General features: G+C 42.0%; 1 protein-coding gene across 1 annotated transcript; it reads left to right on the top strand.

Annotated features, from left to right (window-relative positions):
* Positions 1–4,487: 4,487 nt before the first annotated feature.
* HSD17B3 (hydroxysteroid 17-beta dehydrogenase 3) lies at positions 4,488–57,609 on the top strand. The gene is made up of 11 exons (XM_033123539.1): positions 4,488–4,688; positions 7,017–7,063; positions 29,048–29,123; positions 31,591–31,698; positions 32,803–32,870; positions 34,148–34,183; positions 37,159–37,193; positions 38,287–38,368; positions 38,988–39,053; positions 53,455–53,604; positions 57,095–57,609. The coding sequence occupies exons 1-11, from the start codon at positions 4,535–4,537 to the stop codon at positions 57,203–57,205; spliced, it is 933 nt and encodes a 310-aa protein (XP_032979430.1). The 5' UTR covers positions 4,488–4,534; the 3' UTR covers positions 57,206–57,609.
* The last annotated feature ends 64,287 nt before the right edge of the window (positions 57,610–121,896 follow it).

The following is a 121,896-nucleotide window of genomic DNA, read 5'->3' as shown; positions in this document are numbered from 1 at the left end:
TTGCGAAAGAAGTACAAAGGGTTATGTGTGCTCCATGAGTCAGAACAAGTGTGTAGGCGCACGGATCTCTTAATGAGTCCCCAAAAGGAACAGGGTGTACTTAATTCAGTGGCCATGCCTCCCTTAGCTAACCCTGCATTCATGGTATAAACCAATGACTATATTTTGGTTGTATGTGCCTCCAATGCATGGAGGTGTTTAATGGTGTCATCATGAGTGGTTTTTAGTATGTCCAAATTTTGATGAATAGCTTTCTTGACTGTGGTGGAATTAATCCAAGGAATTGGTTTGCTAGTATCTGTGGGTAGAAGGAAGCGGTATGGTAAATGTGTATTTGTGGAGGTCATGTAACTATGACCAATAAAAGTAATATTAATAACATTCAAAACATGAATGCAAGCTGTAAAGGTTAAATTGTTGTTTGACATGGCTGTACAATTAAAATAGAATAACTGAGATATGTTGCGTGTACACAAAATCCATGAGTCATCACCCAAGCTCTTTACAAGTGTTGGGGTTTCAATTTGTACCATAGAAATATCGGGAAAGGTAACTTCCACAGGTTGCATAGTGAAGTAAATAGATGAAGTGAAAGGATGAATAAGCTCTCTAAAAAGGTAATAGCTTTGTAGATAAAAGGGGCTTTCAAGGGGAACAAAGTTTGTCCCTGAATTATGACGGGTGTAGTATAAATGCCATAGAAAAGTACTGAAGCTGTATATATTTATTCTATTAGATTGATCTGACGTTCACCATTCAGATGGCCTGGAATAATCCATTTCTAACAGAGAAGAAGTGCTCCAAGAACTAGTAGATGCAATACCATAATTGAGGAGTCTCTGAATGTCAGCATAGGCAAGCTGCAGCAAAGTGTACATTTTATCACAGCATCTTCTTAGCTGGTTTTCTAAGTACTGGGATCTAAGAGAGAAAAAATTTTGTTCTGATTGCTCATGTTGTTCTTGTTGTAGTTGTTGAGTTTTTACAAGTGCGTGGATAAAAAGCAGCAATACTTAAAAGTTTGGGGAGATTTGGTTGGCTTTGTGGAGCTGTAACTGTCCACGTCCTCCGGAAGTCCAATAAGTACTCCCTCCTCCATCAGCGATTATATCCTTTATTTTTATGATCCTTAATGGTGACTTTATGAGGAAATTTACAAGGTTTGTTGTCAATTGGCAAATCGACAGTATCTGGTGAGCAATTTAGATAAGAGTGAGGTGGCTCACGACCAAGTCTTTCCCTTTGATTTAAATGGAAATATGCAACATCCAGTGCCAATTGAAAAGAAGAATGTTGCCCTAGTAATTTTAGTTCCGTTTTCTAAAGTCCATCGAATCTTTCAATATTGCCGGAAGCAGTGGGATTATAAGGCAAATGATATTGCCATTGGATTTCTAAAAGTTGTGCCAGTTTTTTAGTTGCTGTGGAGCTAAAATGTGATCCTTGATCACTTTCAATAATCTTAGGTGGTCCATAGAAATAACACCATCGAAGAATTGCTCCTTGGGCTGCCCTCGATGTGGGTTGTGACAGGCTAAAGCAACTCCTATGCCAGAATATTTATCCACCAAGGTGCATGCATATTTTTGGATGTATGAATGTGTTAATGGTCCAATAAAATCAATTCGACAAAGAAAATTAAAAGTGCATATAGATGTAGTATCAGGTGGTTCTTTGTATCTATATCTGTCACTAAATGTTTTGCAGTCAACGCATGTAGAAATAATATGCTTAATGCGTTGCCATGGAATTTGTAAACCTCTTTTAGTCAGCCAATTATAAAGGGAATGTGTTCCTAAAGGCCCTAAGTTATTATGGATCTATTTAATAGTATCACCAACAATAATAGGTTTTTGTTCTGTAACTGGTGTTGCATGAGTGATATAGTCCTTTAGATGACCTCTAGGTTTACGCTCCCTCTGTGGTCTATGTGGATGTGTTTTGGGGTCTAAGGATTGTGTTTTGTCTGGTTCATTAGGAACCTTAAATGCTCCAGTTGTATCATATAAGTCCTAATATTTAATAGGAAATTTGATTTGTCTCTTTGGCCTAGATAGTGAGTCCTTAGATTATACCCTTATCTCTGATTCTTTGGTGAGAGAGTCTGCAATGTTATTATAGTATTCTTCTGGTGTTTCTCCCTTTCTATGTGCTGATCTATATGTGACTAAGATTTTAATCTGTTCAGCCAATAGGCTTAGGTCTTTCTAGTAATCCCTTGACCAGACTTCTCTGCCATTAATTTTGAAATCTGTCTTTTTCCATCTTTGTGACCAAATTGTAATTCATTAGCAACTGCCCAGGAGTCAGTAAAAATTCTGACCGTAGGTTGCTTTTCCTGTACTGAGTGTCTCACTGCCAACACCACAGCTATGAGCTCTGCATGTTGAGCAGAATTGCTCTCACCTTGTTCCTTGAGAATGACCCCGTCCTCTGGCCTGAAAGCTGCTGCTGTCCCATCTGAAAGCTGTGCTGTCCCATTGCTGAGCCATCTGTGAACCAGAAGTTCTGCAAGACAGGAGACCAGGATGAGCCCCATTTTCCTATTGAGACATGGATTTGCTCATCCCTCGGATCACAGTCCGGCAAGTCTATCTCTGCCTTGTGAATCTCCTCTGTGAGAAGACTAGGTTGCCCTTTCGTGGCAATATCCCTGCCTTGGATATACCATTTCCAGGCTAGCAACCATTGGTCACATTGGCCGCCCAAAGCCAAGGGCCTCCTTCCGAGTTTGTTCCTTAGATACTCTCCTTCAGCCCTTGGGTGTTCTTTTGAGTTCTCTTTTGTGACTTTTTAGTAGCTAATTCCCTATAAATAATTAATAATTTTATATTGAGTAGTCCCTGTTCAAGTTGCTGTTTTGTTTGTGTCTCCTGAGTGGATCTGACTGATATCCTAGTAAAGTTGGAGTTGTACATGATTAACATATGTGACCAGCAATCGTGTGTGTGTATATGTGAGAAGGAGGTGGGGGGGGGGGGGAGAGAGAGAGAGAGAGAGAGAGAGAGAGAGAGAGAGAGAGAGAGACTTACATAGGTGTTGAAGAGTACAAATACAACAATATCTGTAGCACTGTTTTCTGCATAATCTAAAACTGGAAACATCCAACAGGAGACAGATTGGCTGAGGGATATGAGAGAAAGAGAGGAGTCAAGGGTATTTTCAAGATTTTTAACCTAAACAGATGGATGATAAGAGTTGCTGAGATAGGGAAATCAGCGAGGTGCAGGTTTTGACATTTGGAGATAATACCAGAAACCAATTTTAGACATATTAAGATTGAGATGCTTATTAGGCATTCAAATGGAGGTGTCAAGTAGGCAGCTGGATATGCAAGTCTGGATGACCAGTCTGCGTTACCACTGAAGTTGTGCATTTGGGGTCTTCAGCACATAGAGTCCTTAAAGTCAAGAGATGGGGTAATGCCACCAAACACACGAGCATGGATAGAGAAGAGAAAAAGGTCAAGGACTGAATATTGGGATGCTCTTTTTGGATGAATGTCATAGTCTCACTCCCCCTGCTTTAGTTGTCATGCCCACCCTCCATCTCCACCCACAAAAGGTCATCTTTTTCAGCATCCAGAGTGATCTTCTAAAAGTGTAATTCAGATTATATGAGACCATTGTCTAAGCCTCTTCAGTGAGTGGCTTCCTGTTGCTCGTAGACTAAAGTCTAAGACTCTACACCAAGGGGATCGGGCTGCTCCCCACACCTCCAGCATACTTTATTCTTCCTTCCCTTGTTCTCCACAGACTGCTCCCTCTACTGTGTCATTTATTCCTCAAGTACATGGATCTTTCTCCTTTCAGGGAATCTGTACTCCCTGTTCCTTAGCCTGGAGGGGGAACCTCATCTTTGCATGCTGGCTCTTACATTTCATTCAGATTTCAGCTCAAAGTGCCACATCTTCACAGAATTCCTTCCTGAACACCTTCTCTAACATATTTGCTCACTAGTCACTCTAACAGGACACTCAGTAGCATTTTTCATGGCAGTGATATCTGCTATTATCTTAGCTATTTGTATATCATTTGTCTCTCCTACTAGAATCTCAGCTACCCCCAGGCAGTGGCCTCGTCTTGTTTACTATTGTATATTCCCAATGCCTTCAACAGTGGTGCCACCTGGTAGGCTGGCAGTCAACAAATATTTGCTGAATAAATGACTTACAGGATTTTGCACCCTTTTAGCATCCTTGTAAGCTTCCAAATAAGAATAAGGGAGAGAACCTTGGGCTACCATTTTAATTTCGTCCAGGCTTTATCTTTCTTCATGTCCGCCTTTTACTCCTTCACCAGCTCTCCCACGGTCACAAAAGCCCAACAGTGCTGTAAAGATATTAGAAAGAATACTTTATTCCAAAGCCTGTGAATCAGGTGATTGTGTAACAAAGTTATTCTAATCTAAAAGTTTCCACTGATGGAATGCACCTGGTGACTAAAAGGTGACACGCCTCCCAGAACAGCCATGACTTAGGAGACCTGCAGAGGGCCTGGGCCAGACTTGAAACGGTATCTGCTGCGGTGCCATCATGGGCAACGTTATAGAACAGTTCTTCATTTTTGTAGGGCTGCTGGTGTGCGTGGTCTACCTGGTAAAGTGTGTGAGATTCTCCAAATGTGTTTTCCTGCACTTCTGGAAAGTTTTGCCGAGATCTTTCTTGAAGTCAATGGGACAGTGGGCAGGTAAAGAAAGCATTCCATCTTTTGTTTTTCGCTGTTCCTGCTTATTATTATTTATGTCTCAAAAGATATATTGCATCTTTTCCGTTTGAGAGCAAAGATGTAATTTCTTTGGGTGATTTTAATTTGGGGGTGTTGGAAAGCATGAGTGAAATTAGAATTGTCTGAAAAACAATTGTGCAGCCTGAGGAGATGACTAGGGAGGAATGTGACTGGATTGCCGCCCATGAGCCTATCTGCTCCTTCTCGCTACCTGGGCTTTCTTTTGGCATTTCTCACGATGCATACAATAAATGCTGCAGAAACTTCTGCAGCCTCTTCTCCAGATTTTCAAAAGCCTAGAGGACTTCTGCTTTGTTAAAGGGCACTTTAAAATTCTGAAATACAAATAATTTTAATTCACTTTACTTAAAAAAATTTTTCTGAGCCCTTTGGAAAGTGAGGGTATCATGAGATCAAAGTAACAAAGATCTTTATGGAGACACGTTTTTAAGATAGATGGAATCTGGATCAGCATTGTGTTCCAAGTAGGGTAATTGCTGCCTTGACTGATTTATCTCCTAGAACTGCCATCTGGCAGTTCTAGCTCCATGACTGGGTTTAAGGTAAAGGGCATGAGGCTACGGTTTCAGCATCTCCTTGAATGAAGTGCTAACGTTACATTTCCAAGTTGGACACCAAGAAATCCAACAACTTAAAAAGAAAAAGAAAGTTTAAGTGGCTTTAGGAATACTATTCCAGGCTAAATAAAAGAGATTGTAAACAACATTAGAGAGCTGCCAGATAAAATACGGGATACTCAGTTAAATTTGAATTCCAGATAAATAAGAGCATGGGCATTTGCACTGTTAAAAATAATTATTCAATACTGAGTCAGTACTGAATAGAGTTATCATCAACAAGAGTAAAATGTCTTTGGGCACAGACTAATATTGGATAGAAAGTATATTTCAAGGGTGGGGGAGCAAGAAGCAAATTGAATTACTAGAGACGAACGTTTTAAACTCCTCACAGCTCTGCGGTGGATTTCCTAATTACGTCATTGGTATATCTTTATAGACTTGGGGCCCCAAAGTCAGACAGCCTGGGTTCAAATCCCATTATCATCATTTTTAGCAATGTGACCTTGATGGAGTTAAGAACTTTCTCTCCCTTGGCTTCCTCATCTATAAACTAAGAATAATGATGGCGCCTGCATTAGAGGCTTGTTTTGAATAATATAAAATGAGACAATGCATCTAAAACACTTGAAACAGTGCATGGCAGAAAGGAAGCACTCAATAGATACCAGCTGTTGACTGATGTTATAATGTTAACCATAGTGCAGTCCTTGTATTGGTGATTTTGACAATTGGCCCCTGTAATAGAAGGGAAGGTGAGGCAAAAGATGACCCTGAACATAATACCTCTATCAAGAGGAACGGGAAATAGGCATGGGTTCATTTAAAAGTACACAAATAAACAGATCAAATCATTAGCAGTTATTCAAATCAGGGTGATTCTGCCAGTGTGCTGCTCAAAGCTTGTACAACTGGGCCTGCTCTCACTCTCAAGTAAACTAAATGTATATGTGCCTTTTGTTCACATGCTTGGAAAGCAGACCTTTTAATTGTTGGTGCAAAAGTAAATTGCAGATATGTATTTACTGAATTGTAGTGCATTTTGAAATTGTGACATTCACCGAATGAGGTCTATCCTAGAGCTCAGTCATTAAATATGCATGAACTGTTGAATGTAAAAGAATTAGAAGGCCAATCAGATTGTTCTATATGAATCAGTAGGTCCTTTGAGCATAAATTCTTCAGGTCCCTTCATTTTATTTCATTCTCGTTTTGTCTTTCTGTACTTTCCTCTTTGCTAAGTTCCCTATCTTCCAGGCTTTGATTGCTGCTGTTCTGTGTGGGAGAGAACTCAACTTTTAGCAGGAAACTTGAAATGTCCTTGCAGTGACAGTTGAGTGTGTGGGTAGAAAGATAATAGGGTACACTGCTTGCCCTTGATGAATTAAGGCTTAGAAATGTCCAAACCCTTATGGAGTCTGAATGAAATTCTCCCTTGCTGAAGTTCTTTGTTTCATTTTGGAGTGTGTTTTTCATGGCCTCACCAACCCTTCCAAAGGAAAAAGAAAAAAAAAGTTTCATTTTGAACAGTCAGTAAGGAAGTTGAGGGCTGGGAACTTTACAGTTGAGCAGGGTGGGAGTAGGGAGCAGGAGGGCGCTTCTTTGGCATATTAAGTGTCCTAGAGAGTAGGCCTGCAAGAAAATGTAGCCAGTGAGAAAGAGGACTTGAAAGATTAATTTTATCCCTTAAAACCTTTTCTGCTTTTTGTAGTGATCACTGGAGCAGGAGATGGGATTGGGAAAGCTTATTCATTTGAGGTAAGTTGTGTTCTTCCAGACTTTCTCCTCCCCTTGTATTGAACACATTATAGTCATGTGACACCCACCCCAAGCACCAGTTTTGTGATTGTAAAGGTAATAGACATTCACTGATGAAGGAAAATATTTTTTGTAAAAAAGTAAATTTGAAAGTCATAATTTCACTCCCTGGATACCTTTTAAAAAATATATAATGATATTCAAAGGTGACAGTATCTCCTTTTTAGAGTTGTTTTAAAAATTCATGGGGTATTGTTATATTCTAGTGTAACTGTACCATAAGCATTTGTATATGTAAACACAATTTAAAAAATTATAAACTATCTTTCTGTTATTTATCCTTTACATTATAGCTAGGACATATATTGATTTAAAAATTATTTGGGTAGGCAGGAGATATTATCTATGACTTTAATTTCAAGAAGATTAATGGGCATTACAAAATACTATATAAAGACAGGATACGATTGGGCCGGGAGTCACTGGAATATGATTAGCGTCTTTCAGTATTTCTCTCCAGGCTTCTTGTTTCTTTATAGATAGATAGACAGACAGATAGGTAGATAGATAGATAGATAGAAGATAGACAGATAATAGATGGGTAGTTATACTTTAAAAAATACATTATAGCATATGTAGTTTTATATATTATTATTATTACAAATTCCACATTTTCATTAATGAAGTATTGTTTCCTGGAATTCCTATATATTTTATTTCTTCCTAGTATCTATTACACTGACCTCTAGAACCATTTAAAATACAAAAGAAACAGAATGAATCCTGGAAATTATGAGGATGGCTGTTAAAAAAATCAATAACACGGGTGACAGGTTAGCTCAGTTGGTTAGAGCGTGTTACTACTAACACCAAGGTTTCCGGTTTGATCCCCGCATGGGCCACTTTGAGCTGTGCCCTTCTTTAAACAAAAAAGGAAGGAAAGTCATTAATACCTTAAAAATATACTGAAATGCACTTCAGTTACAAAAACTACATTCAACACTGGTGTACTATCCATGTGTTTTCTTGTCTCCAAAGGCCTGCATCATGATAGATGCCAATCCATCTTGTGTGAGATGGACAGGGCAAGGTGTACGGGAGGCACTTGATATTAGAAATTAGATAGAAACTTTTGGGACTTTAATCATGCCAGTTAAGAAAACTAGTGCAAGTCTTTTGGGTCTGCCCCCATCCTCCAGCCTCTGATGGGTCTGTATCCTCCATCCCCTGATGATAATTTCTTTAGTACTAACATTTGGCTTCAACCGGTGTTTTGAGCTAAGAGTCTTTGCTCTTATCTTAATTCACATATAGAACTTTCTGATGACTACTAGTGCCCGACCCTCAGCAGAGGAATGATCATATTTGAGTATTAAGGTTGGGGAGACCACTCAGCAACCACTTTCCAAAGACTTGTGTCTTCTATACTCAAAAATTCAGAAGGAAAGCTTTTTTTAGCTATTTACATTAAAACTATATCATCCTTTATGTAACTATTTTTTACCTTAGACCAGGTTTCTGGAAAGGGCCTAATCCCTCATTCAAAAGAGCCATGGCCTTACCTCTCAGTTCTCTGGATTGCCAAGAAATTCAGGTTCTTTCTTTATGATTTTCCAGGTTCTTTTCTCAAATGCATGCTGACCTGACCTACTTGTAGTACACTTGACATATGATGAAGACTCACATGTGTTTTCCTACTTAGAGGAGACCCCTATTGAATCTCTTCTTAGCCATTGGTTTCTTTACTGTTTTCAAAAGCGATGGCCTGGGGGTCAGGAGATGTGGGTTCCAGTCCTCACTTTGACACTGTCTGGAGATTTTGGACAAGTCACACATGGTTTCTGGGCTCCCAGTCTTTACCAGCACAAAAGATACCTCCCAAGAGCCTTCAAGTACTGATTTCTGTTTCTGTTCTAGACTAATTCTTGCTTTGCTCTTCTCCTTGTAGAATTTTTTCCTTTGTTTCCTTTTGTTCTTTTTGAAGGCTGTTTCAGACAATTTTCTGGGCCCCTACCTCTCCTTCATGCAGGCTCTCTTCCAGAGAGCCCATTCTTGTTTCCCTGATAACTGCTGATCCAAGGAAAGTAATGGGAAGTCTGGGATACTGTGGACTGTAAGGGTTAAGAGCCTGAGGCTGGGAATCGATTTGCCATCTTTGTGTTCAAACTGTGCCTCCCAAGCTCACTGCAGAATTTCCACAACAATGAACTGGAGGTGATGACAATCCCACCTGGGCTTTTGTAAAGGTTAAATGGTCTGAGGCAGGCAAAATGCTTTGCACAGAGTAAGCTTTCCAAGGTCAGCTACTATTATTGGATTATAAAACTGTTTCCTTTACCATATATTGCTTATTTTTTAAAGAAGGAAAATGTATTGTACTTACCCATATTTTCACTCTTTCTATTGTTCTTCCTTCTTGATGTTCCAATACTCTTTCTTTTATTCTATCCTTTCTGTTTATAGAACTTCCTTTAGCTATTCTTTTAGGGTAAGTCTGCTGGTGACAAATTCTCTTTGTTTTCTTTCCATCAGAGAATGTCTCAACTTCTCCTTCATTCCTGAATGATAATTTTGCTGGATATAGGATTTATGTTGAAAATTGTTTTCTTTCAGCACTTTAAAAATGTTTTGCTACTTCCTTCTGGCCTCTATAGTTTCTGATAAGTTCAATGCCATTTGAATTGTTTTCCTGCTTTAAGCAAGGTGTTGTTTCTCTCTCACTGCTTTCAAGATTTTTTTTCTTTGTCTTTAGTTTTCAGAAGTTTAGTTATTATGTTTCTTTGTTTGGATTTCTTTGGGTTTATCTTGTTTGAGTTTCACTCAGCCTATTGAATTTTTAAGTTTATGTCTTTTCACAAATTTGGAAATTGTTCATTCATTATTTTTTTGAATATTACTCCCTCTTTTATTCTGGGACTCCAATGCAAGGATGTTAGATCTTTCTTATAGTCAGTCCAATGGGTCTCTGAGATGCTGTTCATTTTTTTAGTGTATTTTTTCTTTGTTGTTTATATTTAGTAATTTTTATCATTTTATCTTTAAGTTCTCTGATTCTTTCCTTGGTCCCCTCCATTCTGCTATTGAGCCCATCCATCCAATTTTTAATTTTGCTCATTGTATTTTTCAGTTTCTAAAAATTTCTAAAATTTCCATTTCATTCTTCTTTATATATACTATTTCTTTGCTGAAACTTTCCATTTTTAATTTGTTTTAATTGTTTGTCATTGCTTGTTGAAGCGTTTTTATAACTGCTTTAAAATCCTAGTCAGATAATTCTAACATTTGTGTCATCTCAATGTTGGCATCTGCTTTTTTTTTTTTAAGACTTTTATTAAACTATAGCTAACATAAAATATTTTATAAGTTTCACGTGTACACCATAGTTATTCAACATTTATATACCTAAAGAAGTGATCACTATGATAAATCCAGAAACCATCTGACACCATACGATGCTACCACAATATTATTGACTATTATCCCCATGCTGTACATTACATCCCCATGACTTATTTGTTTTATACCTGTAAATTTGTACCTTTTATTACCCTTTACATTTCCCCCCTTTTAAAAAAATTTTTCAATTACAGTTGACTTTCAGTATTATTTTATATTAATTTCAGGTTTACGACATAGTGGTTAGACATTTGTGTAATTTAAGAAATGATCCCCCTGATTAGTCTAGTAGTCACCTGGCACTATAGTTATTACCATATTATTGACTATATTCCTTATGCGGTAGTTTACATCCCCATGACTATTTTGTAACTACTAGTTTGTACGTCTTAATTCCTTCACCTTTTTCACCCTGTTCCCCAACCCCCTTCCATCGATGACTCCAATAAATGTAGTACCAATATGACACCATAGATAGTTATGACAATATTATTGACTATTCCTTATGTTACCCTACATCCCCATGATTACTGTGTAACAACCAATTTGTACTTCTTAATCCCTTCCCCTTTTTCACTCATCTCCAACCCCCACCCCCATCTGGCAACCATCAATATGTTCTCTGTATCTACGAGCCTATTTCTGTTTTGTTTGTTTACTTTGTTCTTTAGATTCTATATAAGTGAAATCACATTGCATCTGTCTTTCTCTATCTTACACTCCACTCAACACAGAATCCTCCAGATCCATCCATACCACCATAGATGGCAGGAACCCATTCCCTTCCATGGCTGAGCAACATTTCATTGTATATATGTACCACCTCCCCTTTATCTATTCATCCATCTATGGACACTCAGGCTGCCTCCACATCTTGGCCATTGTAAACAATGCTATAATGAACATATGGATGCACATGTGCCTTTAAAGTAGTGATTGGATTTCTTCAGATAAATACCCTCAGGTGGAATTACTAAGTCTTTTTTTGTCTCTAGTTATAGCCTTTGTTTTAAAGTGTATTTTTTCTGGTATAAGTATTACTACCCTATCTTTTTTTTTTTTTAATTTACATTTTCATGATATAACTGTTTCTATCCTTTTATTTTCAGTCTGCATGTGTCTTTCAATCTGAAGTGATTCTCTTTGTAGGCAGCATATGTAAGGGTTTTTTTTTTTAATTAAAGTTTATTGGAGTAACAATGGTTAGTAAAGTTACATAGGTTTCAGATGTACAATTCTGTAACACATCAGACCTATATATAACATTGTGTGTTTTCTTTCCCATTCAGCCCTCCTATTTCTTTTGAATGGAGCATTTAATCCATTTACATCGAAAGTTATTGCTGATACATATGTAGCTATTGCCATTTTGTTATTCATAATTTTGATTTTTTCCCCCCTATCTTAAAGAAGTTCCCTTAACATTCCTTGTTTGGTGATGATGAACTCCTTTAGCTTTTTCTTGTCTGGGAAACTCTTCATCTGTCCATCGATTCTAAATGATAGTTTTGCTTGGTAGAGTAAACTTGATTGTAGGTACTTGCTTTCCATCATGTTGACTATTTTGTGCCAATCCCTTCCAGCCTGCAAAATGTCTGTTGAAAAGTCAGCTGACAATCTTATGGGAGCTCCATCATAAGTTACTAGTTGCCTTTCTCTTGGTACTTTTTATCTTTAACATTTGCCATTCTAATTATAACGTGTCTTGATGTAGGCCTGTTTGTGTTCATCTTGTTTGGGACTCTGTGCTTACTGAACTTGTATGTCTATTCCTTCACCAGGTTAGGGAAGTTTTCAGTCATTTTTTCTTCAAATAAGTTCTCAATCCTTGGCTTCCTATTTTCTCCTTCTGGTACACCTATGATGCTAATGTTGTTATACTTGATATTGTCCCTTCAGTCACTTAAATTATCCTCATTTTTTTTGGAATCTGTTTTCTTTTTGCTGTTCTGATTGGGTGTTTTCTATTACCTTGTCTTCCAAATAGTTAATTCAGTCCTCTGTTTCATCTAGTCTGCTGGTGATTCCCTCTAGTGCATTCTTCAGTTATTGTAGTCTTCACTTCTGACTGTTGTTGTTTTTTAATGGTTTCTATGTCTTTTTTTATGTTTGCTTTCTCTTTGTTGAAGTTCTCATTAAATTCCTTGAACGTCTTTATAACCATTGTTTTGAACTCTGTCTCTGTTAGGTTCCTTGTTTGCATTTCGTTTGGTTCTTTTTCTGGAGTTTTTTTTCCTGTTCTTTCGTTTGGGCTGTATTTCTTTGTTTCCTCATTTTGGCTGCTTCTCTGTGTTTGTTTCTATGTATTAGGTAAATCTATGTCTCCCAGCCTTGGCCGGGTGGACTTATGTAGTAAGTGCCCCGTGAGGCCCTGGAACAGTCTCCCTAATCACCTGTTACAGCTGTTCCAGGAGTGTCCTTTGTGTGGGTTGTGTGTGCCCTTCTGTTATAGTTAACTCTTGATTGCTATTGGCATGTCAGTGGGTTGGATTGACTCTCAGGTTGATTGGCTGTGGGGTTTGACAATGTCCACAGCTTACAGGCTGCTGTGTGTGGGGCTTACCCCATGGAGTGGGATTTTCCCCAGTGGGCTCTGGTGCCTGTTGAGAATGCCCTTTGGGTATTCTGCTTATGGGGCTAATTGGGCAGTGTTCTGCTGTGGTCTAAAGCCAACCTCCAAGTATATTGCTTCTGGGGCCTCTTGCAAGGGACTCTGGTGCAGGCTCAGGTCACCTACTACCTGTGATCAGTTAGGACTACCTGTTAGGAGCTACAAAGTGATTCATGGTTCACTACCTGTGCTACCCCTGGAGGTGTGTAAGAGAAGCTGTGGTGCGAACCAAGGATGGCTACCACCAGTACCAGTCTTGGAGTATCCCCACAAATTTCCAGGACACTCCGAGGCCTGCTGCCACCCTTGAGGTTCAGGTTCAGCCACTGATAAAGCCTCATGCAGCATGTGAGTTGGGTGAGGCAGGGTCTCAGGGAGTCAATAGAGTGGGATGAGTTATGGTTAACACGTTAATGTAGACTCTGGTTTGGTGCCAGTGCTGAGCCTGGAGCTACTCAGCAAAAATCTTGGAGCACACTGAGGCCAGTCACCACCCACCTGGGGCCCATGAATTCCAATAGTTTTCCAAGAAAGTGCAATGTGGATGGGGCTGGCTGTTCACCAAGAAAGTGCCCCTGGTGTTGGGTGAGTTGGGTGGAGTGGGGTCTTCGTGAGTCAGCAGGAGGGAGCAGCATTGCTCACCAGCCCAATTAGATTCAGATTTGGGCTGTGGGGAGGCCAACACAGGAAAGATGGTGCCCGACTGCCAGCTGCACGGGAGAAGGACCCCACACAGGGAAAATGGCAACTGTGGTCCAGCCCTGGCTCTGAAGCCACACACCTCAGTCTGCCCCTCATATGTCTCTGACATCCCCTGAGTTACTCTCCTTTTGCCAGAGCCCAAGGTGAGTGCCTGTGAGTGAGAGAATCTGTGCACGGCCATTTAAGAAGATGTCTGGGTTTTCCGCAGCCTTCTATCCCACCTAGATGGTCGGAATCCCCCACTGTTTTTCGCAGCCAGTTGTTGTGGGTGTTCCTCTTTCTGGCACCAGTACTCTGGGCTGGGGAGGTCGGTGTGGGGCTGGGGTCCCTCACTCCTCTGGGGAGAACCTCAACAGCTGAGATATTTCTCCTGATTTTCAACCACCACACAGATGTTTGGGGCCAGCCCGTTTTTTGTCTCTGCCCCTCCTACTAGTCTTGATGTGGCTTCTTCTTTATATTCTAAGTTATAAAACTTCTGTTCAGCCAGACTTCGGATGGTTCTCCAGGTTGATTGTTCTATAATTTAGTTGTAATTTTAATGTCTTCACAAAAGGAGGCAAGCTGAACCTTTATCTACTCTGTGATCTTGGATCTCCCTTTCTTTACCTGTTGATTGTTTTTATTTCACTCTAATTGAGACCTCCTGGTTCTTGGTGTAATGAGTGATTTTTGATTGAATCTTGGACATTTTGGTTTTATGTAATGAGATACTAGATCTTATTTCAATCTTTTGTTCTAGGCCTATACCAAATTGCTGCAGCAGGGGTCTGGGTGCCGATTTGTTCCTACCAGATAAAGTAGAGCCCAGGTTTTCCACTTGACCTTCGTTGTGGGGGTGCTGCCTCCTTGTTACTGCTGGGTGGGAGTGAGAGTGCTCACTCCCCACTAGGTCACTCAAGATGGGAGGGGCAAAAGTGCCTCCTAACTGCTCCCCACAAGTCCTCCAGTAGTCCTTGGGGAAGGCAGCCTCACTACCACTGGGATGATGGGTGAAAGTCCTGACTCTCCACTATTTGTTCTCTGTTATCATTCTAGGAAGAAGGGAGAGGAGAGGGCAGGGAAAGGGTTCCTTGGTACTGCCAGGTGGAAATAGATGTTTAGGTTTCTGCTGACCATGGCAGGGGGTGGGGGTGGGAGATGGTTGGATGTAAGTTCCAGCTTCCTATTCAGCCTTTTCTGATGCCAATCTAGCAGGGGGTTGAGGCCCTTGTTACAGCTGTATCACCAAGATGAAAGTCTTAGCTCCTCACTCAGCCTTTGCGGGCAGGGGTTGGGGTAGGACCATAGATTTTATTTTTATTTTTTTGAGTTGTTTGCTTGGAGTAAAGCAGTTATTATCTAAAGTTTTCTGCCTTGCTAGGCTGTCCCTTTTCTGGTGCTTTCGTTAGAAACAGGCTTCTGTTGGTACTTTTTATGTGTGTGTTTCTGAATTGACAGCATCTCTGACTGTAAGTATGGGCTATATGAAGCTTTTAGCTGATATTCTTCTCTCCATCTTTTAGAATCTTATTATTTTTTAATGTATTATATTCAGGTTGCACTTTGTAGTTGCATTTCATGGTATGAAAGGGGAAGAATACTTTTACTCCATCTTTCTAGAAGCCTGTTCTATGTTGCATTTTAACTTAATCTATATTTATATTTAGAGTGGCAAGAGAGACATCACCTCCTGCTAAAGGAATTTCAAGCATACTGGAAGCAGGTGGGAAAAAAATGTGGAGAAGGATGGGTCTGGGAGAAAGGACACAAGTAGGCCTGCTCTGCTGCATGTCTGAAACCACTGCTTCACGCTCTTTTTCACACCACTTTTCCTCCTTTAGCACCTGAATCTAAGCTTCTTTATTCACTGTTACACAGAGGAAGCCCTGTCTTCCCTGGCATTCCTACCACCTGTTATAGATTAGTAGTGACAAGCACCTTCCTTGACCCAGGCCTTAACATACACTAGAAGGAAAACAGGGCCCATTCATCTTGGCAGCAGCCATTCTTCTTTAGGATGGTGCTCTGCAGTGAATTCTGGGAAAGGGAGCACTTCTGTAGCTTAACTCCCTGAAAAAGGGGGCAGCAAAATCTGCATATGGAACCTGTCAGCCTGGACATTCTGGAAATAAGATTGAGCTCTGCTCAAGTGGACAAAGGGAACAATGCCAACCCAGGCAATCAAGGGTTCTCTGCACCCCCCTTCTAGTCCAAACTACTTCACAAGAAAACTTTAAAATGTCTATGGCTCTTGAGAGAAATGGCATAATTCAGGAGAGGCTGGAAGCTCAACAGGCAGAGGGCATCTTTTGTGCTGAAAATGCAAATTGTTTCCCATTTAATGGACAATCTACCCTGCAGAAGACTGATGAAGTGAATTGTAAGACAAAGGTGCTTACTTCTTTAACCATCTTTTGATGGATCCCAAGACTCAAAGTTGAGGGCTGGAGGTGGGAGCAGGGATTTTCCATGGAGAGAGAGAGAAGACTCCAGGATATCATTGGCAGAGTCCCCCTTGAAATGGGACAATCTTTGGTTTTCATTTTTTAATCTTTTTATTTTGTATTTATTTTAAAGTTTTATATAGAATTTATTATTTTTAGAGAAGTTTTAGCTTGACCACAAAATTGAGTAGAAGGTACAGAGATTTCCCATACCACCTGCCCCCACACAAATGCTCGGCTGCCCTACTCTCGGACATCCCGCACCAGAGTGGGACGGTTGTTACAATCGATGAATTTACACTGTCATCAGCACCCAGAGTGCATAGTTTACCTTAAGTTTCACTTTCCTTTGTTAGTTTGTCCGTGGTACTTGTTTTCCAGCAGAAAGAATGAGACAGGCACAGCTGAAGATGTGTTTCTATTAGGGAATATGCTTCCTGCTTTCCCCTGTTTTGCTCAGTCTGGCCAGAACGGAGCTTTATCTAGGGTCAGTTAAAATCAGCAGGAGAGTCTTTGAGAGCTTTTCTGTGGTTTATTTTCCTTTTAAACCATAGCAGTGTTCCGGCCAAACTGCCAATAAATAAGTATAATGAGAAATAAATTATTTAGAGGGAACAACAGATGTAGACTATCACCCCTAATTATAATATCTTTTTTACATGTCCAACACGTTATGACTGAAGATCACCTGTTAAAATGAATGTAACTTACTTTAAAAATCTTCAGCATAGATGATATGACATGCATGTGGGTCAGTTAATTTTTATATTTTAAACAGTTTCTTGAGATATAAGTTACATAGCAGAAAATTCACCTGTCTTAAGTATATGATTCAATGATTTTTTGGTAAATTATCCAAATTGTTCACCACAATCACCATCTAGCTTTAGAACATTTCCATCACTTATCAGGTCCTGAAAAGATCCCTTACACCTGGTCACTGCTAATATTTCCTTCCCATCCTTAGCCCTAGGCTGCCACTAATCCTTTCTAGACATTTCCTACAAACGTCACCACACAATATGTTGTCCTTTGTGACTGGCTTCTTTCACTTTGCATAATATTTTTGAGGTTCATCCATGTTGTAGCAGGTGTCTGTGGTTCCTTCATTTTTATTGCAGAATAATATTCCATTGTATGGATAGACCATAATTTGTTTATTCATTTACCAGCTGATGAATGTTTTTAGGTTGTTCCCATTTTTTGGCAATATGATAATGCCACTGTGAATATTCATATGCAAGTTTTTGTATGAACATGTTTCAATTTGTCTTGGGTAGATCACCTAGGAGTGGAATCACTGGGTCGTATGGTAAATTCGTATTTAAGATTGGCAAGTCTTTGCCTGCATTTCTGCAGCAGTTGGTTAACAGTTGAAGTTAACTCCCAGAGGTGGGTGTGTGTTGGGTTTTTCTACTGGCTCCTCTGGACCCATTCTCTGTCCTCTTCACCCTGCTCTGTGCCCTGGAATGCAGACCTTGCAGCAATGAGCTCAGTTGGCCTCTGGTTTCAGCTGGGTTTGGTAGTTGGGGACACTGGCAACAGGGAAGAGGGAGAAAGGAGAGTGAGGCTGTGTTCTTTTCTGCTCTGTTCCTGTGGGTCATGAAGTGCTGGCTGTGTCCTTCTGCTGAAGGTTGCAGTTCTGACAGGTGTCCCTCTCCACACAGCTCTCTTTCTCCAGTCTTGGTAACTGTTCATTCCTCAAGCCTTTCAGTTCCACAAGTGACAACAGCCCTGCTGTTATTATCCCCAGGTTATCATGGTTTTTCTACACCCTACACATACTTTGTAAATCGTCCTTTTATTAAGCTCTCTCTCTTTAAGTTACCCAATTTGACTGTGCTGTTTCTGTCAGGACCTTGGCTAAAGTCAGTTTTTAGCTAATTTTTAAATATGCTAAATTTAAGTTCATCAACATTTGTGCTTTATCTAACTGGACTTTCATTAGAGGGGTTTTGTCCCTTAACCAAGAGATATTATGAATGATTTTCCTGAGGAAGTGAAGTCTGAGATATGTGGATTGGCCAGAAGTATTGTACAGGCACTTCTGCCCTTGTATAAAAAAAGATGTGGGCAGCCAGATGGCTCAGTTGGTTAGAGTGCGAGCTCTCAACAACAAGGTTGCCGGTTCAATTCCCACATGGGATGGTGGGCTGCACCCCCGGCAACTAGATTGAAAACAGCGACTGGACTTGGAGCTGAGCTGTGCCCTCCACAACTAGATTGAAGGACAAGAATTTGACTTGGAGCTGATGGGGCCTGGAGAAACACACTGTTCTCCAATATTCCCCAATTAAAAAAAATCCTGTTGCATTAAAAAACACAACATATATAATATCTGTGAGCACAGTAGACTCATATTCTTGGCTGGTATTCTTGGCCTTGAACAGGTGTGGTCCTGTGTCCTGCCTCTTAGTGGAGGATTCTGTCGCCTGACCTAGCCAGAAGGTTGACTACATCCTGCCCCAGGACAGTCTCATATCCATCATATCCATCTAGGGTGATGAGCCTTCATGTGAAGCTCATGGGAAGCTCTCTGAGTGCCTAAGGGACAGAGAGCTGGGACTATGCTGAGCCATAGGAACAGGTTTGTTCTGTTTTGATGCCAGCTTACTGATAAATGTTTCTGTGTGGTAAGACTTGGTCTGAGGCTTGCTTGCATTTTGTAGCATACCATCTGCTGGCTGGGGTGTAAAGGGAAGGGAACCTGTAGCCTTCATCTACTTCTAATTACTGGAGGCTACAAGAAAATCCAAATAATTACAAACAAGCAAATGGGCTTCAGTCAGATAAAGACATCAAATGTACTGTGTCCCAGGGTTCCGACCATCCAGGGTTCCCGGTCAGCTATGCCCAGTTACCGGATCCCTGAGGGAGCATGTGCAACTATGCTGGCCTGTACAAAAAGCAGCCCAACTGGGCCCAAGTAGGGCCAGCCCCCCGGTCTCCCAGCTCACCTCAGCCCCCACCAAACCCCATGCAGCACCCACCCACTCCATACACAATTCTTGCTCTCTTTGAAAAAGCATGGTCATCTACTATTCATGTACTTATTTTGTTCTCTTTTAACTTTAAAAAAAATTAAATCCTTTATTTTGAGATAATTGTAGATTCATGTGCAGTTGTAAGAAATAATAGAGTTCCTGTGCACCCTTTACCTAATTCCTCCCAAGGGTAACATCTTGCAAAGCTAATGTGCAATATCACAATCAGGTTATTGGCATGGAGATAGTCAAGATACAGAATAGTTTCGTCACCACAAGGGTCTCTTGTGTTGCCCTTTACAAACACTCCCACACCTCCTATCCCCCTCCCTCCTTAACACGTGGCAACCATTGATCTGGTCCCCATTTCTACGATTTGGTCATTTCAAGCATGTTATGTAAAGGGAATCATGCTTTGTAACCTCTTTGGATTAATTTGTTTTTCACTCAGCATAATTCTCTGCAGATTTATCTAGGTTGTGTCAATCGTTTGTTCCTTTTCAGTGTTGAGCACAATTCATGGTGTGGATGTGCCACAGTTTGTCTAACCATTCATCCATTGAAGGACACCTAGGTTATTTCCAGTTTGTGGCAATACAAATAAAGCTGCTGTAAACATTTGCATATGTGTGAACATAATTCTACTTTTCTGAGTGCAATTGCTGGGTGGTATAGTAGTTGCATGGTTAGTTTTTTTCAGAAACGGCCAAAATGTTTCCCAAAGTGATTGTGCCCTTCCAGCCAGCAATGGAATTAGTCACCCATTTGGTGTTGTCACTAATTTTTAAATTTTTTTGTTTTAGCTATTCTGATAGTTGTGTAGTGATATCTCATTACGGTTTTAATTTGCATTTCCCTGATGGCTAATTATATATATATATATATATATATATATTTAATTCAAAGTGGTATAAAGAAGAAAACAGTGAAAAAAAACTTGTCTCTTTGTCCAGATAATTCTGTTAAAGATATTATATTGTAGACATGAAATTGGAAGATTTACGTGGCATAGAAAAGCATAAAAAAAGAAATAAAGGCCTCTACCCACCCCTGCCCTTTATCCTACCCTTCTCTGTAAAGGTCACCAGTGTTTAAAATGTCTTGAGATTCCTTCCAGTAAAGGTAAAGAAACTCCATGACTATATCCTTACTTATATGTTAATAAGGATGTTGCTAGAATGGTAAAGGTTGGCTGTAGTGACTGAGAGACCCAATGACAATCCAGATTTTCCTGATTGGCAGGTGGCTTTGTGTTCCTTATGTCTTGTCTTGTGGGCATTTGCTTTGCTCTTCAAGGCTGGAGCTGGGTCATGAGCATGAATGTGTCCTGTAGGCACATTGACAAAACTCAGTCCTGTGACCAAACCCAGGGCAGAAAAAGCTGGGGGTGTAATCTAGTCACATGCCCAGAAAGAAGGGGGGAACAGGTTTTAGTGGCCCACTAGCAGTCTCCATCAGAATTTAGTTTTTGCCCGTGTCAGCACTATGGGATCCTACTTCACACAACCATAAATCCTGTTCTCAACTTTGCTTTGATCATTTGATATAGCATGGAGATATTGTCACAATAAAGACATACTGTCAAGACAGTTTTCTTGGAAGCTACAGGTAATGGCACAGAATTGGCCTTTGGATTCAAGTTGTTTGGCAATCTCTGCCTCAGACCAACCCAAGGAAAGTAACTGCCTTGCCCCATTCTTAACTGTCATCACACACTTAGTTGGCAATATATGATGGTGCCTTATGCCATTTCAGTAAGGAAATTCTTCTTCGTAATGTCCAAATTACTCCAGTCTAAATTAGCCCAGCTGCACTCTCAGCTTATTCTCTTTCATCTTGCCTTAAATGAAAACAGCAGCTTTTGATTATTTTTATGTTCCCCTGGATTCATTGCTTTGTTCTTGTGAGGCTTGACTTCAACCATGTAATTTCTGATCCAGGCTTTGAATATCCTAGGTTCATTGTAGTAAGCCATGACTCTGTGTGTGTGTGTGTGTGTGTGTGTGTGTGTGTGTGTGTGTGAGAGAGAGAGAGAGAGAGAAATAGAAATGTGTTGAATAAGTGTAAATAATGTGTAGGTGTGGTTACAGAAAGAAAATAAAATGATTACTGTGTAGCTTATCACACAGCTTAAGAAATGGAACATCACCAGTGTCCTTGAAGCAGGCCATACAGACACATATGTCATGCCTTTGGGTTTCCCCTCCCTCACTCCCACAGATGTAAGCACTATGATGAACACGGTGTTAATAATTTCCTTACTTTAAAAAAAAAGCTCTATTGCATATGCATGTGTCCCTAAACAACATGTTGGTTGCGCTGCTTGTTTTGAACTTAATGTAAACTGATTCATAGGTCTTCTGCAATCTGCTTCTTATTGATCAATATTATGCTTTTAAAATTCTGATTTTAAAGCATTTAAAATGCTGATGTGTGTAGAACATGGTCCATTCATCTTCAAAATTGTATAGTATTCCATTATATAAATATATCCCAATTTACTTATCTTTTCCTCGGTTGACAGACATTTTGGTAGTTTCTACTTTTTCTGATATGAACACTTTGTCCATGTTTCCTAGAGGACTTACACGGCTGGGAGCAGAATCGCTGGCTCAGAAGTTATTACTGGATAATACAAACTAGTTTCCAAAGTTTTGGTGTTGAGGTTATGGCAGCCTTATAAACTTATACTTTTTCTATTCTTTGAAAAAGATTGTGCAATTTAGGAATAATTGGTTTTTAATTTTTTAATGTTTGATAGAATTTATCTGTAAAACCATCTGTGGCTGGAGTTTTCTCTGAGGGAAAATTCGAACTACTCATTTATATTATTATCATCATCACCTTATTGCTATTATTATTGTTTTTAGTGGTTGTACAACTATTTAATTTTTTCTTGAGTAAGTTTTAGGTTTATATTTTTCTTTTTCTTTTTTTTTAATTTATTGAGGTGACAATTGTTAGTAAAATTACATAGATTTCAGGTGTACAATTCTGTATTACATCATCTATAAATCCCATTGTGTGTTCACCACCCAGAGTCAGTTCTCCTTAAATCACCATATATTTGATCCCCCTTACCCTCATCTCGCACCCCCCACCCCCCTTACCCTCTGGTAACCACTAAACTATTGTCTGTGTCTATGAGTTTTTGTTTCTCATTTGTTTGTCTTGTTTTTTTGTTGTTTTTGTTTTATATACCACATATCAGTGAAATCATATGGTTCTCTGCTTTTTCTGTCTGACTTATTTCGCTTAGCATTATACTCTCAAGATCCATCCATGTTGTCACAAATGTTCCTATATCATCTTTTCTTATCGCTGAATAGTATTCCATTGTGTATATGTACCACGACTTCTTTATCCATTCATCTATCGAAGGATATTTTGGTTGTTTCCATGTCTTGGCCACCGTAAATAAAGCTGCAATGAACATTGGAGCACACATGTCTTTATGTGTAGATGTTTTCAGATTTTTTGGGTAGATACCCAGGAGAGGGATTGCTGGGTCATATGGTAATTCTATTCGTGATTTTTTAAGGAACCTCCACACTGCCATAACAGCTACACCAGTCTGCATTCCCACTAACAGTGTATGAGGGTTCCTTTTTCTCCACAGCCTCTCCAACATTTGTTACTATTTGTCTTGTTGGTAATAGCCATTCTGACTGGAGTGAGGTGATGTCTCATTGTGGTTTTTATTTGCATTTCTCTGATGATTAATGATGTTGAGCATTTTTTCATATGTCTATTTGCCATTTGTATGTCCTCTTTGGAGAAATGTCTCTTCAGGTCCTAAGCCCATTTGTCGTTGATTTTAGACAGCTTCAACCACAGCACTGGGCAGGTGGGGGCAGGGCGAGCTCTGGGAGGGTAGGGAGGGTACAGCTAGTCTCAGTGCCTACGGCTTCCGTTCTCTGCTCCGCAGTGAGTGCTTAAACCACTGTCTTCAGCCTTCTTCCCTCGGTCTTTGCTCCGAGGTCTCTGCCATGAGCATTGGGTTCAGCTGTGTTATATGCTGCCCCCTCAGTCCTGTGGGCCATAAGCGGAGCCCTAGGAGTCCTAGTTCTTCCCTCTCCCGCAGCTGCGGTAGTTCCAGGATGCAGTGAGCTCGGAGCACTGAGCTAGGTCTGCATCCTGCGCCTGCGCAGCTCCGTCTCCACACTTCTCCCTTGCCTCCTCCCCTGCTCTTGCAATTTGCCCATCTTTAGGTGAATTCAGTAATGGGCCTCTTCGTCTTGCCTGTCTGCTGTGCAGGGAGTCCTTTGTGGAGTTATAGTTGTTCGATTAGTTGTAAATTCTAGGGGAGATTTACAGAGGCTCATCTCACGCTGCCATTTTGGTGACATCTCAGGTTTATATTTTTCTAGAAATATATTCATTTCACTTAAATTTTCAAATTTATTGGCATAATTTTTTTTGGTAACATTCTCCTACTCTAGTTAAAAAACTTTAGCCAGAAACACATATATCCAGGGCTATCATCTAGTTCATAAAATGACTGGGAAGGCTCAACAGTTATGTTCAGAAAATGAGCAGAAATACTGACAGGCTAGGTAGTGGAGGATACAGCTTGGTTGCCCCACAGAGCAAGCTGGGACAGAGTGTTTACATTCATCCTCTTCATTTTCTCTCTCTTGCTGGAACTCTAACTGCTCAGGAGTTGGATGATATCATTTCTGGAACTCCTATTTTTCAGATCCTGAATTCATCCTCTATTTGTCTCTCTCTCTCTCTTTTTTTAAATAATTTTTATTTCTTTGTCTCTTTGCTTTCCTGTCTGCAAAAAGATTTCATCAATTTTATCTTCCAACTCTTCTAATGAAGTTTTCATTTTTCACTCTTTTCTCTTTAAATTTCAAATTTCTAAAAAAAATTAAAAATCAAAACTTTTTTAAAAAATTAAAAATTTTCCATCAATTCTGATGGTGTACTTTTCAACTCTCCTTGGAGTTCTCTGTTAAGTTATTTTATTTGGTTATCCTGGATTAGAATTGCTATATCTTCCTGACAAATTGAATCTTTCCCTAGTCTTTATTTCTAATAATACTTATTTGATTTGACACCTGTTTTGATTGATATTAATAAAGTTGTGACTTTTTCTCTTTTGGTTGGTATTCACTCATCTTATATATATATATAATATTTTTTTCTGTTTTTAGTTTCCACCTTTCTGGTACCTTATGTTTTTGGTGTGTTTCTTGAAAATATCATAAAGCCCAATGTTAAAACTCCTTTCTGATATTCTTGGTCTTAATAGAGCATGGTAGTACATCCATTTCTGAAATCTTGCACACATTAAGGTTATATTATAACCATTGTGTTCATTTAGCCAAATAACTGAAAAGATCATCTTCAGTATTTTAAGAGCACAATTCTCAAACAAAGATACATGTTAGCACTTGTTAAGTTTTTGTTCAGCTTCATAAAGAAGGATACAGCAGGAAGACAAAAGAGCAGATTGAAGAGCATTTGAGGAACAGGGATTTATATAGTCAGTTGGGAAAGGAATGAGAAATAATATTCGAGTTAGATACCAGATGGACTAACTTTCTACGGGGTAATAATCATGTCGTCTCTGGGTTGGATTAGCTTCTCTGTCAGACTATAAACTCCTCTGTTTCTAACCTTGCTGGCTGTGAGCTGTCTGCACCTTCATCGGCTAAGATGTGTTAAACAATGATTCTGTAACAATAAAGTTACCTGCCCCAAAGTGTCAGATGAGGTCAAGCAGTCTTATTAGAAAATATCCTTAGATGATATTAACAAAAAATCAAGCAATCATCATTTTGCCTATATCAAAGTTTGGGATAAAGTTTTCTTTAATGATTTAACACCAAAATTAAAAATTCTTTATCAGAATGATGCAACTGTAGTCTTACTCATTGATAAGGCTAGGGGTAACCTAACTGAAAAATAAACTAGAATGGCTAAAGGCAGCTGTAAAATAAGCATTTATAGCTAAGAAAATTAAGTTGTTGCATGGGTATTGTAAAATGTAAAATTGGTATAATTAACTTAATAAACTGAATGGTAGGGAGACGACACATTTATTACACTCACTTCCATCAAAATATGAGTCTACCTAGGCAGGTATACTCTATTTTTTCTATTTTTATCCTTTCTCCATGCCTCACCCCACTTTTTTTCTTCCTCTTCCTTCTCTTTATTTGTTAGTCAAAGACACAGAGGGTTGAATTATCATCATTGATTCATATGAAGTCCCACTCTCATTTTTTTTCTTTTATTCCCATCCCCGAACCCCCTTCCTGCCATATGCAACCTTTCTAATATGTTTGAGGTGTATCATTTTGTTTGTAGAATTCTTGTAAAATGTTCATGATTTTGTAAGCATTTTTCATGTATTTCAACATTTTTTTAATCCAGATGCAGAACTGGGTTTTCTGTATTTAGTCTGAGAAAAAAATTGGCTATTCTTGTTCTTGTAACTTATATTTTTAAAAAAGATATGAGTTTGTCTTTGCTACACCATAATCAAATTCAGTGCTCACTTGCTCAATGTGTGGTGTAGCAGTGGGGGACTTGTGGTGAGAGGGTGGGGCCACTAGATGAAAAAATAGGGTGGGGACTAAGGAGAACATGAACCTAAGAGTCAGAACCTCCTTAATTTTTGCACATTAGGTTCTCCGCTAGACAACAACAAAGCTACAAAGAGTTATAGGAAAATCTATTTATATCTCTGGAGTTAGAAAAAATTATAAAGGAAAAAAAATTTAAAACCCTAAGAAAAATATTCACAAACTTGATAACATTAAACAAAGGAGAACATACTTGTTATATTTATAATGGCCAATAATTAAAACACATAACATATTAAGAGAAAACCTCTTACAAATTTATAAGAAAATGACACATAACCCAGTAGAAGAATGGGCAAGAGGTATATACTGGTATTTCACACATAGACATACAAAAAGATACTCAGCCCCACTGTTAATTGGAAAAATGCACATTAAAACAATAAAGGCATATAATTTCTTTATCATTAGGTTGGAAAAAGTTAAAAGGTTTGTTAACATAAAATACTGGCCAGAGAGTGGAGAAATAGCTATAATTGTTTTTTTTTTTTTTTTTTTTTTTTAACAGGACTTTATTGGGGAACAGTGTGTTTGTACTTCCAGGCCTGTTTTCCAAGTCAAGTTGTTGTCCTTTCAATCTTAGTTGTGGAGGGCGCCGTTCAGCTTCAGTTTGTTGTCCTTTCAGTCCTAGTTGTGTCGGGCGCAGCTCAGCTCCAGGTCCAATAGCCGTCGCCAGCTGCAGGGGGCGCAGCCCACCATCCCTTCCGGGAGTTGAACCGGCAACCTTGTGGTTGAAAGGATGCACTCCAACCAACTGAGCCATCCGGGAGGCAGCTCAGCTCAAGGTGCCGTGTTCAATCTTAGCTGCAGGAGGCAGAGCCCACCATCCCTTGCGGGACTCGAGGAATTGAACTAGCAACCTTGTGGTTGAGAGCCCACTGGCCCATGTGGGAATCGAACCGGCAGCCTTCGGAATTAGGAGCATGGAGCTCTAACCGCCTGAGCCACCGGGCCGGCTCCAGCTATAATTGTTTTTGATGATACAGGTTTAATGGAGTACATTTTGACAATACTGTTAAAATTTTAAAAGCATGTACCCTTTGATTCCACTTCTTGTCTATATACTCTAGGAATTAGTTCACTGTAGGTATATTTAAAGAGCTATATAGAAGGGTCTTCATTGTAGCAATATTGGTAATAAGAAAACTTGAAAACAGCTGAAATGCTCATCCAAAAGTGAATTATAAATACTCTGAAGCAATAAAAAAGAATCAAGTGGCTCAACATGGACTGATGTGGAAACAGGTACCATACGTTGAGGTAAGACACATCATCAAGTCAAAAAGACAATACTTACTTGTATAATGCCATTAATAAAGTGTAAAAAAAAAGAAACCCCACAAAACATTTATTTCTATATGTACATATGTATGTATGTAGATGCAGAGATAAAGTTAGAAAGTATCAACACCAAAATAAAGGCAGTGAGAGCCGAGGATGGGTGGGGAAATGGGACTGTGGAGCTTCAGGGACATATTTTACAATAGCATGTACTTGTGTATTTAAAGGTATACTTCAATAAATTTAAATAGAAAAAGATGTAAATGCTGAGGCTTCAACCCCAGAGATTTGTATTTAGATGGTTTTAGTAGAAATTGGTGTTTTTTTGACACCTTCCTGGGTGATTCTGAGACCATGGCTTGAAGATTGAATTACCGTATTTTGACATGTATAAAGCACACATTTTTGCCCAAATCTGTGAGGGAAAAATAAGGATGCACATTATACATAAGTAGTACTAATTCCATATGTATATAAATATTTTAATTCTTTTATTTATGCTTATGAGGTATAAGTGTAACTCTAGAAATCAATAATGATATCCATAGGCAACATAATACCCTGGAATACGATCATCAGTTTTGTTGAACTTATGAGGAACTTGCAACGATGAAGAGTTTTGGACCTTCTATGATGCGTAAATATCGTAAATTTGTTACCGGTACATAAAATTTCTTGTACCTTGTATCAGTTCTTGTGCTTTGTAATTATTTGTTACATAAAATTTCTTGTACTATAATATATTAAAAACTAAATGCTAAAATTCCTTTATAATACAAAAAACAAGTACCAAAATGAAAACAAATAAAAATTTGAATTAAAAAATTAAAATTAAAGATTTTTTTCCCTGAAAGTTTGGGCTTAAAACGTGGGTGTGCATTATACACAGGAGCACATTATACATGGCAAAATACAGTATCGGTTATTGGAGATCCTATATTCTAGTCTTTAATTCAGCTTGTTATGTGTTTTTCATAATATATAATTCCTTATTAAAATACTGGCACAGTGCTCACTTCTGCAGCTCACATACTAAAACTGGAATAATACCAGAGAGGATGAGCGTGGGCACCATGGGGTGCCCATGCAAATTCATGAAACATTCCATATATTGGCAAGTTTTATGTTACGTGCATTTTACCACAATTTAAAAAACAGTATAAATCATTTAACTAAAACCACAGAGAAATTTTAATTAACTGGATCCTTTGTCATTAACTCAAATATCATCAGTCTCTGTTCACGTGAATGTTGGTTTTTCCTTTCATCTTGAGGAAAAGCTTCAAGTTCTCTCACCTGTAGCATTTTAAGGTGTGACACCCAGCACACAGAATTTACGTATTGCCCTACACCCTGTTAATGCATACCACTTCTGCACTCTGTCACTCGGTCCCCCAACCCGAGTCTAAGCAGTATCCATTCTGAAGAGAATTCCTTGCTGATCTTGGGGAAATATCCATTTACCTTCCGGTTCCCTATTCTATTTTCTGTTGTGTTGGGAACCAGAGAACAGGAAGAAAGGGTCCATGTGAAGTGAACCACAAGAAGAATGACCTTATAAAAGCAAAGCAGCTCAAAAGTTGCTGCAGAAATACTGTTTTTTATTAGGGGGCGCTGCCCTAGACCATGTTACATGAATGATAATACAACATCCTCCAAATTCTGATTTCCAACACACATCCGACCCCCGGTGTTTCAGATGAGAGAGCATTCAGATTGTCGGTCTACACAAAAGGAAACTTAGAATTAGTTCCTGGCACATTGTAAACACACACCAGTGAACTACTATGATTATGTCATGGTTAGCCTGGCCCAGAGTGATGGTTTTGCTCATAAGCCAGAAAGCTTTGTTACATTCTGCACATTTAAACCCAGGAGAAGCAAGCACTTCACCAAGTGGGTGATGCCCCAATTCACCTTTAAATCAAGCCTTCCTGTCTGCTGATCATCTTTGTCTTTTTTGGTTTTCCCACCACCACCCTCAGCTAGCAAGACGAGGACTCAATGTTGTACTGATCAGCCGGACACTGGAAAAACTACAAGCCGTTGCTGCGGAGATTGGTGAGTAACCCTGAAGGATAAGGGAGATGTCTGTGGAGTCCATTAGCCAGGTCTGCTCTTATCCTGCCTGTGGATGTACCATCAGCATCCCTATATCTGTTCTTTGGAGCACAGGGAGCTGGTCCTCCTGTGGGAGCTCTGTTTACAAAGTTAAGTGCAAGCTGTAAAGCAGGGGCTTTTGTTCATCAGTGATTCTTTGAGCCAGGTGAAGCAGGAAGAGGCTCATGCACAAGTACGTCCACTCTCTTCTTTGATTCGGTGTCTTTATCTCTAGAATCAGACTTCCTCATCCAGAGGTTCCAGCTTCCTGGTTGCTTCTGTCACACCAGTCGAAAGCAGGATCTGTGTTTGCGACTTCACTTCCTTATGTCTATGCTCTGCGGTAGGAGGGTGAGGGACGATGCTTACTGGTGGTTGTCAGAGTTTTAAAAAAGATTTGATCCAGGGCTACTGTGTATGGTTGTGAAGGTTGTACACTGTACAACCCTAGGAGGCAGAATTTATTATTATGATCGACTCTGAAGTGTTCTTAGTTAATAATGATCATAGGAGCCCCTTCTAGGTATTTGCATTTTAATAATTAGTTTAGTAATTAATACACTCCTTAGCTCAAAGGAATGAGTCTTTAATTATGAAGACTTGTGAAGACTATGGCAGGCTGTCTAGGGGACGACCTGTGTCCCCGGGGGAGATTAAGGATAGGAGACAAACGCGAGAGGCCATCACACCTTGAAGGCTCAGTGCCCTTGAACCAATGAATTCTGCTTTTGTTTTGTGTCTGGATATCAGAAGTAACTTTGACCAGAGTTAGGACATTCTTCAGTGTTTCTCTCACAATGCTAAAATGTGCTTTGCATTGCCCTCTTGAAAAGCAAGTAGTGTCTTTAGTCTGAAAGCATTCCCCCACCCTTAAACTATACCTCAAGGTCACTTGCCCCGTAAACATTGGGTCTGACTCCAACGCTGAGCAGGCAGCAGCTGGTAAAATCTGCCTGGTTCTTTCATATCTGCCTGAATGCTCCTGCACAAAGGAAGTGCACATGGAAGAGTGGAAAGAGCAGGAAGGAACAAATTGTGGGTGCCCTTGGGCAAGGAAGTTAGCATCTCCGAGCCTAGTTTTCTCCTCTGGAAAATGGGAATAAGGGTGGCCGGTTAGCTTAGTTGGTTAGAGCGTGGTGCTGATGACACCAAGGTTGCCGGTTCTACCACTGTATGGGCCACTGTGAGCTGTGCCCTCCTTAAAATAAATAAGTAAGTAAGTAAGTAAGTAAATAAATAAATAAATAGAAAATGGGGATAATACCTACTTTACAGGGTTGTAGAGAGGATTAAAATAAATTATTGTGTAGGTAAATGCTTTATGAATGCTGAAGTCTTGAGCAAATACAGAGGGTTGCTGTGCCTACGTGGAGGGGACCTGACACAGCACAGGCAACATCACACTTTGCTCTTACAGCCCTTAGTCCTTAGTCTCACACTTGGGTGTGCAACAGACAGATCGCTGTTGCAGAGTCTGGAGCTCCTGTGCAGACAGATCGCTGGATCCACTGCCAGGGTGTCCTGGTTCAGCAAGTCTGGGGTGGAGCCTGAGATTTTGTGTTTCTAACAAGTTCCCCAGGGATATTGATGCTGTGGTCTGTGGACTCCACTTTGAGAACCACTGCATTTAATCTGTTTTGATGCATACGAGGTCTCACAATTAATTTTGCCAACTCATCCTAGAAAAAGTGCTACATACCTCATTGCTGAATATCACTACAGTCACCTTCAAGGTACTCTCCTTGGAAAGCTATGCACTGATGCCAGCGCCTAGTCCACCCTTCAAAGCAATTTTGGAACTCCCTGGAATGGCCATCAGAGCTGTTGTTGTACTACACTTGATGTTCTGAATGTCATAAAAATGCCGTTTAAAAAATATTTCATTTATCTTCAAGTAAATAAAGAAGTCATTGGGGGCCAGATCAGGTGAGCAGGGAGGGTGTTCCAATACAATTATTTGTTTACTGGCTAAAAACCCCCTCACAGACAGTGCCGTGTGAGCTGGTGCATTGTCGTGATGTAAGAGCCATGAGTTATTGGCAAAAAGTTCAGGTCGTCTAACTTTTTCATGCAGCCTTGTCAGCACTTCCAAATAGTAAACTTGGTTAACTGTTTGTCCAGTCGGTACAAATCCATAATGAATAATCCCTCTGATATCAAAAAAGGTTAGCAACATCATTGCAACAAGCTCATGCACTTAATTGTCAGACCTCGTACACTTGTCACTGTACTAACTCTTAGAATCACACAGAAACCATCATTCACAAATCTTTTAGCATATCCCAGCATTTATCTGGGGCTATTTCTTGTTTCTAATTGGGGTGGCGGGCTTGTGTTCTTTGGTCTCAAGAGCACTGGGGGAACTCCCTGGGCAAGAGGCAGATTGGGGTTTCTGTTCATTAAAGTATAGCTATTGTTTCTAATGCAGAGTGGACTACAGGGAGTAGTGTGAAGATTATACAAGCAGATTTTACCAAGGATGATATCTATGGTTATATTGAAGAAAAACTTAAAGGCTTAGAAATTGGAATTTTAGGTAAGTAAATTGCGAAATGCAAGGCTTATTATAACATATCAGTGGAATAATAATCTTAGTGACACTTGATTATTCCATGGTGGCTTACACTTAACCCATGACTCTATCTTAAGTTGTAGTATAAGTTGAATATTAAAGCTTAATTCTTCAAGAGGTGTTACTGGATTAACAAATTTATATATGGCTTTGGAATGTATCAAACTTACATATTCCAACCTTCCTAACAATATTTCTTAATATTAAAATGAATTTTCTTTCACCGAGCTGGTATTTACATTTGGCAGGAAGAGGGAATCTCAGAAATACTGGCCTAAAGGAATTCATTTAGCAAACAAACACTGCTGTGATTGATCCATGAAATGGCAAGTCAGTGTGGTTATTTGAGAATTGACACTCTTATTCAGGAAACAAGATCATGTTTTTTCTGTGATGATTTATAAACAAGCTATTTTATAACTACATACATGGCACAGTGTTTGATTATACACAGAAGGAAATAAGGTTTGATTTCTAAACTACCTGCTGAATTTTAAAAATAAGTACTAATTATTTTTACTAATAAAAATGTAAAATATGTCATTGCAGAAAAAACAGAAAGAGTAGAGGGGCACATAAAAGGATTTTAAATTTTTTAAAATCCCGACAGCCTGGGATAGCATTTTGGTGCATATCCTTCCAGATACACATTTTCATATATTTACACATACTTCACACACCTACACCTGTTTTCGAAACTGGGATTAAACTTACATACTGTTCTGTAACATTTTTCAAAACCATACCTCACAAATGTTTTCCTATGTCGATAAAACTTTAAACCCCCGTAGGTTTGAATGCCTGCCTTGCATTGTACCACATGGCCGCACCATGTTTCATTTAATGTGCTTCCTATTTTGGGAGCACAATGTTTTCCCCTCAGATTTCCTCACTGTTATCAAATCATGTTGCATTGAACAACCTTGTATATAAATAATTTTGTATGTGTTTCCTTAAAAAACTTCCCAAGAGAAGAATTCCTAGTTGAATATAACCATTTTTAAGGCTTTCGATAAATACTTGCCATTGGCTCTTCTGACATCTTTTTGTTTTGCTTCTCTCTGTCAGTCAACAATGTTGGAATGCTTCCAAGCTTTCTCCCAAGCCAATTCCTTAATACACCGGATGACATCCAGGTAGGTTTGTGTTTTTGTGGGTGGTGTCTTCTCACCAGATACTGGGCCCCCTAGCTGGATTATCACCAGGCCTGGGAAGGGTGTCTGGACAAAATACTGTATTCCAGGTGGATATCTGGAGATCTCTCTTTCTTTTCATCTTAGTGCTTGATACACATTCAAGGGTACCACTGCTCATGACCATCTCTGTGATAAGGTCATTTTCCTTCTTCTCTGCACATCAAAACGTACCTGCCTGTGGTCTCAGTCTTTTGGGGGCTCTGTGCTCTGCTTTATATTTTCTCTGCCTGAGAAATTAACAGCTTGTGAATGTAAGTGGGAGAAGGCCAGCTCTTTGGTTTTCTTTGTCTTCCCAGGTCTTAAGATTTGTTCAACTTTCAGTGTAAGGGAAGTCCACAATACAAACTCTGTGGTTGGGGGTACTATAAGTTCAGCAAGATTGGCTCAGACCGATGGCTGCCATTGTTGGTCATGAGTAAATTTGTTATGTATTTAACAGTCACCGAAGGCACTATTTGTTGTCGTCCCCAGGCCTGGACCTTTGAAGTCATGGAGTGATACCAATTCTGAACAGGCTGTCATGTTTCCATTACCTGATTCCACAATTATTCCTGTGGTCCTATTTAAGCCCCGAGTCTACTGCATGGGAATATAATGCTATTGGTGCATGTCCTTGCCAACCCTCCTCCTGGCCACACATCTACCCTGTGGTCCTTGCTTCTGACTTAATGTGTGTCTGTCCATTAAGTAGGTTCCATTCTTGCTTCTTTCTATCTATTTATGTCCGTATTTGTGCTTGTTTCTGTGTTTGTCCCTCTTTCGCTCTCTGTTTGTCTTGGGTAATCCTAGCAGTTTCTCTATCGACCTCTGTAGCCCAGAACCTCTACCCTGTGTCATACAATCATTCACCTTTCTATTCTGTACGCTGTTGTCTTCAAGACCCACATATGCTCACCTTTCTTCCTCCAGCTGGAAATTAACCATCTCCCTTTGAAAAACTGTGTCTATATCACTCCTTACATTTTTGAGGAAACTCTTTAATTGACTTCTCGTCAAGATCGCACTTTAATAAAATCATAGTGTGAATGTCAGGTGTTTCCCAGTTCTAGTGCCTACTTGCTGAACATCAATGAGAAACCTAATTTGCAGGCTGAGTGAGTGAGGGAACTGCTCAGACGTGTACTTTTGCCCACTTTATGGTTCTTTAGCACTGATTACTTCTCAGGAGAATTTCTCAGATGATCCTTCTGATCCGTGGTTGTGATTATTTATTACAGAGCCTCATCCATTGTAACATCACCTCGGTAGTGAAGGTATGTGATCAATGCATGCACTAAATGCCTTAAAAATATAGTAGCTGTTGGAATTTGGCAACACTGGAGAATTGGCTCCTTCTCTGTAGAAGCAGAATTCTTTGATATTGAACCACACTTGATTGAGAGGCTATGTAGCAGCCTTTTAATTGTCTTACTCTATTTTCATCAAGTACAGTGATGGATTCATTCTCCCTAGTGTTTGAATCTTATTTATACATTCAATGTTGTCACATGTCAGAACACATTTGACCTCATGATGCTGAAACTGATTCAGGATTCCAAGTATGCCTTTTTTTTTTTTTTAAATTCAATACTGTCCTCTGATTTTAGTCTTGTAAATAGAGGGAAACTCGCTTTGTTTGGAAAAATGACAGAGGGCACAACTTGGATTTTATGGACTCTTGTTTAATAAATATTTGTAGAATTGAAGTTCATGTTCAGTTGTATTTCTGATCGCAGCCCAGCTACTAGTTAGTCGGACAGCATTGGGCATGCTACTTAACTTCCTTGAACTTCAGATTCTTCATCTGCTATTAAAAGAGTGTTGGACTAAGTGACGTATCAAGAGCCATTCAGCACTCAGGTCCTTTGATTAGAGTCAACTACATAAACATTTGTAGACTTGACTGCCACAAAACTGTCCTACACCATGCCGTTGCATGAATAAGAAAAAGGGGACCCCTCTGGGCAGACAATTTGGAAAAAGGTGCTGCCTAAGGGTGGGCGCAGCTGGATGCTTGGTCAGTAGATGGCGCTTTTGTGTGAACACAGTGTTTTCCTTTCCCTGAATGGTGAGAGCCCCCTCGATGGCTTGCAAGTGAACTCTGAGCTTCCAGTCCTCACTCACCCCTTGCTCAGTACACAAAATTCACAAGGGTGCATGGCCGTCCTTGTGACCACTCTGGAAGACCTGTGGAACTGCAGCAGTGAATTAGGTATGGCCCCTGATTTCACGGAGCTGGGACCCTGGTTGAGAAGCAGCAGGAGTCTCAATCTCATCCTGAAAACATGAACTGGCAGCGCAGGACAGCTTTCCCAAAGGAAAGGCGGTTGGTGTCAACCTCAGAGGGAGTGGTGTGGGGATGCTGAGCAGACCAAACAAAACATTTTTCAGGTGGATAAGTTGGACTGACAAAAATTATTTTCACCATTTATTGTTTTTCTGTAATCATCCTTTTTTTTCATGGTTTAATGCTCAGTTTTTATTGACACACATATTCTTTTTATGCTGAACAATCAATGGCTTTTAACTACCAGCCTCCCGTCCCCTCCAGCTGATGAAATGGTAGGTTTTATTTGTCCAACTGTTGTTGGCAGCCTTACTGCTAAAATCTTTCACATCATTTTACACATTGATCTTTCATTCTTGGTCCATTTGATCACAGAGCTTCCCAAATGTATTTGGCAACTCTCTGGCTCCTTTAGCAGAGAAATGCTTTGATTTGCTAAAAAATCATTTTAGATATTGCCAGACTTCTGTTACTAACTCCCCTAAGTAACAGAGAAAACACACTGAAGGTAGCTTCTGAGTATGCCATGCCCCAGTCGGCCATGCTGGTTGGAGCCATAACGAGTATCACTTAATTATTCCGAGGAAGCCATCTAGAAATAGTAACGATCCCTATCAAGGGCAGAGATAGGAGATGAGTATGAGGTCAAAGGGAAGGTGAAATAAGAGAGTAAATAATGGGAGCTTTGTGACAGGGACCCATAAAGTCTAAAGTTATTGTTCTAATTGGGATTATCCGCCCAATTAAGCTAGTGAATTCATTTGGGAGATTTCAAGGACATGCTGGCCCTGTCCACCAGTGCTCCAGTCATACCCTCCATGAAACTGGGAAAGCCAAGGGAAGAGTGATGACATCATCAAGTCCTTTTCCTTCTCTTACCTCCCTTAAAATCCAGGGTTCAAGAGGTAGTCCCATGGGTGGTAGGGAGCACCCCGCCCACACCATTCCCGCCCCCACCGCTAACCCAGAGCAGTGAAAACATTGGTCTGGAGGCTCCTGCAGATGGGCTTAAGGGCCTGGCCTATGAAATGGGGGTTGGGTGGCATGTGGGGGGATGGGACTGGCAGGGACATAGCTTACGGAGAAGCTCCTGTAGGCCTCCCAGACAATACGGAGAAATAGGCAAAACTTGTCTTCTGGTCTCCAGTCTTTATTTTTCTGCCTCTTTCCATCTGTTTGGTTGCTCTCTGTCTTAAACCTGCACCCAAGATACAGCCTGAGTCCACTCAATTGTACTTTCAAGAACATTTTTGTCCATGGGTTTGCTTCTTCCTTAATTCTTATAAAGTATGCCCTGTAATTATGATGTGAAAAGCCATTTTAACTGGATATTTATGCTCCAGAAGTGGTAGGGAAGCCATCTTCAGGGAGCAGTAGGTTGGGAGAGGGAAGAGGCTTCTCACTGCTGTTGTAATTCTAACAGATGAACAGACAGACATGTTCTGTCCAGGGAGCTATTTCACAGACCACCTGCAGGCTGCTTATGGGGCTGCTGTTGAATTGACAGATTCTCATCCTTTGTATTGTGAGATGTTCATGGCCACTTGTGTGATTTCCCGAATGTCCCCCAAACCTAACTCATGGCTGAGGTTTCTGATGGCCAGCCCACTTTTGCCTGTCTCCCAGAGTAAAAGGTATCTGGGGAACCTCAGTTTTGATCCCACAGCAAGAAGCCATTTTCCATAATGTTTAACGGCCTTCATTTTGCAGGAAGACTTTAGCTTTATGGGGAAGAAACCAGAGGCCTCTGAGCAGTTTGCCATTTGTCTAGGTTGCCTCCTGTGGGTTCCAGCCAGACTCTAGTGTCACCAGAAACACGTTTAATAAGTGTCAGCAGATTTTCAAGGCCATCTGAGAGGATGAAGCAGGTGCCAGAGTCCTCCCGCACCCACTTCCCCAAGTACCCCTGTCTATTGCGACTCAGTTCCTTTGTCAAGGCTTAACTTTCTCCTTCTCTTATAGATGACACAGATGATTCTGAAACACATGGAATCAAGGTAAGTCTTTTCTTTTAAAAAGCATGGGGCAGCATGGTCTCCCTGGCCTGCCAATCAGCTGACTTGGAGGCTGGGGGATAGAGTGCAGTCAGCTGCTACTTTAACAAATGATATGATGAAAGGACATGGAGATTATAGGAGAAAAAATAACATTCTGGGCCAGGCCAAATTTGCAAACAGATAAGCATACTTGAAGGTCAAATAAACTTTTGTTTAGGGAGGAGAACAGCAGCAGTTTCAGCACACATTGTATTAAAAAAAAAATTAACTCATGTTGAGCATAAAAGAAACTTCAGAAGTTGGCCTGAGACCAAGACCATCTCTTTGTTATTATGAATTTCAGCTCTTGTCAGAATGAATACTCCATTTCAGTGGTAAAAATCACCACCCCATCAGTGCCTCCACTTATTCCATGTTTCTATCACCCTATTACAACACCCATTTGGGAGCTGGGTTTTTTTCAGGTGGTATTCATTAAAAGCAAATGGTTGATAGTTTATCTTTCCTAGAGGAAGAAGGGGCTTGGCCTTGTATTCTAATGCGCAGTTTCTTGGTTTTTCTGAATTGACTCCATCTACTTGGGATGAATTAAAGATGTTGAATTTCAAAAGGATAATTAAGGACTCCAGAGACTTGTGTGGGTGCCTGTGTGAGCAGATGATGGACTGTCAAATTCCACCCATGACAGGATTCTACATGTGGCATCTGTCCTGTTGTGGGTCATCTTTATGAGTCAGAAGGGACCTTGAGCTCATGCTCAACTTTTGAAAGAGCAAGATCTCTTCACCTGAGTCTTGTATGAGCCAAGTTGGTTTTCTGCACTTTGGTTGGGGATATTTGTTGCAGCAGAGTCCATTTCCAGTCACAAATCCTTGATGTCAACTGACTGCAAAGTGACATCATTGAGTGGCGCTGTAGTCTATGATGTAGGGGAAGTTCCACTCACAGTTCTTGGAAGCAGAACACTCGTGCACGTGGAAGCCTAGAGAGGATGGGGTTTTCCCAGCATCCATATGAGCTCCTTGTTCTCTTCTTTCTTGAGTAATGTGATCAGGCAGCAAACCAACTGAAACTTTGCTTCTTTGCCTTTTAGGCGGAAAGGGCTCATCTTGAACATTTCTTCTGGGGTGGCCCTCTTTCCCTGGCCCCTATACTCCAGCTATTCGGCGTCCAAGGTGAGTGATAGCATTCAAGTCTTCTTCCTCTTGCCTTTCCCAGTTGGTATTTTCTTTTGGATCATCTGGCAAGTTGATGGATAGGTTTCCTAGGAGGCACTCTTCTATGTACAGGGTGGAGCTAGTCAGCAGGTGTTTGGGTGCACATCAGATAAAGGTGCAGCCCCTGGGCTGACAAGGTCTGCAGCAGCACACCTAGGCAGGTGAAACTTCCATGATGGGCCTCCAGCCCTCACTCACTTCCTGGCCTGCTGTCTTCCTGCCAACAAGTAACATTGTAGCTTCCTTCCTGCCCTGGAGGCCTAGTCAGGTGCCCCCATGCCCTAGTCTTTAAAACAAACCCTTGGAGGAGGGGGTGCTTTAGACAAAGAACTTTCCTGGGTTGGGTCATCTATATGCAGTGGCCCGAGGTATGTATTTATCCGAAAAGTTATGTTCCCACCAACTGAGGTAGCTTTTCCTAGACCAAGAAATGACGTTCTAATTCCCATCAAGATAAGCCTCTGCATTTAAAGATAAAGCCGTTGGTTACTTGTGGTGCATTTTGAAATCTGAGTAAGTTGGTTCTGATGGAGAAAGCAAGCTCTGTGTCCTGAGGTGTTTCTCTTTCTTGCTCCAGGCTTTTGTATGCACATTTTCCAAGGCACTGCAAGCAGAATATAAAGCAAAAGGAATCACTATCCAGGTGAGGTTAACAGTTCTGAGTCCATGGGAACAGGAACTCTGGATTTACATGGAGCTGGGGCCACTATCTCCTGCAGGACTGGCAGTGCACGTGCAGCCAGGAGGAAGGTGGTCTGGATGACACCATGGGAGTTATTGGGACCACTGTGGTAACAGCTGTGCCACCTCTGTTTCACCTGCTGCCGCTGTCACCCATGACCTGGTTGCTGGAGCAGGAAATGGGGCAGGGTGTGTGAGTACTCAGAAACTCTGTCGACCCACTTGCTACCTGATGCTGTATCAGGACAGAAATGGGGCTTGTTGACCATCCTTTACTCTCTGATATAAGTACAGGAGACAGGTTTATGTGGGAGAAATTGGGGAGAGGCAACAAAAGAAAACTGGACACTCAGTCCATGTTGGAAAAAGTGGCGGTGCTTCTCTTGTGAGCTGTTTCATCTGTGATGAGCCACAGAAATCCTCAAACTTTGGTTCTTGAGCAGTCAGGAAGAGGTGCTCTGCTTCCCCTTTCACCTACAATGGCAGACCCACCATGGAGAAGACCTTGTCCTACTAACTGTAAACAGAGCTGGGTTGCCACTGCCACCTGTAGACTGAGCAACGTGATGTCTCGAGGTTTCAGTGACATACATGTACTTGGTTCAGCAACACAGAATTAAGTGGTTTCTGGAAGCTGGAATAAAAAGTTGACAGAGGGTTTTTGTTATTCTTTGGGAAGAGGTTGCATGGCATACTTTTAGAAATGAAAAAGGCACTCTCATGGTGATATCTTTAAAATTATTGCTATGCATACTAATTTTCAATTAAAATACCCAGGTGAGAATATCTCAGGTGGCTGTCCTTATAAATTAACCATCTATGGCATAAAATTTCTTCAATAGACAGATATGAATTAATGGTGAGAACTTTGAAAATAGTGTCATCTTCCCAGCCACAGTGAGTGACTGTGACAGCCATGTCACTAGACCACAGCCCCGTTCTCTGGCCTGTTGAACTATAAAGTCTCACCTACCAGAGATTTCCCCCCTCCTATCCATTTTCCAGCTCCCAGCTGAAGATCAGTTCCTTTTGCAACAGTGCTATCCCATGTAGGCTAAATTTGCTGCAGTTTCAAAAACAAGCCTTGAAATCTCACTGACTTAAAACCACAAAGATTCATTTGTCATTCATGCTACACATTCACTGTGATCTGGCATAGGGGATTAGCTCATTGTAGTGACATAGGGACCTAACCTGATGGAGCAGCTGCCATCTCAGATATTTGACATGCCAGAAAAAAAGTGGTAGCAGTTCTAGAGGATCTGACTTTGATGATTAAGGGCTCTAGCTCAGAAAAGACACATGCCATGTTTGCTCAAACTAATTGGTCATATCTGATCACATGGCCTTACCCAACCATAGGGGGGTCCAGGAAGTGCAATTCCATCATGTGTCTGGAAGAAAAAAGAACTATAAATATTTGGTGAATAACAGTAATAATTACCACAACTATTTTCTTCCTAGCCATGTGATGGTCTTAGCAGCAACTTGATCTTGATAATTGTGAACCACAGATGCTGTAGCTGCCAAATTAGTGGGTTCTGTTGGGCAGCAGGGGTAGGAGGAGTTGGGGTAGGAACAGGAGCCCCTTCTCTAATGCAGAAGCCTTGGAACTACTGTCCTAGCACATATGAGGTGAAAAGACTGTGACCTTTCAAAAACCAAGTAGACTCTCCAAACACACATGTAATTGGTACTCAATAAATATTTGTTAAATGAATGAGAAAGTATGTACTATACACTTGGGTTTAATTTTCAAATTCCAGTTCTGCCATTTAAAATCTGAGTGATCCTGGATAGCCTGCTTAAACTCTGTGAGCCTCAGTTTCCCCATCTGTAAAAAGGGGTTTACAATACTTTCTCACATCTCTGGGTTATTGTGAAGATCTGATGAATAGGAGAGATCCAAGATGGTGGAGTAGATAAACACTGTGACTGCTTTCTTCCGTGAACACATTAAAATTACAACTAAGTTATAGAACAATCAACCTGGAGAACCATCTGAAAACTGGCTGAAACAGAAGTTTTATAACTAAGGACATAAAGAAGAAGCCACATCGAGACTTGTAGGACGGGTGGAGATGCGAAACAGGCTGGCCCCAAGCCTCCCTGAGCCTCCATGTGGTGGTTGAGAATCAGGAGGGATATCTCAGCTGTGGAGGTTCACCCTGGAGTAGCACGGCTCCCCAGCCCAGAGTACTGGTGCTGGAAGAGGAGCTCCCACAATACCTGGCTGTGAAAGACAGTGGGGATTCTGACCATCCAGGTGAGACAGAGGGCTGTGGGAAACACAGATGCCCTATTAAAGGCCCCATGCACAGACTCACTGGCAGGCACTCACCCTGGGCTCTGTCGGAGGGATGGTTACTGGGGGTGTGGAGCATTGGAGGCATATAGGGTGGGGGGAGGCAGATCGATTTGTATGGCTTTAGAACAAGGGCTGGATGACAGTTGCCATTTTCACTGTTTGGGGTCCTTCTCCCATGCAGCCAGCAGGTGGGTGCCATCTTTCCTGTGTTGAGCCCTCCCCACAATTCAGATTCAGTCGAATCTGAATCTGATTGGCCTGTGAGCTCTGCTGGGACTCCATCCAACCCAACTCTCCCAACGTTGGAGGCACTTTCTTTCGAGCAGCCATCGCCATCTGCATTGCACTCTTTCTTAGAAAACTATTGGAGTCCATGGGCCCCAGGTGGGCAGTGACAGGACTCGATGTGTTCTGAGTCTTTTGCTGAGTAGCTCCAGACTCAGTACTGGCACCAAAAGAGAATTTACATTAACCTGGTGCCCACATCTCTTCCCACTCTAGTGACTCCCTGAGACCCTGCCTCACCCAACTTGTATACTGCACAAGTCTTTATCAGTGGCTGAACCTTAAGGGATCTGGCAGGTGGCAGCAGGTCTTTTCGTGTCCTGGCTTTTTGTGGAGGTACCCTATGCTTGGTACTGGTGGCAAATATCTTTGGTTTGCAGTGTGGCCTCTCCCATGTGCCCAGGTTTAGCATAGGCAGTGAACAACCATGGATCACTTTGTAGATCCTACCAGGTAGTCCCTGGGTAATCATAGGCAGTGGGTGGCCTGGGCCTGCACTGGAGCCCATTCCAACAAGTCCCAGAACCAACATACTTGGAGGTTGGATTCAGACCACAGCAGAGCACTACCTAATTAGCCCCATAAGCAGCACACCCAAAAGGTTGTCTCAACAGGCACAAGAGCCCTCTGGGGTGAATTCCATTCTGAGGGGTAAACCCCCACATAGCATCCTGTGAGCTGTGGATGTGGCCAACTCCCACAGCCAATTAGCCTGAGGGTCAATCCCAGCAATTGGAGTGCCAATACAAATTAAGGCTCAATTATAACAGGATGGCACACACAACCCACCCAAGGGACAGTCCTAGACCACTCAGAGCAGGAGACCAGGGATACTGTGCCAGGGCCCCACACAGAATGTACTATATAAGGCCAACTGGCCAAGACTGGGAGACACAACAGATCTACCTAATACATAGAAGCAAACACAGAGAGGTAGCCAAAATGAGAAAACAAAGAAATGCATCCAGAATGAAAGAACAGGAGAAAAATCCAGCAAAAGAAATAAACAAAATGGAAGCAAGTAACCTACCAGAGAGAGTTCAAAACACTGGTTATAAAGATGTTCAAGGAACTTAATGAGAACTTCAACAAAGAGATAGGGAGCATAAAAAAGGACATAGAAACCATAAAGAAGAACCAGTCAGAAGTGGAGAATACAACATCAGAACTGAAGAATGCACTAGAAGGAATCACCAGCAGACTAGATGAAGCAGAGGATCTAATCAGTACTTTGGAAGACAAGGTAGCAGAAACACCAAATTGGAACAGCAAAAAGAAACAAGAATCCAAAAAAACGAGGGTAGCTTAAGAGTCCTTTGGAACAACATAAAGCGTAACAACATTCACATCATAGGAATACGACATGGAGAAGAGAGAAAGCAAGGGATTGAAAATCTATTTGAAGAAATAATGACTGAAAACTTTCCTAACCTGGTGAAGGAAATAGACATCCAAGTCCAGGAAACGCAGAATCCTGAACAAAATGAACTTAAACAGGCCTGCACAAGATACATTATAATTAAAACAGCAAAGGTTAAAGACAAAAGATTGACTCCTAAAAGCAGCAAGAGAAAGGCAACTATTAATTTATAAGGGAGCTCCCATAAGATTGTCAGCTGATTTCTCAACAAAAACTTTGCAGGTCCGAAAGTATTGGCATGAAATATTCAATGTGATATAAAGCAAGGACGTACAACCAAGGGTATTCTACCCAGCAAGGCTATCATTTAAAATTGAAATACAGATAAAGAGCTTCCTAAACAAGAAAAAGCTAAAGGAGTTCATCACCACCAAACCAGTATTACAAAGAATGTTAGAGGGACTTCTTTAAGATGGAAAAATAAAATCAAAATTATGAATAATAAAATGACAATAGCTACATGTCCATTAACAATTATTTTTTATTTTTATTTATTTATTTATTTTTAATTTTATTTTATGTTTTTAAGATTTTATTGGGGAAGGAGAACAGTTCTTTATTGGGGAACAGTGTGTACTTCCAGGACTTTTTTCTAAGTCAAGTTGTTGTCCTTTCAATCTTAGTTGTGGAGGGTGTAGCTCAGTTCCAGGTCAGGTTGCCGTTGCTAGTTGCAGGGGGCACAGCCCACCATCCATTGCAGGAGTTGAATTGGCAAAGTTGTGGTTGAGAGGATGCACTCCAACCAACTGAGCCATCCGGGAGCTCAGTTGCAGCTCAGCTCAAGGTACCGTGTTCAATCTTAGTTGCAGGGGGCACGGCCCACCGTCCCTTGGGGGACTCAAGGAATTGAACTGGCAACCTTGTGGTTGAGAGCCCTCTGGCCCATGTGGGAATCGAACCGGCAGCCTTCGGAGTTAGGAGCATGGAGCTCTAACCGCCTGAGCCACTGGGCTGGCCCTGTTTATTTATTTTTAATTAAAGTTTATTTGGGTGACAATTGTTAGTAAAGTTACATAGATTTCTGGTGTACAATTCTGTATTACATCATCTATAAATCCCATTGTGTGTTCACCACCCAGAGTCAGTTCTCCTTCCATCACCATATATTTGATCCCCTTTACCCTCATCTACCACCCCTCTCCTCCCTTACTGTCTGGTAACCACTAAACTATTGTCTGTGTCTATGAGTTTTTGTTTCTCATTTGTTTGTATTGTTCTTTTGTTGTTTTTGGTTCATATACCACATATCAGTGAAATCATATGGTTCTCTGCTTTTTCTGTCTGACTTATGTTGCTAGCATTATAATCTCAAGATCTATCCATGTTGTCACAAATGGTCCTATTTCATCTTTTCTTACAGCTGAATAGTATTCCATTGTGTATATATACCATAACTTCTTTATCCATTCATCTATCGAAGGACATTTTGGTTGTTTCCGTATCTTGGCCAAAGTAAATAAAGCTGCAATGAACATTGGAGCACACGTGTCTTTATGGATAAATGTTTTCAGATTTTTTGGATAGATACCCAGGAGAGGGATTGCTGGGTCATACGGTAATTCTATTTGTAATTTTTTGAGGAACCTCCACACTGCCTTCCATAGCGGCTGCACCAGTCTGCATTCCCACCAACAGTGTATGAGGGTTTCTTTTTCTCCACGGCCTCTCCAACACTTGTCACTATTTGTCTTGTTGATGATAGCCAGTCTAACTGGGGTGAGGTGATATCTCATTGTGGTTTTTATTTGCATTTCTCTGATGATTAGTGATGTTGAGCATTTTTTCATATGTCTATTTGCCATTTGTATGTCCTCTTTGGAGAAATGTCTCTTCAGGTCCTCTGCCCATTTTTCAATTGGGTTGTTTGTTTTTTTTGTTGTTGAGTTGCATGAGTTCCTTGTAAATTTTGGATCTTAGCCCCTTATCGGAGGCACTGTTTGCAAAAATCTTCTCCCATTCAGTTGGTTGCCTCTTTATTTTGTCGATGGTTTCTTTTGCTGTGCAGAAAATTTTAAGTTTGATATAGTCCCATTCACTTATTTTAGCTTTTACTTCCCTTGCCTTTGGGTCAAATTCATGAAATGCTCTTTGAACCCAAGGTCCATAAGTTTAGGTCCTATGTTTTCTTCCATGCAATTTATTGTTTCAGGTCTTATGCTTAAGTCTTTGATCCATTTTGAATTAATTTTGGTACATGGTGGCAGATAGCAGTCCAGTTTCATTCTTTTGCACATGGCTTTCCAATTCTCCCAGCACCATTTTTTGAAGAGGCTGTCTTTTCTCCATTGTATGTTTTTGGCTTCTTTGTCAAAAATTATCTGTCCATATTTATGTGGTTTTATTTCTGAGTTCTCGATTCTATTCCATTGGTCTACGTGTCTATTTTTCTGCCAGTACCATGCTGTTTAGATTATTGTTGCCCTGTAGTACAAGCTAACATCAGGGAGTGTGATACCTCCAGCATTGTTCTTTTTTCTTAAGATTGCTTTGGCTATTCGGGGTCTTTTGTGATTCCAAACAAATCTGATGATTTTTTGTTCTATTTCTTTAAAAAATGCCATTAGGATTTTGATGAGGATTGCATTAAATATGTATATTGCTTTGGGTAATATGGCCATTTTAACTATGTTGATTCCTCCAATCCATGAGCACAGAATGTCTTTCCATTTCTTTGTGTCTTCTTCAATTTCTTTTAAAAATGTATTATAGTTTTCAGCATATAGGTCTTTCACATCTTTGGTTAAGTTTATTCCTAGGTATTTTATTCTTTTTGCTGCAATTGTGAAAGAATTGGTTTTTTTTTATTTCTTTTTCTGAGATTTCATTGTTAGTATATAGGAATGCAATGGACTTCTGTACGTTGATTTTGTAGCCGGCAACTTTACTGTATTTATTGATTGTTTCTAATAGGTTTTTGGTGGAGTCTTTAGGGTTTTCTATATATAGCATCATGTCATCTGCAAAGAGTGATAATTTAACTTCTTCATTCCCAATTTGGATGCCTTTTATTTCTTTCTTTTGCCTGATTGCTCTGGCAAGGACTTCCAACACTATGTTGAAAAGCAGAGGTGATAGGGGACAGCTGTGTCGTGTTCCTGAATGTAGAGCAAAGGGCTTCAGTTTTTCACCGTTAATTATGAGATTAGCTGAGGGTTTGTGATATATGGCCTTTATTATGTTATTTTCCTTCTATACCTATTTGATTGTTTTAATCATAAATGGATGTTGTATCTTGTCAAATGCTTTTTCTGCATCAATTGATATAATCATATGATTTGTGTCCTTTATTTTGTTTATGTGATGTGTCACATTGATGGATTTGTGTATGTTGAACCATCCTTGTGCTCCTGGGATGAACCCCGCTTGGTCTGATGAATAATCTTTTTAATGCATTGTTGCATTCGATTTGCTAGAATTTTGTTTAGGATTTTTGTATCTGTATTCATCAGAGATATTGGTCTGTAGTTCTCTTTTTGTGTGTTGTCCTTACCAGGTTTTGGCATCAGGGTAATGTTGGCCTCATAAAATGAGTTAGGGAATACTGTTTCTTCTTCAATTTTTTGGAAGAGTTTGAGCAGGATTGGTATTAGATCCCCTTTGAAGGTTTGATAGAATTCACTAGTGAAACCCTCTGGTCCCGGACTTTTGCTTTTGGGAAGGTTTTTGGATGACTGATTCAATTTCATTACTGGTGATCGGTCTGTTTAGATTTTCCAGTTCTGCATGGTTCAGCCTAGGAAGGCTATACGTTTCTAAGAACTTGTCCATTTCTTCTAGGTTATTGAATTTTGTGGCATATAGTCCTTCATACTATTCTTGGATGATTCTTTGTATTTCTGTGGCATCCGTGATAACTTCCACTTTTTCATTTCTGATTTTGTTTATTAGTGTCTTCTCTCTTTTTATCTTAGTGAGCCTAGCCAAGGGTTTGTCAATTTTGTTAATCTTTTCAAAGAACGAGCTCTTTGTCACATTAATTTTTTCTATTGTCTTTTTGTTCTTTATTTCATTTAGTTCTGCTCTGATTTTTATTATTTCCTTTCTTCTGCTGATCTTGGGTTTTATTTGTTCTTCTTTTTCTAGTTCTTTAAGGTGTAACATGAGGTTATTTATTTGGGATTTTTCTTGTTTCTTGAGATAGGCCTGTAATGATATAAATCTCCCTCTTAAAACTGCTTTTGCTGCATCCCAAAAATTTTGGTAGGATGTATTTTCATTGTCATTTGTTTCTATGTATCTTTTGATCTCTCCTCTAATTTCTTATTTGACGCGGTTGTTCTTTAAAAGTATGTTGTTTAATCTCCGTATATTTGTGGGTTTTTCTGCTTTCTTTTTGCAGTTGATATCCAATTTCAAAGCCTTGTGATCAGAGAATATGCTTGGTATGATTTCAATCTTCTTAAATTTGCCGAGATTAGTTTTATGTCCCAATATATGGTCTATCCTTGAGAATGTTCCATGTATACTAGAAAAAAATGTATAGTCTGATATTTTAGGATGAAGTGCTCTATAAATGTCAATTATGTCCATTTCATCTAATGTGTCATTTAGGGCTACTATTTCACTATTTATTTTCTGTTTGGATGATCTATCCATAGCTGTCAATGATGTATTTAGGTCCCTAGCATAATTGTGTTTTGGTCAATTTCTCCCTTTAGTTCTGTTAATAGTTGCTTGGTATATTTTGGTGCTCCCTGATTGGGGGCATAAATATTGATGAGTGTTATGTCTTCTTGTTGTATAGTCCCCTTTACCATTATGAAATGTCCATCTTTGTCTCTTGTTACCTTTTTCACTCTGAAGTCTGTTTCATCTGATATCAGTATAGCTACACCTGATTTTCTCTGGATACCATTTGCTTGGAGTGTCAATTTCCACACTTTCACTTTGAGTCTATGCTTGTCCTTGTATCTGAGATGCGTCTCTTGGAGACAGCATATGGTTGGGTTTAGTTTTTTGATCCAATCTGCTACTCTGTGCCTTTTTATTGGTGAGTTCAGTCCATTTACTATTGGGGTGATTATTGATATGTGAGGATTTCCTGTCATTCTATCTTTAGTTTTCTGGTAAGGCTGTGTCTCCATTGTTTCTTTGCCTTTTTGTTGTTGTCTATTATTTCTGTGTGGTAGTATTCTATGATGTTTCCCTCTGTTTCTTCTTTTATTACAGTATATATTTCAGTTCTGGATTTTTTTGAGTGGTTACCCTGAAGTTTATGTAAAAGAAAGTTTGATATTTAGAGTATTCCATTTTCTTCAGCATGCCTATTTTCTCCATTCCCATATTTCAGTTCAGGCCTTTACTCTCCCCCTTTTTATGTTTTGGTTGCCACAAATTGTCCCTGTTGATAGTGATCGAATAGCTTCCTTTAGTATTTCTTGTAGTGCAGGTCGTGTATTAGAAAATCCCCTCAGCTTCTGTATGTATGGAAAGGTCTTTATTCCTCTTTCATATCTAAAGGATATCTTTGCTGGGTATGTTATTCTTGGCCCATAATTTCTCTCTTTCAATAGTTCGAATATTTGGTTCCACTCCCTCCTGGCTGTAGAGTTTCTGCTGAGAAATCGGATGATAATCTAATGGGCTTTCCTTTGTAGGTTACCGTCTTCTTTTCCCTGGCTGCCTTGAGAATTCTTTCTTTGTCTTTGATTCTGGATAGCTTTAATAAAATGTGCCTTGGAGAAGGCCTGTTGGGGTTGAGGTAATTAGGTGTTCTATTTTCTTCTTTGATTTGAGAATCCAGTTCTTTCCACAAGTTTGGGAAGTTCTCATCGACTATTTGTTTGAATATACTCTCTGCTCCCATCTTTCTTCTCCTTCTGGTATGCCCATTATTCTTTTTTTTTTTTTTAATTTATTGGGGTGACAATTGTTAGTAAAATTACATAGATTTCAGGTGTGCAATTCTGTATCACATCATCTATAAATTACATTGTGTGTTCACCACCCAGAGTCAGTTCCCCTTCCATCACCATATATTTGATCCCCCTTACCCTCATCTCCCACCCCCCAACCCCCTTACCCTCTGGTAACCACTAAATTACGTTCCCCAGATTAATTTTCAAACCCCGTGGCCATCCTGTGGGGGGGAGGGTGAGGGGATTGGAGGGCAGTCAGTGACCACAGGATGGTATGCCCATTATTCTTATATTGCTCTTTCTGATGGAGTCAGAAAGTTCTTGTAGAGTTCTTTCATTTCTTGTAAGTCTCAAGTCTGTTTCTTCTTCCATCCTTGTCATTTGATAGAAACCAGATAGAAACCAACTATCTTCGATGTCACTGATTCTTCCCTCCAACTGGTCAACTCTACTACCTAAGTTGGCTATTTCATTCTTAATTTCTTCTATTGAGTTCTTAATCTCCAGGAATTCTATTTGCTTCTTTTATAAAATTTCAATCTCTTTGGTAAAATGTTCATGTTGTTCTTTGATTGTGTTTCTGAGTTCATTAAACTGCTTTTCTGTGTTTTCTTGCATCTCATTGAGTTTTTTCAGAACTGCAATCTTGAATTCTCTGTCATTTAAGTCACATATTTCTATATCTTTAAGTTCATTTTCTGGAGACTTTTCATTTTCTTTCTGAGCTGTCTTGTGTGCCTTTGTTATTCTTGGCAATGAATGATTTATTATTTCTCTTCCTAGACATCTATAGGAGTGGGTTCTGCAACAGGTTGATAGGAAGAGGTTTTTCTTTTGTTTTCCAGTACGTATTGGTAGAATATTTTATTTTCTCTTGGACTGCATCCTTTTTTTCTCATTCACACTGTAGTGTTATGTTTTCTCTGCACTACTCCACCTTCTCACACAATGGGGGGATTCCCCAGAAGGCAGGCTTCTCCTCTGTCAACAGTTTGCCTGGGTCATGGGGCACCATGTCCCTGTGGGGATGGGGAGAGCTTTTGAAGTTCCATAGCTCTTCCTGCACCAGATTCAGAGCCCATATGTTTCAGCAGTTCTGTTTACTCCTGCAGGGATCCGCCCAGATAGGTGGGGCCAGGGGTGGGGTGAGTTGTGAGAGGTGGCCCACAGCAATGGCAGCGACCACCACCACAGCCAGTCCTGCTTCCACAGCTCCCTCCCCTTTGATGGAACTAGTTGGGCTGCGAATCTGTGTCTGCGGACCACAGTTCTCAGAACTGCAAATATTCTGTTTTTTTTGATCTGATACTGCTACTGTTCCGCTTCTAGCACTGGGCAGGTGGGGGCAGGGCGAGCTTTAGGAGGGTAAGGAGGGGGCGGCTAGTCTCAGTTCCTAAGACTTCTGTTCTCTGCTAGGCAGTGAGGGCTTAAACCACCATTTTCAGCCTTTTTCCCTCAGTCTTTGCTCTGAGGTCTCTGCCATGAACGTTGGGTTCAGCCGTGTTATATGCTGTCCCCTAAGCACTGTGGGCCATAAACAGAGCCCTAGCAGTCCAAGTTCCTCCCTCTCCCACAGCTGTGGTAGTTCTGAGATGTAGTGAGCTCAGAGCACTGAGCTAGGTCTGCGTCCTGTGCCCGCACGGTTCCATCTCCACACTTTTCCCTTGCCTCCTCCCCTGCTCTCACAATTTGCCCACCTTAAGTTGAATTCAGTAGTGAGCCTCTTCGTCTTGCCTGTCTGCTGTGCAGTTAGTCCTTTGTAGAGTTATAATTTTTCAATTTGTTGTAAATTCCAGGGGAGATTTCCAGAGGCTCACCTCACGCTGCCATTTTGATCCATTAACAATTATTATCAATGTAAATGGATTAAATGCTCCACTTAAAACACATAGGAGGGCTGAATAGATAAGAAAACAAAACTCCTACATGTGCTGCCTATAAGAGACTCACTTTAGATTGAAAGACACACACAGAGGGAAAGTAAAAGGATGAAAGAAGATATTTCATGAAAATTAAAAAAAAAAAATCTGGGGTAGCAATATTTATACCAAACAAAACTTTAAAACAAAGGCAATAACAAGAGACAGGACTCAGTAATCCCACTTCTGGGTATTTATCCAAAGAACCCCAAACGCTACTTCGAGGAGACATGTGCATCAATATGTTCATTGCAACATTGTTTACAATGGCCAAAATATGGAGGCAACCTGGGTATTAGTCAGTGGAAGAATGCATAAAGAGGATGTGGTACATATATACAATGTAACATTGCTCGGCCATGGAAGGGAATGTGTTTTTGGCATCTATGGCATCATGGATAGACCTGGAGGATATTGTGCTGAGTCTCCTCGAAGTAGCGTTTGGAGTTCTTTGGATAAATACCCAGAAGTGGGATTGCTGAGTCCTGTCTCTTGTTATTGCCTTTGTTTTAAAGTTTTGTTTGGTATAAATATTGCTACCCCAGATTTTTTTTTTTAATTTTCATTAAAAAAATGGAAAATTGGAGTGTCAGACAGAGAAAGACAGATGCAATGTAATTTTGCTTATATGTGGAATCCAAAGTACAAAATAAACAAACAAAACAGAAACAAACTCATAGATTCAGAAAACATTTTGATGGTGGCCAGAGGGAAGGGGGTTGGGAGTGTGGGTGAAAAAAGAGGAAGGGATTAAGAAGCACAAATTGGTTATTATAAAGTAGTTATGGGGATGTAGGGTATAGCATAAGGAACATTGTCAATAATATTGTAATACCTATGTATGGTGTCAGATGGGAACTAGGTTTGTTGGGGTGATAGATGGGAAGGGATTGGGAACAGGGTGAAAAAGCTGAAGAGATTAAGAAGTACAAATTGATAGGTACAAAATAGTCATGGAGATATAAAGTAAAGCATAGGGAATATAATCAATAGTATGATAATAACTATGTATAGTGCCAGGTGGGTACTAGACTAGTCAGGGGGATCATTTCTTAAATTGTATAAATGTCTAACCACTATGCTGTACATCTGAAATTAATATAAAATAATACTGAATGTCAACTGTAGTCGAAAAATTAGAAAGGGGAGGGGGAAGGTGAAGGTGAATAAGATGTCCAAATTTCCAGGTATAAAACAAATAAGTCACGGGGATGTAACTTACAGTATAGGGAATATACTCAATATTATTGTGATAGCATAGTTCGGTGTCAGATGGTTGGTTGCTGGACTTATGTTGATCACTTATGGTTACATGGTGATATTTATGTATATAAATGTTGAATAACTATGATGTACTCCTGAAACTAATATAATATTGCATGTTAGTTATATTTTAAATAAAAATATTTTTTAAAATTTAATGAATAAATAAGTATACAAGTTTAACCACTATTTACTGAGCCCCTATTTTGTACAAAAAGGTGTTTTGTCAACCAAAACTCACTGTAGGAATGAAAATACTTGTATTTCCCTAGCTGGAGACTGGGGTTGGGAATACATGCTCCTTACATTTCTCTAAGAGTACTATTTTGAGATCTTTGGAAGAAAAGTGTTATGCAAATTAGTGACAGCATTAATTTCCATAAGAACCAAGTCAATTGAATTGATTGACTCATAACTGGATTTAATTATGTACATCATTTCAAGTGATATGAAAAAAATGTAATATGGCAAAAATTGCAAATATGATGTGAAGAAAAATAAAACCAAAGAAAGAAGCATGGATCTTTTTTTCTCTCTGAAGCTGCCAAGGTCTCTGTCTGGGAATAAAGTAAGAAACCCCATTACGAAACCTCGTGCCAGGCCACAAGGTGGTTAGACCACAGGTGGAAACATGGTGTCAGATTTCCAGGGTACAACATGTGGTTGTTTATTTTTCTTACCACAAGAAGAATGATTATGAGGCATGTGCCACTCCTCGGTCCTAACTGAAGTGTGAAAGTAGGAATCCAGAGTGCTTTAAATTGCTCCAACTTTGGCTGTATATGTTAAAAATAAACTTCTGAGATATGGTTGCCAGATGCAGGACATCCAGTTAAATATGAATTTCAGAAAAATAACAAATATGTGTTTTGTTGTTGTTGTTGTTGTTTGTTTGTTTTTACTATAAGTATATCCCATGCAATACCTGGGACATAATTATCCTGAATTCTTTTTGTTTTTTTTCTGGATTCAAATTTAACTGAGTGTCCTACATTTTTATTTTTGAAGTCCGGCAACCATGTTCTGAGAGATGGCACATGTCCTGATTCCCCTGTGTGCATTTGAACCACCTGCTGTTGTGTGGCTAAAGCCTCATCTAGAGTTAGTGGCAAAGTGAAACTAGAAACCCGCCTTCTGATTCTCAGCTCTGTATCAGTTCTATGCCTTTTCAGTGATCCATTGTCATTTAGGATCCTGAAACTTTTCACAGGAAGAACAGAGCTGGAAAATGAAGGGATGGTAAAGCGGGAGTTTGTTTCTGAAGGTTGGGCAGGTTGCTTCTGTCTTACGGTCTTTATTTCCCATTGTAGGTGCTGACTCCATACGCTGTTTCAACCCCAATGACAAAGTATCTCAATACCAGCCTGATAACCAAGACTGCTGATGAATTTGTTAAAGAATCATTGAATTATGTCACAATTGGAGATGAAATCTGTGGCTGCCTTGCCCACGAAATCTTGGTAATTGATAAAGTCTCCTTTCTTGAAACAAGTGAGGACAGGTGTGATAATAAACGACGGTGTTACTGGTTTAGTATTTACTATGCTATACTATGTATCATTATTTTACTGTGTATTCTTTCTACTTATGACAAAAAGTCTGCTGTATAACAGCATACCATGTTACACTGGCAGCAGCCTCAGATCTCATGTTTACCATGTTTCTTGATTGCATCATTTTCTCTTGTGCTTGATTAAATCTTGTGTTGTTGTGTTCATTGTGGCCCCTAAGCATACAAAATCCACTGCAAATGTGGCCAGTAAGAGGCCACATTGAGTGATTGACCTGGAAATGAAATTAAAAGTGATTCAAGACTATGAAGGTGGAAAATTAGTGATGGTTATTGCTCACCGGTCAGGCATGTCCCAGTTCCCCATAGCTATGATCATAAAAAACAGGAACAAAGTGATGAGAGCTGTTGAAGGATCTGCTTCGTTGAAGGCAACGAGACTCACAAAAAATTGAGAAGGGATTATATCAGACATGGGGAAACGTCTAATGGCCTTGGTTGAAAACCAGTCACAGAAGCATATCCTTTTCAGCACCATGATGATCATGGCCAAAGCAAAAAGTTTGCGATGTTGAAGGAAAAGCTTCAATCTGACTACAATGTTGAATTTACTGCTAGCTCTGGATGGTTTAAAGAATTCAAGAATCATTACTCAATACATAATGTGAAAGTGAGTGGTGAGTTTATGAGTGCTAATGTGAAGGCAGCTGAAGAATTTTGGGAAAATCTAGATAAGCTGATTGTGAAGGAAAATTGTAGCCAGAGCAGATTTTCAATACGGATGAACCCTCCCTAGTCTGGAATGGATACCTGAAAGGACTTTGATCCATAAGGGGGCCAAGTCAATGCCAGGTTCTAAGGCTGTTAAAGACAGGATAACCGTTTTGCCTGGGGGCAGTATTGCAGGCTAAACTCCTTGTGATCTGGCACAGTGAGAACCCAGGGCCTTCAAGCCCAGGACCAATAAGCACATACTGCCAGTGTGCTACAGGAGCAATAAGAAGTCATGGATGACCCAGCTCCTCTCCCAAGATAACTTCCTGATTGCTATTCCAACAAAATGGAGAAATACTGTTTGGAGAATAACATACCTTTCAAGATTTAGCTTATTGTTGATAATGCTCCCAGATAGCCTCCTTTATTGGCATTCTTCATCCCAATATCAAAGTGGTATTCATCCCTCCAAACACCATCTCTTTGTTCCCACCAATGGATAAAGGAATTATAGCAGGTTTTAAGGCCTACTACCTGAGGAGGACCTTTGCCCAGGCTATTGCTGCAACTGAGAAAGATGCTGATGCAATTCTGGAAGGATTACAACATCTATGACTGCATCAAGCACCTTTCTTGGGTTTGGAGTGATGTTACCAAGAAGTATATGAATGGCATCTGGAAGAAGACACTCAAGAGGTTCGTCCATGATTTCAAAGAATTTGCCAAGGATGAGGAGGTTACAACAATCAATAAGGCTGTGGCTGAGATGGAAAACATCGGGGTGTGGATGAGGATGACATGGAGGAGAAACTACAGGGGGTTCTGAGGAACTGACTAATGAAGACTTGTTGGAACTGGAACAGGAACTCATAGCTGGAGAAGAGGAAAGAGAAAAGGAAACTGCAAGATAAGAAAAAGAACTCCAAGAAAATTCACAGTGAAGGGTCTCACAGGAGTTTTTTTTTTTTTTTTTTTTTTTTTAAAGATTTTATTGGGGAAGGGGAACAGGACTTTACTGGGGAACAGTGTGTACTTCCAGGCCTGTTTTCCAAGTCAAGTTGTTGTCCTTTCAATCTTAGTTGTGGAGGGTGCCATTCAGCTTCAAGTTGTTGTCCTTTCAGTCTTAGTTGTGTCGGGCGCAGCTCAGCTCCAGGTCCAGTCGCCGTTGCTAGTTGCAGGGGGCACAGCCCACCATCCCTTGCGGTAGTTGAACCGGCAACCTTGTGGTTGAAAGGATGCACTCCAACCAACTGAGCCATCCGGGAGCTCAGCGGCAGCTCAGCTCAAGGTGCTGTGTTCAATCTTAGTTGCAGGGGGCAGAGCCCACCATCCCTTGAGGGAGTCGAGGAATCGAACTGGCAACCTTGTGGTTGAGAGCCCGTGCTCCAACCAACTGAGCCATCCGGGAGGCAGAGTGAACTGGCAACCTTGTGGTTGAGAGCCTACTGGCCCATGTGGGAATCGAACCGGCAGCCTTCGGAGTTAGGAGCATGGAGCTCTAACCGCCTGAGCCACTGGGCCGGCCCCTCACAGGAGTTTTGCAGACCTCAACAAGCTCCTTAAAAAGTTTCTCATGATTAAAAAACACCAAAAGATTTTCATTAATAGAGGGGAATGTTCATAGTGCACTATCTGCATATAAGCAAATCTATGATGAAGAAAAGAAACAAACCAAGCAAACCACCATGGACATATTTCTGAAGAGTGACACATCCTTGAGAAGAGCCTCGGGCAGGCCCTTCAGGAGGTATTTCAGAAGAAGACACTGTTGTCAGAGGAGATGCCAGCTCCATGCATATTTTTGTCCCTGAACACTTTCCAGTGGGACCAGATGTGAAGATAGGAGACAATGATATTAACGATCCTGACCCTGAGTAGGCCTAGACTAATATATGTGTTTGTGTCTTAGTTTTTAACAAAAAATTTTAAAAAGTAAAATAAAATTTAAAAATAGAAAAAACTTATAAAATAAGGATATAAAGAAAGAAAATATTTTTGTACAGCTGTACAATGTGTTTGTATTTTAAGCTAAGTGTTATTACAAAAGAATGAAAAGCTTAAAAAATTAAAAAGTTTATAAAGTAAAAAAGTTATAGTAAGCTAAATTTAATTTATTATTGAAGAATTAAAAATATTTTTGTATAAATTTAGTGTAGCCTGTGTACAGTGTTTATAAGGTCTATAGTGGTACAGTATGGCCTAGGCCTTCACACTCCCCACTCACTCACTGACTCACCCAGAGCGACTTCCATTCCTGCAAGCACCATTCATGGTAAGTGCCCTATAAGGATGTACCCTTTTTTATATATTTTATACCATATTTAAAATTTTAAATGTACTTTCTCTGTTTTGATAGATAAATACCATTGTGTTAAAATTGCCTACCGTATTCAGTACAGTAATCTGCTGTATGGGTTTGTAGCCTATGAGCAATAGGCTATACCATACAGCCTAGGTGTGTAGTAGGATGGACCATCTAGGCTTGTGTAAATACGCAGAAGACCAAATACACAGTATTGTTGTTCACACAATGATGAAATCACCTAAGGATGCATTCCTCAAATGTATCCCCGTCGGTAAGTGACACGTGACTGTGCTTAAAAAATTTTGGGACTTCAGAAGTCAGAAAAAATACTTTTAAAGATGATGAATATAAATTAAGATGTGTTTGTTGTAACTTCCTGTGCTTCTTTTCTCTCAGACACTCATGTTTCTGTCTATTCAAGGCGAGCTTTCTGAACCTGATCCCATCATGGGTCGTCTACAGCAATGTGTTCAGGAAGCTACTACTGACTCACTATATTGATTACCTCAAGCGGAACACCAACGTTAGGTAATCCAGGTGGGCTGATGTGCCATCCAGCGTCGCTTTCTTACCACGTCCAGCATTGGCCGCAGAAGACCAAGTTGCAGACTAGCACCCATCACCTCTTGAAGCTGGAGGGCCATGTCACAGATACAGTATCTAGAATACAACTTTTGTGCCATTTTGCTCATTTAAAAATCAAGGACGAATGGAGACCAGCCTTGAAAACTCCCTGAGCAAATAAAGCCAGTTTACTCATAGAAACAAAAGTTAATTTGACTTACTTTGCAAGACTACTGATGGGATTCAGGGCAGACCTCCCCGAAATATGTCACTTTGGCATATTGATTATTTCTAATTAAAGTTACTTAAGAAATAGCAAAATGAACACTATGACTCTACTTTGCCCCCTATGAAAGCAGTAAATAAATTTCCCACGTGAAAATTACCCTCCCCTCACCGGGAGAAAGACAGCCATCCCTCTCTCCAGAGGTGGGGTATCCGGGCCCAGAGGGCTGTATAAACAAATGTTGTTACTTTTTCAGTAATTTACTACCCCAGGCCAAAACCCCTTTGTCAATTCTTCACAAATAATTGTTTCTTTTTTTAAAAGGTGCAAAAACTGCCTGCTAAGGTCACTTCTTTGAGCTTCATTCTAAGTGTCTGTATCAGTGCTCCAGTTTGCAAACTGTCTTCTCGTGTGTGCAGAATAAATTTTCACTAATTACTGCTTTGGTGATTCATTGGTTTTACTTTGGCTATTTATGAACTTTTGATACTCAGATCTGGAAGTCTTCGGGTCAGCTGTGGTGTAAAAAACATGTGTCATGCAATGGGATTTCAGGGTTTTGTGTGTGAGCAGGAGGATGCCTGTAGGCAAAATTCTAAGAATTTCTATAGGGGATTGCAGTATAAATGTGGTGAGAAGAAAGCCTCTGATTCTTTGAATATTGAGAACAATTAAATCTAGTAAACTACTTTTATAGTTATGTTGAACAATTTCTGAAGTTACTAAACTTTATTAAGATTGCTGTAGTCCTAGAACACTGGTTCTCAAACAAAGTTCCTCAGAGACCCAGGAAACTGTCTAGGAAAGGTGTGGGGGCAACAGCTACAACAGGCCAGTTTCTGGGAACTCTTATTTTGACTAATGCAACACTAGCTTAACTTTATTTATATTTGCCATTCTATGTAGGACTGTGTTTACAAAAATAAACACAGAAAAAGATACGTTGCTAAAAATAGTTTAAAAATTTTTGCTCTAATGCAGGAGATGATAACTGTGGAAATGAGTTTTTTGCAGGTCTCCAGCTCTTGGGATGCTGGACTGATCACTTACTTGTTAACACATAGGAGGTAGTGTGTTGGGGAATTACTAACCTTCATCTCGTGAGGGAGCTAGAGGGGAAGCATGCCAGCTGGCAACCGTGTTCTGGTTGGCATTGGTCAGGAGTGCTTCCTAAGACATCGAGGCACCACCAGTGCTAAGTGGCACTCATTTTTTGTTGAGACCATCATTGCCATATATGGTGTGAGGAAAGAATTTTTGTTCTGCTGCTCCATTTAGAAAAAGGAGGCTGGGAGATTTTGTTGGAATTCATGGGACATTTTGATATTTTAGGGAGAAGCACAGGGAAGAACATTTAATACCTTGGTAAGCTTGGAAAGTGTGGACTATAATATCATAGCTCTTATAACCCTGCTCTGAGGAAAAAACTCGGATGTTATTCATTCTCAAGTATACATATCTATTTATATTTTCTCAGTGATGGGTAACAATAACAATTATAATAGAGAACATTTTTATGGTACCCATACGTACTGGTTATTTACCTATTGTCTTTCATACTAAGCCCCTTTATTCTGATCTATGATGCTGGGCTTGAAGCTTCAGACTGGGCTTGAAGTCCTAAGACTCATGTGAGCTGACTTTGTGTCAGACTGTGCCAATGGGAGACAATTTGGGAAGTAAAAGGAGGTAGGAGAAGGTAGGGAAACTCCTTTCTGATGGCACTTTTGTTACTGTCCTTCTGCAGAGATGACAGCTTAGCCAGTCAGTACCAACCAGGAGGTAGCGTGCAAGGAAGGATATGAATTCTAGCCCCCTTTAGAGGTCTGAGCATTAACCTGAGAGGGGTCTCCCCTCAGAGCATCCGGTTCCAGGAAACACTACCTCTTCCCTTTGGTTCTACCAGCCCTGCAGTTACTGGTATCTGAGTTAGTGCCCTTTTTTCTTTTTCCCCTTTTAGTCTTTGGTGTTACCAATTTCCTCTATTAAATCTACTCTGTTTGAAATACTCAGTATGCCTTTTCTTTTTGTGACTGGACTCTTTGAGTCTTAGACTCTGTCACACTGATTATCTTGTCTGATTTAGGAAGCAAGCTGGATGGGTGGGATCTCTTTTTTATAATGAAGAATCAGAAACACCTTATCATTCAGGTACCTGAGAGGAAACAGAAAGCATGGTTGAGCAATTTGAGGAATAGAATGTAGGGAAGTCATCAGAGCTAGCAATAAGGGGTGCTTTTAATACCCCAAGGCCTGAAGGGGCTGGGAAGGGAGCAATTATTAGGAGAGAGAGAGAGAGAGAGAGAGAGAGAGAGAGAGAGAGAGAGAGAGAGAGAAACTATGTACCATAGAGAGTGAGGGTGGGAATTGTGATATTGTAATTTATAAGAAACATATACTTCATCTTCATCCTCATCCTCATTCCTTGGAATTCCTAGGTGATAAGAGCAATAAAAATGTCATTTTTTATTCATAATGAGCCCTTTCAATTACACTTGAGTTTATAGTAGTGAGGTGATGTTTGGAAATCCCCTAAGGATGGGAGTTGGTTGCCAGGGGAACCAACCATGTGATTAAAGGATTGGAACTTTCAGTCCCACACCTTGACCTTTGGGGAGGGGCAAAAGGGTGGAGATTGAATTCAATCACCCAATGGCCAATGATTTAATCAATCATGGTTATGTAATAATGTCTCAACAAACTATGAACGATGGGGTTCTGGGTTGATGAACATGTGGAGGTGCTAGGAGGGTGGTGTGCCCAGATAGGGCATAGAATCTCCACACCCCTTCCCACGTACTTTGCCCTATGCACTTCTTTTATCTGGCTGTTCGTGAATTGTATCTCCTTGTAATGAACTGGTAACCTAGTAAGTAAACTGTTTTCCTCAGTTCTGTGAGCCATTATAGCAAGTGATTGAACCTGAGGAGGGGATCATGGAAACCTCCAATTCACAGCCAGTTGGTCAGAAGCCCAGGTGACAACCTGGATTTGCAATTGGCATCTGAAGTGGCAGCAATCTTCTGCTTGGTCTTTCTTACAACATGGTGGCTGGATTCCAAGAGTGAGCATCCCAAAGAAAACTAGGAGAAAGCCATATTGTCTTGTATGACCTAGCCTTGGAAGTCACATGGTATCATTCACAAGCTCTCCCAGATTCAATAGGAGGGAACACAAACTCCACTTCTTGATGGGAGAAGAATCACGTGTAATAGGAAATATTGTTGTGGACATCTTTGGAAAATACAATGAGTCACACTAATTAATTTTATTATAACTGTTTGTCCTAGCACAGATCAATTATGGGGAATTACTTGGCATTTCAACTGTTGATGGAGCAACTTATAAAAGTGTAGACATTGTGTTTCTAAACCTTCACATTAAACTCTGGTAAATTTGTCTTTATGGAGGAACTTCCATAACCAGTAGCTTAGGTAAGAAAAGTGCACTTTAGCTTTTCAACCTGGGGCAGATTTTTGAAGTAATTTTTAGTTGTGTGATGGAAGGGGTTTCCCAATATATTAATCCAGGGTTGATTTGAATGATTAATTGTCTAACAAGCTTTCTGAGGGTCTTTAAATTAAGAGAGGATTTCCTCATGGTAAAGGCCCCAAGATATGTTGGACTGGCTTATGTAACAAGGGTAGAAAAGCTCTGTATTTTAACATTTTTATACCCATCACCACTATCACTAGATAATAGCTAACATTTGTTGAGCAATACTAATGTAAATCCTTATAACAACTTAAGAAGTAGGAACTATTATTATTACTATCATTTTACAGATGAGGAAACTGAGGCACAGAAAACTTGAGTAACTCCCATAGACTCACCTAACCAATGAGTAGTGAGTCATCTTCCATCATACATAGACTAAAGCACTACAGTAGAGCCCTACCTGAATTGGATTAGGTGCTTTCATTGGACTTAATAGGCAGGAGTCAACCTTATTCTCCCCAGCTTTGCATTTTTCACTTTCACATGTAGTGTAGAGAGGAGAGGAATAGGGCTTTGCAGCCAGGCCCACATGCCTTGGCCCAACACTTGATCACTTTCTCAATTTACCATTGTCTGGGAATCATTTAAGAACAGGGAGGCTTGACAAATTTCTTTTTTGTTTCCGCTGAGAAATACTGGGCTCTTCTTTCTTGACTGATTCTCTTCTTTTTGTTTAGAGGGTGTGGGACCCCAAGGAACAGCATTGGCAGCTGGTCATTTTGATGGAAGCATTCACTCTGTGTTCTTCCAGCCTTCCATCTGTGCTGCCTCCCAGCATACAAAGGCCAGAGAATCCCTCTGACAACATTTGCAACAAGGAAATGAGGTGATTATGGGCTGCTGGTCTGAAAAAGCTGGGAGCTGTTGCTGGGGCAGTTCTCTGGGGGAGAGGGGGCATCCGTTTCTTGTGCTTGTGGGATGGGAACCAGAATGCTCCACTTCAAAAAGACTCCTTTAGCCAACGCTTGCTGGAGAAAGCTGAAGACAGTAATCCTGCGGTCAGCATGATAGCATGACTTTAATCATGTTTGTCTGCCTCTGACACCAAAGAAAGATGATTATTCCCAAAGGAGTTTATCCACTGTGTTTAGGGCTCAGCCTGTCTTGACTTGATACAGCCCTCTACTGGTTTGGGAGAGAGACTGTTTTGGGTCTTTCTATCTAATCTTGTAGGAATTTTAGAATAGAATCCAACCTGGGGAAAAAATCCCTCAAAAACTTTTTTCAGTTTTCTCTTTTTTTTAAATTGAGATATAATTGAGATACTATATTAGTTTCAGGTGTACAACATAATGATTCTATATAAGTGTATATTGCAAGATGATCACCACAAGTCTAGTTAACATCCATCACATGGTTACAATTTTTTTCTTGTGATGAGAACTTTGAAGGTATAGTCTCAGCAACTTTCAAATATACAATAAAGTATTATTAACTATAGCCACCATGCTGTACATCCCCAGGATTTATTTGTTTTATGTTGGATGTTTGCACCTTTAGACCACCTTCACCCATTTCTCTCAACTCCTGCCTCTGGTAACCACAAATCTATTATGTGTATTTTTGTTGTTTTTAGATTCCACATATAGATGAGATCATATGGTATTTGTCTTTGTCTGTCTGTCTTAGCATAATGCCCTCAAGGTCCATCCTCATTTTTTTGAGCTACCTTTGTGTGTGTGTAGTGGGGTCGTAAAGACAGAAAGAAAAGGAGGTGAGAAGAGGAAAAGAACTGTTTGAGTTTCACATACTTTGGCAAGATGGTTGACGATGGGCCAAGGCACTTAGTCTCCTTGGACTTTGGTTACCTCATCAGTAAGATGAAAAGATTTGACAACATGATCTATATTTTTCTATTCAGCTTTTATAGTCTATACGTTTCAAGTAAGTTTTGGAAACAAATATTTTTCCTTTCTTAAGCTTTATAAAACAATTTTCCTGAATGTAAAAATATATACAGCGAAAGAAATATAAAAACTATAGAGAAAAGAGAAGAAAATAAAAACCACCATTTATCTCACCACCCAATATTAAGCATTCTTCATTAATTGTGGATGTTCTTTTAAAAATTTTCTGTGCCTGTGTGTCTAAGTGCATTTTTACATTCTACCTTTTCCCTGAATATTACAGCAGACGATATCCTTGTGTTAATAAGTATTCAAAAGATGATTTACAGTTTTTACTTAACACTTATTCATATGAATGAATGTGAACTTATTTTACCACCCCTTTTTGCTTTGAATTTAGTTATTTTTTTATTTTTAAAACCTTATAAATAACTTATAAAAATCTACATCCTTATATAGGCATTGTTTTGTTGTTGTTATTGATATTGACATTTTGAGTATTTCTGTAATGCCTTTATTATGTCACATATTATACAGTTCACCCATTTAAAGTATACACTTTGATTATTTTTATTGTATTTACAGAGTTGTGCAACCATTGCCAGAATAAATTTTAGAACATTTTATCACCTCACATAGGAACCTCTTACCAACTGGTAGTCACTTTCCATTCTACATTCCCCCTCCCCAGGCCCAGACAACCACTAACCTACTTTCTGTTTCTATGGGTTTGCTTATTCTGGACTTTTAATATAACTGGAATTATATGCTATGTGGATTTTTGTTATTGGCGTCTTTCACTTAGCATAATGTTTTCAAGGTTCATTCATGTGTGGCATGTATAAATAAATACTCCATTCCTTTTTTATGGCTGAATAATATTCTATTGTATGGATGGATAGACCATATTTTATTTATCAGTTCATTATTTGATGGACACTTAGGTTGTTTTCATTTTTTGGCTACTATGAATACTGCTATGAGCACTCATGTACAAGTTTTGTATGGACATATGTTTTCACTTCTCTTAGGTATATAACGTGTTTCCCTGAAAATAAGACCTAGCCGGAGCATCAGCTCTAATGCATCTTTTGGAACAAAAATTAATATAAGTCCTCATATTATTTTAATATAAGATGGGATATAATATAATATAATATAATATAATATAATATAATATAATATAATATAAGTACATAATACCGGGTATAATATAATATAATGTAATATAATATAATATAATACTGGGTCTTATATTAATTTTTGCTCCAAAAGTCACATTAGAGCTGATGGTCCAGCTAGTTCTTATTTTCAGGAAAACATGGTACCTAGGAGAAGAATTGCTTGGTCATATGATAACTCTATGTTTAACCTTTTGAGGAACTGCCAAACTGTTTTACAAAGTGGCTATACCATTTTTACATCACTCCCAGCAGTGTATGAGGGTTCCAATTTCTCCACATCTTCACCAACACTTGTTCTTAACTGTCTTTTTGATTATAGCCATTCTGGTGGCTGTGAAGTGATAGCTCATTGTGGTTTTGACTTCTATTGCACTGGTGGCCAATGATGTGGAGCATCTTTTCACATGCTTATTGGCCGTTTCTCTGTCTTCTTTGGAGAAATCTCTGCCCAGAATGTGTGTCCATTTTTAAATGAGGTTGTCAGTTTTTACTGATGTGTGTGCATCCTTACATTTCTGATTCTTTCCTCAAAGTGGTATTTCTGGATGAAAATGTGTAAACATTTTTAAAACTCCTAATACTTATTACCAAGTTGTTTCTAGAGAAGTTGTATATATTTATATCTCTATCTTTAGCAGTAGTTTTCACCCAGGGGTGTGATTTTGTCCCCATGGGGACATTTTGTAATGTCTGGAGACATTTTTGGTTATCCCAACTCAGGGAAGGAGGATGCAACGGGCAACTCTTGTAGGTAGAGGCCCAGGATGCTTCTGAACATCCTACACTGCATAGCACAGCCCCCTTCCCTCTACCCAAGATGGAATTATCTGCCCCAAAATGTTGACAGTGCTTATGTTGAGAAACTTTGATCTTTGGTTTATAAGGGTTTCTGTCTCAATATAATACTCTTTTCATCCATTAATTCTTGGTTTTAGAATTTTATTAAATTCTGTCTGGTCAAATGACTAACCATTATACTTTTAAATTATTTCCCTTTGGATCAGTATGTCTTCCTTTAATAGAAACTGGAATGTGATATATTCAATTCACTCCCTCTAGTATTTGTTGAGATCTACTATATGTTACTTATTGCTAGATCCAGAATGGGCTACAGGAAACCAACAAGACATTAACTCAAAGGACATAATGATAATAATAGTTTACTATTATTTTTGATGCCTAATATGTGTTATAGGCCTGTACGTTTTCACTCATCATAGCACACTATGAAGTAGGTATTTGTACTAGTTAGGTTTAAGTTCACTTGTGAACTTATAATTGTATAATGGAGACTCCAACAATGGCTTAAAAAAATAGAAAAGACATTTATTTCTTTTTTGCATGAAAGTCTGTAGCTAGGCAGTCCAGGGCAGCAATGGTAGGTCGTTATGCTGACCAAAGTTTTAAAGCACCCAGGTTCCTGCCAGCTTAACCACTACTCTATTCCTAAGGTGTTCAAGGTGGTCGCTGGATCTTCAGCCATCACATTCAGGCAGCAAGATGGAAGAAAGGAATGACAAAAAAGGAGCAAAGAGTGTATGCTGGTTTCATTTTAAGGAAGATTCCTAGAAGCTGTCACCTGATACATTCTTTTATTTCTCATAGGCAGAATTTAGTCATGCAGCTACACCTACCTGCATGGAAGGCTGTACTTTGTGACACCATGCGCACACTTTAGACTTCTATTACTGAGACAATAAAAGGGTAACATTATGGGGAGATAAGAGCAGTCTGTGCACAACTTCCCCCTTCCTTTTACAGATAAAGACATGAAAGTCCAGGGACGTTAAATTGTCATAAGTTACATAGATTAAAAATGCCAGACCTGAGATTTGACCTTAGCTCGGATAACAAAATTTATGTGTTGTTTTTATTTCCTATCACATCACCTTTCACTTAAAGTTTTAATGAGGTTCCAAGACAGGAACCAATTATAAAATAAGGCAGATATTTTTAAAGTGTTAGAATATGTGGCAGTAAGCAGTAGCCGCTCCCTGCCCCCAGTCCTGGCAGTGGTTTTAAAAGCTCCCATGTGCCGACCTCACACAAGAGCTGCGACTCAATTCTGGAGAGACATGCAACATTTTGAGTGGCAGAGGCCCTTGACTGGGGCAGGGAGTTGGGCAGCTCATCAAAAAGGTTGGTTAAATATGGGAATCATAGAGGATAACACATACCTTAAACATCTTAAGAAATTATTATGGAAAATTCCAAACATACGCAAAGCGATCAGAATAGTACAATGTAGCCTCATGATACGATTCAACAATCATCAACATTTGCCATTCTTGCTTTATCTCTAACTTCATCTTCTCCCCACCCCCGACTCAAGTTTTTAAATTCCATTTTCTTTAGGTAAAATTTACATACATTAAAATACACTAATCTTAACAGTACAGTTTTGACAAATGGACACAGTGTGTGATCCACAATCCTATCAAGATATTGAACCATTACCCCAGAAAGTTTCCTGAGTTCTATTAGTTTTGTTTGTGCTAGAATTTTATATAAATGAAGTATCTGGCTTCTTTTATTCAGTATCATATCTATGAGATTTACCCTGTTGTTGCATTCATTCTTTTTTACTGTTGACTATTATTTCATGTAGGAATATATCACAATTTGTCTATTCCTTCTCCTCTTGATGGACATTTGGTTTCCCAGATTGGGTTATCATGGCCAATGCTGCTATGAACATCTTTGCCTGAGGGTTTCTGTGGACATATGTTTTCATTTCTCTTAGTTTTATACCCAGGAGTGAATTTACTGGGTCAAAGGGTAAATGTATTAAACATTTTATTTTAACTTAAAACATATAAAAGTATATTCCTTTGCCAATCTTTTGATGTAAGGCCAAGTCCTTTCTTTTAAGTATGGGTTCACTGATTGAAACTGCAGCTTGTCTTTCTTACATAAATCACACCGTATAATATATTGACTATAATATGTAGTTTTTATTTCTTTAAAGGGGAACGAGACCTTAAAGACATTTAAAAGCAATTTGAATGCGAATCCTTTTAGATTTTCAAAATTCCCCCAACAATTTCTTAGTTATCTTGTCCACTTCTAATTCTACCGTAATAATTTTTTTATCAATTTGTCCTTATTGACTGTTTCCAAAGAATTCACCTTAGTTTTCATAATAATAATAATGTCTTTTTTATGCCAAGATTTTATTGGTTTATATAATTTTTAATTCAATTGTGTAAGTATAATAATAAATACAACTGACATAAGTCGGTTTGCGAACAACATGATGCCTCTTCATAAGCACTGGTAGGAAGAAATGAAAGGGCACATATCAGAGAGGAACTTTGTACTTGGTAGTAGATGCTTAGCAAGCACACTGACTGATGTGCAGTCAGTTTGTTTTGCAGAGAGAGCAAAAAATACCAGTTTGCTCGGGTTACTATTACTGGGTAATGAATACTCCCAAATTTAGCAGCTTAAAGCACCTATTTAATTATGCTCATGGATCCAGCAGGTTATAAATTTGGACAGAGTATGGTGGGAAAGACTTATATCTGCTTCAAGATGGAGGGAGCCTCAGCTGGGAAGGTTTGATGGATGGAGGTTACAATGGCTGAGGACTGGAATCATCTGGAGGTCTCTTTGTTTCACATCTGGAAATGGATGTGAACTACTGACTGGGACCTCAGCTGGGGCTGTCAATTGAAGCCTCTCCATGTGGCTTGGACTTTCTTACAGCATAGAGATCTTTTTACTGGGCAACTCAGGGTTTCGACAGACAGTGACCCAGTGAATTTGTAGAAAATGCATGTTTTTGATCTAGTATGGAGTTACTTCTGTTCATTACAAATAGGTTATATTGAACATCTTTTTATGGAATTTTTTTGCCCTCCATATCTTTTTTGGTGGTGTCTGTTCCAGTATTTTACCTATTTTCTAATTGCATTTTTTTTTTTTTGGTTTCTTACTGTAGAGTCTAGAGAGTTTTCTATGCATTCTGCATACATATCCTTTGATTTTGGCTGATATGATAAGAATTCCTTGCCCCCACCCCCAAGTCTGCAGCTTGTCTTTTTATTCTTTTAACAGGGTTTGGGGGAGAACAAACATTTTGAATTTTGGTTAAGTCCAATTGATCAAGATTTTCATTTATGGATTGTGCCTTTGGTGTCATATCTAAAAATTTTGTACCTAATCCTAGGCCACAAACACTTTTTCCTCTAAAAGTTTTATGTTTAGACCTATGATCCATTTTTAGTTAATTTTTGTATAATGTTATAAAGTTTAGGTTGAAGCTCATGTTTTTGCCTATAAAGTCCAATTGTTCAAATATTATTTGTTGAAGAAACCATCCCTTTTCCATTGAGTTGTTATTGCATCTTTTGTCAAAAATCAGTTTGTCATCCTTGTGTGGGTCAACTTCTGAACATTCTATTCTGTTCCTTAGATTTATGTATCTGTGCTTCTGCCAATACCACATTAACTTTATTGCTTTTACTACAGTAAGTCTTAAAATCAGGTAATACTTAAAAAAAACCAAAACATTATTGTAGTGATTTAGCTACTTTGCCTTTCTATATAAATTTTAAATTTAGTTTGTCTGTATTTACAAAGAATCCTGCTAGGATTTTTGATAGAAATTGTGTTAATCCTGTAGATTAATTTGAGGAGAACTGATATCTTTACTATGTGGAGTCTTAACGCTGTGTGAGGATGGTGTGTCTCTTCAATTATTTAGATCTTCTTTGATTTTTTCATTAGAATTTTGTAGTTTTTAGCATATAGAACCTGTACATGTGTACCTAACTTTTTTCTCTCTCTTTCTCTTTTTCCCTCCAGCAATTATTATTGATATTGTGTTTTTAATTTCAGTTTCCAATTTTCCCTTGCTAGTGTAAAAAATACAATTAATTTTTTTGTGCTTACTTTGTAGCTTGTGGCTTTGCTAAAGCCACTTATTGTACTAAGAATTTTTTTTGTGGTTCCTTGGGATTTGCTATAGAGACAGTCATGTCATCTGCAAATAAGAACAGTTTTATTTCTTTTTTTCCAATATGTTGCTCTTTATTTCTTTTTCTTGACTTATTGCATTGCCTAGGACTTCTGATACTACATCGAATAGGAATGATTAAAGCAGAAATCCTTGCTTTGTTCCCAGTCTTAGGCGGAAACATTCAGTCTTTACAATTAAGTAAAATGTTAGCTGTAGGTAGTATATAACATCACTTTTAATGGCTACACAATATTCTGGTATAGGTAACCAAGGCCTCCATTGGGCATTTAACTTGTTATTTATTTATTTTTTATTTTTTGATATTATAAACAATGTTTCAATGAATGTTCTTACATCACAAGTTTTAGGCACATCATTATTGCACTTCCCTAAATGTTCACACTTTCTATTTTCCTTCCTTTGCTATGGATGAAAGGTCCTTGCTCTCATCCAAGGCCACTGTTCCTCTGGCTTCCATCTCATCTTGCCTGGTATTAACTCCTCTCCTTTTTTCACCATCAGTTTCTCTCCCTTCCTGGATAATTGTCATCAGCATACAAACAAGCTCGAGTATGTGCCATCAAAAAAATCATGCCTTCCTATCAGTCTCCAACTTCTACCTCCTCTCTGTGTTCTCTTTCATGGAGCTTCCTGGAAGAGACTTTCTTTGTCACTGTTTTCACTTCCCTACTACGCATTCTCTTTTCAACTCATTCCAATCAGCCTCTGTTCTCACCTCTTCACTGAGATTATGTTTGTCAAGGTCTGCAAGACCCTTATGTTGCCACTCCAGTGGTCATTGTTTGGTTCTTATTTTGATCGTCACTCATCGACTCTTCCTGGAACACCTTCTTCATATGACTTCATGACACCACACACTAGTTTCCTTCTACCTCATTGGCTACTGCAGAACATTTCTGCTAATTTATTCTCCCACAAGCATGGCATCAGGATTGTGTTACTTTAGTAACATGAACTTGTATGTTTTTTATCTGTTTCTATCCTACAGAAGAGTTTAAATAGTAAGACATTTTCAGTTCCTTAAAGGTTTGAAAGAACTTGTCTCTAACACTGCCTGGAGCAGCATATTTTTTTGGAAATGATTCTTAATTAATACAGTCAGCTTAATATATACCTATTGTCTCAATGACATTTTTCTCTTTTTCTTTTGCTTGATTCTTCCTTGCTTGTTGGATAGTGACTTACAGTATGGACTACTAGCTTAGAAGTTTTTATTGATTTATTTATTGATTTATTTATTCATTTGACATTTAATGGGCCCTATGCTTTTCATTCTAATTTGTTTTATTTCAGTTATGTTTAGAGGGCGTTGTTCTATAAGGAGAATGAGAACATTTGCAACATTAAGCACTGACTCTTTCCCACACAGACAGTTGAATTAAGGGAAATAAAAGAAAGTTGATCTCAATGCTCTTCCACTTTTCTCTTCCACCTGGTACAAGTTGCAGAATTGTTTGAAATTACCCTGGGACTCTGCTCTGCTTTGCCTGGACAATGAGTTCTCTAGGATCTCACCTCTCCCGGTAGAAGGTACTGCACTAGGCTCAGTCTCCCACAGGATCCTTGGCCTTTTCCCTCCACCAGTTGGAAGGGCTGTGACTTCCCCAGGCCCCTAGGTGTTGGGCAGTTGGCTTTCCCAGATAACTCTTTTGAAATGTCGGCACCCAAGTTCAGACTTGTGCCCAGGTGATTTGCACATTTCTTTGCTGACCTGGTTCCTCTGGTGCTTTTCCTGTAACAGAGGGCAATGGGATTTGGAGACTGTCTCCTGGGATATAGATCCACACTAAGTCTCTAGGATAGAGCCCTGGCCCTGGAATCCACCTTGTGGGGACAATGCGAATCTTTCTTACTGAGTTTTCCCAGTGGTATGGGCTAAATAAACTGTGTCCTCATATTTCATATGTGGAAGTCGTAACTCCCAGGATCTCAGAATGTGACCATGTTTGGAGATAAAATCTTTAAATAGCTGACTAAATTAAAAAGAGGCCATTAGGGTAAGTCTTAATCTAATCTGACTGGTGTCCTTATAAAAAGAAAAAATTTGGCCACACAGAAAAATACCCGGGGTTCTCACACAGAGAGAAAAACGATGAGCGAACACAGGGAGAAGGTGGCCATCTGCAGGCCAAGGAGAGAGGCCTCAGAAGACACCAAACCTGCTGACACCTTGAGCTTGGACTTCTAGCCGCCTGAACTATAAGAAATACATTTCTGTTGTTTAAGCCACCCAGTCCATGGTATTTTGTTATAGCGGTTAAGCAGACTAAGGCACCCAGTAAAGCCTATTCCTTAGCCCAGGATATGGAGTGTGTGGAATTTATTCTAAGCCTAGTGTCTGATAGGTAGATGGTGTCTGGAATGGGCTTGATTTGCATGACCTGAACCTAAACTCCTGCCTACTCCCACAGTAACAATATGAAACCACCAATGCATATCAAGAGCCATCAATAGAAGATGTCAATAGCGTGCAGGTAACAGGAGTAGCTGAGGGAGAGGTAGCTGCTACATTAACAGCATCAGCGCTTTGGAGCAGCCAGCCCCCCAAATCTCATTGTATTACATTTATAGATAAGAAAACTAAAGCTCAGGGAAGTTAAACAGACTGCCTAAGTGTTAGAACCAAGACCAGAAGAATTACAACATGGTCTTGAGTATGAAAATGCTTTACAGATCATCCTCAGAAAGACATGCATGCTGGGAAGTTTTCTGTAGCTGGGAGGGATCTGTAAAGATCCAGCCACTACTTACCCTGGTGAACAACGGGTGAGTGTTCATCAGAGAATATGAATGGGGTCCCAACATAAACTAGTTGAGAAAGGATGTTTTATTTCCCAGAAGGCTTATAGTTATGAACCACTGTGTAGTGAGTGAGTAGTAGTTGGAGTGTCAGTCACTCACCAAGACATGAGTTGATTCCTAAGAGAAACAAGGGCTTTACGGCTAAGAATTCCTATTTAAAAGAGTTGTAGGGATAGTCACCTGGAGGGGAATGGGGGCTAGATGCACCATTTTACTGGGGTGCAGATCATGTGCTAGATTATGTGCTACTGGGGTGGCTTAGGATGTGGGTAGGTGGTTGAAAGGCTTGCTTTCCCAAACTGCCTCCTGTTGTTTCCCTTGCTTGGTGTTGCTTTTTGGGGTGTGCAGCAGTTGACAATCACCAAACATTTCTGAAAAATGCCTGGGTGTAAAGGATGGTGCTAGGTGTAGATTTGGGGCTGCTGCCCTCTCTTCTTTGGTCCACTGAACCATTGGTTTCCAAATTTAACTGTGCACTAGAGTCATTAAGACAAGCTGACAAATAGAGATTTTCAGGCTCTATTCCTGACCGCCTGACTTGGCTTGCCTCTGAGGGGTACAGCCCAGGGATCTGATGTTTGTTGTCATTGTTTTTGTTAACAGCTTTATTGAGGTAACATTGACATACAATAAGCTTGTACATATTACAAATGTATAATCTGATTAGTTTTGAAATAATCACCAGAATCCATCATGATCAGCACAATTTTGATAGCTACCTGTTAAACTGTTGTTAAGCCACCCAGTCTGTGGTATTTTGTTTTGACCGCTCTAGCAAACTTAGCTCCCCAAATTTCCTTGTACCCTTTGTAATCCATTCCTGCTACCCCATCCCAGCCCCAGTAAACCACAGATCTGACTTCTGTCATTATAGATTCATTTTCTATAAATTTGTATAAATGAAATTATACAGTATGTATGTACTCCTTTTTGGTATAGCTTTTTCCACTCAGCATAATATTGTGAAATTTATCCATGTTGCTCTGTGTGTAGATCATTCCTTTTTACTGCTGAGAAGTAGTCCATGGATTGACTGTACAACGATTTATTTATCCATTCATCTGTTGATGGATATTTGAGTTGTTTCCAGTTTGGGGCTATTACAAATGAAGCTGTTATGAACATTTGTGTTCAAGTCTCTGTATGCACATGTATTTTCATTTCTCTTGGGTAAATACTAGGAGTGGCTGGGTCAGATGTTTAATTTTTTGAAGAAACTGCCAAACTGTTTTCCAAAGCTGTTATACCATTTTATATTTCTACTAACAGTGTGAGAGAGTCCCAGATGCTTTACATTCTTTCAGGACCTGAGTTTTTAACTAATTCCCCGGTGATTATGAAGCAACAGGCCCTGTACCAGTCTGACACTGTTCTTGAGCCACCACAGATCAAGGCAATGCTTTCAGGGACCCCAGTCAGCTGGGTGGAGGTGGGGGGTGGTGGTGGGGAGGGTTTGGAATGAAGCGCTTCCGGCTGAGACATGATGGAGCATCACATACACAGGAGCTGCGAGCCACTGTGAGACACTGCTGTTTTCTCCTGGAACATCCCTAGTGTCTCTGTGAAAATCGAGTTAAAATCCTATCTCGAATCCTTTCTGTCTTCTCTCTCAGAACCTACTTATCACTTGGCACCTTATTTATGTGGTGCAGCCAAAAGGATATAGGGTTTAGAGTTAGGTACATGTGACTTTTAAATATTATTTAATCTCTTAGTTTCTTATCTGCAAAATGAGGATAAGGGGATGCGGCACATGGAGCTTTTGTGAAATAATGCAGGCAGGTGAAGGGTCCCGTGCCTGGCTCGCTCATGATAGGCACCCAACAAATACCATCTCTCTTCCTTTATTATCAGCTCTGTAGTCAGATATTGATGTACTTGGCTTCTTTCCCCTTAAGGGCAGGAAATGAGTCCCCACCCCCAACTTTATTACCTACATAGGACTGTGTACCCACATCAGGTGCTAGACAAAGAAACGCTAGTAGGTGGAGGAATATATCTGAGGAAACTGCCTGATCTTTCTCTCCGGGCTAGGATATTTTGGATAACATCCTTTCCGAGGCCATTAGAATCCCTGAGTGGGGCTCTGCCCTTCCGGGAGCCCCAGTCTGGAGACTCTGACCTACTCCAGAGGTTCTGTTACTTTGCTGAGGTTTTTTTTTTTGTTGTTGTTGTTGTTCCATTCAATCAACAAGTATTTCTTATGTGTCTAATATATACCCAAAAGTGTGCAAAGCACTGGAGATCCAGTGTAAGCTGTCCTGGATGGTCCAATAGGGGAGACATATAACCGAATCACCACAGAAACATAGGTAGAATTACAACTCTGATAAGGACGACAGAGAAGAGGTACCGGAGCGATGCAAGTCTACTGGGGATTTGTGCTCCTGAAGGAGGTTGAGAAGCAGGGCTGGGTCGAGAGTGAGCGAAGTGAGGCGCCTCGTTGTAAAATTTAAGGAGCACTCACTCTCAAGTTCATGGCCTTAGCAGCCCCATTCACATGCTTCTTTTACATAAAGTTGGAAATGAAAGTCAGCCACTGGGCACAGGAGAGCTTGCTCATTTTTGCTGTGAGCAAAAAAGTTATGGAAAGAATGGGATTTAGGAAAAGTAGTTCTTAATGAATCGGAATGTTTTATCTGGGGTGAGGACATGCAAAGTGCAAGAAGCCACGGGTTCAGGTCTGGTTCAGGGAGGCTGAGATGTGCCAGTCTGTCCTCTCTCCTCCCTGGCGAGTTTGAGAATACACCTGCGGGTTGTGCTCAGAGGCGCTCCTCCGCTAGGGGGCGCTGGAAGACAGGCCCGCCCAGTCCACAGCTCTTAAAGCTAACGCTGCCCCCTCACCTAGGATGCTATCTGTCCCCAGGAAAGCATCTGTGTCCCAGAGGCTTACAGAACTTTGGCGAGGTGCAGCTGAGCCCCACCTTTCATAGTCACGACGCTCTACTCTCTGCTTCAGGGTACCGTTGTAATTCCCGGAACTCAAGGAAAATCAAAGAAAAAAGCTTACATCGTCAGCATTCAAAACGGGGGTGCAGCCTTCACTCTCCCCTTGGTCTTCCACCTTGGTCTTTGGCCCAAGTCATCCCACTGTTTGGCTCATGGCCCTGCAGAAAGGCAGAAGTATATTTAATGCAAAATCACTGTTTCCTGGGACCTAGATGTGTGGTTCATTCAGTGACGCCAGTGGCCTGCCTCTGAAAGATAAGCAGGGCTAATCAGATTTTGTTTCAGGAGAGTGAGGATGGGAAATGGAGAGACTGAAGACGGTGGCAGTGTTTTGTGAACGTGTAAGTGTGAACATATAGGATACTTTGAACTGGGGCACAACATCTCCAAGTCAGAAGTCTTGAGCACAGCAAAGCCGTGGGACCTCACAGGCCCCAGTGAGGTGGACATCCTACAAAGACGAGGCCTCTGTCGCAGTTGAAGGACAGTTTCTCACTTCACCAGTCCCCATTGCAGTAACCCCACAGTACACGGCCCACCCTTGAGCCTGGTGGAGGTGGGTGGGATTCCTGTTACTTACAACCAAAATATCCTGGGTGAGCCTGAGAGCCAGACTGTGCTGTGTGGGAGAGCAGTAGAAGGGACAGTGCTTTGTTTAAAATCCCTTTGAAACCAGGCAATTACTATCCTGCTGTGTGTGTGTGTGCGTGTGTGTAGGGAATGGTGAAGCTTATATCACACACCTGACCCCATGTAATCTTTACAACAACCCTGTGATGTAAGCAACACACCTTTATTTTCCTCCCTTTCCAGAAGGGACAGAGATTTCCAGCACCTCGCCCAGAGTTCCAGAGCCAAACGTTAACCTACAGTTTTAATTCCACATTTGGAATGTTCTCCTTCCCAGCCTCAGATCGACCAGTTACCCACACAGCAATCTTCAGATGCAATGCAGGCAAGCCACATTATAGTTTAACTTCCACACCATGGAGAGGAGGTGGTGAGTGAGGGCCCGGCTGGGAGCGCCTAACGGCCGCACGAGGGCAGTAAACCTCCGCGCTAGCGCTGCAGACGCCAGACAGCAGGCTTTGGCCTCAGGGATCACCCAATTCCTCGCCAGTATGATTGTGAGGCATTGGAATGGGCTTGGTTTATGGGTACCTTTCCAGAAGTTAAAAAAAAAAACCAACCCAACAACTGGGGGGGGGGGGGGGGCGGATTGGCTGGATAACGAGGGCCCCCTAATTAAAGTGGGGGAGAGCAGCGTCTTGCTTCTATTGTGGTCGTGGCCTCTGGTCTTGTTGATTCAGCTGGGGCCAGTCTGTCCAGGGTCCCACTGAGACACCCAGCTCCAGCCACTTAAAGGGGGACCAGGCACAGACCTTGACTGGATAGTGTTTCAAAGTAACACTTCCCTGGCTCAACTAGTCAGTGTGGTCAGCCCGGTGGGGGGGGGGGGGGCGGGTATTTTCTTGGTTGTTAGGGAGAATTTGGTCTCCAGGGAATTGGTCTTTTGCCCGACAAGAAGCAGTGTCTGAGATCAGCAGCCACTGAACAGGCTGCAGTGCCCACCCAGGCCCGGTGGGCATTACCCAAAGACTAGCAAAGGATACTTTTACCCAGGTCCACTCTGCACTGGATTTGATGAGAGAGACGCTGGTTTTGGCCACTGGCTGGTTTTATAACTTATCTTTTTATTGACTGACATTTGGGGTATTTTTTAATTAAAAAATTTTTTTTTCAGTTACCGTTGACGTTCAATACCCTGTTTACCCGAAAATAAGACCTAGCTGGACCATCAGCTCTAATGCGTCTTTTGGAGCAAAAATTAATATAAGACCGTCTTATATTAATTTTTGCTCCAAAAGACGTATTAGAGCTGATGGTCCAGCTAGGTCTTATTTTCGGGGAGACACGGTCTTATATTAGTTTCAGGTGTACGGCATAGTGGTTAGTCATTTCTATAACTTATGAAGTGATGCCCCCGGATAAATCAAGTGCCCCCCGACACCATTTCTGGTTTCCTGAACCTATCCAAACAGAATGCCATTCCTGTAAATCTGAAGAAGATTTTGGCAGTGACCTTTCTGGCCTCCCTGGGAAGAGGCCCAGCAGTGCCATCACTCTTGCGGGCACTCTGCCCAGGGGCTGCTCCGATCCTGGGGGAAGCACCAGCTGCAGCTTTCAACTTAAAAGAAACTCGCTCTGCTCTGGCTTATGTCGGACAGAGCTCTGGAAGAGTTGGGCTCCTCTCAGCTAGCTGGGGGGCCGCAGGCTGACGAAGATGACCTGCAGGCCTTATCAGCACTTATCTTTCAGCCCCTTAGAGGCCGATCTTTGTGTGTATCTGGTACTCTGACAACTCGGGAGGGCAGGGCAGGGCTTTTGTTCCTTGTTCTTCCCCAGCAGTTGGGAACTTTGCAGACAGCAAAAATCTATCCTATCAGTTTATAGCACAAACTGTGAATAAGGACATATTTTCTATATAGATTTAATTTTTTTAACTTACTATTTTGAAATTGTTTGGGGCTTATAAAAGTAAGGAAAAGTTATACAAAGAGTTCCCATATACCTTCCCCCAGAGCCTCTCAAGAATAGCATTTGAGAGCGAGTTGCAGACACGATGCCCTCTAGCTCTCAGTGCTTAGTCCGTATTTCCTAAAACCATGACCACTGGCTAATGATCCAATCAGGAAGTTAACAGCGATACAATACTGTTATTTCACCTACAGACTTTATTCATATCCCCCCCATTGCCCCACTAATGTCCTTTTCTGGAGCATCCCTTGGGTTGGTTGTTGCGTCTCTAGTCTCCTCTAATTTGGAATAGTTCCTCTCTGGTGTTGTCTTTTATGACCTAGCCATTTTTTATAGAGTCTGGGCCAGTTGTTTTGCAGGAATTCCCTGAATTTGGGCTTGTCTGACTTTCTCTCAGGATTGGACTGGACAGAATCCCACAGAGGCAGCCCTGGGCTCTTCCCAGGGCGTCCTATCAGGAGGCAGATAATGTCTGTTTGTGCCGTTACTGTAGTTGCTTTTATCACTTGATTAAGTGGTGTGTTAATTGTAGTTTTCCTGGTCAAATTGTAGTTTTCCCCTTATGATTAATAAGCGTCTTGTGAAAATCCTTTTTCTCATACACCTTGTACACTTTAGATAATATGAAAAGTATAGTTAAGGAGAAGGAGAAAAAAAACAAAAAACCACTCAATGCCCCCCCACTCCCGGATCATCACTATTTTCACAGTGAGTATTTACTCTTCTCATTTTCACCGGCTGGGTTCTCTTTTGCTGCTAATCCTCTGACCCAAGCCGGAAACGGCGTATCCTGCACTGATGCTGATAGGCTCACAGGACCCCTACCCTCTCTCCATCCCATTGCTCTGGGGGCACTGTAGAGACTGTCTGAAGCTGAGGTGAAATTCGAATTGAATTTTTAGGTCTGGCACAGGGAAGAGGGAGATGTTTTAAGTAGATGAAGCCTTTTAGCTCCTCCAGAACTCAGCACCCTGGGACCTCCCTTCAGATGGAGAAGAGTAGAATGAAGGCAGCCACTCAGAAGAACTGGGCCCTCATCACTGGAGGACTACAGAAGGGTCTTGGCCAACCTTGTGCCCATAAATCTCACCAGGGAGCTGGGTACTTCTGGCCCATCCGCCTGAAGAGACCTGAGAGGAAAGAGGGCAAGGGGCTAATAACAGGTGAGTGCAGGCTGGCTAGCGTGGTGGGAGATGGGAGCGCAGTCCCATGGGGGAATTTAGGGACACTCACATCTCAGAATTAGCCCACCCAAGGCACAGGGGAGCTGGGAACTGACACACCAAACCTGAGAGTCACTGACTCAGGGCTATTAGTGGGGGTGGCAGGAGTGTGTCAAGCCTTCTTGCTCGCTGCAGGCACATGACAGAGTGACTTCTGAGGTTCTGGGGAACAGTTTCAGGCCAGAGAGGCATGGGTCTGGGTGGGGGGTGGGGAGTGGGACACTGGGACTTACACTGTTCACCAGTAAGTCCAGTGAGCTTTACATCCAAAATATGTCCCTGTCCACTCATTTCTTTCTAGTTCAACTGCTATCAGGGCCACAATACTGGCTGGAGCCACTGTCCCCACCCACCTTCCTAAGGCAGGAGCCTCCTAATGGGTCTCATGCTCGGACAATGCATTCTCCACACAGTAGCCAACATGACTTTTAACAAATGTAGTTCAGACAGATGTTCTGCTGCTTGAAATCCTCCACTAGCTTTCCATGGGATCATGGTGGCACCCAATCTGTTGCCTAGTCTGTGGGCCCTGCATGACCTGGCCACATTGGACTGAGCTTTCAGTGCAAGGAGTTTGGGAGTCTTTGGACACCACTGGACAGAGGAGGAAAGGAAATACAGTTTTACTGAACAGATGCTAGTGCCAATCCCCAAGCTATGTTTTCACACACTTACGTTTATTTAGTATTACATCCTGTTCTCCTGCCACACCTCCCTCCTTCACTCTCACTCAGGGCGCTGGCCTCCTTTATGTTTCTGCTAAGCTTGTCCCCACCTCGGGGCCTGTGGACCTGCTTCCTGTTCTGCCTGGAAAGCTCCCGTCTCCGATTTTGCATGACTGCTGCTGCTTGGCATTTAGGTCTCAGGTCAGAGGTTAGAGAACCAATGGGGCTCAGATGCTCCTGGTGGGGCCAGTGTTACAGTGAAATCAGGCTGGGTGGAGAAATCAGTGTAAAGAAAGGTGAAGGGCAAAGTTACTGAAGCTCAGATCCACAGGGTCGGGGCAATGGGAAGGAAAGAAGTGGGAAGGGCTCTGGGCTGGTGGGGCTCTGGGCTGCAGAGCCCAGCGCGGCTGGAGGAGCATGGCTGGGTGCCTGCTTGGTTCTGGGAGGTCCTGGGGCGGTGGTGCTGTGGGTGGTTGACCTCAGTGCTCAGGAAAGTTGTAGGAGTCAACAAAATAGAGGGACTTCGAGCCAGACCTCATGGGATCAAGGACACTGTTACAGAAGTGGAAAATGGTTATTCAGAAAAGAGCACAAAGATCTTGAGGCAGATAAAGATGGCTTTGGATCATGATTAGTCAAACTGGTCAGGTTAGCAGAAAACATTAGTTTTCATGGAATGAACTTTGGCCAGATTCGTTTTGAGGGGATCATGAATTAGGGGAGCCCATCAGGTCTTGGGGCTCTAAGAGGAGCAGGTCTCGGTGGGTTCCCTAATGAGGGTTGGTGGGCCCATTACTCAGGGAGCAGCAGAGGGCCCGGGCACGTTGGAAATTTAAGGAGTGCAGCAGCTTCTCTTGTGATTGAGGCATGAGTGAAAACGAGGGAACCAGAGAAGGGACAGAAGAGCCACCCAAAGCACATCTTTAATTTTACAGCCACTTTCAATGTCAGGGCACTAAGCTCCCAGTCAGCCAATTGCCCCTGTGAGTTGGGGACAGTCCCCCATTGTAATGCTCTGTTCTCTTTTCGGCTAAAATGTTCCCACATCTTGGAGTGGTCAGATATGGTCCCTCTGGGCTTTAAATGAAAGCCTGGCACCTTGAGTGTGTTTCTGCTGCTTCTCACTCGTGATGTCTTTTCCTGGCGTGCTTGGTTATTTTTCATTGTGTCACTTGTTCCCCTTGGAAAGTTATCTGTGGTGATTCTTTGAGGCTTGGAATGAGGGAGTGTCTTCAGGGAGCATCTGTACTTTCCTCTGCCACCCGAGGCCACTGTCCATCTAGAGCACTTTTAACTGAATTCACAGCCCTGAGGTTTTGTATATTTGGCTGCAAACACCAGTGAGGGTGGGCTTGTCGGTGCAACTTTTCAGGGAAAGATTTCCCTCCCTGTTCTTCTCAGCACTGTGGCAGCTTTCCTTTGCAGCTCCCGGGGGAGACGGGACAGAATTATGGGTCACACTTTTATGTTAGACTTCTCACCTTGGGTGGTCCTTAGGTGTTTTCCCCAAGGTTCCACAAGGCTTTAAAAATTGGAGCTCAAACGTGCCAAGTTTAGCAAAAACCTGGGGGAAAGAGCTTCAAATCACAGCTATCTCTTTGGGTTTCTGGTTTCATTTAGATTTGGCCTGATAATGATGAATTCTTTGATGCTTTGAAAATGTAAAACAGAAAAAAGGAAATATTTATTAGCATTTTTGGTTGTCTTCCGTGGAAGAGTTAAATACTAGCCAGCCATAGCACCAGAAGTCTTAGCAACTCCACCTTGAAGCCTTTGTGCTGGTCATCTTTTCCTCCGGGTCTTGGACCCTGTCAGTCATGCGGGCCGTGGCTATGAGCCCAAAACTGTGCTGCCCTAAGTGGATTTTGCCTTCTCTCCTCCCCGTCTTGCTGCCTGCCTCTCATGGTGACCCATGAGACGAGCGATTCCGAAGCGCTCAGCAGTGTGGGCAAGCACTGAGTCGTTGGTGTTTGTGGTGCTGGGAGTCGTGGGAAATCGCTCTCTTTTCCTTCCACCCACTACCCTGAAGTGTTTCCAGTGGCTTGTTTGAGAGCAGAGGGGCTTCTACTCCAGGGATTTGAGACAAAGCTCAAGACAGACAATGTTCTTTTCCTGGAGGCATGAGACAGACTCTAATAAAGAACTTTATACTCCGAGGTTTTCAACAAAAATCCCATAATGCAAATTTCCCTCCATCCAGCTTTAAACCAGATTTGAAGAACTTGACCAGCCCATCCCCAGAAAAAAGGAGAATTTCCTTTTATTATTATTATTTTGTGGCTGTCACAGTCATTGCTATAGCCACTGGATGGTCATAGGTCCTTTATAGTTTGTGTGTCTGTAGGTGTGCATGGGTGGGCCTATTACAGATAATGGAGGACCCAGAATTCTCCTGTCCATCCCACTTCCCACCACTGTCCCTGGTTAGACAAACTCTTTAGATTTTGGTGGATGCTGAACAAAATTTAGGACTTGGAAGTACCCTACCACTTACGGAGTGATTTTTAAACAATTCATTTAACTTCTCTGTAAGTTGAGAGTAACAATACAAACCTTACTGGGTTGCTGTAGGCATCTGACTAGATAGTGTGTGGAATGTGGAAGGGCTCTGCAGCTCGCCACTGAACACTGTTGTCATCCTGACTGGCTGCGTTTCTGCCTGTACTGGGCATCTGCTGTGTTAGGTGCTCCGTTCTAACCTCGGGGCATCCAGAGTTGAGTGGGAGATAGCTTTGTTTTCCCAGACGTAGGTCAGCCCAATTCGTAGTAAGTCCTTGTAGTGTGTCATGGTTATGGAACCTTCAAACCATGTGAGCTTAGACAGTACAGCTTCTCATAATGGTAATTTAGACTTCAGGGGAAAAAAAATCATAGACAATAAGAAGATAATAAGAAGAAGATAATAATACATTGAATTTTGTAGTATTTTAAAATTGTCATTGTGTTTGAATATTAACTCAGTTGATTCTCAAATTATAGCCAGAGTAAGTATAGCTCCATTTTCCAAGGAAGGAAACTGAAATTCAGAGAAAACCAGGGATTCGTGTGAAAGTGATCAGCGGGGCCTGTAACTCAAGACTTAAGCATTGCCCCAGAGACATTGCTGGTGTGTCAGTGAAAATACCATCCTGGGTAAGTCTGGTGGTCTGGTGTCTTGGTAGAAACAAGGGTATCAAGAATTCTTTGATGGAAGAAAGTGGTTGTTTTCTTCTGCTATATCAGCTATGAAAGCTTACTGACCCTTTCACAATAGTCTCTTGGAGGCCATCCTCAGGTCTTCTGAGATGGTGTAGTTAAGAATGCTGTTTATTATATAACCTGGGGTCTCCTTCATGAAAACTCAATGTGTGAGCAGTAAGCAAAGGCTGGATAATGTAACTCTCTCATGGTGGGGTCTGTCATGTTGGGTACTCATATTTGAATAAATGACCAAGTTTCCCTGTTCATACTGACTGCTAGAAAAGCCAATTTTAAGGTGCTCCCATTGAGAGTGTAGGACTTGATACATGGTAGTACATGCTTTTCCCCATTTTATCTCCACTCTGACTTTTTCCTGTCTTTCCCATAGTCTTCTAATGTGTTTCAATTATAGTATTGTATTTTATGCTCCCTTAGAAACCACCCAAAAGACTTTTAGAAACAAATTCCCAAATGAGAAAAGGAATGAATGCATGAATAAATAAATAAGGTTAGAATATGTGGTACAAGCTGTAGATATTAAAAAAACTTGAGAACCAAGTGTTATTATGGGCTAAACCAGTCATTGAATGCTTAATGGAAGCAGTGATATTTGAGGTCAAATTAATTCAAAAGAAATAAGGAAGTGATACCAAGTAAAGAAAACAATGTGAACAAAAGAATGAAGTTGGAAATGGGTGTGGCATTTGCTTAGAGTTAAAGGTCTGCATGAATAAATAGTGGGAGACAAGAGTGGGTATGTAAGTGGGGCCAGCTGATGGATAAAAGCTGTGTAGAGAACTTGAATTTGATTCCCAAAACAAAGAAGCCTTCTTATTAGACATGGTGTATTGGCCACCTGTGTTTATCTCTTGTCCCTCCAAAGAAACTCACTAAGATGCCAATAAAGGAAATATAAGGGTAACCCATAGGGCCAACATTTCAGTAGAAGAGAGATTTCCGGAAGTCTAGGAAAGACAGAAAGCTCCTGGAGAAGTAGTAACAAACAGAGCAGGGCCCAAAATGTCCTAAGTGTTGGCAGAGGGTAGACAGGTGAGAGGAGAGTTTTCTTGTCGCCTAGAACCTGTCATGTCTCAAAGGTACCCGGTACCGTGGAAGGTGGAAACAAAAGCCAAGGGTTGACATAGGTCTGGGTGAAGTTGCTTCTTTACCCCAGCAACTACCACCCCTTCCCTACAGAGGCTGGAGGCTTATCTGGGAGATATTGAGCCTGATCGTCTGCGGGCCAGGGGACACCAGGCCCAGCACAAGTGAGGGATCAGATGCAGAGTCAAAAATGGGAAAATCTTCATAGTAAGTGGCAGGAGTTGCAACTTTCTTATTAATCTTTACTCTCAGAACATTAGAAAGCAGACACACCACTGGCCCCAGTACGGGCAAATGGGCCCTATCACCACTGCTGCCTGTAGGCTGTGTCCTGGGAAGGGGGCGGTGTCTTTGATTTGACCTTTGACCCACTACAAGTTTTCCTCTTCCAGGGGACTAAGTGCAAAATAAAATCCAGAAGCCCCAAAGGAATGACCCTTCCCCATGATTGCATGTCAGACAGGTCTAGATGGTTTTAAGGTAAGGTTTCCTAGCATTGCCTCAAAACACAACCCACAGGTTGTAGTTACTCCAAGTGACTCCCCAAACCAGTTCTCATCATAAGGGTGCCCTCTGCCACCACCCACTCATGGTTCTGTCCCTACGCAAAGCAACTGAAGACCCTGAGTGAGGTGGGGATAGAGAGGGAGAAATGATGGCTCCCCATCACCCCGTTGAACTCAAGAAGCCTCACTGCTTTCACTGCCCAAGGAGCAGAGGGAAGAATTAAGGCCCGAGACCCCTTTCAATAAAAACTACAAAGGCGGCCCCAGCTGCGGCATCTAATGTGAGATACACAAGCCTTGTGGGAGGCTTTAACTTTTCAAAACCTGTCTGCAGGCTGTTACCGTGCTCGCCCCAAGTATTTCAGAAGTTACTTCCTTTTCTATGCCTTTGTTTATTTGTGCTTCAATCTGAGGTACTTCAAAGTGTGACCACAGTGCACACTTTCTCTTTACAGTATGCTTCTTTTTATATTGCTATTAACTAATTTCAAAGACAGCATTAGATTTTGATACCAGTGCATTTTTCTCCTTTTTGCTATTATGAAATTGAGGTTTATTTGTGTGCAAAAATGACAAGACCATGGGTCAGTTCCAAGTTGTGGAGGCAGGAGGGTGTGTAGGGTGTGTGTCTAAGGTAAGGACGGGAGCAGGAGGGTGCAAATAGCCTCAGATGCTGGTACTGGGAGAGAATAAAGAGAAAGAAAGAAAAAAAGAAAGCAAATATAGAAAAGTTGGGCTGTCAGATAAAAGTTTCGTGACAAGGCAAACATTTTCTCATTCCAGAGCCACTTGTCACTCATATGGGCCACCCTTGCCTCTGCCACAGCATGTTGTCATTGGGGTTAGAGAGACATCCCAGATATCCTGGGCTGGCATCTGAACTATACTTGGAAAAGCCCTGTACTTGTGGCAGAAGGAGTGTTCCCATTTGACACACGTAACCATGTGAGTTCGTGTAAATAGCATGTGTGCCCTCAATTCACATGACTTCAACCTGTTAAGAGTACTGAGTTGTTTGCCGAACACTAAACAGATGCAGGTTTTTCAGAGCCTCTTTGCGATGAGGGTAAGCCCACTCTTTTGGTAACTGACAACACAATGGAAAATGTGAAGGTCATTTCCAAGAGCCAACTCGGACGTCTCAGGGGAAAGGATCACGAGAAAGATGTTTGGCTTTTTGCAGCCGAACTACAAGTGTCCTGGTAACCAAATGGGGGCTGTCTCAGCTGCAGGCAAGTCTCAGTGTTCTCAGCCCAGGCTCTGATGTGTGCAGGTAGTTCTCGCTCCTGAAAGATGCACAGATAAGCTTGGAATTGATTCAAAAGAACAGAATTTTTTTTTCATTAACCAAAATAGGCGCTACTGTGAAAGTTTGATTTTTTACCAATCCACCTCCGGAGAGATTAGATCAGACACCAAGATGAAAGTGTTAAGCGATATAGTCTGATGACAACAAAGAGCCCTCATGTGTGTAAAGCAGAAAGACGTTTCATAACCCACAAGCACATTCTGCCCACCCCTTCTCCTTGCCTCGTGGCATCAGTGGTGGGAGGTTTGAGGCTTTTTTTGGTCTGTGTCTCCAGCTCCTATTTATTTCTGTCACCAACACAATGCCTCCTAAGCAGTCTTCTTGTGGTTCCAGGCCTGGTGCCGTTCTTAGTTGTGAAAGCCTAAGGTGCGATAGACTTTCATTTCATCTTTCCTCCAGGGTTCCCTTTAAATTTTGTTGCTACAAAGACATTTGTCCCAACTTCCAATGGAAACTTCTGACACCTCGTAGGGTGTGTGAAGGGCGTGGTTGTGGTGTGGACTGGAGAGTGTATCTATCAGGATACACCGGGATTTGCTGCGAAAACAACCAAACCCCAAATCTCAGTGTCTTAAGAAGAAAGGCTTATTTCTGATTCACATCATAGCATTATTACAGGACCACCAGCACTCTGCTCCATGTTCTGGGGCCCAGACTTAAGAAGCACCTCTCTCTGGAACCTGCTGGTGTGATAGAGGGAAAAGAGATATGCTAACCGCGTATTAGCTTTGAAGGCTTCTGTCTGGAGGTGGCACTTTTCACCTCTGCCTGCATTTCATTGACTAACGTGGGTCACTTGGCCATTCCCAAGTTCCATGGGAAAGGAATAACAAATCCTTCCTGGAGGAGGGTCAATGTAGAGAGGGAAAGCCAGGTATTCCATGGAGCCGGCAGGCTAGCACTGAAAAGGGGCCTTTTATCCATTGGTCTCTGGCCCGAAATTCATGGGTGAGAGTTATCTATATCTTCAAGATTTCAGGAAAAGCCTAAAGATGATTATTCCATTGTGAGAGGTACCCTGAAAGCCTGGCATACTTGTTCCCCAAAGGAGCATACAGAGTAAAGAATATATATTTTTTTCAGTCCCACCCTGTCTTTGAAGCTGAGCCACACATAAAAGTCCCGGCTCAGGCCTGGGCCTGCCCAGCCCTGGCCAAGCCACACTCTCCTCCCAGGCCTGGGAGAGCCGCCTGCGTACCCTGGGTGGCCCAGCTCTCCGGAGGCATCTCCCCCACGAGAGAGGAGGCCCCTCCATACCATCTGGACCCCAGAGCCCAACCGTCTTGGCCGAGGCTGCCCAGGGTGTCAGTCAAACTCAAGAATATTCTTTTAATACTGAATAACCATGTAGGGCTGGCAGGGCTCCCTCCGCCTGACAGATGGCGAACACATGCCTCGGGCTGCCCAGCTCTGCACATCAATCTCTCTCTGACGGCTTTCAGCACATCCTTTCAGCCAAGGGCCCTTTCTAGTTTTAGCTTGTGATTGTAATGCAGGATCTCTTCTGAGGGCTGGGGGTGTGGAGAGATTTTGGGGAGGAGGGGCAGGAAGTTTGGGTGTTGCTATCAGGTGCTGTTAGATAGATGATCAGATTTTCCCCTGGCTGGATCTCTTCAGTCCTCTACTGATTGGCCACTGTAGCAGCTCCTGTGTGGGCAGCGGGGCCTAGAAATTGTGCCAGCAACTGAGAACCATTTTGGGTTTGTAAGATCGGACCCTTCCCATTATCACTAGACTTTACTTGTACTTTGGATTTCAAAATCAATCTTCTTTCACATCCTCTTAAGAAGCCAGAGCATGTTGGAAAAAACAGCCTGTACAATTTCTCAGTGATTGGTAGGAGAGAGGGGGATTCTGTGAGCCTGTGTGGCACGTGGAGACGTGGGCAGGTGGGGCAGTCACGAAGCCAGCTCAGTTGTGGGCCAGGCATCTGGTTAAGGTCTGAGTGTCCGAGCCACCCCAAGTTGCTCCCCTTATTGTCGTGGCCTGAAAAGCCATCCGCACACCAACAACTTCCCGACGCCTCTCCCCAGAGCTCCAGCTCCACTTTCGGACAGCCAACCACCTGCCTCCTGGATGTCTCCACTTGGATGTCTCCCAAACATCTCAAACCTCTCACATCCAAAACCAAACTCATGATTTTCAGTCTGAAGTTTGTTTCTCCTCCACTTTTCACAATCTCAGTAAAAGTTACCACCTTCTCCCTCTGCTCAAGACAGAAAGCTGGGAGTCAGTCTTGGTTTCCTCCTGCTCTCCCCTCAATCCACCCTACCCTTCACACATCTGTTCCATCAGCAAATCCTTTCCAGTCTGCCTCCAACATATATCTTTTTTTTTTTTTTTTTTTTTTAAGGAAGTCACAGCTCATAGTGGCCCATGTGGGGATCGAACCGGCAACCTTGGTGTTATCAGCACCACGCTCTAACCAACTGAGCTAACCGGCTACCCCATCCAACATATGTCTTGAGCCTGTTCACTTCTCTTTGCCTTCACAATTGCAAGTTCTATGCAAGCCTCCATCACTTCACCCCCGACTGTTGCAAAAGCATCACTTCTGCTCTTCTCCCATCCCCACCCCATCTTGATCCGTTCTCCACGCAGTAGCCATTGAAATCTTCCAACATAAAGTATGCCATTTCAGCATTAGGCTAGGAGCCCTTCAACGACGGAAGAGCTAACTGCTTCTTTCTGACGTGCACGAGCTGGTCCCTGGCTCTCATTCCCACCCCATGTTGAGCTGCTGTGCTCCTTCTTTTACTACCATCCAGCAGCACAGGTCCCTTACCGTTCTTTGATCTTGCCCAAAGACGTTCTAGCCTCGGAAACTTGGTGCATGCTTCCCCCACTGTCTGGAATGCACTTGCTGCCTCTCTGCTTGACTGACTCTTTTTGGTCATTTAGTTCTCCACTCAAAAGTTTGTAGCTTGAGAAAAATGTAGAGGTGACTCTGGAAGGGGTGACTGAAAGCTCATTTCCAGGATTTATGGAAAGGCTGAATATCCGGGGTGGACCGGCTGAAGCTGCCCTATAAAGCATTAGTGGGGCATGTTAGAATGTAGACATGCTCAAGGCAAGTGAACCAGTTAGAAAGGTGATACAATAAGCCAGGTGAGAATTTAGAAAGGACCTGAACTGGGGAGGTGGCCTAGCTTCAGCAGAGTAATAGGGGACCAGTAGCAGGTAGGTGGTGGGAAACTGTGCATCTGTAACTGCTGACACTACCTTCTGAGACCCTATATCTGAGGCTGAGGAAAACTCTTCTACCAATTGCTTTTCTTCTCTGAACTGGTTTGGGGAGGTTCTCCCCCAGGAGCTGGCAGTCCCAGTTTAGATGATTCTAAGGGATCGTTTTACATTTTCCTCGCCTGGGATTTGGGGTAAATTACCCGTGCTTAAGTTAAGCAACTCTGGTGTCTTGCATGTACGCTTAAGAAAAGAAATCAAGGGAGGAAAGTGGCTAAGTTCCTCCAGAGGAAAAGCTGCAAGATTCCCAAGAGTGTTGTTTGGAGCACCCCACTGAGGAAGCATGGGGCAACTCAGGGAGCCTGTGTTCCCAGGAGCATTCTCGGAAACATCCTGGAGCCATGTGTGCAACACCCCAGCCAAGTAAAAACCTCCCAGAATGTGGTGTGAATCACTGCTTAGCAAAAATAGTAATGGTGTGTGAGTGTGTGTGTGTGGGGGGAACCCAAAGCAAGGACCAGCCCTCCATGCACTTTCTCCACCGTGTAGTGTCTGTTTTCACATTGTTTAACACTGACTTTTGCATTCACGATTTTCCTCATTGCAATGGTCCGTCTTCTCAACTCAATGCATCACCTGTCTTTGTGCCCTTGGTTTGTCTACCATCTGGTTGAATAACAAGCTATTTCAGGCTAGTGCAGAGGCAAAAGCCTTATTTACTTTTCTCCCTCAGCTTGAATCGACCTACTGAGGAGACTTCACTGCTTTATAACGCTTCATTCACTATTAAACATGCAAAGCATGTTTAGTTGGAAATGAAAAGAAAATGCTAATGTTGAGAAATAGCCGTGAGGCTTCTAGCAAGAAATAGAGATATAGGAATGGATTAGGGGAAACAAGGAATCACTGGCCGCTGTCTGGATCACAGTCCACTTAAATAGTTTTAGAAATGCAGGGTTTATGGTATTTTAACTTTTATGATGCTTGAGACATGAAGAAACCACAATTAGATATTTTGGGGAAAAAATAAGCACAGTGGTACTCTGTCCTACAGATACTTTTCACAGACAGTGAATGATTTATTATTCCATAGGACATGCTCAAATCCTGAGTGAATTCACATTTGAGCAGATCATTTTAGTTTATGTAATGTGTTTACAAGCCAAGATTTGCCCCCAAGAAGATCAAAGGGAAGGAAGCTGGGATTGATCCATTCATGGTATCATATTCTTCGTCTCCTGGCTCATTCTGTTGAGATTTGGGGGTAACATGGGGGACACAGGGTTTTGAATGAGATTTACTTTGTAGATCCCTCTCCCCCCAACGTTTATCTTTTTATGAAGCTCAGAAACTATCCATGAATTTTTCAGGGGCTTAAAATATTTTATTTCCCCCCTCTGTCTCTATTTTTAATAGGTAACCTGTCCAATGTTAAACAAGCATGTACACTACTTAAACAAGAAGTTACCCTCTTACCCCTCTCCCCTAACCTCTATTATCAGTAGCTTTTTTCTCCCACCAGAGATGACCTACACACACACGTGTCTATATATATGCTAAAGAACATAACTTAGCATGCTTATCCACTGTTCTGCACATTGCATCGTTCACCTAAATATTTCCCTTTGGGATTGAAATGGACTTATTAAATAAATGAGCCCAACTAGGAAACTCTCTTCTGTGAGCTAGTATGAGCCTGATTTGCTCTGTTTATTTCATAGTTCAGTTGCTGAAGGAAGAGAACCAAGGTGCATTTATTCAACAGTTTTCTTTTAGCTTTTTTCTTCAGCTTCCTTAGTTATTAACTTCCATTTTCTCATGTTTATTCGGTGTCTCTCATCTTTCCTTCTTTTTTTCTCCCATAGCTTCTCCGCTTCTTTCTCTTGCACACATGCTCTATATCAGCTTAGCCCTCTAAGAGCGGGTCCTGCTCTCTCTGACATGTTCTCATTTCTTCCTGGCGATTCTTCTTCTCCCTGAAGAATTAGCCCAGCTTTGCATGAAGCAGCCCCTTGTGTCAGGGATTGACGCAAGATGCTCTTTTTGGCAATTGAAGGTCTATCTTTTTGGTAAAATATGTTAGTCCGAGAGGGTTCCGCTTGGAGCTGTTGTTATTTCTGGTCTGTAGGGAAGCGTTACTCATCCTTCCAGCTTTCCAGCTAGAGGAACAGAAGGAGGTTGAAGTGACTTGTCCAGCACACCAGAAAGGGAGTCAGCCATTGGGCAAAATGAGGATTCATTATCATCCTGTCTACCTTATGACAACAACGAGCAGTTGTCTATGAGAGACAGAGAGAATGGAGAAGCAGATAGTCATGGAAGCGAAAAGAAGGGAAGATGAGAGACAATGAATAAACATGAGCAAATGGAAGTTAGTAACAGAAGGAAGCTTCTGCAGGAAGGCCCAGCAGCCAGAAGGAAGTTGCTGCGGACAGAGGTGACTCAGTGCACCTTTAAGCCTCTAGGAGGAAGGATTTCCTCTCTCTCTGTCCTTGCGTAGACCCTGTGTTCAGACATTAGTTTCACGTGCTGCCTTGGTGGGTCCAGGGGTCAAGAATGAAGGGGCCGGCTGGTAGAAAGGGGGCAGGTAGGAGAGGCAGACCCCTCGGGCAGGGAGAGAAGTCTGAGGTGGTGAATCTGTTATACAGAGAACAGCACTGAATTTGCTGCTCCTGTCAGGTCCTAGGGCAGAAGTCAAGAGGTGCTGGGTGGATGGACCTTCTTCCTCCCCTCAGGCTGTAGCCAGGAGAGAAACAGGGGCTTCACACAAGTGGCTAGGGCTTGATGGAGCGGGTACTTCAGGCTTTGCTGGAGGGGCTCCTCCTCACTGAAGCCTTCCCTGACCTCCTGCCCCCCACACTAATATTTCTGACCTTGCCCAGCATTACTTTTCTCCACAGCACTTGTCACCTGCTACTGTGCTACTTTCCCTGCTATTTTATTTTATTATTTTATTTTGTAGTACTTTCTACCTTCCTCCATTAGAATATAAACTCCACTAAGGCAGAGATTTCAGTCTGTTAATTTTTTTTCTTCCCATTTTGTTCATTTCAGTATCCTCAGTGCTCATAACCGGGTATGGCACTTAGTAGGTATACTCATTAAGCATTTGTTGAATGAATGAATGAATGAATGAATGAATGAATAATGAATGAACAGACCGTTAATATCAGGATACTTTATCATATAACCAGGGCAGGGAGGGCATGTATGTTTCTTTAGCAAAATGATGGCAGACTTATTATTCCATAAGAAACATGGCCAATATCACACGAATTTAAGAAACGTGAATCTCTTTTACAGATAAGAAGGGAGCATCTTAGGAATGAAATTAATCCTTGCTGAAGCATGATGTGTTTGCTTTTGGATGTTTTCAGAGCAAGCCAGTTGCAGCTGAATGGACATTGGTCACCATCCCCTGTGCTCACTGGCCCCTTCCCTCCCAGAGCCCATCACCACCACCGAGGGCCACAAGGTCTGGGCCTTCCTCATCTGAAGGAAGTGATGGCTCTTCTCAGGGAAGAAAAGAGAATGGGGCAGGGAGTGGGGAAAAGCTCGACAGTTCTGCCCTCCTCTGGGATTGAGGCCTGAGGGGGTGCCCCGACCCCATTGCACCCACGGCCCCACTTCCATGTGGCCTAGGCAAAAAGCAAAGTTCCTCAAAGTTCCTCAGAGGAACTAGGTTCAATGCCGAACATTTGATTTTTTTCATCTTTCTCCCAAACCCATGATGGGCCTCATGCTCCTGTTTACCTCGGGCACCCCAACCTCCTCAGCCCTGTCTCCCCGTCCTCTCCCATGCTCTGGGGGCCTCATGCTATGAGGGGTTGATCCCCCACTGCCCTACCCCCTCTGAGTGTCATCATGGCATCCAGTCTTCATGGGAGCCAGTTTTCCCCTGAGTGCTGAGTGCCTCGCCCGCCGCTTGCTGTGGTGGAGGAAGATTTTTCTCCTACACTCGGGACCTTCAGGGCGGGAAGTGGAGCTCTGAGGCCTCCTTATTCCCTGTTTCAGCTTCTCAATATCTCTATCCTTCTTCTGCAGAGATCCCTGCTCCTTTGACCATTAAGCCATGCAGCTATGCCTCCTCCTGCTCTCCTTGTAGTGACAGTGGGATTCCTAGTCCCGGCCTCTTGTTTCCTCCTGTGTACGACTTGGGCCTGTAATCCTTCCCCCACCCCAGCACAGGCCCATTCTCAGGGACTTCAGTATCCATGTAGATGACTCGTCCGATGCCTTGGTTACTTGTCCTTGACATTTCACCATGGGTGACCCTGCTTTAACCAACCACTCCCAAGGTCACGCCCTGGATCTTGTTATTTGCAGAAGTTGTTTCATCCAAATCTCATTATCAAATATCCCATTCTCTGAGAAGCCCTTCTTATTGTTTTAGTCTTCTTGATGCTAAAATACCTCCATCTCATTGAGACTTCTAATCTACAGCACTTGATACTTTCTACCTATCAGTAAGTATCACTTAACTCATCATCCACTTATATTTCCTGGTCATATATATAGCCATCCCCTTGCTCTCCCTCTGGAATGCTCTGTGAGGCAGATTGCATTTTCCAATCCATGTGGCCCTTCTATATGCTCTCTTCCAACGTGACCTTGTCAAGAGCTGGAATTGAACTCCTTGCCCTCGAATCTGGCCTGGCTCATGACTTGATTATAACTAAAAGGATGTAGAGGAAATAGCACTGAGTGAATTCCAAGGCTGGCATACAAATGGCCATGTAGCTACTACCCCCTTGTTCTTTTGGGATTCTCACTCCGGGGATGCCAGCCAACCAAGTAAGGAATGTATTACCCTAAAACTTCTATGCACTTCTTTACAGTGACAGAGAAAAGACCATGTGTATGGTTCTTGGATCAGCAGTCTCAGTGAACCCAGCTTCCTAGCCACCTACACCAATGTGCCAGACGTGCAAGTGAACCTGATCTGGATGCTCTAGACCAGCTGAGCAACTCTGAGCAAACTCTGTCATGTAATGAGGAGCAGAAAAATCATCCAGCTGAGCCCTGCTTGAACTCCCAACCTGTGAAACATAATAAACTTGCTCTTCTTTTAAGTCACTAGGCTTTGGAAGGTTTTTGTGTAGTAACCATAACAGGAATATTCTATCTGAAAACCCAAGCTTGCTTCATCCACCTTCTGTGTTCCTATCCCTGAGCAGCTGGAGAAAATCACAAAGTAAGGATGAATGGCTTCACTTTAAACATCAAATGGACACCATGCTTAACTATCCCGCTGCACTGTCTGGGTGAGATTTATACATTTCCTCTTGCCTCACATCCCGACTCCCTTCTTCTTCCCCAAGTCATCTGAGATGTCAAAGAGGCAGCTGGATATGTAAGTGTGGAGTATAAAGGGAAGGTTGGGGATAGAGATAAAAAGTTGAGAGTCACCAGGATATAAGTGGCATTTGAAATTATGAAACTGGATTATATTGCCAGGCTGGGGTGTGAATGGAGAAGAGAAGAGTCAAGGACTAGCCCTCAAGCTCTCCAAGGTTTAGAGATCCCATAGAGGAAGCTCAAACAACAGACTGAGAAAGACGCCCGGGAGTGTTAGAGTACAGCTAGGAGAAGATAGTATTCCAAAGACCAAGAATGGAGAATGTTTTCAGAAGGCAAATACTAGAGTAGGTGAAAGGAGATAAGAGAAAGAATAGAAATAGAGGGATTGGTCTTTGACACTTGGAACTTTCTTTGTGGCAATAGGAAGTAACAGGAAGAAGGTGTACACAGAAGCTTCTGGATTCTAGATTAGATGGTGGGACTATGAGGTAGCTCCCAAATGATGGTGTTTATTTTCCCCGTGAAGTACGCATATTTAATAGGCACCTCAGCCTTCATACGTCTACGACTCCTTCCTCGCCTCCAATCCCACTCCTACCTTGGCTTTCCCAGCTCACTTAATGCTTTGTTCATTCTCCCTGCTGCTTGGACTAGAAACACTTGGTTCATCACTTTCTCTCACACCACGTATCCAATCCAACAGCAATTGAGGCATAAAAATATGCCTCCAATCTGATCCCTTGCCACTGATTCTGTCACCCTTGTTCAAGCCACCCTTGTCCATTACCTGCTTATTGCTTTTGCTTGTCTCCTTCCCTTTCCCAAAATCCATTATTTATGGTGCTCTAAAAGGAAAGAAATTTAAAAACCATAAATCAAATTCGATAACTCCCGCCTAGAACCCTCCCGTGGTTTCCATCATACTTAACATCACAATGTGATGGGCATCAATAGGCATTGACTTTGGATTTGATAAATGCTGGATTTGGTGAAATAGATAACTTAACTGGAGAAATAGGAAGCTGAGACCTGACAGTCACCCTCCCCCAAAGTGGACAGGTACTAAAACCAAGGTTACAAATAGAATTATAATTGTGGTTATATTTTAGGGCTGCTCCAATCACATGAACGAGGTTTTATAAAACAGTGGGGCAGGCACACCACGAAAAAAATAGTCCTGTGTCCTGCAAAGGGTATCACCTGCTCTCTTCCATCCTCAGGCCTGTGCTTACCAGCTGGGGCCACAGAGTCTCTTGCAGAATAAACAATATTTAAATTTCAAAATTTACACTCCCTACTAGGCCTCCACTGATACCACCCTGCTGGGCTGGAGAGGGTTGCCCTGTTCCTGCTCCCCGCATAGCCTCCACTAACCGTCGGGGAGGTGGCTTGTTACTCCTGAGCCGTGGTGAGAGCCTTGACTCTCCACCAGGCGTCCTGACACCATCCCAGTGAGAAGGGGGAGAGGTGGCTTGTTAATGCATGTAGGGGTGGTAGTCCAGGCACCCCACATGGTCTTAACTGACATCATAAGGGGTCTGGGGGTGTTGGGGAGAGACTTGTCTTCCCTGTAGGTTGAAGGTCCTGGTTCCCCACTTGGCCTTTTCTGACACCACCCGAGAGGGTTGGGTGCCTTGGTGAGGATGGAAGTCTATTTGCTGGCAGACGTGTTTGGGAGGGCTTATCATTATTATTTTTTCTGTGGTGTTTGGCTAGAGGAGAGCCATTGTTGTCTAAAAGTTTTCTGTCTTGATGGGCTGCCCCTTTTCTGGTCCTTTGGCTAGAGAGAGAAGGCTTTTCTTGCACACTGTTTTTGTTTGTGCCCATTGGTATTTTTGGATTGGCCAAAAGAGCAGATGCCCACTATAGAGGCAGGAGCTTACTGATGGTGGAGGAAGGGGCACGGATGCTGGGACTCACTTTCAAAAAGGTTCTTACTTAAAGGTACTGAAAAAGAAGTATATTAGAGGCCCCAGAGGATGCTTAAGTATAACAGCAGAACACTGTCCTAATTAGCCACGGATGTTCAGAAAGTTTCGATGAATCCTAGTCTTCAGGGTCTCCACACAACAGGCTCCTGGCTTGTGAACATGGCCTACACAGTAGGATTCTGACCATGATTCATTTTGAAAAGAGCAAGACTATAAAAGGAAACCTCTGAGGACCTCCCAGGCGTGCCTTAGAATAAGTTGTTTTGATCCTGGGTAAGCGATGCTCAAAGGAAGGTGGCACTGAGTTTAGTTGTAGTTCTAAAACTGTAAAAACACATCTGAAAAAAACCCCCGAAACAAATAAAACTGGTTATATGCTGAGACAGTTGCTACATTTCCACAGGCCACATTTTGCCTCAGAACACTCCAACAACACTCCTGTTATCCATTAAGCCTCTTTGTCCTCAAGAGAGGAGTCTTCCTCCAGCGAAGCAGCCTGAGGGAAATTGCTCCCCAAGTTGACACTTCTTTCTTGAATTGTCAGCTGGCAGCCCAGCTTTTGAATCCTCCACTTGGGGATCATAGCATTTTTATTTTTATAGAGTCAGACTGTTGGGTGGTATGAACTCTTTGCTTCACACAAGCATCTGAACCTGTTTAGCCTTACTTTTTAAAATCAGATAAGTATAAGTCCTAGAGTCAAGTAATTGACTGTGACTATAATACATCTTTTCCCTTTCTACTCTGAAGATGAATTTTGGGGGGCTGGCTATTTAAAGATAGACTGTTGGGGTCTTCGGAGCTATCAACAGGGACCTGTTATTTAAAGATAATCTCTTCTGATTGGACTTGAAAACTTTTTTTTCATTCTTTAAACTTTTTTCCTTTTATGAAAGAATAGCTGGCATACAACATTACATTAGTTTCAGGTGTACAACATAGTAAATCAACATTTATATACCTTACACTGTGATCACCACGATAGTCTAGTAACCACCTGTCATAGAGCAAAGTTGTTAGATTTTATAGACGACATTCCCTGTGTTGGCTTATTTATTTTATAACTGGAAGTTTGTATCACTTACTGCTCTTCACTTTTGTCACTGATTTCCCACCTCTCTCCACTTTACAACCATTGATTTGTTTTCTGTACCTATGAGTCTCATTTTTTTTTGTTTCTTTAGATAGCATATATAAGTAAAATCATACTGTATGTGTCTTTCTTTGTCTGACTCATTTCACTTAGCGTAATACCATCTAGGTTCATCCATGTTGTCACAAATGACAGTATTTCTTTCTTTTTTTTATGGCTGAGTAATATATATATATATTATATATAATATATATATTATATATCATATATTATATATATATAATATATTATATATATATATAATATATATTCTTACAACTTTCTTATCCATTTATCTATCGATGGACACCTAGGTTGCTGCCATATCTTGGCTATTGAAAATAATACTGCAATGAACATAGGGGTGAATATATCTTTTTGAATTATTGTTTTTATTTTCTTTGTATAAATACCCAGAAGTGGAATTGCTGGATTTTTTTATTCAATTTATTTTATTTTTTAAGATTTTTGTTAAAATATAGCTAACATACAATATTATATTAGTTTCATGTGTACACCATAGTTAGTCAATATTTATACACCTAAGGAATTGATCACCATGATAAGTCCAGCAATCATCTGAAACTGTACAATATTATCACAATATTATTGACTATATTCCCTATGCTGTACGTTACACCCCCTTGACTTATTTGTATTATACCTGGAATTTTGGACCTCTTATTCCCTTTTACTTTTTCCCCTCTTTTAATTTTTCTTTTTCTTTTTCTTTCTTTCTTTCTTTTTTTCAAATAAATTTTATTGGGGAATATTAGGGAACAGTGTGTTTATCCAGGGCCCATCAGCTCCAAGTAATTGTCCTTCAAGCAGTCATGGAGACACAGTTCAGCTCTAAGTCCAGTTGCCATTTTCAATTTTAAGTCGCAGGGGGCACAGCCTATCATCCCAAGCGGGAATTGAACTGGCGACCTTGTTGTTGAAAGCTCGCACTCTAACCAACTGAGCCATCCAGCCGTCCCTCCGGAAGCTCAGTGGCAGCTCGTTGTCTTCAATCTAGTTGTGGAGGGCGCAGCTCACTGGCCCATGTGGGAATCGAACTGACAACCTCGTTGTTCAGAGCTTGTGCTCTAACCAACTGAGCCACCCAGCTGCCGCTTAATTTATCAATCACAGTTGACATTTAATATTATTTTGTATTAATTTCAGGTGTATGGCATAGTGGATAGACATTTGTATAATTTAAGAAGTGATCTCCCTGACTACTCTAGCTGCCACCTGCCAGCTCCCTTAAGGTTCAGCCACTGATAAAGCCTCATGTGGTATACAAGTTGGGTGAGACAGCGTCTCAGGGAGTCACTAGAGTGGTAAAAGTTGTGATCACCAGGTTAATGTAAATTCTGGTTTGGAGCCAGTGCTGATGCTGAAGCTACTCAGCAAAAGTCTCAGAGCATACTGAAGCCAGTTGCTGCCTGCCTGGGGTCTGTCGGACTCTGATAGTTTTCAAGAAAGAGTGCAGTTGGGGCAGGGCTGGCTGCTCTTGGAGAAAGTGCCTCATTGGGGAAGTTGGGTGGGGCAGCACCCCAGTGAGTCAACAGGGAGGAGCTAGGGAGCTCACCAGGCCAATCAGATTTAGATTTGGCCATGTGGGGGTGGGCTCAACAGAGGAAAGATGGCACTCACCAACCAGTAGCACAGGAGGAGGACCTCCTCACAGGGAAATGGCGACTGTCCTCCAGCCCTTAACCTGAATCAACACAACTCAGTTTGCCCTCCGTATGTCTCTGACACCCCTTGAGTTATTGTTCCTCTGTTGGAGCCTGAGATGAGTGCCTGGAAGTGAGAGAGTCTGTGTGTGGGCCCTTTAAGAGGACGCTTGAGTTTCTTTCCACCTTCCATCCCACCCTGATGGTCAGAATTCCCACTGTTTCTTACAGCTAGATGTTGTGGGGGCTCCTGGTCCTGGCAACAGTACTCTGGTCTGGGGAGCCTGGTGTGGGGCTGGGGTCCCTCGCTCCTCTGGGGGGAGGAATTTCTGTGGCTGAGGTATCCCTCCTGGCTCTCAACCACCACATGGAGTTTTGGGGTTAGCCCATTCCACATTTCTGCCCTTCCTACCAGTCTTGATGTGGCTTCTTTTTTATACCCTTAGTTATAAAACTTCTGTTCAGCCAGACTTCAGATGGTTCTCCAGGTTGATTGTTCTATAACTGAGTTGTAATTTTGATTTATTCATGGAAGGAAACAGGCACAGTATTTATCTACTCCTCCCACTTGGATCTCCTCTGGATTTGAAGGCTTTAATGAACCTTAAATTTTGCTAAGGCTATTTGTCTAGTTGTGTCTAAAATTTACTAGGCAAATCCCAGGTAACAATCACGGCAATTCCAAGACGATGATCCAAGTGCCCACTCTGTAGAAGGCCCAATAGCAATGTTCTCAAGGAGACATCTAGCCGAGGAGATAGGCCCTCAACATACAACAATCTGAAGGACAATAAAAGTTTTAAATATTTTGAAACTAATGCTGCCACATGATTAATTGATCAATGGCTTTATATATTATGTTTTGCAGGAAGGAGAGCACTCTTTCTAGTCTGGAGGGCTTGGAGTTTGAGCTGGTTCAGGGAGGAAAGGAGGCTGGGATTTGGAAACATGGAGTGGCCACAGGAGTCAGCCTACATATGCAGGAAGCATGTTCCCAGTAGGGGCAAAATAATGGATGTTGGAACTCACACGGAGCCTTCTCAGGTAGTGAGAAGACCAGTCTAGCTTGGGCAAAGGGTTAGCTAAACTGAGCGAAGGATTAAAGGTTTTTATCAGTGTAGGTGGGGGCTTAGCTGCGGAAGGCTTTGAAAATCGGGTTAATAAAATAAGTTGATTCTCATTGATCACTTACTAGGTATCATGCAATGTTCTAAGCCCTTTATGTGTGTTTTAATTATCATATTAGTGTTATTGTTATTGTCAACACCATTTGGTAGCAGAGAAAACTGAGAAACAGGGAAGTTAAATGCCTTGCCCAGTTGAAGTAATTGTGAGGAGCAGAGTGTGAACCCAGGCCAGTTCTGCTTTGCTACCTCTTGTTAGGATGAAAGAGTTTAAATGGCCCTCTTGGCAATAGGGATCTACTGACAAATTTGGTGTACGGGTTCTCAGTGAAGTCCCGTGGTGAGTATTTACCTCGGAGTGCTATTGGAGACCCAGACTTTTCCTGGGACTACATTTGCATCTTTTTCCTGGGGGACCATGGAGTGGTGTTACCAGGCTTCCCGGATATCTGAGTCTAGGTACAGCAGGAATGGACAAATAGGTTGACTATAACTCCCTCTGAGTGGGTTTTGGGGGTAGACGGCTCTGATCCAGTTGTGTTAAATCTCACATTAAGTCCAAAGGAGTCTGTGTCCTGACAGTGGGGATGAGATATCAGCCAAGGGAATAACATTCACCTATTCTTTCATTCATTCACTCAACCAGTATTAGTTGAGTGCTGGCCATGTGTCAGGAACTGAGCTGGGTGCAAGAAATACAGGCAAACTGCTCTGTTTGATGAACACTAATTAATGAGATCATTTTGTTTGATGAACATTAATTAATGAGATCATTCTAGATGTCTGTGTGAAGTCAATAGAATAGTGATGCAATGAGTAAAATAGGTGATGGGGGAGAGAGGTGAGTTCATGATATATGGGATGGACCTGAAAGGTTTAAAGGAGACAGACAGCTGAAGAGGGGTGACATGCTTGTGTGCAAAGGAAGTGCAAGGGCCCTGAGGGGAGAAGGAGCCTGGTGAGTTACAGAAAAGGAAGGCCAGCATGCTGGAGAGGACTGGTGGGGAAGAGTAACAAGAAATGAAGGCTCAGGGGGGTGGCAGGTTCAAGACAGCTAAGGCCTGTTGGAGTTTGCTGTAGGAGTTTGGATTTTACTCTGTGTGTGATGGGAAGTCACTGAGGTTTTCAATCTGGGGAATAGAGAAGACTCATTTCATTAACATGCGTCTGGAGGGGTTTGAACAAGTTTTGTCCAATGGCCCTTCTGAAAAACATACTGGTGTCAGTCACTGGTAACACATGCCTGCTGTTACAGGTAGTGGTTGGGTGGGAGTTGGAGACACTTCCATGAAGAACCCTCTAAGGTGGGACAGAGGTAGGTGGTCCTGGACTCTTCAGTCACTGAGAAGACCAGAGAAACCAGGATTCTGAGGGAACAGTTCTTAGGCATGGCAGATGACGTTTCTTGTAGTTTTTTTGACATATTTCACATAGGGAGGTGGGTCCATCTCCCCACCCCTTGAATCTGGGCATATTTGTGGGGTGGAGTGATGCTACGACCTTCTGAGGCTGGGTTACAAAAAGCCATGCAGCAATGGAGCCCCGAGCTGCCATGCAGGGAGTCATCTCTCCTAAGTCAGCCGGCCCCAGAGGCCACATGAATGACAGTCCACGTGAGCCTGGTCTTCCAACCATCCTTGCCAAGGTCGGGGACATGACAGTAAAGCTGTCTTCCAGCTGAATACCATGAGGGGCCCTCCACGGCTGCCTCTGACATCAGAAAATCGTTCTGCTAAGCCCTTCCCAAATTCCTGGCAATAAAACCTGACCCATAAAATAATGAGATACCATAGAATGGTTGTTGTTTTAAGCCACTAAGTTTTGGGGTAGTTTATTAAGGAGCGATAGTAACTGGAAGGAGGTCCTCTTGCTACAGGCTCTGCCTCTCTTTTTCACCCTATCCTTGAGGGAGACTATCTCCTTAAGGAAGCCTGGAAAACGTCATTTTTTTTTGAAGTCAACACCAAGGAAATCACGTCTCCCACCTGTTACCTGGAAACAGAGGGTGGTAGAGGCAGGGATTGGTTAGCCAATGACAGGTAAAATGATAGTTTTACCTAAGGATGTCAACTTGCAGGTAAATTCAAGGTGGGGAGCGGACTGCATTTTAGATAAGCCCAGGGAGGATCTATCTTTCGGCCCCATTGTGTCCTAAATAAACACTTGGGAGTAGGGAAGGAGTGGCAAGTTCGTATTAGATGAGGAGACTTCAAGTGGGCCTGCGTTTCCTCTCAGGTTGCATCTGACAAGGACGCTGTGAGGGATAGAGAGGAAAGTTACACAGGGACAGATAGCCTGCAGGGCCCTAGGGCTTCTTGCTGTAGGCTGCGCCACTGTGGAGTTTGGGCTCTCAGGCCTTCCGTCTGCAGAAGCCTGGGTCCTTCAGCCATGGCCGACATGAGGGTTATGACCAGGGCTGCAGCGGATGGCAGTGTCGCGGACCCCCACCCCCACCCCACCTCCCCCGGCCCCCACTTCTGCTAGTCAGGACGGCTCTCATGCATATGTTTCTTAGGATCGTTTCTTCAGGGAATTTCCATGGAGACACAGCTTAGTCTGTTTAAAAGACCGTCAGCTACCTTTGGAGGCTAATGCCTTAGGCCACAAATTAAAAACAGCAGAATACTAACTTGAGCTGCTGCAAGATCCTAACTGTTGCTGGCTTCTGTGTCATCTTGGTTTGAGAAGTAATTCCATTCTCAGACAAAAACAAGAGAAATCAAAATTCACAGTCTTTCTTCATAACGGATGTGTGTGAAAAGAAAAAACTGTGTTAGTCTCAGGTCTCTGGGTTGGTGGGGTGACCTCTGGATTGACCTGTTTTCTGTATGTCACAAAATGAGTTTATAAATGAGTGCTTAAGAAAACAAAACAGAAAACCTCTTTGGCAAAATGATAGTGGGAATAGAGCTAGCTCGCTCCAGGACAAACTTCTTATGAGGATTCCATATGGTTATTCCTGGTGGCAATGTGGGTTGGGTTCCCTTTATTTCACTTACGTTTTATAACTGGTTCTTAGATAGGTCACAGTACCTTATCCTCATTTCCAAAGGCGAGAAGCCTAAGGACAACGCAGGATGGCCCACGGAAAGTCAGAGGTGAACAGAGTGTCCCCATAGTTCTTGCCCCTGGTAATTGTAGGTCACTCCATCGTATCTCTGACAGGATGAGGTAATGCCAACAGGTAGAAAGTAATAACTGGAATGCAGATTTCCGCTTTCCAGAATTCACTGACTGCGCTTTGGTCTTTTTATTTTTAATCTGTCTTATATTCTTTTACTTATTGTTAAATACTTTTGGGAGCATATTTCAGTTATGTCTATTAAGTTAGCTTTTCAAGAATATTCACATATATACATGTGCGCATGTATTTCTTCTATTAATTTTATCTAAACTTTCTGGTGTTCACTGATTCCAAGCTGGAGTCATTTACTTAATAGCTAGCAAGTGTCGATGCTATGAAGATTTTATGGAATTAGGAAAAGTTGAAACCATAGCATGGGTTTCCCATTCCTTGAGTCCATACCTACAATGCCCCCGTTATGGTATTATACATTGTTATTATTGATATGTAGATGCAAATGGTCTTAGTGTAAGCAAGACATCTTAGTTAAAATAAAGGAATAATTCTGGAACCTGAAAAACAGAAATATCAGCCGATTGCTAACTGTTCTCAGGTACTAAGATCTTAAATTGTTAATCTTTCTGTGATTTATATGATTCCATGAATCAGGAAACCGAAACCCAGAGATGGGAATCTAAATTACAAAATGCTCTTCTCAAAGGATTTTGTATGAAGAGATGAACAGATCTTTTCTGTTTCCTATAAACACTTAGTGAAATAAATTATTGAATTAAAATATGCTAATAACCAAGTATTTGACCATCAATTGGCTGACAACAGTCATACTGTGAGTTAACACATAAGCCCAGATAATTTACTTCCATTTGTATCTGTTCTAATATATTGGTTCACTGGGTCATGATGCTGAGAACCCATCCTGTTTTCACTTGCCTCGTCACTTCTGATGCTTCACCAGGACGCCGCTAGCTTGTGCATAGTCTCACCGGGAACACAGCGTTTAATATCTTTTATTAAATCACCTGGAAGCCGTGTCAGATGGCACTTCGGCCTTCCCCTCCCTGGACAGAGGAAGCTGCTGCCCAGAAAGGTTAGGGGCCTTGTGCGGATTTGGCTGGGCTTTTCTGTCTCCTGAGCTCCGCATGCTGTTTCGTTTATTATTTCTCTTTATTGCCTCTGTGCTGGCAATAAAGTCAGGATCATAAAATTAGAGTGCGGTCGCCACGTCCGGTTTCCCTGATTTCCATGTCATGTTGGGAAGCCCAAAAGTTCCTGATTGGTGCCACTAGGTATTTTGAATGGTCTTAGTTGAGGGTTGCAGAGATTGACAGAGTATACTTTTAAAAATGGGGAGCAAAGCCAAGGTTGACATTTTAGAGCAAACATATACCTTATATGGAAGAATGGTTAGTTATTTAAGGCAAATTTGCCATCTTGACAGCCCTACTCTTGCATGAGGACATTGTAGGCCGCAGGCAGCCCCAGGAACCCACAGCTGAGACCACACAGGGAGAGCTCGCAACCAGCAGGGTGATCACAGGCAGAAGCAAGAGGAGTGCAGGCCTAGGCAGCCACCCCCCAGAGTGTGCACCAGGGCCTGCTCGGGCAGCCATCCTGCTCTGTCACTGCGCAGCCTTCCCAAGCCCTCAGCTAACCAGCAGGTTGTCTGACTTTTGTCTCCGCTGGCCATGCCTTTCTAAGGGACAAGGAGCGGCTGTCTTTGAAGAGGGAAAACTCGAGGAGGTCTAGCCATAAAAACAGTCTGCAGAGAAGTTTTCTTTGTTGCTCTTCCAAAGCAGGGCTCCGATTTAAAAAGAAAAAGAAAACCAAACAAGCAAACACTCACTCCCACCCCACCCCTGCAAAGAACATGCTCCTGAAACACACAATCAAAAAATATGTCTGTTTTTGTTAGTGCCAGGGAAATAGCTAATGGTATGGATAACGACCTTGGGGTGAGGGCTACGTATGCATGATCTTGTGTGATTTTTACAACTACCAGAGTGAGGTATAGATGAGAGGAAGTAGACCTACTTGTCCAAGGTCACACAGCTGCTAATTCCACCCCCAGCTCATGCCTCTGACTGCAATGCAGTATTTTTGTCCTTGAACTTAATGTTCCTGGCCGTGTGGCAATGGCTGACTCTGAAAAGGAGCCCCACAGAGCAGTGGTTCTCAGCCCCCCAGAGCAATTCCCCCCCCAAGAGAAATTGACAATGTCTGGAGACATTTTTGATTGCCATAACTTGCGACCGGCCAGGGACGCTACTAAGCATCCTACACTTTGCAAGATAACACCCACCACAAATAATTATCTGCCCAAAAATGCCTTTTTTTTGGTGATATTAAAATTGAATGAGGTTTTCTATGTTATGAATAATTAGCAACAGAGGCAACTAAAGGGTGAAAGTGAAATAGCTCCATGCCCTTATGTACAAAATGCTTTGGAAACCAACCAAACCCTGCAATACTTTTTCCTTAAAACTTGGGCGAGATGCGCACACCTAGGGTCTCAGTGTTGTGGGTGATTGACTACTGCCTTCCTGCTATCATTGTATCCATTTTCTCTTCCCTCTTTGTAACGGCTGCATCTGTATGTCCAGGAGATGCCACGTGAGCTGACAGTCACCTCAGATCCTGGGGTGGAGCATGTTGACCTAAGCAAAGGGATCATCTGGATATTTTCTGGGAATGCTGGGGCAGCAGCTCTTCTTCTAAGGGTGGGTGCAAGTGAGGTTGGAGGTCAGGAACAGCTCTGGCCGTTTTTTCCACTGTGAGGGAAACCTATCTGCAGCCTGACTCCTCTACCAACAAGCCTTGGCTTCAGCAGTTGCCTGTGCCTAGAACAGTCACTTGTTCCAGGCTGATTTCCTGCCCTCCTTGAAGGCTCAGTCCTCATGCCCTGTTTATTAACTGTAAGGGCTGAGTTATATGGTGTATTTTTATTATCTACCTAGCTAGATTATAAGCCCCTGGAAGGCAGTTTTGTGTGTTATGTTTCTCTGTATTCTGGGTAGTATGTACGGATATGTGTTGTCTGAATGGGCTAGGGGGCTGCCTCAGGCACAGAGCTACCCAGGGCAGTACGACGGCAGTCCCACTTTGCATGACTTTGTTTAGGAGAAGAGGACAGACGGTTGGTTGGGAAGACAGTCTTTGTGATGCTACACTTCTAAGTCCCTCTCTGCCAACCAAGGGACCCACACGTTTGTATAATATTCATGATCTCAAATGGCTCCAGTGGGTCTGCCTAGCGCATCTGTCTTCTTTTCTGCTCCTTCCTCTGTGGTCATTTCTTAGCAATTCATCCAGCCTTTCAGCTCTCAGTGAGGGAACCGCTGGCAAGTTCTCCACTACCTGGGCCTCGTTTCCTCACTGGAACCTGGCTTGTAAGGTCGTGCTGAGGTTTAAGTGCGCCACTCCATGTATTGTGGGGGCTCATTGTATGGAAGCTGTTATGAAGATCAACATGACAGGTGAATGGAGAGGAAGAAGGAGAAACAAGCAATTTTATTGGCTACCAACTATGCAGTTTGTCGGAGTTGGGGCTGTTTTACACACGGTCCTTCAGCAGACCTCGGCGATCTAATGCAGTGGCCACCGGCCTCAAGTAGCTTCTGAGCACTTGAAATGTGGCGGGTGCAAATTGACACGAGTTGCAAATGCAAACACACTGGATTTCAAAGGCTTAGTAAGAAAAAAGAAATGTACACTATATTATTAATTTTTTAAAAATATCAATTACATGTTGAAGTAAGATTTTGGATATATTTGGTTTAATAAACTATATTATAAAAATGAATTTCATGTTTCTTTTTTTTAACGTGGCCACTAGAAAATTTAAAATTCTATCTGTGACTCCCACTGTATTTCTATTGGACAGAGCTGTTCTCAGCAGAGCCTTTTGTAATGTGATTTATGGGTGTGAATGGAGTTTCCGGCCCACAAAAACATCTCTTGCCTTGGACTATGGGGGCTGAAATCCCATTTTAGCAGCCCCGTTCCTTGAGACCCTGCAGACCTTGAGACCTTGCAAATTTTAAGTGTCCTGGGGGGTTATAAACTGCTAACAGTCATTTGCTCCCTAATACGAATGAGCAGTGTGATCTTTTCTCTTTTGTAGAAAGCAGGTTTGGCATGAAGAAGTGGGGTGGGAGGGAGGCAGCAGGGAGCAGGGAGCATGAGAACAGTGAGTAGGTCAGAGTGGGAAAGGGTCCCCGCCCAAGTGGGAGAAGGGGATGCTGAGGAGGGCGATGGGGGAATTCACCTGCAAACGTTGCCTTCACAGCTTTGCGTCTTTATTCCTTTTGCACTTCTCACAATGGCGTCATAGTATTTTGCATGTACAGTGGAGCCCACAGTAACTCTACAAACTTGGTGACCAAAAGTACGGTTTGAAAGAAAGATTCTGCTGTACAGGACAATTTCTCACTTGGCACGATGTGTCCTGCAGCCTGCAAGCCATGACCAGATGAGTAGCTGTCATTTCTTCATTGGGTTAGGAGTTTTCCTCCTTATCTATTTTCATAGTGCATTGAGATGATGTCAGGAACCTGAGCCTCGGACAGGAGGAAGTGGACTGCTTTTGAGCCCATTGAAACCATAGATCCAAGACCAAACATTTGGCTTCTATCATTGAACCACCCAATGGGTGTGCCATTTGTTTCTTATAGATTCTTCTCCCCCCCCTTTCTTCCACCTCCCCCACCCCGTTCAAGCTGTTGTTTCTCAGTCTAGTTGTGTAGGACACATATCCCTGGCCCATGCTGGTGTTATGAGCCTTGCGCTCCCCCCTAGCTGAGGCAGTCTGTCACCAGTCATCGCTCGGCTGCTCACAGCAGCTCAGGGCAGCTCTCGCTGGCTGCCTGATGTTCATGATGGCTGACGGTAGCCCATGGCAGCACACAGCAGCCCACGGCAGCTCACACCAATCTCCGGCTGCTCATGCCAACCTCTGGCTGCTCACAGCAGCCTAGCTGCAGGGGGGCTGTTGTTCAAAGTCTTAGCTGTAGAGGGCGCAGCTCACTGGCCCATGTGGGAATCCAATCGGTGACCTGGGCGTTAGGAGCACTGCGCTCCAACCACCTGAGCCACCTGGTCGGCCCCTCTTACAGATTCTTAAGGGAGGTGAGTGCTAATAGATTTTCTCTGATCCAGAACTTCAGGGAAGCACCAAGTTGGAGGATGGGTCATTTTAAAAAAGGTCACCTCCTGAGAGAGCAATGCTAGCTTGAGCCTAATTTTTTGTTTGGTGCTGCTGAGGTGTTTTCAGTTTTCTGATAAAAATGTGGAATTCTGATTAATCCTGATTAATTCTGAGGATAACTCTACTGGTTTTCAAATCATTTCCGAAGAAGAACTTAAATGAGGAAAAAAAAATCAGTTCCCGCGGCATGAGACATGGAAAAGCTAACAGGCTTATCACATACTCAGGCACTTAGAATTGCCTGTGCTTCCAGGGTTTGAGTCTTGGGAAGACAAACCTTACAGAAGATTCCGAGTTTTAAATACAAAGTTCTCTCCCCTCTCTAAAATTGTCCTCAAGTAAACTAGCTCAACTATTTTTAACTCCCACCCCTCTCCCCCGACCTTCTTCAGAACAAGAAAGAGGATGAGAAAGCATCTTACAACAGAGCTTAACCTGGGGGGAGAAATAGTAAACTCAGCTCACCCACTTCATTAAGAAACCTTGAAGGAACCTTCCCTTGTTAAAATTCTTCTTGTTAAAAAGCTGTGAAATCAGAAAGTTACTGAACAATAGCTCACACAAAGGGATGCTTCCATCCATCCATCCCTCTGAGTTTCAAGGTTCCCTCAGTAACTATCAGGGAGAATGAGGGCTCTGTCTCCTAGTCCTCTCTGATTTTTTCCCCATTTGGTCTCAACACCGTTTTCTTCCCCTGGTCCTTTCCTTTCTCTGTCCATTAAAAAGGCTATCAAAAAAGTGATTTTTAAAACTTCTAGTCAAGACATTTATTTTAAGCCAAATGTTAGTCACTGCTGTGATCGGAGTTTTGTCTAAAGTCTGACACTTGACTTAAGAGTATTGTCTGAGATCTACATCAGAAATATATTCGTACAGGTGATTTGCAATCTAGTAAAGTGGTTTGGCTTTCTTTTGTATCATTTATTTATTTTCAGAATGCTGCCATGAATTCCTGAAATGGAATGAAAGGTTTTTGGTAATTAGAACTTGAAAGGAATGGGTCCCTATTGGTAGGTAGTTTCTGGTGGCTTTCCTTTCCTTTCTTTTCCTTTCTTTTCCTTTCCTTTCCTTTCCTTTCCTTTCCTTTCCTTTCCTTTCCTTTCCTTTCCTTTCCTTCCACTTCCCCCTTTTCCTTTCCCCTTCCCTCCCCTTCCCTTCCCTTTCCTCCCTCCCTCTTCTCCTTCATTCTTTCCTTTCTTTCTTCCTTCCTTCCTTCCTTCCTTCCTTCCTTCCTTCCTTCCTTCCTTCCTTCCTTCCTCCCTGTTGTGACCCATGGCCTCCAGCAATGGTAAAAAGTATGCCTGCCTGGACCATTTGGCAACCCCAGGTATAGTGGTCCAGCTCAGCTGGAAGGTCAAAGGTGAAAAAGATTCAGTGCCTGCCCTCAAGAAGTGTTCAACAGTTATTTTTGCAGGCTGGGTGACAGTTTTATGAATTTTCTGGTATCCTGTTTATTTAATGCTCTCCCTGTCATGCCCATTTTTTTCTGGAAACATTTAGTACATTCTTACCAACCTCCAACTAACAGTATCTGTACCTGAGTCTAAGGGCTCATTTCCTACCAGCCCTGCCCCCCAACTCCAGCAAAGCACACAGCCCACCTATGACCTACAAAAAGTGCAGAAGGATGAATACACCCTGGGAGTGGCCCTCAGCAATGACTCGAGGGATCAGTGTATAAATACCCTTGGGGTGATTCTGGGGAAACCATTTAAACCACACAACAGTACTGTGAGTAGGCAGTTATTTCTCCTAGTTAAAAATGGAAGACATGGATGCTTAGAGAGTTAAGAAACTTCCTCAGCAGACTCTAAACTCAGATCTGTCTGGCCCAGCAGAGTAAGAGCAGAATGAGTGACAGCCCATCACGCACACCTCTTCCCAACTCCAGTTTCAATGACATAACATTGGTAGCTTGATGAGCATATTTACACCCCAGAAACTGGCAAATGCTACAGTCAGAGCTTTGTTCTTTTCCTTAGAGAGTCTGTTGTTACCAGCGCACCACTGGTCTGACCTACACTTATTGTTTAAATCAGGAGTCACCAGGCAATCTCCCCCAAGGGACTGGACACATAAAGGATGAGGCAGGTTGAATGGACTCATGGTGCTCTGGTGAGCTGTGTGCCCTTTCGAAAATGAGCAGCTGTTATAAAGCTCCAGCTGATTCTTGTTATTATTATGTGGGATGTGGACCCAGTGTTAACATCTTCTGATTTCTTCAAGAGTAGCCACAAAATCCAGAATTTTATGTGAAATCTCAATTTAAAAATGCTGGCAACTAATTAAAAAATTTTTTTAAACATTGCTCTGGCCAAGCCAAACACATCTGTTGGCTGGATTTGGCCATGGGCTGCCAGTTTGCAATTTCCAGTTTTAACCAATAAACCGCATTTATTTTTTGTTGTTGTTGCTTCTTTCCTTAGATGTCCTCCTACTTGTCAAGATCCAGCTTAAATGACAGATTCTCCATGTTTCATCCCTGCACCTCCCATCTAGAAGCCATCTTCTGAACACTAAGAAGATGGTTCTCAATACATATTTTCTCTTAAAGAAAGTACTTATGTATTTGATATTATTTATACACCTGTTTCTTTTTCTTTTCTGGTAGCTTGTAACCTCCCTCAAGATCAAGATCTATGTTTTGGCCATTTGTTTCCCTGAAAATGGTCAGCAAGTCCCCTGTATATAGTAGACATTCAACAAACATCAGGTAAATTTTAAAACTGGAAACTCAGTAGATGTTTATTTGAATCATATTTTATACTTCCCCTGAGAGTCGTGACTCGTCTAGTTGGTGAGGAAGACAGAGTTTAGATCGGAAATTTCAAAGCCATGTTGACAGCGCTGGGGACATGTCTTATCATTCCTGGTTCTACAAGACATGCTTAGGGCATCCTTATTTTCCTGTGAGTGTTGATGCATGTTAATGGGGTTTCTGCGCTGAGTTCTGTGGTCCAAAAAGGGGCATTCCCATAGTACTGACTGACTGAGATGGTAGAATATAGAGCATTTTCCTATTTAGTTAAACTTCTTTTTCTAAATCAAAACATTTCTTAAAACCAAAAGCATAATGTTTTCTAATATTGGTATTTAAAAGAACTTTAAAATGCCTTTTAATATTAAAGTATAATGTATCATAGAGCAAGACACAAGCACTTTGGTGCAAATCTCAAATTAAATTTGACAGTTATTATTTTCCCTCTTCATTTTCTTATATTGTTTTAAATAAAGACTCTTTAGTTTTTTTTCTCACTTTCATACTATATATTTGTAGAGCTTGCAGCTCTTCATCTCTTAAAATTCCCTTGAGACCTTCAAATGTCCTTGGATAATCTTTCCCCGACCGGTTTCTGCTAATTTCAGAAAAGAATTGATTAGCTTTTTCTAAATTCCAGGAATTACAAGTGGTCTTTTTCTTTCATGGACTGAGTCAGCTACATACCCTCTTTTTTTTTTTTTTTTTTTTTTTTGCTTTTTTTTTTTTTTTTCTCAGCAGGACAATTAAAGCCTTCTGTTCTCAGCTGGTTTCTGTTTTCTGTTAAAGAACTTAGAATTAGAAAAATCCCAAACTTATCAGTCCTCTCTGTTAAAAATAGACTTAAACCAAATAGGAAAATGATGTCAAATACAGATCCAACGATTTTATTCTCACCTTAATGATTAACCTCATTATTTGCATACTTTGGGACAAGGTAGTAAAAAATGAAGGTGTGGGCTGCTCATTCTTTTCAAAAGTATTTACAAATGTATTTTAAACTTCGACCCATTGCATATTTTTTAATTGCAAAAATTTGTCTGAAAATGTCATGAAAACAATCTATAAATGTCACTTAAGTCGAATTTTCTTCTCATAGTTCAGAAAGATTTCAACTCTGCTAGCCATTCAAGTTATCTTATTTCTAAAGCTTTGGAGATTCCTGTACGTTGTGTACATCTTGTAAAATAGGTGACACATTCTTTCAACAAATATGTGTTGAGAGCCTGCTCCGTGCAGTGGTGAACAAAACAAGTAGGCCTAGGCTCTGCCCTGTGCTGTCAGCAGTGTGGCCATGCCGGGACTAAGCCTACATCTTTGGCATTGCTATGGTTACATTCTCACCTCCATTGTGCCACAGCTTTGAGGTGTAATGCATTTACTTTCAGTTGACAGTAAGAGGTGATTTCCATTGATCCAAGACCTATGCTATTAAGTCTGAAAGGAAAACTTCTCATAATGTATAAATTCATCATTAGTGTCTGCTCATTCCACCAGCTGAAGTCCCTGATCTCTGCTATTTACCCATCATCCTCTGCTTCAACAAGTTAGGCTGATTGTTTTCAAAACAAACAGGTACATACACACTGGATGTGTGTGGTGGGGGCAAACTTGTCACCATCATGGGCATGACTGCCTTTTGCCTTTGCTCCTCTTAGCTAAGCCGTTCCCCTTGAACTGGAAGAATAGGAGGCTTCCTTCTTTGAGGCTGGAATTAATTATTTTAAAACAATGTAAGTTAATGGTGAGTTTTGTGGTCATTCATATCATTATTGTGTACCGCCTCACTCATTATTTAATGTTGTCTTCAGGACAGTAATGGTATAGCTCTAGAAAGTCACAGACTAGGAGTGGGGGACAGCTAGATGATCAGAATCCAGTCCTGTCCTTTGACTGAGGCTCAGAGACATGAATTGAATTCCCAAAGGCACAGAGCTGATCATGGAGCAGGACCCTACCTCCTGGTCTACCTAATGAAAATGATGCTGTCAGTATTCCAACTCCATGTTTTATGGCTCTTTGTCTTGTTGCACTATTACAGTTACAGGGGCAGAATAGTAACTTCATTGATGTGATCTGTTTCTTACCAAATGTGAAAGTTTTAGGTTTTCTCCCATGAAGGACACTTATTTCCCCTCAGCTCATGACGGGTTCTGAGTTGGCTTGTCTTCACAGACAGTGCTCACCGTTTGCTGCTTGAGTTTCACCAAAAGACGAATTCTGTCTATAGCAGTTGATTTTTCAGAGGCCAAAGGACAAGGGAAACCAAAAGGTGCTGGGAGTTAGCACATGCTGCTTCTTACTTATGCTCTAAGTGAGTTAGTTGATCTAGGGCCTTTACACCTCCTGTGTTTGTTCCACTGGGAAATCGTGGTCGCATGGCTGGATGTAGAACTGTCCAGACTCTGGGGAAAGGGAAGTTTCATATGCCAGATGAGTAAAAAGTGTGGGCTTCTATCATTTATTAGGTTGATCCACGTGAAATTGTCAATATAGTGCACCACTTTTGGCCTACAAAAACGGTAATTTCATATGGTTTAATCTAATATGACTTTTCCTTTTTCTCCTTCTTCCTCCCTTCTTATCCTCCCAAGACCTTGCAAGTATTATATTTTTCTTTGGCCTGGTGGTAGGATCATTTCTTTGACTTATTGTCAAATCTGGCGCTTCTCCTTTTCTTATCATAGAAGGCTCTTAGCTCTTTTTAGAGTGTCAAAGATTAGCTCCTTGGAAGGTACAATCGGATTCCACCTAAGTTCAAAGGGGACACTCAAACATGGCTATCAACCAAAAAGCACTCCTTTATTGAGCCTCTGCTTGCTGCTCCTTTTTGCTTGTAAGGGTTTGGAAAATCAATAGTTCGGCCGTGTTTCCTCACTGGAAGTGGTCCAGCCCAATTGTTGGCTTCAATATGCTCAATATTAACATATCTTGAATAATGATATAGCTCTCTTTTTTGCTGGGCAGGTGGAGATGTGGTGGTTCGATCTTACCATCCAGGGGAATACTATGGTTGGATCTCTACCACAGACCTGAATGAGGTGCCCTGTATTTCATTACAAAAGGAGGCAGCCTAGTTGTACTCATCTAGTCATCGAACTTGTGTGTAATCAATGGCAATAGGCAGCAGACCAACTTGTGGGGTGCTACTGGCCACGGAGAGGCAGATAACCCCACCACAGACTTGTGGGGGATCAGTTCCTAGGATGAGTCCCAAAATCTCAGTTGACTGCCTCAGTCCCTTCATCCTTAGGCTAGAGGAACCAAGGACACTTGATCAGAAATAAATGTAAGGTTGTCCATGAATATCTGTAAGCCTTGTTATAGAACTAGTTCTTGCTTGTAGAAATAGGACAATCGGATGACAATTCTGGATAAACACTCAGTGTCAATTAGTGCTGGGGAAGGGGAAAGCAGGATGAGTTTAAAAGTCATTGGATGATACTGCTCTTCTTTTAGGAATTGAGTAGATTTGGTTAACAAAACCTGGCCCTAAGAAAACCTCTACCTTGGCTGTGGTTCAACCAATGACCCTTAACAGTCTTCCTGATAGTCTCAAGAATAACATCCTTTTAGGAAAAAAAAAGAAACAGTGACAAAATATATGGTAAATTAACATTAAAAAAAAAAAAAGATTCTTCCTGAGTTTCAGAAACTCTGCAATGCAAAGCACCCAACCTTCTCTGCTCTTCATTGGCAGAAACACAGTGCAAGACACTGCCTTTCCTGCAACCAGCACATATTTGTTGAGTACCAAGTCTTATACTAGACCAGTGGGGATCAAATATGGTCTCCAGCATCAGCATCACTCAGCAACTTCTGAGGAACGTAAGCTCTCAGGCCAACCCATGACCTGCTGAAACAGGAGTACATGACCTGCTGGACCAGGAGAACATGACCTGTTGAACCAGGAGGACGTGACCTGCTGGACCAGGAGGACGTGACCGGCTGGACCAGGAGGATGTGACCGGCTGGACCAGGAGGACGTGACCTGCTGGACCAGGAGGACGTGACCGGCTGGACCAGGAGGACGTGACCTGCTGGGAGGGGGACCCAGTGTCTGTGTCCTAACAAACCTTCCAGGTGACTCTGGAGCAACCCTAAAGATGGAGAATGAATGTTCTAGGCATGGAACATGGACAAGCGAACAACACTGTTGGACATGGTTTCAGGGGCTTTGTTCTTGTGTGGTAAGGATCATAAAATGTGCCTGACAAACTGCTGCTTAGAAAAAATTCTTTAAGTTTGCCAACCAATGAAAGGAGGCCACACTGAGAAAATGATGAATTCATGTTTTGATGAAATGTCACCATGTCCTCTGAAACTAGGCCACATATTAGGAAACTCTGGAATTGTTTAGCCATGATGTAATGTTGTAATTTTGCTGTGAACAAGCTTAAGAGCCTTGATGAAGATTTTTCCTCTTATCCCTAGTTTCTAACTATAGCCTGAAGTGGAGTTTTGATACTAGTAAACAGTGCTCTGTGGCATTGCCTCTACCAAAAAACTGAGGGTATGGCAGAAAAACTCTTCTATCAGTGCTATTAAAAAAGGATGACCAGGTTTGTTTTGGGTTTTGTTTCTTTCCTTCCTTTTTCCTTCTCTTCCACCCTCCCTTCCTCCTTTCCTTCCTATTTTACGTCAAAAATTTTAAATCTGATGAGATGTCTCTATCCTCAGGCATTCATCTAAATTAATCTCACAGAAAATAAACAATAAAGGAGAAGGTTGCTATATAAACATTCATTAAAAGAAAACACATACTATCACGGTGAAGGAACTTTTCTAGATAGTGGCTTTCTAAATCCCCTCAACAGGCTATGCCTTCTGACTATTCCCCTTTGCAGGTAAATGGCAATGGAACTGGAGTCAATATACCGCCCAGAATTTCTGCCTTCCAATCCCACGCATACCCACTAGGTAACACATTACGATTTGCCAGAGTCTTACCTTTTGCTTGGCCTATTTTCACCTGTGCTGAAGGAGAATTGGGTCTGGAACCTACTCTGAGGTAGTTTAGGTCAATCACTAGACTCCGTTCCTTCTCACTCTTAGGTGCTGCCACCTGTCCCATCTCTTTGGAATCACCAATCAGATATGCTCCCAGAGATGGTTCTGAAGTTGTGGTATATCCATGGCTTGGAAAAAAAACTCCAATGGTAGAATTTCAAGTGTCAGTCATCAGACAGGGCACTAGAGGCTCCAGGCCATCTTTCTTAGAATTGAGTGGATATGGTAGACCAGCTGAACTGTAGTGCCTTAGCTTCCATTCATGAGTAGGGCTTGGATTTCCACCCCAAGTGATGTTGGCAGCATGTGTTTCAGACTTCCCTTTTGGGAAATTTCAACAGCACTTATTCTAGCAATTGGGCTAGCTGTTGCCTTCTTCAAACTGTTCAAAGTTAAAAATTTGACATAAAGAAATTTCTCTCTCAGCAGATAAGTGGCATTTAATGTCAAATAGGAGATACTTCATATACTGAACTTGATTCCCTTTGAAAAATAGAATTTACCTAGGTGGGACATAAAAGGAATTTTTAGGGCAATGAAACTACTCTGATACTATTATGGTGGATACATGTCATTATACATTTCTCCAAACTCGTAGAATGACAACCCTAATGCAAACTATGGACTCTGGGGGATAATGATGTGTCAGTGCAGGTCCTTCGATTGTAACAAATGCACCGCCCTGGTGGGGGATTGTTGATAGTGGAGGAGGCTGAGCTGAGGGTACATGGGAAATCTCTGTACCTTCTGCTCAATTTTGCTGTGAATCTAAAACTGCTCTAAAAATAAAGTCTAAAATAGCTTTTATCCTATTTAGAAAATGGAAAAATGAACATTAAGGCAAATGTTTTCCCCTGCAGCCCGTGTAGCACATATCACCTTGCAGTTGGGAAATTATTAGAGGAATTTGGATATCAGTCAGATATCATTTTTAAAAACATAATTGATTTAGTGGATAAAGGACAAATTAACTAGATAAGGAGACTAGGCCAAACTGACCCATCTAGCTAAGCACATGGCCATTTCGCTAAGTCTGAGAAAGTTTCAGAAAAATGAAAAGCAAAAACAAACACTCAACCCTTCCTCAACTTTGCAATAACAAAAAAATCTGGTCAGCAATTCCTTATTCAAGACATTGGTGATCTGTCAGAAAGTAATGACATAGGACATGCTAGAAAAAATGGAAGAAAATAAAAGGCTTGGTATATTTCACGTCATTTCAGTGAGGTTTGAGGTTTCCAAAGTCGCCTACATTTTCACAGGCTGACCTGTAGGATTTAGAATCCTGATCTAAAGTACTGACCCATCAAGCCCCAGAAACACCCCAGGCCCAAAGTCCCCCACCACACTGCTGCTAGAAGGCTTTTTGTAAGTCCATCTGGTTCTTTCAGACATAGTCTCTTGTTTGTTTGTCTTTTCAGTGACATTCTGTTTACCCAACACTGTTTTACCTTCTGCGGGAGAAAACATTTTTTTTCTTTTAAAAAATGTTTTGTCGGCTTTTCTTTATCACCATTGAGATGAATAAAAACTGCAGGCAAAAGAAAGGGAGACTTAAAGCCGGGAAGAGAAAGGAGGGTCCTGGAGAAGGGAGTTTGCCTCCCGGCCATTGCAGCAGGCGGCTCTGGCGTCACCCACATTCCTGGGCAGCCTGGGACGCCCTGAACGCAGCCTGTCATTTCCTCGAACGGAGGCGGGCAGTTAAACCCTCCCGGCGACGTGGGTGGGCTTCTGTAAAGACACACTGTCTCGTCCCATTCAGGAACTGCCCTGGGCCTGGCCCCACGGAAGGCGGGATGTTTGTTGTTTAAGTAAATAAACTGGTCGGAGGCGCAGGCTGGCTGTGCCTGGCCTGCGCCCTCACCCCCGTCCCCCCTCCCGCTCCCCGCCCCCCCTCCCGCTCCCCGCCCCCCCTCCCCTCTCCCAGCCAGTCCCAAACCGGGAAAAAGGCCCACCAACAGGAGCCACAGCTGCCACCCACCGCGACTCCTCCCGGGCTGTGGAGTGAGTCCCTGCGGAGGCTGTGACCACTGTCCTCCTAGACATTCCAGTAACAGGAGAGAAGAGAAGCTCTGTCTTTGCCCCATGTCACAGTGAGGAACTTGGGCCTGTTCATCTTGTGTTTTCAGATGTTCCCTTGGGTTCTTTTCCTGCCCCAAAAACCTTCACAATGGCTGATTCTTATCTTTTGCATGTAAGCTGGAGTCAGAGCTGCTCAAAGGGTGGTCCAGGGCCAGCAGCAGCAGTCTCGCTGGGAAACTTGTTAGAAATGCAATTCGCAGGCTCGGCTCCGACCTGCTGAATCAGAAACCCAGGTGACTGGGTGCACGCTGAAGTTTGGCTGTTGGCCTCCCAAGAGCAGGGCTTTTTTTCTGTTCTGTGCACAGTTGGGTCCCCAGCCCCTACGCTGTGTAGCACGGAGCAGGTGCTCAGTGCGCACGTTACAAGTGAACAAATGGTGCACATGGCAGGGCTAGCTAATGGATGTGGATTGGTGTTTCCTCTCTTCCCAGCCACTGGGCTTTGCCATCCATTTGTCTTGTTGAGAGGATTAAACGCAGAGAAGGGCAGGGATGGAGGGAGAGGAGGGCTGTGGGACAGAGAAAGTGTCTCTTCTGAGACTGCCTCTGAAATCTTTCCACCAATTTCCTTCATATTGCTGAGCTTACACACACACACACATGCACTCTCTGTCACACACACTCTAGCTTAAAGACAGAAGGTGTATATATATATATATATATATATACCATTTCCATTAAAAATACTTCCAAAGTCTCTGTCTGACCAGGTACAGTCAAGCATTCAGGTTGGCCCAGCCCAGCTGGTTCCCAGTTAGTGCCTGAAGCCATCCGGACAGAATCCCCCTCAATGCCCTCCTTCTCCTGCCAGGTCTGACCTAGTACATGGCCACCCCTGGTAAGTACTGACCACCTAATATGTATCAGACCCTGGGAGGGGGTTGTCTGTGGTCACCAAAAAGATTCAACGTCCATGTTCGTGGCACTTCCATTTTACATAGCAAGACAAGTAATTACACAATTTCAATAAACTACAGTGTAACAAGTGTTAGGAAGGCATTAGTTAAGATCCTATTAATTACATACCATCTTGTGACATCCCGTTATCTTGACCTGTTATTATTTAAATATTTTACTGTGTGGTTTAGGAGGTTTACTTCTTGTCCTTCTAGCTGGATGTTAATGTTAAGTTTCTGGAGGATCAAAACCATGCGTTACACACTCTTCATCTTCCACAGTTTTTAGCTCAGTGTGCTCCGTATACACCAGTGGTTCTGGGGGACATGTGGAGATGCCTGGAGACATTTTTGGTTATCACAACCTGTACAACTTGGAGGGAAGGTGCTACTGACACCGAGTGGGTGGAAGCCAAGGACCCTGTTAACATCCTACAGTGTGCAGGACAGCCCCTCCCCCAACACAGAGTTACCCAGCTCCGAATGTCAGCAGTGTGAGGGCGAGAACCCCAGGTCTAGGGAAAGCCTTTGGGTTCCTCCTCGCAGCATCCTCCTGCTGACAAATCATGCCTGGGAAACTAGGGGCGCTGTGACAACTCAGTACGCCTGCAACGCCTGCAAGGCTCTTCCTCTTGGCTCCCTAACTCCGCCTCGTCCACTGGACCCCACAGCTCCTTCTCTACCTGCCAGACACTTGTCTGTGACATAAAATCTGACTTGAGCTATGTAGGGGGGGACATGGCCTCACACCTCATCTTCTTTAGCCTTTAAGGCCAGAATTCTGGATACCAAGCTGTTATCATTACACTGATCATGCTCCAAGATTATGTCTAGGGTCTCTAGGACCAGCCTGCATCAGCCATTGATGGCTTCACCTGAAGCCTCAGCTGGACTTGTATGACGAAAAGGTTGTGGCCCTGACAGAAATTTGAAAACCACCACTCGCAATTCTCTGGCTCCAACTTGATTCTTTTAAAGTGGCCTCATACGGATGTTCCCGGAATGGTAATGATTGATGTTTCCATTATTAGGGTGGTTCTATGGGACAGAGATCAAAACTCTTCGTTTCTTAGCCCCACAGAATTGAAGAGATTAAAACCGGAAGTAGTGTTTTAAGGCTGTGTCAGCTTTGATTCTGGTGGCCAGCGTGACGCTCAGAAGGAATAGGGTCCTGAACGACCGGGCAGAGTGGGGTGGCTTTGTAACAACTGCTTCATGTAAATCATGTGACTAGGTTAAGACCAAGCTCAGGAAGCAGCTCCTGAAATACCTGTTCATACTATCTTTGTAGGAGTCCTCCCAGGGGAGGTGTCCTAATGCAGTTGGTTCACAAATCAGGCTAGAATGTTCCCTATTCTGATTAATGAAGGGCAGTGTCTATCTCCACTGGGACTGGCTACATCTCTACAGAGATTACTGACCTTCCTGGGAATGGGGAATGGTAGGGACAGAGAGGAACGACACTCAAGTGACAACATGCGAAACTAGTGGCTGAAGAGACACGACTGGAAGGACAGTCTCCCATGTAAAGGCATGGCCACTGGGGCTTAGGAGCCATGAGAACTAATAGCTAATGACTCCTTTCCCTTTTTACCTATAATTCCTCAAGACTGCTCGTGAGGATAGTTAAGCATGACCATCTTCCTCCACCATGGTTTAGGGAAGACCCCGGCCCTGTGGTTGGACTGAGTAGCATGGTGGTGAAGAACAGGCTCGAAGAGAGTGGGAGAGCTGCTATCTGCAGGAATGCCCAGGAAAGGAAATTCTTGCCTCAGGAAGGGCATTCAGACTAGAGCAATTTGCATGTTAGTGAGGAAGGACAAACTCAAATAGTGAGAAATCTGTGTTACAGGTACTTTCAAACACGAAAAGGTTTTAGTGTCTGAGATGGTATTGAGAGACTTGGTGGGGTGTGCCTACTGGCCCCGGGGAAAAGCAGCTCGAGGCTGTAGGAACTGAGTGAGCTTTACCTGGCAACACCAGCAGTGTTAGCTCTCATAACTGAGGAGGTGGGGTGCTACTGGCCTTTAGTGGGTAGAATCCAGGGATGTTGCTAGATATCCTACCATGCATAGGACAATCTGCACAAGAAAGAATCAGCCGGCCTAAAATATCAATAGCACCGCTGTTGAGTAGCAATGGGCTAGGGCAGAGAGAGAGATGCTTCTTGGGAAAAACTTCAAGACAAGGTTCATGTGGAAGAGCCAGCCCTGGAAAGGAGGCCTGTATGAGCCTCCATTCCACTGAGGAACACATTGCAGACACAAGCCGCCAGAGTCTGCTTGGGATGTACTAGCCTGTGTCCTACTCTGCAAATTTAGCATCAGAGGAGAATGTTTTCATGCACATGTGATTCTGAGCCAGTCTCTCCTAGCCAGGTCCTTGGAAGGGGATTGGATGATTTCCTGTAGTGAGAAGAAGTGAAAATCCCCGTTACTTTCTTGAGGGACCTGGAAGAATATGTGAACTGAATGCTGCCAGACTCCTGCTGAGTATAGCTGGGCCTAACGTGAGGTAGCTAGGTCTTGAGGATCAGCCCTTCCTTTGCCAGAAGCATCAGATTCAAAGCACAAAATAGCTTTGTTCGGGCCAGCAGCAACAACCAAATTCAGGGGAGAGGGGAAGGCAGATGGGAGAATGCCTCCCTGAGCGAGGGAAGGTCTAGATGAGCAAGTGTGAGAATTGCAGGACCTCCTCTGAGGGAGGCACTTCTTTCTATGTCTGATCTGGGTCAGCATCTTTTTACTGCCTTGTCTCACCCTGTTCTCACCCTGGTCTTGGGAGAAGACTAGGTACCCTCACTGGTACTCAGTCTCCTGAGATTTCCAATCAACAAGGGGGTCTTTCTGTGTGAGCTCTTCATTGGGGTGGACATGCTCGTTGTCATCCCTTTAATGATGCCCTGGGGTGTTGTGGGGACAGAGTCCCAGAGAGCAGTTTCCAGGCTCTCGGCCTAATGTGGGGAGGTGCTGGCTCAGGTAGTGAATGACCATCAGCTGTGATTGGTTGGCCACCGGCTGTAACTGGTTAGCCAATTGGCTACTGATGTAACTGCAGGGCTGCGTTGATTGGTTGGTTAATTGGCAGGAAGAGAAGTGAATGGCAGACTGCGGATCGTATGGCTACTACTGCGTGTGTCTCGCCTGGTTGCCAGCGAGACTATAGTGGTATGACTCCCCTATCTATGGCTCCGTGGGTGTTCCTTTTTGGCCTAGCCATATCCTGCGTTCTTATGTGGGGAGCGGGACCAGAGGCCCTGCAGGCCACCTCGCAGGA

The sequence above is a fragment of the Rhinolophus ferrumequinum genome, chromosome 12 (genome assembly GCF_004115265.2).
Source record: "Rhinolophus ferrumequinum isolate MPI-CBG mRhiFer1 chromosome 12, mRhiFer1_v1.p, whole genome shotgun sequence".
NCBI lineage: Eukaryota > Metazoa > Chordata > Mammalia > Chiroptera > Rhinolophidae > Rhinolophus > Rhinolophus ferrumequinum.
Note: the sequence above shows the minus strand (reverse complement) of the source record. Positions and strands in the feature narration are given on the sequence as shown.

What these genes read in the sequence shown, in the direction of transcription:
- HSD17B3 (XM_033123539.1), top strand. Translation starts at nt 4,535, where the DNA reads ATGGGCAACGTTATAGAACAGTTCTTCATTTTTGTAGGGCTGCTGGTG. An exon ending in CTTAGAAATTGGAATTTTAG is followed by an intron (nt 31,699 to 32,802) that starts GTAAGTAAATTG and finishes TCTCTCTGTCAG; the next exon opens with TCAACAATGTTGGAATGCTT. An exon ending in GCCTTGCCCACGAAATCTTG is followed by an intron (nt 53,605 to 57,094) that starts GTAATTGATAAA and finishes TGTCTATTCAAG; the next exon opens with GCGAGCTTTCTGAACCTGAT.